Source organism: Boleophthalmus pectinirostris, unplaced genomic scaffold (genome assembly GCF_026225935.1).
Source record: "Boleophthalmus pectinirostris isolate CB_2022bp ecotype Guang Dong unplaced genomic scaffold, ASM2622593v1 HiC_scaffold_13, whole genome shotgun sequence".
Classification (NCBI taxonomy): domain Eukaryota; kingdom Metazoa; phylum Chordata; class Actinopteri; order Gobiiformes; family Gobiidae; genus Boleophthalmus; species Boleophthalmus pectinirostris.
The window spans coordinates 24508933-24633779 of NW_026571036.1; the positions used below are offsets into that span (position 1 = coordinate 24508933).

General features: G+C 41.9%; 6 protein-coding genes across 9 annotated transcripts; 4 read left to right on the forward strand and 2 right to left on the reverse strand.

Moving 5' to 3' along the window:
• The first annotated feature begins 3460 nt into the window (after window positions 1-3460).
• On the forward strand, window positions 3461-14101 carry laptm4a (lysosomal protein transmembrane 4 alpha). The gene is made up of 7 exons (XM_020939960.2): window positions 3461-3678; window positions 4856-4976; window positions 7165-7241; window positions 9728-9850; window positions 10429-10524; window positions 11740-11838; window positions 12642-14101. Exons 1-7 carry the CDS (start codon window positions 3511-3513, stop codon window positions 12714-12716), a joined length of 759 nt encoding a protein of 252 aa, XP_020795619.1. The 5' UTR covers window positions 3461-3510; the 3' UTR covers window positions 12717-14101.
• A 2393-nt stretch (window positions 14102-16494) lies between these two features.
• Window positions 16495-27797, forward strand: matn3a (matrilin 3a). 2 transcript variants are annotated; one of them, XM_055149610.1, is made up of 5 exons: window positions 16495-16664; window positions 22587-23162; window positions 25125-25250; window positions 26148-26246; window positions 27658-27797. In XM_055149610.1, exons 1-5 carry the CDS (start codon window positions 16496-16498, stop codon window positions 27711-27713), a joined length of 1026 nt encoding a protein of 341 aa, XP_055005585.1. In that variant the 5' UTR covers window position 16495; the 3' UTR covers window positions 27714-27797. The 2 variants fall into 2 exon arrangements, with proteins under 2 accessions (XP_055005585.1, XP_055005586.1); XM_055149611.1 differs by lacking the exon at window positions 25125-25250.
• Window positions 27798-39992: 12195 nt separating this feature from the next.
• ttc32 (tetratricopeptide repeat domain 32) lies at window positions 39993-42806 on the forward strand. The gene is made up of 3 exons (XM_020939965.2): window positions 39993-40180; window positions 41629-41795; window positions 42160-42806. The coding sequence occupies exons 1-3, from the start codon at window positions 40062-40064 to the stop codon at window positions 42285-42287; spliced, it is 414 nt and encodes a 137-aa protein (XP_020795624.1). The 5' UTR covers window positions 39993-40061; the 3' UTR covers window positions 42288-42806.
• An 840-nt stretch (window positions 42807-43646) lies between these two features.
• Window positions 43647-68172, forward strand: zpax1 (zona pellucida protein AX 1). Its single transcript, XM_055149679.1, has 21 exons — window positions 43647-43806; window positions 45610-45686; window positions 45778-45873; window positions 48273-48397; window positions 49765-49908; window positions 50261-50359; window positions 50721-50882; window positions 52700-52796; window positions 55257-55474; window positions 55830-55986; window positions 56266-56474; window positions 57791-57908; window positions 58627-58835; window positions 59047-59161; window positions 59747-59916; window positions 61544-61662; window positions 65365-65492; window positions 66453-66642; window positions 66832-66973; window positions 67877-68006; window positions 68081-68172. Exons 1-21 carry the CDS (start codon window positions 43787-43789, stop codon window positions 68149-68151), a joined length of 2796 nt encoding a protein of 931 aa, XP_055005654.1. The 5' UTR covers window positions 43647-43786; the 3' UTR covers window positions 68152-68172.
• A 3392-nt stretch (window positions 68173-71564) lies between these two features.
• LOC110173896 (uncharacterized) lies at window positions 71565-79395 on the reverse strand. Of its 2 annotated transcripts, XM_055149474.1 has the most exons (8): window positions 79250-79395; window positions 78201-78281; window positions 77943-78095; window positions 75971-76240; window positions 75413-75577; window positions 73095-73184; window positions 72637-72665; window positions 71565-72249 (listed from the first exon to the last, which is right to left on the reverse strand). In XM_055149474.1, exons 1-8 carry the CDS (start codon window positions 79296-79298, stop codon window positions 72160-72162), a joined length of 927 nt encoding a protein of 308 aa, XP_055005449.1. In that variant the 5' UTR covers window positions 79299-79395; the 3' UTR covers window positions 71565-72159. The 2 variants fall into 2 exon arrangements, with proteins under 2 accessions (XP_055005449.1, XP_055005448.1); XM_055149473.1 differs by having other exon boundaries at window positions 77943-78281.
• A 5178-nt stretch (window positions 79396-84573) lies between these two features.
• LOC110173919 (uncharacterized) lies at window positions 84574-108578 on the reverse strand. Of its 2 annotated transcripts, none has more exons than XM_055149509.1 (21): window positions 108422-108578; window positions 108301-108350; window positions 108129-108215; window positions 105110-105231; window positions 104581-104709; window positions 104370-104462; window positions 103764-103937; window positions 103563-103665; window positions 102993-103213; window positions 102168-102324; window positions 100997-101202; window positions 99283-99397; window positions 98215-98408; window positions 96759-96873; window positions 96329-96498; window positions 95154-95242; window positions 94955-95085; window positions 93198-93387; window positions 92035-92170; window positions 88839-88926; window positions 84574-84667 (listed from the first exon to the last, which is right to left on the reverse strand). In XM_055149509.1, the coding sequence occupies exons 1-21, from the start codon at window positions 108442-108444 to the stop codon at window positions 84612-84614; spliced, it is 2649 nt and encodes an 882-aa protein (XP_055005484.1). In that variant the 5' UTR covers window positions 108445-108578; the 3' UTR covers window positions 84574-84611. The 2 variants fall into 2 exon arrangements, with proteins under 2 accessions (XP_055005484.1, XP_055005483.1); XM_055149508.1 differs by having other exon boundaries at window positions 103764-103940.
• Between the last annotated feature and the right edge of the window lie 16269 nt (window positions 108579-124847).

The window sequence follows — 124847 nt, forward strand, 5'->3', positions numbered from 1 at the left end:
AGACATGAAAGCTCCTGACCATGCAAGGAGGGTTCCATCCTAAATCCAACACCCTGAGACTGTACACAAGCTGGAAGGAAGGAGGCCGAGGACTAGTGAGTATATGTGTATGTGTATATAATGTAATGTAATGTAATGTAATGTAGCACCTCTGCACAAGACTCACATCCCCCAAATACAAGTGTGCACCAGAGACTAGAGCCACTGTGAACAATGGAGACATGTTAGGAAGTGGCAAAGGAGCTGAGAGCAGGAAACACAAGTGCTCTGTTTGTAAAGAGACTTTTGGGTCTAAATATAAACTACAAATACACAGGAGAGTCCACACAGGAGAGGAATTCAGCTGTTCAGTCTGTAAGAAAGTGTTTGCTGTAAGAGCAACACATATGAGGACACACCATAGACTGAATACAGAAATGGATATAGCTAAGGACACAGCTTACACGCTCTTCTGGCTCCTACTGACCGTGGCTCCCTTTGTATTACATTGTAATATTGGGGCCCCTCTCTCTGTACCTGCTCCTGTGAGCCTCATCATTTTGATCTTAAAATGTCTGTATTTACCTTTGGGACAATAGATGGAAATTCATCAGCTCAAGACATAAGAAGAGAGAGAGAGCTGATCAGTAAAAACACTTCTGTCAGGAGTTCTCTGCATAGAACAACACAAAAAATCCATTCATCTGTAAACCTTTTTCTTTGCTCTAGCGAGGAACTTGGTGTTTTTCTGTACTATGATCAGATTTGAGCTGTGGAGGATTGAGGAGGCACTAGGTGGCGCCAGCCTCGCTATGAACAAATCACTTCGATGACTCGTTATAGATACAAACTAACTAGTAAAGTGATTCATTCTGCGTTTTATTTATTGCAGTTTGTGTTTTTGGAACATTATTGTACATTTACAATCGTTTTTAGGGATAAATCTGCTCTTGTGTTAGTGGCATAACTTAGTGTCAGTATTATCGTTTATTGTCTATATTTTCTTCAAAAATATATTGTACTTCAAAATGTGTAATCCAGACAGGCCTTATGTATATTCTCTATTATGAAATCTAAGAACTAATAAACCTAAAGACTAATAAGCATAATCAGTCCACCGGTGATATCTTCTCTACAAGTGTCAACACCAAAACACACCCACAGAGGGCACTGTTGTCTAAAAAAAAAAAAAAAAAAAAAAAGTTGCCTACTGGACTTCCAACGAGTTAAACACATTTGTCTCATGATATGTTAACCAGGACTCCAAATCACCATTAGGCTCTATTTCTATTCTATGTTAACAGATTTCTGTAATGTTACTCACAAGAAACAGTTTAATACTGTATGATACTGAATATTATAGTACTAATAATAGTAATAGTAATAGTAATAGTAATAGTAATAATCAGTGTTGGGAAGGTTACTTTTAAAATGTATTCCCCTACAGATTACAGATTACATAACCCAAAATGTAGTTTGTAACGTAATCCATTAAATTACTTAAAGTGAGTAACGTAATCTGAATACTTTGGATTACTTGATTTGCTGTAGAGCAGCAAAGACGAGGAAATCTTCACATAAGATGAAATAAAAAGCCCAGACTTTACTTAACCAAATTAAAAATAGTATTGATAGAAGAGGAGGAGACAAGGTCGGCACAGCATGATTTAGTCCTGTTAAATCCTGTTTGAGACATAGTTTAGACCTGGTTTTAGTCCTGGTTTAGGCCTAGTTTAGACCTGGTTTTAGTCCTGGTTTAGACCAGGTTTGGACCTGGTTTTAGACCTGGTTTTAGACCTGGTTTAGACCAGGTTTAGTGTCCGTCAATGAGTGGAATTACCGAAAAAAAAGAAAAGAAAAGGGATATAGCCCAAAAGGTGAAAACAGGAAAAATACCGCTGTGTAATCCATTTATTTCAACCAAGTAACTGTAATCTAATTACCACTCACTTAAACATTAACTGTAACAGAATACAGTTACTCATAATTTGTACTCTGATTATATAACTCTGGTACATGTAATCTGTTACTTCCAAACACTGGTAATAGTAATAGTTTGGTATTGCTGGGTTTCAGATGGCATCTCAGCTTTTTATATCTATAACTGTACCCATCTAAGACTTGTCATGGCTAAACATGAAGACCTCTCTGCATTTCTGTTCTACTAAGGAGCTCACCAGAGGAAAAAGTTTGGAGACCCCTGGTTTAATGGCACTGGTTAAAATGTTTTGTAAATGTATTCTTTATGTTTGAGAATTCATATTGAAAACCATTAAATGAATAAAAACATGCTATAATAGAAAATTGTGATCGATTAATATAAAAACACTTAATTTCTGTCACATTGCCCAACCCTAACAACATGACAAATAAATATAGCAAAGTGGATAATATTGTTGGTGGTGTTTCCATCCAGTGTGGTGTGGCAGCATTTCACAGTGCAGTATTATTAGCAGCACTAGTAATATTGCAGAAGTCTTGCAGTACTGAATTAGTTGAAGTACTGCAGTAGGCTTGTAGTACAGTGGTGGTCCCCCATTGTGTAAAATAAACTGGGCTTTGTTGGCATGACTAAATTAGACGTTGTTGCTCATTGTAAACTCATAAAAGAGACTACACTGGTGAAACATGAATGCTTAAAGATTAAATACAGGAAGTGACATTAAACTCCCCAATTTGAATGAGATTGAATTATTCAAATAAAATCATGTGTGTCACCATAGTCTTAACCTAATCTAAAACACAGTTAAAATCCTTATATTTAAGATTTGAATTCAAAATGTATTTAAAGACAATTCAGTTTCAAAATGTATTTTCTGGTTGGAAATTATGACATCGCACTAACTGTTATCTAGTAGCCATGATGTACACTTAGAAAATATTACATGGAAGATTTGTAAATAATTTGTTGGCTATTTCATAATAAAGTACTATTAATAGGGAATTAATAGGGAAATCTGTCTCTTGCCACCAAAACACCTCTTACGTACACATAAACTGTTATAACTAATAAAAATATCACTAAACACCTTTCCTTTGTTGAAATAATGTTAAGTATTAGAAAATGTGGCCCTTGTGTGTGTCTAACTTTTCGATAGAGTGATGAATAATAATTATAGCAATACAAACTCTGAAATAGAACTATCTACTTCCCATAGACTATACAATCTTATATATACTATACGTCCTCTGATTTCATCATGTTTTCCAACTTTTCTTCACAAATGACTTCTTAATTGGTGCAAATTACAATTTACATTTACAACAATTTTCCCACCAAATTAAGTCCAAATGAGAGAATTGCACTATAAGTAGCAGTAGTCTTCTAGTACGGTATTGGGTAGTCAGTATTGCGGACGTTCCTCTGCTCCATCAGCCCCGGTGCTCCTGTCCTGCTCCGGGCTCCTCCTGCTCTGCTCCGGGCTCCTCCTGCTCTGCGCTCAGGGCTCCTCCTGCTCCGTCCCCCAGGCTGCTCCGTGCCGTGCGTCGCTCACACCGCTGCTGTGTGTGGGTCGTGTCCGCTCGCTGTGCATGCTCAGAGGCTTGTACCCGTCCGGGCCTCAGCTCTTGATGTTCCTCCCTCCGTTTGTAGAGGACATGCATCACCTCAAACCGTTTCGGGACAGACTGTACACGACCCGGTGCTGCGGGTGCTGTCATGTCCGGACAGGCACCATCATCCTGGGGACATGGTACATGGTAAGAACACGGAGCCCACGGCTAGCGGCTAATGTGGCTAAAAACAGAGCTAGCTGACGATTGAACTTGACGAGTAGTTAGCTTCTCGTAGACTTCCTTTGGTTTTTATGCAGTCTGATACACACTTTGACACATTTCAACGCAGAACATACTCGCAGTGTTTTTATTATTCGCAAAATAGCGGGCGTTTGCGTCATTCTGTGCTCCATGTAGCGTTAGCCTGTTAGCATTGGTCTCTCGAAAAGGTGTAGTCATTATTTTGGACTAAACTTCTCATGCTGATAAAGTGGAAGTCATTGACGCCCATAAGCAGCGTGTTAGACCTGCACCATTCCAGCTGCACTGCCTAACAGTGTCTGTCTCATCAAATATTGCTCAACTTGGAATATTCCAGTTCATAGTTTAAACCCCGATGTCTTTTATTCATTGAAGTACAGAACAGTTACATGTCTTGATGCCAAAAATAGTTGTTTGCTTGTTTCAGTGGAGATTGCTAATGCCATTATGTGGAACATTCAAGGAAAAACTACATCTCTATGGACATGAGAAGTTTTAGGGCCTCCACTAAAAACCAAAACAGCCCCTTCAAACCCAGCAGCAGCAGCACAGCTACTCCAGCAGGAACTGAAGTGTGTCCGGTGTCACATGTACAACAACAACAATCCACTGACTAACGTAGATCCTATAATGTTTTATTAAACATTGTTTACTTTATTTATCCATTTATCTGACTATGTAACAAGCGGACAGTCAGAACCTTTCACACACTGAACTGAGATTGACTTTTTTCTTTCTTTTTCTTTCCTTTTCAGATTATTGTTTAGGTGTTTTTCATTGTTTAGGGGCAGCACTGGCTATAATAAATATAGAGGGAACAACATAAACCATGATCATTTGCTCTGTTTCAGTGCAAACAGCATGAAGAAATAATAAGTGATGTAAAATCTACATCTGAATTCTTTGGATTGTGACAGAACCAAAGCCAAAGCATTTTAAAAGGAAAAAGTAGCATATTCACCATTTGTTGGTCCCCTCAAAATATTAAGATTGGTTAAGATTTATATCATGAAAATATTATAGTACCGGGAGATCAAAATCTCCCTGTACTTGTGAGTTTTTCTGAGCAGCCCCTCTCAGCCCCTCTCAGCTGCTCATATGGTTCTTGTTGGTGTTTCAGGTGGTGAACCTGTTGATGGACATCCTGCTGACCGTTGCAGTGAGCCACCCTGGCAATGTGCCCACCATCGACCTGCAGTACGAGGTCATCGACCACTATTTTGCCTCAGACCGCATGTCTGGTGAGTGTGCTCTGCCCACCACAGCGCCATGTGGGGTCTGCTCATGGCTGTACCGCACACAGCAAACTGCCACAGAAGGACCAGTGTGGGCGTCTGTGGCTCAATTGGTGGTAGACATTATGATCATTCAGGAAACAAATGACAGAGATGGATTGGGCGAGAGCTTTTAAAAACTCTTACTACGATGTGATTGTTCTCAATTGGCGTTTGACTCTAAATGTTCCTGTCTGTGTGTACAAACTGCTAATCCTGTAGTAAATAGGTTTCCTGTCTCCTTATAATGTTGCTGGACTGTCCACTGAATCATCGTGTTCAAAATGGGTTGTATATGTAATCACAATTTCTTTTGATCTCCTCCTGATGTGTAATTGTATGTTTTCAAATGAGTATATCAGATGAAATAGTTCATGAGGAGTGTGTGGTCTCTTTACTGTGCCCCTGAGAGACTGAAACATTTTTAGATTGACACAAAACTACTGACTTTAGACTGTGACTGAATTTGAGGAAGTCCACTGAACCCACAGGACGCATGTGCTGCACTCTAGTCCTTTTCTTCTGTGCTGTGACATCAGCAGTGGCTTCCTGTTGTTTCTAATGAGGGACTAGGAGCAAGGTCACAGCAGCCACATGGGCACCACTCCTTTAGTTGTGTGTGTGTGTGTAAGAGGGTGGTCCACTGGGACAGCTGCAGGCTCAGGGTGCTACACCAACATACTGAAGGAACAATGAAACAAATGCTGTTGACTGAAGATGGCATTTATTTAATAAATACAAAAATAACTTAAAATATCAAACATTATGAGACTTTCTAGGCCAACAATGACCAGTATATAGTCCTATATCTATTTCTCACATAGCATAATAGTCCTCTGTTAAGGACTAACATGATTTCTCTGAGTATTGTGTTTACTGTTTTTATAGTGTGTATCATTACCTGTGTGTGCCGGCACATTATCTGAGTGTAAATGCCTTAGACCAATATATCATATATCCAGACCCCTCCCTCTCCCCTTTAGTCCTCCGGACCCCACCCCTCCTCCCCCTCCCTCTCCCCTTTAGTCCTCCGGACCCCACCTCTCCTCCCCCTCCCTCTCCCCTTTAGTCCTCCAGGTACTGTTTAGAGTTGAGCAGCTCTATCTGAAATGTGGTTTTGGATGTTTGGGTGCTGCATTCATGTGGTCAGGGTTCCATCTTGTTTGCGTTGCGATCGTGTAGCCCACTCACTGTGGGTGTCCAGTAGGGCTAAACTGTAAGATTTTTTGTTGTTTACCTTCTCAAAACAAATTATTTCTATACTTTTGGGTGTTAGCGTTGCATCGGTAATTTACAGTTGTAGTGTCAGGTCTTTCTTGTGCAGATCTCTGTTGCTCTTATGATCTGGACAACTGACAGTTAACTCAAAAATATAATCACTTTTAGTCAATGAGCTCAAACGTGTTAGATAAATGGACAAATGAGCTGATTTTTGTCTTTTGTCTCCACTGAGCAGGTGACGTCAGGAGCAGACTTCGGGCAGACGGTTTTGGCCCTGAGGATCATATGATCACATGAATGCAGCATTAGTTCCACTTTAACTGTGGCATTAGTGCATCCAGATATCAGTTTTATCGTAATGTGCATTGCTAAATATGAATACCTTTTATAAATAGCAAGCATCAAACTGATGTTAAGTAATAGTGAAGTTTACAAATTTACTTTTTCTTATTTTTATATGGGATATAAATTTACATGAGTCATGGATATGCAGACAATAAAGAAAGAAAATACAACCAAGCAATATACAGGTAAAGATAAAAAATAAAATGAACAGATCAGGAAGACCTTCTAAGTCCTGAAACAAAGTATCCATGCTAACAAAGTCTACTGGTGCACTCACTTGGCCTTTATGAAATGGGATGCAGCCTGGGTTGTTGCCTTTATTATTGTATAAATAACAAAATCTAGCAAATGCAATGGAAAATTTCACATAACATTTATCCCACTGACTTACTAATCTAAAACATCATAAATGATAATACCCCCCCTCCCCATTGTATCTAAACACAGGATGGAACAGAAAATGTATCCAAAATGTACAAAAACAATGTTTAATCTGCCCTGAATGAAATTTATTTATTTCTGTTGTAGAAAAGTAAGCCTCAACCTAACTCTCTCAACACTCTCCCCCTCTCTCTGTGCATGTGTTCAGAAAACGCCTGTGTGGGGTTTGCCATCTCTCTGCTCATGCTCACCATCAGTGCCATGCTGGTGTACGGAGCCATCACTGTAAGTCACACTGCAAGCATCTACTAATAAATATAAATATAACAGGCACTTTGTGCTACATTTCAAATGTATGAAAAGAGCTATACAACTAAAGTTTGATTGATTGATATATGTACACTACCAATTAAATATTTGGACTCGCCTCTTATTAACTACTTTGTACAAATGATATACATACACAAGACATGAAATATATGAAGTAAGATGCATGGAATTGTGTAGCAAAGGAAAAACAAGTTAAATAACTCCACAAAATATATTTTAAAAATATTGTATAACCATATCCTCAAATCTTTGCTCATAAAATGTGTTTTTTTTGTTTTTTACTTTACTAAATAATTCCATATCTTGCTTTGTATATTTAATGTTTTCTGTGTACATCAAGTGTAGAATGTAGTAAACATATAACCAAAAAAACACGAATGAGTAGTAGTGGTAATGAGTGTAGGACTGGTAGTGTATGTTTGCCAATAGACCAGGCCTCACACTGCACTAGTACAGGACATGCTGGTACTATACATCCACACTGTATACAGCTTTATCATACTGCAGTAGTATATGATCATAGACCTAACCATACTGCACGATACAGACTGACCCATGTTTTTGTTATGTCCGTGGCCAATATCGATTGTTTAGAATCCAGAAAACCCAACAGCTGTTGGGTGAAGCTCTGCCCATATTCTTGCAGGGCGATTTTGGTCATTTCGAGTCATCTAACTTGAATTTTGTACAATATCATCCACAGCCTTGTTTTACTATAAACTAGATAAGAGCAGTGTAGTCACATGTAGTTTGCATGCAAGTGTTCAAATGTATGAAAAGAGCTATACAATGAATTGGTATGAATTCTTAGACCTCTGGTTGGACCACACTAACTATGAGCATTTGCTAAAATCACTATAAAGTGCAAATAGCGATATATGGGTCTATTCGTATACTACAGTAGTGCATAGGTCCAGCCTAATCACATTGCAGTAGTAAGGATGTGTTTAAAGAGTTGAAAGAGGGCCATGGAGGAGAGTTTTCATGCTGTTTGTCTTCACTCACAGGACTGGCCACTAGAGGGAGTCTTCACAGGTTTGGGTGCTGAGAGATGGTGATGAGTTCAGAATTGCACAATTGAAGTACTGAAACTTCTCACTAAAAATGACTGTTTACTTACAATCAATAGTCCATATTAAAGACAAAGTGTTTAATTTATTGTTGCTGAAACCAGTGACCTTCAGATGTGCAACATCCCCAGCTCTAGTGGTCCCTCTGCAGCTGAACAGTGAATAAAACCACCACATGCCCCTATAGATGAGCTAATAGTGAAGGACAGGACACATATGATGCTAAAAAATGAGAAATTAACTGTAAAACTGCCACTTGATGACATCACAAGGACAGAACAGAGCTTTTGAGATGTAAAGACACTAATAATAAAGGGTTATTTAAATATGTATGAAAAAAAGCACATCTCCAGATATGGTTTTGACGAGGACAACAACATTCTAACAGGACTAAAAGCTCACATGAGTCCATTGTGGTTAATATAGGACTATAGGCCCATAAACCATTACTGGCTCATTCTAGGGTCAAATTTAGTTTTCTATTAGCACAGCATTCATGGGGCTCACTTTCTGATTGTTCATTCCCGTTGCTGGCAGCAGAGGGGGCTTATACGCCTAAATATCTCATTGGAAGTGGAGGTGAAATTTATAAAGTATATTTTCTATATGCAGATATTATTTTGAGCTAGAAAAAAACACTTATCCAAGGTGGCCAAAAGTAGGTTTAAAGGACCTATTTTACACAAAATGTATTTTTGTGAGCTTTAAGCCATGTTATAATGTTATTTCCTCATTAAGATCATTGGTTGAATTGTGTTTTGTTTCATTCACACATATTTGAGTAACTTTTTATTATTAGGTCAAAATGCTCTTTTCCACCTTGTGATGTCATGTAGTGGTAGTTTTCAAGTTAACAGCTACTTTTTACCTTTAGTTCAGTAGAGATCGGCAATTCCAGGACTGAAATCATCCAAATGATTCTAGTGAAAGTCTACGGAGTTTAAAAAAAAAAATTGTGGAGCACTTCCCGTATGACCACATGACATCACAAGGTGGAACAGTGTTTTCACTGAGACAGGAACAAACCACAACTCCAGGTCTGTTTGTGACGAAGAAACAATTCTAACATAACATCAGAAAACAGTGGAATGATAAGATAATGAAAATCACAAGAATGCATCATGTGTCCTTTAACTGATTATACATCATGATAAATAATTACTTTTGAGAGTTGAATTCATCCACCGTAAATCACCATTCCCAGTATATTTAGTTGAATTGTATTGCAGTAGTGGTACATAGAATCTTTGACCCTGTTTTTGATCAAATTCCCATGTGATCATAGTACCTGTGCCTCCAGATAGCCTTGTGGTCCTGTCTAACTAACTCTCTTCTGTGTTTGTGTGTGTGTGTGTGTGTTTGTGTGTGCAGCACCGCGCCGGCTGGCTCATCCCCTTCTTCTGTTACCAGCTCTTTGACTTTGCTCTCAGCTGTCTGGTGGCCATCAGCTCCCTCACCTACCTGCCCCGCATCAAGGACTACCTGGACCAGCTGGTCAGAAAACTACTACTACAGCTTTTGTTTCATGTGGATAGGCCCAGTAATTACAGAGATTTGAATTGACAAGTATTCAGTCTGATTCTAAGTGAACACAGCCTGTCCATTTACCTGTCAAACTTCAGACTGCTCTGTGTTTTTTACAGAGGGATCAGTCTGGTCACCACCCCCTCTGTCGCGTCTTGAGGCAGGCACAAAATCACATTTGTTTATTTCAGTGAAGCGTATAAGCCATCTCTTGACTCAGATGAACAGAGTTTAGTGCGTCGCTCACTGATTCTGCGGAATTTTCAGTCCCCTGTGATATTTTTGTCTGTTCTTTTGGCCTAGAAAGTAGCCGTATTTGTTTTGATACGGATGGAGCTGTGTGTCTCTGATTGGCTAATCCACTCTTCAGTCACGCTCATTTGAACCCTGGGAGAGTGACGTGACCAGACACACATCATATAGTGTTGAAGAAGTGTGTATTCTGGATCCCAGGCGATCTATCCACAGGTTTCAGAGTGATGAAGAGTTCAGAGTTTTGTGTGACCTACTCTTCCTGGCTCCTGTGGTGATAATGTGTTGTGTTCCAGCCGGACTTCCCATACAAGGACAACCTCCTGTCCATGGACTCCAGCTGCCTGCTCATGTTTGTGCTCGTCTTCTTCGCCTTCCTCATCCTCCTCAAGGTGCGTGGGCTATGACCACATTACACACATATACTATTGATATTTTGCAGTGACATCATGCTGGGGGGCTGCATGTATGTCTATGGTAGAGATATACATGCAGAAAGTCAATAACTGAAAAACACTTTGCTAATGCGAGCTAGATTGTATGTAGTGTTAAACAGCACAAATCCACTTTCGTCTTGTAATTCCAGCGAAGTCTTTATGGTCAGCCTGTGTAAAACAAAGATTTAAGTCTTAACATGAGTAACAGAGCTTCAGACAGAGCCTCACCCCCAGACAAGGTTCAAGGTGCATTGGTGATATTCTGAATGTTTAGCGTTTATTCATTAAAGGTGTTTCTATTTCTCAAAACTACATGTATTCCTTCTGTGAATAGGGGCGAGCTGATCTCTCTACAGACCTGACTTGTAATGTAGTGTAGTGCTGGAACCTGCTTGTCTCTCTTGTGATACAGGTTTAATGTATACTGTGGAACAGCGTTGGGCGATATCCAAATTTTGATACTGTTAAACCTTCTCAGGATTTTACCAGAGTATACGTCACAGAGAAAACTCTCATACTCCACTGAGCCGTGTCCTTTAGTCCGACAGAAGCTGAACCGCATCAGCCATAAGGAAAGAGCTGTTTTTATCAGCACTTCATAGTCTATGCAAATGAGCCATGTGGTTAAAGTTGAATTTCTGTAACGCAAATGTGGCCTGAAACCAAAATGCTGCCAAATTGCAGAAGTACTAGTATTTCTTTGCTTGTCACACATGACATGGAACAAAACTAATCAAACATCATCTCCCCACACAGTTAAAAAAAAACATTATAGACACTGTTAGTTTTAAATCGTGATGCATTAAATTGAAAATACAAGCACACATTAATTTGTGCTGAGCAAACAAATGTAGGTATCAACAAATGATAATATTATATTAGGTCTTTATGTGCTGCAAATTTTTTTTAATGACAGTAATGAAACTGATACTGTTGCTACTTTTTGATACCATGGGATACTGTAATACCACCCAACCCTACTGTGGAACATTCTACCCAAAGAAATAACATTTCCATGGAGACAAGTAGGTGTTGTACCCTCCACTAGAAATGTTCCGCAGTGCACCTTTAATGATATCTGTTTGTTTTTTTTTGTTTTTTTTTTCCCATTTCCTCATAGATGTTTATGTTGCCATGCTTTCATTCATGTCCCCACGTGTGTGTGTTCAGGCCTACTTGATCAACTGTGTGTGGAACTGCTACAAATACATCAACAACAGGAACATGCCTGAGATCGCCGTGTACCCGGCCTTTGAGACCCCTCCCCAGGTACAGTACTGCACACCCCGTGGGAATGGGCCGCAATAAACACAACCAGCAGCAGGTGGTGGGATTTTGTCTTGTTTTGCTCGCTGTTGCTTGATTTTCTGTATTCAGTGTTGTGACATACAATTTGTTTAGGGACACTTTATTTTGAGAAAAGACGAAAATCTGAACGACTAAACTTATTCAAGAATCCCATGTATTTCAGAACATGTTTGTAGAAGTCTAAACTACAGGGTTAGCAGCATTTACATAAAATAAGACCTCATGGAGGCACGGGGAGGGCTGTGAATGATTTATTCTTAATTATGAATATTCTGAATATTTTACATGATGGCCAGGAGCCTCACAGCCATCTGTTTCCCATTTCATTTACCAGCTTCAATGTTGAAATCCAGTTGGTTTAAACCTAAAAGTCTTCTCTATGATGTGAATGGTCACACCCTAAACCCCAGCACCTGCACCAGTCCTGAGTCAGTGCTAGTGCAGCTTCTGCAGCTCAGGGAGGGAATTCTGCTTTCACATGAGGCGTGGCCATGCTGAGACCGAGACTATGAGCTCATTGAGAGAAGGTTTTGCAGAAGTTGTCAACAAAGCAAATGTGACTACTTTGAAGAATCTGACATGACTTTTTTTTTTTACTTTAAATTTAAAAAAATAAATAATTAGTTTTTTTCTAACTCATTTTGTATTATGTTGACTTTTAAATGTTTATTATGCTACATAATAAAGTGTGTAAACCTTTGACTGACAGTGTGAACAATACCATGTGTATTAAAACATGTTACTGCTCTCTTCTGTGTCCTCAGTACATTCTTCCCACTTATGAGATGGCCGTGAAGATGCCTGAGAAGGAGCCCCCCCCTCCGTACATGCCCGCTTAGCGTGTACCCCCCCCATCACCACTAACACCATTCCTACCACCGCACGCCCACATGAGCCCTGTGCAACCTCACAGACCCCTCCCCCCTCCCCACGTGTGCCACCTGTCCTGTGTCTGGAGGAAGAGGAGGAAGAGGAGGAGGAGGAGTCTACCAGCTTTTGTGTCAAACATGTTCAGATTCGACTCGTATGAGGACTTCTGCTTTGGAAATGTTGGGAAATTTCAGATTTAGTTTGACCAAAATGTAAGATGTGCAAAAGAGTTAGTGTATATTATCACCTAAAGAGAAAATGTGAGTTTCCAAGATACATTTGCAAATTTGCTTTTAAAAACGTATCTCCCACTATTAAAGAAGATATTGTGCTTTTGTCTGCTCTATAGTTATAATCTCCAACCCGTGGATCATTATGTTACATTTTGGACATTTTTAAATCACAATATTGATCTAAAAGCACTTAAGAGGAGGTGTTATGCCAAATCGACTTTTGGGAGTTTTCCACCATGTTGTTCCACCATCACAGATATGCCTGAAGAGGTTTCAGATGTGATCCATGCATGTTTGAGTAATATAGTGATCTCTCTTGGACCCTATCCAAAGCCTCCTTGCAGTTTAGAGTAAGATTCTGTCCAAATGAATATAGCATTTTCAAAACTGTGAAAGGTAACGTGGTGATTTAAGTACGTTACGTGTTAGCAGTTAGTACCCTGAAAAAAAGAAACAAGTATGAATATTCTCCAGGTAGGAACATTGTGGAGGCTTATCAAGTTTAAAGCTCCAAAAAGTCGATCTGGCACAATATGTCTCCTTTAAGTGTAACCCTCTGGCGGTACCGTTTTTGGAAATTTCCACCTTATTTCATGTCTTGTTCGAAGCTTGTGCAATTCAAAACTTAAAGTGTAAATTTTTTTGACAAATATTCTTGCTTTTGTCTGTGTAATCTGAACATGCTCTCTCTCTGCCATGTGTCCAGCACCACCGCATCTCTAGTGCAACATGAAATGAAAAGTTATACCTATGACAATCCACGTTAAGCTCTTCTTGTTAACTTTGTGTTGTTCTGTTGGCCTTTAATATGAAGCCTCTCCCACGTGGCTCTTTGAATGCTTATTTATTTAGCCTTGTTGTAGTTTAGTTCACTTCAAACACATTTTTGCCGCACTTTGCTGACCGTAATGGCTGCCCCGGTGAGATTTTTGAGTTCGGGCGAAGAGGAGGGAAGGACCGCAGAGAGACAGGCAGGCGTTGCTCCTGTCGGGTCCTGCGGTAAAGTGAAGACAGGAGCCGGAACTGTCACCTGTCGCTGCATGCTCCCTGCCATTGCTTTAACCTGTAAAGATTTCTGTTAGTGGAAATACATTTTGATTCAATAAAAGTTATGATCCATCCGTGTTGTGTTGCCTTGTTTCTACTGATTGGGAGTTACAGTAGAAATTGTACTCTGAATAGTTTACTTTTAGCCCTACTGAGTAATAAATTGTACAGTGTAACAGTACTCAAGTAAAAGTTGTACTACTTTTTCCCACTGTGAGTAAATCTACAGATGACAAAAGCTTTATGTGACCATCTGAAATGATTTGAACATTTGTGTTTCTTGCAGCTCCTCCAGATTTGATTTAGTTTGTCCTAGTTACTCAAATTCTAACTCAGATGCCACCTCCAAACAGTTTACCCTTCTTTTACAGTTACTCTTAATTAAGCAGTGTTGGGGAGTAACGGGTGGCATGTATCAGAGTACAAATTATGAGTAACTATTCGGTTACAGTTACTGTTTAAGTGAGTGGTAATTGGATTACAGTTACTTGGTTGAAATAAATGGATTACACAGAAGTATTTTCCTGTTTTCATGTTTTGGGCTCTATTCCCCCCCCCCTAAACCCAGGTCTAAACTAGGCCTAAACCAGGACTAAACCAGGACTAAAACCAGGTCTAAACCAGGTCTAAAACCAGGTCTAAACCAGGTCTAAACCAGGTCTAAAACCAGGTCTAAACCAGATCTAAACCAGGACTAAACCAGGTCTAAAATATGTCTCAAACATGTCTCAAACAGGATTTAACAGGACTAAATCCTGCTGTGCGGACCATGTCTCCTCGTCTTCTATCAATAATATATTTTTTTATTTGGTTCAAGTCTGGGCTTTTTATTTTCTTTTATCAGACAAAACATCTTATGTGAAGATTTCCTCATCTTTGCTTCTCTACAGCAAACCAAGTAATCCAAAGTATTCAGATTACGTTACTCACCTTAAGTAATATAATGGATTACTTTACTGATTACATTTTGGGGTATGTAATCTGTAATCTTTAGGGGAATACATTTTAAAAGTAACCTTCCCAACACTGTAATTAAGAAATACCCAAAATATTTTATTTTACTCAACAACATTCTCTACTTGAGTGCATGTTTGGCCTTGTTAGTCACATTTGCCTAATTCGAGAAATTAAAGAAACAATTTCAGGTCGCCTAAAAACTGCAGTTTAGATCACGTGCCGTGGTTCAGCCTGTGTGCAGTCCTGTTTGTCACCAGAAGGGGGCAGCACCTTCTCATCCTGATTCATGGATCTGTAGTTCTGCTCGTTCGACAAAGGCTCAGCAGAGATTCATTTATTTGCAGTGGCTAATACCGTCACCAAATGTCTTATATTACACAAACCTGACTCTTGTGGACTTTAAGACATTTCATAATATTTTTTACTTCATCAAAAACAAAGTGGTAGTTTTCAAGTTAACCTCTATATACCTTTTACCTTTAGTTCAGTAGAGATTGACATTTCCAGGGCTGAAATGATCCAAATGATTCACAGTGCAGCGCCTATTTTATTATTACCACATGACGTCACAAGAGTATCTGTCTGAGAGATTAAATATGCAGGTTTGTGTGTTAAGATTGAAACGAAACACAACTCCAGGTCTGTTTGTGACGAGGAAACTACATCAGAAAAAAGAGGAGTATGGATCCTTCAAAGACCGTGAACCAGTGTTGTTGTGGTAGGACATTTACTATAAAAGCACAACAAAAGAAAATTCTGAAACTGGACAAAAGTTTTAGAGTGAAGACGTTTCATCCATCCAAGCGGCTTCTGCACTTCTGATCAGGCAGTGGTAGGTACAGGGTAAGTGAGAAGAGTCCACCATCATCAGTCTGACCAGAATGTTCCAGGTCTGTTGGTGCGTCAGTTTAACGTGTAGAACACGAGTGGGCTTTTCCCATGGGGCCACATGAGAAACAGAAAGTATTGTGGAGGCCAAAATGCTCAGTTCATGCTTAACTCTGCATAATATGAATTGTATTTCTTTATCAAAAGCAGTAAATCATTGTTCTGATGAGCCGCTCAGACTGGGAAGAGTTTATGTTCTGACTTAGCAGTGAAAAAGTGAAACTTAGTCCATGCATGAGGTAAAATGAATCAAATATATTTATTTTGTAATTCCAAATTAGTTTAAACGGACAGGTGAGAGTCGACCACAGGGCCGTATGTGTCCCGGGAGCTCCAGGTCCATGTCCAAGTCTGGTGTGGAATATCTCTGGAGCCCAGAGCATGACCGTGACTGCTGTGGACAGTGGGCTGCTGTGAAACACAGGCCCTGTGGAAGTTCAACTTGTGCAGCGCACACAGGGGCCCCTGGAGTCCGTCACGTGATTGGACAGAGACTGTGACGTAATCCCTGAGCGCGCCTCTTATGCAGAGTGTGAGACAGAGCCGCACCAGCTCATTAGAAACAAACCGAGACTAAACCAGGACTAGAGCAGAACCACAGCGGGACCTCAGCACACTGAACCATGCAGCGTGTCCTCGTGGGTCTGGTGTACAGCGCGTGCCTGCTGCTGTGGAACGTCGTGGCCACGTACACGCACGCGGGCGCCTTGGAGTCGCACGCGATCGTCGCGCAAAGTTACGCACAGAGCCGCCACAACGGACGTCCCCCAGCCCGGACCCTCAACCCAGCCAGTGAGTCACGCTCTGCGCCGCTCTGTGCGCCTCTTATATCCAACTAGTGCAACATTTGCGCCTAAAGTATGTGAGGAGCGCCAGGAGTGCACCGCAGCTCCAACTTCTCCACTCGCCATAAAACGGTTATAATTTGGCCTTAAATCTGTTTTGCAGAAATAACCTGTAGCAACTGGACAATATCATATAGTCTACAATTCTTAAAAGGCAGCGGCCTATGCAGATGAGCCAGTATTTGTAAATACATGTACCTGAACTTTGCTCTATTATTATTTTAAAATGTTATTTCATTTAGGCCACACAGCGTTTGACACTGTGGCCAAATGTACTTATAAAAATACTATTTTCTATTTACTGTTTATTTAATCACTTACAGCTTTAGTGGAAGAAGTTCTCAGTTTTGTTACTTCAAATGTAGTGATTTTGATTTGAGAATTGTGCTGAATTTTGCTCAAGAGAAACTACTGAATCTATTGTTTCTATTTGAATATTTTTGCTCAAATTCTCAACATGATGATAATAAATCTCAGGCTTTTCAGCAGGTCTCAAACTATCATCAAAATAGTTTCACTTTTCAGGTCTAAAATGTAGTGGAGTAGAAAGTAGAGATACCTGCGCTTAGATGTACTGAAGAAAAAAAATATAAAGTATTCACATTAAAGTGTACTTCGGTAAAGTACAGATACCTAAAATGTACACTTAAACGTGCATTGTGCAACTTTTGTGGTGGAGGGTCCGTCACCTGCTTGTCTCCATGGAGATGTTATTGCTTTGTCTGGAATGTTCCACAGCCGAAATTAAACCCATCTGTTTCAAAGATGACAACTATAGGCTACATTACAAGTCAGATCTGTGGAGAGGCAAACCTGTTCACAGAGACAAGTATTGTACTTTTGAGCAATAGAAAAATGTCTGTGTTTAATGTCATACCACGGAACATTCTAGGCAAAAAATAACATCTCCGTGGAGACAAGCTACGCAATGCACCCTTAAGTTTAGTACTCGAGTACTTTTCCAGTGGATTATGTGCATGAGAACAGCTTCATGGTGATACAGACTGTGTGTGTTTGGTCTGTATCTGACACATTCTGTTCATGTGCATGAAAACTCACACTTTATCCTCTGACTGACACACACACACACAGACACACACACACACACACTCAAACACACACTCACACCAACACACACTCACACACACACTCACACACACACACCAGCACACTCTCAAACACACACTCACACACTCACACTTGTTTTACTAATCCAGTGTTCCGTTTAAGACGTGTTCTGTTTATTTAAAGCAACACAGTGGAGATGTGTCCTTTTTATACGGCTCCTTTAAATTAGACAGATTCAGTCACTATGTGATGTCAGGCACACACTATGTGACAGGGACATGTGAAGAGGCACGCTCAAACACAGAATGCACACAACCAAGTCCACTGTCTACTGTCCACACTCGCTCCTGTCTGTCCACACTCGCTCCTGCCTGTCCACACTCGCTCCTGTCTGTCCACACTCGCTCCTGTCTGTCCACACTCGCTCCTGTCTGTCCACACTCGTTCGTCTGTCCACACATGTTATTGTCTGTCCACACTCGCTCCTGTCTGTCCACACTCGCTCCTGTCTGTCCCCATACGCTCCTGTCTGTCCACACTCGCTCCTGTCTGTCCCCATACGCTCCTGTCTGTCCACACTCGCTCCTGTCTGTCCACACTCGCTCTTCTCTGTCCACACTCGCTCCTGTCTGTCCCCATACGCTCCTGTCTGTCCACACTCGCTCCTGTCTGTCCAACACTTGCTCCTGTCTGTCCACACTCGCTCCTGTCTGTCCACACTCGCTCCTGCCTGTCCACACTCGCTCCTGTCTGTCCACACTCGCTCTTCTCTGTCCACACTCGCTCCTGTCTGTCCCCATACGCTCCTGTCTGTCCACACTCGCTCCTGTCTGTCCAACACTTGCTCCTGCCTGTCCACACTCGCTCCTGTCTGTCCACACTCACTCCTGTCTGTCCACACTCGCTCCTGTCTGTCCACACTCGTTCCTGTCTGTCCACACATGTTATTGTCCACACTCGCTCCTGTCTGTCCACACTCGTTCCTGTCTGTCCACACGTTATTGTCTGTCCACACTCGCTCCTGTCTGTCCACACTCCCTCTTCTCTGTCCACACTCGCTCCTGTCTGTCCCCATACGCTCCTGTCTGTCCACACTCGCTCCTGACTGTCCACACTCACTCCTGTCTGTCCACACTCGCTCTTCTCTGTCCACACTCGCTCCTGTCTGTCCCCATACGCTCCTGTCTGTCCACACTCGCTCCTGTCTGTCCAACACTCGCTCCTGTCTGTCCAACACTCGCTCCTGTCTGTCCACACTCGCTCCTGTCTGTCCACACTTGCTCCTGTCTGTCCACACATGTTATTGTCTGTCCACATGTGCTGTAGCCTGGTGAAAGGATGATCAAACAGACCCTTCAGGTGTTTGTCACCTGAATGTAACAACTGTCAATATGGAAACAGCAGAGCCAAGTGAACATACAACATTTTAGTATAATACACTTGTATAGAGTAATACACTTGTATAGAATAACACACTTGTATAGAATAATACACTTGTATAGAATAATACACTTGTATAGAGGGCATTAGCTGCAGTGGCAAGGTGTAGTGACTTATGATCTGTGATAAAGGATGTAAACATTTGTGAATACATTGAAGAAGTATTGTGGGGTCAACATCTGCCAAATCTTAATAAAACTGAATAAGTGCATACATCACAGTGGGCGTGTTCTGGTGGAGGTGAAAACTGGGCTGATTGCCAAAGTGGGGTCTTAAAAATAAACTAATAAAGATTACTATAACATGGTTAAAAGCTTTGAAAAGGCCATTTGGCAGAATTGATCTAATTTAATGTAGTTCTAACCAGGCTCTGAAAGTAATATGTACCTGAGCTTTTATCATTGTCAGGATCATAATCATACTTTCTGAGGTTTAGCTGACACTTAAGACTAATCTATGTTCCTTCACTTGTCTCTGTTGCCTCCATTCTGAAGTGTGTTCTCTTGACAAACTGGGCAGACTGGTGTATTCACGATAAGGGCTATAGGCTTTGCTAAAATCATCGAAAGAGGTTATGCAAATATAACTGGTGTTGCTTTAAACGTTCTTAAAGGTACACTATGACACTTTTTTGGTTGAAGGTCTGCCACCTCCTTGTCTCCATAGTGATGTTAATGTTTTGCCTGTAAATGTTCCACAGCATGACATAAAACTTTTCTATCTAGATTGGTCAAAGATCTCTAGAAATATATTCCCTGGAAATATATTCTTACTCTGAGTGGATCTCCTCTCTCCAGAACTCACCTGTAACTTGGCCTGATATCCTCCACTCACCTTTTTGTCTCCATGGTGACAAGCAGTTGGCATACCCTCCTCTAGAAATGTTACATAGTGTTGCTTTAAATGTATTTGTAATGTCTTCTTCTGAGGCTGTCCTGTTTAACCCACTAACTCGCGCTCTTCTCTCTGGTGCCCTCTAGTGCACAGGAGCGATTTCACGTATAGAGGGGGGTATCTGTCCCACTACCAGCCTCCTCCTCCTCCTCATCTTCCTCTTCATCCTGGGATCTCTGCACCTGTCCACCTGCCCCACCTGCACCTGCCCCATCCGCACCACCACCAACTCCCGCCCCACCACCACCTGCAGCACAGGCCCGCCGCAGTGCCCCCCTACCACCACCACCACCACCAGGGGGTCCACTCTTACCCCATTTTCAAAGGCCCCCCCATCAATGTCCCCGCCCCCTGCCCCACCACCCCCCGCAGGTGTTCAAAGGACCCTTCTATTACAAAAGCAAAGGCCCGTGCCCCGCTAAAGTGAGCCCCACCTTCCCCACTCCGCCTGTGGTCAGGACTCCGCCCACTGTGCTGCCCACCATGCCCCCTACCATGCCCCCTACCACACCCCCTACCACGCCCCCTACCACCACTTTGGCCACTACAACTACTCTGCCAAGTACTACTACCACCCTGGCTCCAACTACTACCACGACTCCCATGCCCACCACCACCCCTCCAGCGCCCACTACCACCCCAGAGATGACCAGCACAGTCCCGGTGACCTCAGCGCCTGTGACTCTACCGGTCAGTACCCAAAGCGGGCTCAGCACCACCAGCAGCCCAGTGGAGACAGGTAGAACATGCATTACCAGTCAGGTTTGTTCCAACTCCCGAAAAAAAACTTTAGATGATGCACACACAAAACAAGCCATATGTTGTGACTACATTTTGTCAAACAGAAGAGGCCAGTGTTCATTTTAGCAAAACTATCTAAATGATTGTTGTTCTAGTGAAAGAGGGCATGTGTCACCTGCATACAGTATTGATTGCTAACACATAACATTTAGATCGCCATGTTACCTTTGATAGTATCATGTTTGTATATTTATGAAAAATTTCATATGGGAACATCATGGCTGACGTAGACTTGTGGGCAGAGCATTGCACAGAATCTTACAGCTAACTGTGTAGAGGGCGTGAATAGAGCCTGGGAGAGATCACTAGATTACTCAAACATGCATGGATGACATCTAAAACGTCATTAGAAAAGAACATTAACATGGAAGAACACTCCAGAAAGTCGATTTTGCAGAATACCCCCTCTTTAAGGTTTAGTCAACACATTTTTAGACTTAGTGTACTTTTTCTAAAGTATCTATTTAAGTACACGTATAACTGCTCAAAAAACAAACACTGAAAAGATGTATACTTTATTACTGTTAAATAATCAGGTTCAGTATGTCTGGAAACAGCCAATAACATTTATTTATAGAATATTAGACCACATTTGGTTGAAGCTACATTTGAAGGATGACATTACAGTCCATGTAAATACAACGTATTACTCCATGTTTACACTGCAAAATTGGGACGTATCTACATCAGTTAAATGACGTGAATCCAAAATATTCTTCTTTATTATGTAGTTAAGACTAGTTTAAAATCTATGTACTTTTCCCTTTTTAAACTGGTCCAAACTGCTCCACTCTGGATTCTGAAGTCATTTGCTTTGTGCAGATGGGATGTTTTTGCAGTGTCCTAACTGTCTCCGCGTGTGGACATGTCCTGTCTTTATCCTTTCATTTGAGGACATGAGAAGAAAGGATCATGAGAATGTCCAATATGTGTCCTGTGTCCCAGTGTCTCTCCACTCCTCTCTGTCTGTATGCACGGTTCATGCATACGTAAAGACTCGCATTAAAGAGGAAATAGATGGAGTCACAGTAGGTATAAATGAGTAGACACTGCATAGGCGTCATTTTATTTTTATTTTTACATTTATTTTAAAATATATGGGTTTTTTTTTATTATTTATTTATACATTTAATTCAATTTAGTTTTACTCACAGTTTTTTCGATTTCTGCTCTAAAATATGCAGCTACAAATATAAAGTACAAACACTAACACCTGAGAAAATCAAAGCTCTAATGTGATGCACTGACTACAATGTGAACAAGACAGGCCTGAGAACTGAGCCCTGGGGGACTCCACAGCAGAGCAAGGAGGATGGAGAGGTGGAGTCCCCCAGCCTCACGCAGGACAGGTAAGATATGAACCTGACACCCAGAGCTGCATGATCAACTATGAGAAAAGCAGCTGTCAGGTAAAAGCACAGTGGAAGAGCTACCATTAAAACCCTTAAAAAATGCAGGCTCTGCGCTTTGGAAAGATTCTATTCTATTGTATTATTGTTTTATTATAATTTTGGTATCAGATCATTATTGAGCATTATGTATATTCCTTCTCAAGAAAACGAGTATTGTGACAACACTTTCTTAGGCATAAAGGCATGTTTAGTCCTATAATTTCAGAGAAGCACACTCTGGAGCTTTGCCTTTAACCCTCTCCTGACCCTCACAGAGACAGACTCCGAGTGCAGGAGCCGCCCTCTGGACCTCGTCTTCATCATCGACAGCTCCCGCAGCGTCCGACCCATTGAGTTTGAGAAGGTCAAGATCTTCCTGGCCGACATGGTGGACACCCTGGATGTGGGCGCAGAGGGCACCCGCGTGGCTGTGGTCAACTATGCCAGCACAGTCAAAGTGGAGTTCCTGCTCAAAGACCACTTCAACAAGCTGGACCTGAAGAAAGCCATCTCCCGCATCGAGCCCTTAGCCGCAGGAACCATGACTGGCCTGGCTATCAAGTCCGCCATGACCGAAGCCTTCACCGAGGAGTCCGGCGCCCGACCCAAAGCCAGGAAGATCTCCAAGGTGGCCATCATCGTAACTGATGGGAGGCCCCAGGACAACGTGGCAGAGGTGTCTGCAGCTGCTCGGGGGACAGGGATAGAGATCTACGCTGTGGGAGTGGACCGTGCAGACATGAGCTCCCTCAAACAGATGGCCAGTGTTCCTCTAGAGGAACATGTGTTCTATGTGGAGACCTACGGAGTCATCGAGAAGCTCACCTCCAAGTTCAGGGAGACGTTATGTGGTAGGAACGCCGCGCCAATGGCTAACACTAACAGCCAGTATGTTTACGTGCAGGAACAGAGAATTATAAAAGTGTTGACTTAATATTTGTGCTTACCTGTAGTGTATTGATCTTTGACCTAATTAGAAAAAACACAAGGTTAGTGTGTTTAAAACTCAATGCAAGACAGTTAAGGTGTCGTGCCCAAGGACACAGCTATAGCCATTATTCACTTAAACACCAGGGTTAGTGGGTTATCTTAGGTGAGACACTCAGAAAATAAATGTACAAATAGACACTTGGGCAAACGTGGATCTGTACATTTATAATGAGGTAAAACTGATATTTACAGCTGTACTTATCTCACTACAATGTCTTTTGCCAAAACCAGCCTTCAAAAAATGAAATGTTGATTATTTTTAGTTGAGGATAGTTAAGGATAAAATATTTCATTAGAAAAAAGGCAACATAATATATGTATTGAAATCACATTGCTGAAGCCACAAAAGGCAGCACACATTTTAGATTTCCACTTTAAGTTCAAAATTTATTTTGGATTATTATTATTTTTTTCAACCAGATCATACTGGTTTTGACAAGGCCACATAATAAGACACTCATTAGTTGAATATTCTCTGGTCCAGACATGACAGAATCCCATTTGCACAGGATAATTGAGTTCTTCATGTAAACATACTGTCTGCTCTGTGCTCCTCTGTGCTCCTCTGCTCCACACATGGGCTGCACATGTCCCTCACCAAAGCTTCTGAGAAAACACTGTCAAGTTTGGAGGTCTGCTGACCCCAAACTGTGTCATAGTGGAGCTGGAAATGTACTTACGCTGTGGAAGAATGTGAGACTTTGGTAATCAAAGCATCACCATGGCGACTGCTTTGAACCCGTATGTATGGTATGAGTGTGTGTATAACTTTTACAGTGTACTCTGCTCATATAGGCACCAGTGATAAGGTCAGGAGAAGATCCTCCTGAATACTTGTTTGTTGATACCAAAGTTTAGTTTGTAAAATTATTTTAGAGTGATTTTGAAACGTCTCAAGCTACATATCCAAATGTAACAGTTTCTGTGGTGCTGTTATGAATGGAGGCCACTGAATCATTTGTATTTTTGTGTCAGTAAATAATAGGGATGCAACTATACAGTCTTCTTCAGATACGTCTCCATACAAAGGCCACAATATTAATACAGTCCGGTTTCAAAAATTTTTATGGTACTTGTCCTTAAACATTTTGACAAAAGCAGAGGCTTTCATAGAGATATTTTCTTTGAAACAATAAAAGTACTTGAATGGAGTATTAACATTTCATTGAATCACTCATGTGTATGGTACTGAGAGGGTCGTGTTGGAAGATTTGAAATGATATTGAGTATTGTTGCATCTCTAGTAAATAAGAGCTTGAATTGAAATATCTCAAATGTATATCTTGTATAATATTTCCATGTTCTGTCTGTGTGTGATGATGGTTATGATCATACCTGTGGTGTCCAACAGCAGAGCAGCTTGGCTGAGATGTGGTGAAGACCAGAGGTTGATTTCATTTCATATTCTCAAAAACATTCATATGTCAGCCCTGCGACCACCCTGACATGGACAAACCCAGCCACTTTTACTTTAATACGAGAATGAATCAAGACTTGTCAAATCAAGATTCATAATCTGAATTAAAGCTACTTTGACTAGCCTATATTAAGATGTTGGTACGGTGTAAACTAATCCTGTCACACCCCTGCTAAATGTGGACGTCTGTTCTAAAAGGATTCCCAACATGATGAAAGTCAGTCTTATGTCCGTGTCACACCATGTGTTTTTCTGACCCTGCTTCACCTGTAGACAGCTGTGCTCAGGGCTCTGCCTGGGGCCGTGCCCAAGGCTGGGCTCAGGGTCGTGCCCGTGCCTGTGCCCGGGTGCTGCGCCCGGGTGCCGCGCCCGGGGCTAGCTCCTGTATCCACTCGCTGTATTCTAGGTGTGGACCCCTGTACCATGGGACACGACTGCCAGCACATTTGTGTCAACAGCAACGCCTCCTTTTACTGCAAGTGCCGCGCCGGCTTTATCCTCAACGCGGACAAGAAAACATGCTCTGTCAAACGTAAGGACCTCTGATGTGGCAGCTCAACATGCTGACTGTGTGCTGCTAACCTAATGCTAACACTAGCTTCAGAGTGCTTCACTACATCACAACCAACCTGCTCTTCACTGAAGAGAACCTGTTGGACACTCACTGTAATGTCAGACAAATGTAGATGTACTGCTTCTGTGTAGCTAAGCATTTGCAGTTGTTTTGTGAAAATGTTTTTTTTGTTTGTTTGTTTTTTCCATTTATTTTTGCCAAACATTGTTTGTTGACCTGCAGGTTCAGCTGCTGAGGTCTTTTGGCTACTTGGTCTTGCTTTTGTTTGAGGTGTTGCTGTGATGTGTCTTGAAGGATGCTCGATGCTGCATACAGAACTTGAAGCTAGTTGACATGTGACAAATTTTATCAAAGGTTCAGATGTTTCTCCTGTGGTGTTTGAGGCCTGTGGTGTGAATGTTTAGAACACACTGCATCAATTCTTCAAACATGGCACCGACATTCGAGCGGCCTAGACGCACGTCCCCCATACACTAAACCAAATATCCCATAGTGCATCATTCCTGTGACTGTAGGGACAGCTTGCGACCCCTACTTTCTCCAGGACAGTTCCAGGTGTGTGGTAAGGTGTAGGGTCCTTCCTCTCGGCTCACAGTGTGTGTTCTCTGATGTTAGTAGCTACGTCAGTCCAGTGATAATGCTTCATTTGAGCACAGACGCTGCTGATGCACTGATACTCTCCATGCTAAATGTTGCAATATCAATATCGTCAGCAGAGGGCGCAAGTTTGACTTTTATTAAACACATTTACCAGACTACTACAATAAGCAGAGCCTATAGGACACATCACAGTAACATCACGTAGAGATGATCATTTTGAGATGAGCTTCTGTCTGACTCTGTGTTGTTCCTCAGAGGTGAAGGTGGAGGTGGTAGAAGATCCCTGTAAGTGTGAGGCACGTCTGGCCTTCCAGAAGCAGACCCAGGCCGCTCTGCAGCAGCTCACCACCAAGAATATCCTTTCACCGCCAGTGCACCGCTAACACACACACAAGCACACACACAAACACACACACTCACACACACTGCTAAACCAACACACACACATGCACACTCTCACAAAACTTGAACGTTTAAGTGTGTAAAGCCCAGTGTATTGGAGGGGAAATGGATGGATGTATCATTTCTGCGGGTTGGTAAAGAGGCATGTGGAGCTTCAAAAGTATTACTCAAAAAAGTGATAAATATTTTGACAAAATTTACCTTGTATATCTTAAGTTTAATATAATAATATCAACTGCCTTAAACTTTACACAATTAACCCTTGGCCATCAGAAGACTGTTCCAGAAAACACAGGTTTATCCCAGATAATACTGTTTTATTATTGGCAGGACATAATTCAAAAACTTCAGTTGTTTAAATGAACTAGGCCTGGGTGATGCGGCCCATAGATAACATCTCCATTTATTTACACGCACTGGACAAGAATGAATTGAAGTCAGAGCAGTGATCTCTAGCCTTTCAGACACATGGAGCATAGCAGTAGCTTTACAGTTACATTTGTATAAACATGTGATCTTATTTTAATTGTTTAAATTAGAATGAGATGTCAATTGTTCATTTGCATAATAACCCTGGTTAACCAGTAAAACATTTGGAGTAAACTTATTTCATAATAATAGTTGATTTCACGATTTTGCAATTTTTCAAATTCTCACTTATTAAAAGAAGTGTTAACCCGCCCTAAAATAAACAAAAAGTAATTTATTGAACTTCAATATCAAAGCTGCACTATGTAACTTTTGAGTGAGTGAGTGCCTCCATAGAGATGTTAATACTTTCCCTGGAAATACTTTGGAAGAAGCATCTTACTGTGAGCAGGATCAAGTCTAACTTTGTCCAGTGGTACCACTAGAACCTGAGTAAACCTTTCCTGAATGTCTTTCAAATGATCTTTCTCTGTATCAGAACAAGTAAAAGAGCACATACACTAGTATACACACAGAGCACTATGAACACACATATATAAGACTCCAGCAAATAGAAAAGAAAGTTCTACCATTTAATGTTGGAGTAGTGTTTATTATTATTTAGTATTATTTATTATATTAAAGTTTGAAATTTGACTATCACATCAGCACTAGGCATCACATCTCAGAGATAGATAAGTTTAATGCCATACTGTGGAACATTCTAAGCAAAGCAATTCTCACCTTCCACCATAAAAGTTAATAGTGCACCTTTAAAAATGTTTCACCTAGCTCACAGAATTATCCTGCAGGGCTTCCATATTTCTCCTCTAAGAGCTAATGGTAGGTACACACCATATAAACCTCTCTAGTAACAGATGCTAGGTTCAAAAAGGCCATAGCACCTTCACATTAGCTGCTTTAGCTCTGTACTTTGTTCCTTAACCTTTGGCACTAGCCGATGTGTCGCGGAGGATAGAGAGCCTGGAGAGTCTGGCCGGACGAGGCTAAAAGACTCTCAGTTCTGGGGTACGTGTGAACAGTCCCACCCAGGAGACCGTAAAACTGCCACTGACCTCGTGACCTCCCGTTTGTTTACCCAGCAACGATGCACCAGAGCGGGCTTCCTCTGCAGTCACCCCTGCCTCCCAGTGGACCTCCAACAGCTGCGGACATGAATGCAATATTGTTCAGGACATTTCAGTTATTTTTTTTGTTTTTGTTTTTGAAGGTCCTATATTCTGTAAAACTGTATATTCAAGTCAAGTTCTAATGTTGTCACCTCCTCAAAAACACACCTGGAGTTGTGCTTTGTTTCAGTCACACATGTTTGAGTAACTCTTTATTATTATTCTAAATTGCCAAAATTCACTTTCTTTTATGTTCAGTAGAGTTTGGCAGTTCCAGAGATGAAATGATCCAAATGATTCTAGTGAAGGTGTGTGGAGTTTAAAAACACAGAGGACCACATGACATCACAAAGTGGAACAAAGTGTTTTCAGTTTGAGAGAAGAACTCAGCCTAAATGTGCAACATTTGTGTGGTAAACATGTGGATGAAACAAAACATGATGAGGAAACATTAGAACATAGATGAGAAAATAGAGTCATATGGGCCCTTTAATGAATATATACTTAAATAGTGTGGCATTGTAATATTGACATATGTACAAAGATGTTACTGTATATAAGATTTTGTATCAATTTGTAGCTATCCAAACATGTATAGATCTAGTTATATTTTATTTTACGCATTTTACATTTTAGTTTTTAGTTTTTACTTTTACTAAACTAACTCATGTAAATAGAATGCAGTGACATGTGGTGAGTTCTCAGCTCACAACAAGAAGGTACAGGGTTCGATTGGAAACCAGCTGATGCCTTTCTTTGTGGAGTTTGCATGTTCTCCCCGTGTCTGGGTGGGTTTCCTCTGGGTACTATATTATTTTCGCTATCAACCTAAAACATCAGATCTGGAGAACAGTATGCAGCACTGGTCAGTGGGTCAAATGCAGATGACATTTTTCTATAGCTTAAACTTTATATCTGTAGCCATATGATTAACCATAGTTCTTTGAAATATATAATTATAATATATTACTTCTACAATGTTTTGTGTAGGTTTCTGTCTTTGTTTTACTTGTTAGATTTTTTTGACTGTTTCTGTTGGGCAACATTTTGTGACGCCTTTTGAGGAAACTGCTGTTCTGATTTGGGGCAATGGTAAAATAAATGGTATTGGATTTTGTCTTTAGCTGTCAGAGTAGAGTTGTCATGGTAACCACAGTATGTGCGGTAAATAAACATGTTGTAAAATGTGTGTGTGTTTTGTGTGTTGTTTATGAGCCCAGGTGTTATTTTCCCACAGACCCAGGCCCAGCAGAGTACACACTGCAGTACACTATAGTACACTGTACTGTACTACACTCTACTACACTGTACTACCACAGACACAGGCCCAGCAGAGTACACACTGCAGTACACTATAGTACACTGTACTGTACTACACTCTACTACACTGTACTACCACAGACCCAGGCCCAGCAGAGTACACACTGCAGTACACTATAGTACACTGTACTGTACTACACTCTACTACACTGTACTACCACAGACACAGGCCCAGCAGAGTACACACTCTACTACACTGTACTACACTATACAACACTATACTACACAATACTACACTGTACTACACAATACTACACTGTACTACTACAGACACAGGCCCAGCAGAGTACACACTGTACTACACTGTACTACACTGTACTACACTATACTACACAATACTACACTGTACTACACTATACTACACTGTACTACACTATACTACACTATACTACAGTATACTACACTGTACTACTACAGACACAGGCCCAGCAGAGTACACACTGTACTACACTATGCTACACTGTACTACACTGTACTACACTATACTACACTGTACTACACTATACTACACTTTACTACACTGTACTACATTATACTACACAATACTACACTGTACTACTACAGACACAGGCCCAGCAGAGTACACACTGTACTACACTATACTACACTGTAATACACTATACTACACTGTACTACACTGTACTACCACAGACACAGGCCCAGCAGAGTACACACTCTACTACACTGTACTACACAATACTACACTGTACTACACTATACTACACTGTACTACACTATACTACAGTATACTACACTGTACTACACTATACTACACTGTACTACACTATACTACAGTATACTACACTGTACTACTACAGACACAGGCCCAGCAGAGTACACACTGTACTACACTATGCTACACTGTACTACACTGTACTACACTATACTACACTGTACTACACTATACTACACTGTACTACACTATACTACACTTTACTACACTGTACTACACTGAACTACATTATACTACACAATACTACACTGTACTACACTCCACACAGTGTAGTCCGTATACTGAAGCCCCACCTCTCTCTGCTGGTATTAATATTCCTTTTTTTCAATAATATTAACTTTAATTCTTTACAAAAAATAAAAATTTTTAAAAAAGGTAATTGTTAAATGAGGTTTATAATATTCTTTCTGACTTTAGGTGGAATATGATCTATGGTCTTGTTTCAGTCAGTGTGGAGGCCACCTGTAAGATTCAATGGAAAGAGAAAATTAAAGCTATACTTCGGAACATTCTCCATAGAGATAGATAAGTGTTATACCATACTGTAGGCACTACAGCCAAAGGAACAACATTTTCATGGAAACAAGCAGGAAGAGGTCCTCCTCCAGGCCAAATATGAATTAGGTTTGTGGAGATGCAAGCCTGCTCACAGAAAGGACACAGGATTTCAGTTTTTCAGTGCAATGAAAACTTTCCAAATGAAGAAGAACCTCCATCTATCCATTTATCCATTTTCTTCCGCTTATCTGGGGCCAGGTCGTGGGGGCACCAGTCTAAGCAGACACTCTCAGACTTCCCTCACCCCAGACCCGTCCTTCAGCTCTTCCGGGGGGGCCCTGAGGCATTCCCAGGCCAGCCCAGAGACACGGTCCCTCCAGTGTGTCCTGGGTCTTCCCCAGGACATGCCCGGAACACCTCCCTAGGGAGACGCCCAGGAGGCATCCGGAACAAATGTGCGAGCCACCTCAACTGGCTCCTCTCTACGTGGAGGAGCAGCGTCTCTACTCCAAGCTCCTCCTGGGTGACTGAGCTCCTCACCCTATCTCTAAGGAAGCGCCCAGCCACACTGCGAAGGAAACTCATTTCGACCACTTGTATCCGCAATCTTGTCCTTTCGGTCATTATCCAGAGCTCATGACCATAGGTGAGGGGAGAAACGAAGACTGACCAGTAAATTGAGAGCTTTGCCTTTCGGCTCAGCTCCCTCTTCACCACAACGGTGCGATACAGCGACCACATCACTGCTGACACTGCACCGATCCTCCTGTCAATCTCACGATCCATCCTCCCCTCACTCAAGAACAAGACCCCGAAATACTTGAACTCCTCCACTTGAGGCAAGGACTCTCCACCCACCTGGAGAGGGCAAGCCACCTTTTTCCGGTTGAGAACCATGGCCTCAAACTTAGAGGAGCTGAGCCTCATCCTAGCTGCTTCACCCTCTGCTGCAAACTGCCCCAGTGGACATTGCTGGTCCTGGTTTGATGAAGCCAACTGGACAACATCATCTGCAAACAGCAGAGATGATCCTGTGGTCTCCAAACCGGACTCCCTCCCGCCCCTGACTGCTCCTAGAAATTCTGTCCATAAATATAATGAACAGAACTTGTGACAAAGGGCAGCCCTGGCAGAGTCCAACATGCACCGAGAACAGGTCTGACTTACTGCCAGCAATGTGAACACAGCTCCTGCTCCGGTCATACAGAGACCGGACAGCCCTTAGCAAAGTGTTATGCCACACAGTAGACACCACAGTGAGAGACCTGTCCCCGTCCCCCAGGACCTGTTTGCATTGGGTGATCCTACCAGGGGCATGAAGCCCCCGACAACATAGCTCCTAGGATCATTCGGTCACTCAAACCCTTCCACCACGATAAGGTGGCGGAAGGGTGAAGAATAACCTTTTTTTGATTATTTAAAGCAAACCTCTGTAGCCTTTTACCCTAAAGAAGAACCTTTTGGGTAAAAGGTTACACAGGTTTGCTTTAAATAATCATCACTTACTTCAAAGAAAGAATAAATAAAAAATATAGTCAGCGAATAATAGAAATTATGTATATATATATATATATATATATATATATATATATATATATATATATATATATATATATATATATATATATAATATATATATCGTAATAACCATTTCTCCCACATCAACTGGAAGAGTGGCTTCAACAGATATCGGGAAAAACAATGGACATCTCAGTCCAGAAAAGTGCAGTACTGGGAACAGCAAAGATACTGCGCAGAACTCTCAAGCACCCAGGCCTCTGGTAGAGGACCCGAGCTGAATGAGGGTGAGAGACCTACCACCGTGGAAGGAGAAACACATTTTTTTTTTTTTTTTTTTTTATATATATAAGTACATGTATGCCTGATCTATGTATTTCAGATACACCTTTCTGAGGAGCAGCTCTCATTGTTTCCCCAAGAATTCTATGACTAAATCCCGATCCCTCGCTCAATCTTGGTTATGAATTTAAAAAGTCAACACCAAGGCACCAGTTGTTCACCAAGAAACACCTTCCACTGCAAAGAGACCAAGACGTGATGTTGCTGTAAAACCACAAGAACAACAAAGTGCAGCTCAGTCTGTTTGTATTCTGCACAATACAGTAGGCCTCTGTCATTAGTGGCAGAGTGGTTATCCTCTCTTCTCAAAAAGAAGGTTGTGGGTTAGACTATTGATCCTGTTTATGAGTTTGACCACAGCCTTGTGTCATCCATCTTTCACTTGACAGCAGTTTGTGTTTGTGGTAGCCATGAAACCACTATGAACAAACCAAACAAACATGGACAAAAAGAAGTGAGGAGAGAGACAGAGAAAAGGAGAGGGACCAGTCAGACAGAGGTTAATATTGACCCTCTCTTCGCACTGACATACCAGACAGCAGCGCGGTGGTCAGGCAAACACCGCCCCTCCCTCCTCCCCTCTGCCCTGTGACCCCTGACCCCTGGGACTCGGGGGCAGGAGATGGGACCGGCCTCCGGTAAGTCCAGTCCTGCCAAGATCAAACTTTTCATGGACGTGAGAGGAGAGAAACATGGACAATTTCAAATGGAGCTGACGATTTGAGACGATACAGTGAGTTGTAGCACCTTGTAACCAAACTGTCAGATCAGATCATGTTGGACTTTCCATATTGACAACGAAGCGCATAGTACATTTACATAAGCGAGGAAAACACCGCAGTGCACGTGAGGGGTGAAGACAGTGGGAATGGTACAGTTAAACAGTGTTGGGGAGTAACAGATTACATGTACTGGAGTTATGTAATCAGAGTACAAATTATGAGTAACTGTATTCAGTTACAGTTACTGTTTCAATGAGAAGTAATTGGATTACAGTTACTTTGTTGAAATAAATGGATTACATGGTGGTATTTTCCTGTTTTAACATTTCGGGCTAAATCCCCAGGTCTAAACTAGATCTAAACTAGATCCAAACTAGATCTAAACCAGGTCTAAACCAGGACTAAACCAGGTCTAAACTAGATCTAAACCAGGTCTAAACCAGGACTAAACCAGGACTAAACCAGGTCTAACCTAGATCTAAACCAGATCTAAACTAGGACTAAACCAGGTCTAAACCAGGACTAAACCAGGTCTAAACTAGATCTAAACCAGATCTAAACTAGGACTAAACCAGGTCTAAAACTAGATCTAAACCAGGTCTAAACCAGGACTAAACCAGGTCTAAACTAGGTCTAAACCAGGACTAAACCAGGACTAAACCAGGTCTAAAACCAGGTCTAAACTAGATCTAAACCAGGTCTAAACCAGGACTAAACCAGGACTAAACCAGGTCTAAAACCAGGTCTAAACTAGATCTAAACCAGGTCTAAACCAGGTCTAAACCAGGACTAAACCAGGACTAAACCAGGACTAAAACCCGGTGTAAACTAGATTTAAACCAGATCTAAACCAGGATTAAATCATGCTGCATGGACGTGTTTCCTCCTCTTCTATCAATAATATTTTTAATACGGTTCAGTAAAGTCTGGGCTTTTTATTTTCTTTTAGCAGATAAAACATCTTATGTTACGATATCCTGGTCTTTGCTTCTCTATAGCAAATCAAGTAAACCAAAGTATTCAGATTACGTTACTCACTTTAAGTAATTTAATGGATTACGTTACAAACTACATTCTGGGATATGTAATCTGTAATCTGTAGGAGAATACATTTTAAAAGTCACCTTCTCAACATTGCAATTAAAGCAGCACTAGTTGTTCTAGTTGCCATTTTGGAGATGTTATTCCTTTGTCTTGATGTTCCACAATATGTTATGAAATGTGATGCAGGTAGATGTGCGTACGCTGCAGGCACAGGGCTGGTCTGGTCCTTTTACCTCTGTATTTCTGTTCTCATCATTCCTCACACTGTACATTCTCACTCAAGCATCAAAACTATGAATGAACACATGGGGAATGTAGCAAACAAACTGAGATTTCAAAAATAGCCATATCGTATAAATACACTAGTATATGTATTGAATTTTTTATTTGTCTTTATTTATTTATTTCATCATTTCATTTGTCATAACAATACATTAACGTCCTAACATCAAACATACAAGAAATGAATGAAAAAGTGCAGATAAATGTCCATATTTGTTATTATAATTTGTCTGTGTATTGATTTATTCACTTTTTACCTCCGCCAAGGAGGTTATGTTTTTGCCGGCGTTTGTCTGTTTGTTTGTTTGTTTGTTTGTTTGTTTGTTTGTCTGTTAGCAACATAACTCAAAAAGTTATGGACCGATTTTGATGAAATTTTCAGGATTTGTTGGAAATGTGAAAAGGAAGAACTGATTTCATTTTGGGGGTGATCCGGAAGAAATCCTGGATTCTGGATCACTTTGAAATTTTTGTTAACATTGTGGTAAATGGGGCCAAAAATGTTGTTTCTCAATATCTCGGTTAATTATTGACCAAACCCCATGAAATTTGACTCAGGGATGGACAATGGGATCCTCTTTCATATTCCAAAGGCTGATCCGGATCTGATCCAGAAGACTGATTTTATCGCAATTTATATAAAAAATGGGGGTAGTCCTTGGCGGAGGTCTGCGCTCTGAGTGCTTTTCGTGTGTCCAAACGTTTGACTGGTCGTGTACACTGAATGTAGACTCATGTAGACTGATGTATAGTGACAGTAGATGGATGTGGAGACTCATACAGACTGATGTGGGCTGGTGCAGAGGTGTGAGCTCTGACAGCACACACACACATTCCATCTGTACACATACAGTAAAAACACAGGACACACACTCATTTATCACAGTCATATGGCTCCATTTTCCTCACGCAAACCTCTGCACATAAACACACAACTCACATATACACACTGACCATGGACATTCAACCTTACACAACGTGTCTTCTGCTTCTTGGTAGTATATGGTGTGAAGATCAGTACTTTACATTTTGTTGATTGCAAACTGCAATATTGATCTAAAACGACATAAAGGTCCTATATTATGTAAACAGACTCTTTAAGTCTCTGTGCAGATCCTGAACAGAAGTACACACCCCCTTTTTTGACTCACTCTGGAGCCACACGTTCGCACGTACTTGCTCTGATCTTCGTGTGTTACATTCTCTGTATTGGCCATTGTTGGTAAAATAATTCGAAAATGAATCGCGGCTGCATCTGGACAACAATCTGTTACTGCGCTGGAGTCGTACAGCGCGTCATTACAGGCAAAGGAGACGTGTTTCTCCCATGATGCATTTCGAATAGTTCGTTTGGACCTGCTGTCTATGGTTTGGACCCGGGTTCGCGTTCACACCAGAGGAACCGCACCAAAGTTGGTCATTTGGTGCGGATTTAAGCGAACCGAGACCACCTCTTTTTTGCGGTCTCGGTCCGCTTGAGTTGGTCTGGGTCAGAGTCCGATTGACGCTTTCACACCAACGCAAACGAACCGAACTAACCACTTTTGGTTCGAATGGACCGTTTGGTGCGCACCAAATACTGTCGGTTTGAAAGCACCTAATACAGGTCAAGGCTCACTGATGAGCATCTTCAATCTATCCTGAGGACCTCATATGCTTCCTCCTGCAAACCAAATATCTCTCACCTGTGCAAGATGAAGCGTAGCCAGGTTTCAACCAGCAAGGAGTAGGCAAAAGAAGAAGAGTAGACGTATTAGTTTAAACTTACGTTCTGAATACATTTTCATGTTCTGAACTGTTATTAAAGATTATGAAAGTGTGTTGCGTGTTGTTCTTTCTCTCTCTTTTTTTCCTGTGCAACCGCTATTTATCGAATACTCAATGTGGCCCAGCCTCACTCAGACTTTATCTAATGTGGCCACTAGGTAATTTGAGTTTGAGAACCCTGCTTTAGACGCACAACATTCAGTCAACAGGTGTGATCAGTCAAGGAAACTGAAATCTAGAACAACATCCCAGCTACAATAAGAGACGCCACCACATTCAGTTCATTTAAAACTAATCTGAAACTAAGCTTAAGAAACACCAGATCTGTAACCACTAATGTTCTGCTCCTGTGTAAATGTCAGTGTATGTCATGCTTGTGTGTTTGTCTATTGTGACGTGTTTTATGTTCTTATGTTAGTTCCAACATGTTTTCCTGCAGCCTACACTCAGACCAAAAAAAAAGTGGAGCAATTTGTCATTACTAGAAACCCTTAAGGTGTACAAAAATCATAGTAGACACTTCACCCACACTGCCTAGTATGAAAGTGGTGTGTGCATGAGTGATGGTGGTGGTCAGAGGGGCCAATGGCGCAGAGTGGCAGCCTCACTTCTGTCAGTTTGCCCCAGGGCAGCTGTGGCTACATTAGTAGTTTACCACCACTGAGTGTCAAGTGAATGAATAATGATCTGTAAAGCGTCTTTGGGTATCTTGAAAGGTGCTGTATAAATGCAATGATTAATGAATGAATAGTTCCTAGTTAAATTTGAATCACATTATTACATCCTTTTTATTTGAGAGAATTCTGGGTGTCATCTTCTCCTAAAGGTGTAAATTTTACAGAACCATCTCTGTTTATGGATCCATTTACAGTAAACATGTGATTTGGCACACACACATTTCATCACAGCCCTTTATTCTTCCAGAAAATATTTAAAATTAATTGAAAATATATTCATATATATTGGTGGTCACAATTGTGGCCAGTGGGTTGAAATGGTTTAAGTAAAAGTTAAGTATCTACTTTACAATATCCTTAGCTAAAGTAAAGATACTTATATTTGTATTTAAGTACACTTAAGTACAGTCCACCACTGACAACAGGTCCCATTCAAATCTGATCATGTGTGGTTTGCACTCTAGAACAACACCTCCTACTAAACACTGTACAAAAGAAGAATATTGGAGCCATATTCACCTTATTCCAGAAGTAACCTCCCAGAGAATCAGTGTTGACTTGTTGGTCACATGAGCATTGAACATTTTGCACAAATGTGTAAAAAAAAACAACACTATTTTTATGTATTTTATATAGCTGTAATGTTCAGCAGTTGCCCTGGTGACACATCTGATTTGAAAACTCAAGAAAAAATACAAAAACAGCACATTTCCAGGAACCTGTGATAAATCGGACAGTTCATGGTCTTGTTTAGTAAGTAAGTAAGTAAGTCTTTATTTATATAGCGCTTTTCACAGACATTTTCTGTCCCCAAAGACGCTTTACAGAGCATTATTCAGCATTATTCATTCACTCTATACCTGGTGATGGTAAGCTACTATTGTAACCACAGCTGCCCTGGGGCAGACTGACAGAAGCGCGGCTGCAATGCCACTCTGCGCCATCGGTGCCTCCGACCACCACCATCACTCACACACACACCACTTTCATACTAGGCAATGTGTCTTGCCTAAGGACACACAATGATTGGATTGATTGGATTTAACTGACCTTGACTACCAACTGTTCATGGAGACATATGTTTATATTTAGGAGTTGGATTTACAAAAACAAAAAGTTAGAGTGACTAAATGAACAACTGTTGGCTAATGCTAGCCATCTTGTGACTGTAATGTTATTTTTTTTGGTCAGACTGTGTTAAAATAAAACTCAGATTAAAGTCCAACTCACACAGAACATGCCTACAGTTAGAATCACACCTTCATTGCATTTTGATGACATCAACTGCTGCATCAATACGAGCATTCAAGAACACTTTTGTAGTACCATAGTTATGTTCTGAAGTCTGCTCTCTCTGTTTATGACTTCTTTAGCGCTTGAGCCACATTTTCAGAGTTAGTGGGTCGGCTGCTCTGAGGTCATGGGAGCTAAAAGTAAATCGCCCTTTGATTTTTAAGTGTCATTTTGCACTAAAATCACAGAGTTTTGCAGCTGGACTCACACTCACAGAATGTCCCACCACCGCGTTTATGGGCCCTGCTTTGGTATTTAGGACAGGGCTCATATTTAGGTCAGTTTGTTATGTTTTCTGTTTTAATATTTTGAAATATATTTATGAAATAGAACTAGAGTATGTGACATTTAAAGTAGACCTATTGTGCTTGTATGTGCTGTATACTTCTCTGTTAGAAAACTGTGGTGCCCAATGGGAGCTGACATCATCCTAAATGTCATCACAACAAAGCTGCACATCACACTAGTAAGTTGCAGATTTATTTTTTATTTTTTCATTTGTACTAAAATTACTACACAACACTACCAAAATTGTAGAATGAAGTATGATGACTGGCAATATGGTATCTTGAAAATAAGTGACTGAAGAATGCTTAGACATGCAAGAATTACTCCAAATACAACTTCAGGAGAGCAAAAGGTGAGAAACAATGTCAATACTTTTAACTGTGCTTTGACAGACTTACCTACTGAAAAATGACATTTGCAAAACAGCCCACACAGAATCCCAAACAGGGTTGCAGTTTTACTAAACACAATTGTATCTCAGCAAAATGCTGTTTTACATTCAAAACTATTCAGTCATCTCCAAAAAGCAAGTTTGGCCATCCAAGCTGTCAGTGTTCTCTTTCACTTATTTGACTGAGCAGCTCAGAGCCTCAGTTCTGCTCTCAGGGACCACAGAGAATCATTGATTTGGTGTGGGCTGTAAATGGGTCTATGCACATATGAACTTGGGAATGTAAGAGACTTCCAGGCTCTAAGGAGCCTCTTTGCACAGCCTACACTGTGGCTCTTATCTGGTGTATTAGATCTGGGTCTCTATTGCTCGGGTGCCCAGGGCCTGCTCTGAGCAGCCAGGGTGAGCCTCTGTGTGTCCTTCAGACCTCTCAAGCTACTGGTAGGATTTCTTATACATATACAGTCATGGACAAAATAGTTGGTACCCCTCTGGCAATGAAAGAAAAATCGACAATCATCACTGAAATAACTTGAAACTGATAAAAGCAATAATAAATAAAAATGTACTAAAAATTGCCCAGTGAAAATTAAACATTGTTTTTCAGCTGTGGTTCATTAGAATCATTAGAAAAAACTAAATAATGAAAGTGGCCTGGACAAAAATGATGGTACCTTAACTTTATATTTTGTTGCACAAACTTTTGAGGCAAACTCTGCAAACACATGATTTCTGTAACTGTCAGTGAGACTTCTGCTCTGGTCAACTGGTATTTTGACTCATTTCTTGTGAGCAAACTGCTCTAGTTGTCTCAGGTTTGAAGGGTTCCTTCTCCAGACGCATGTTTCAGCTGCTTCCACAGATGTTCAGTAGGATTGAGATCTGGGCTCACAGAAGAACACTCCAGAACAGTCCAATGTTTTGTTCTTAGCCATTCTTGTGTGTTTTTATTTGTGTGTTTTGGGTCATTATCCTGTTGGAAATCTGATGACCTACAACTGAGACCAAGCTTTCTGACACTATGTGACACATTTTGGTCCAAAACACCTTGATAGTTTTGAGATTTTGTTGTATTTTGCACAGATTTAAGACGCCCTGTGCCAGATGCAGCAAAACAGCCCCAGAACAAAACCAAGCCTCCTCCTTGTTTCATAGTAAGGACAGTGTTCTTTTCTTGGTCTGCTTCATTTTTGCATCTGTGAACATAGCACTATTAAACCACGCCCATTAGACGCACGGAGCTCTGATTGGCTTGAGCTCCCCCGTGACGTCACTGCACTTCCGTGTTCACTGTGTCTCCGTGACGGGGCGCACACTTTTGCTCCTAAACTGCACTTTAGTGTGATCCGAGCGCATGGAGGAGCCGGATCTGAGCGACACTCTGCGGGAGGCGCACTCACACTTCCACCAACACGACTTTAAACAGGCGGAGCAGCTCTACTCTCACTTTATCAGCCGCTGTTTACTGAGCAGGTAGCTAGCCTGGCAATGCTAACAGCTGAAGGCGCAGTGTTGATGTGGATTTGTGTTTTGTGGCTTTACAGAACTGTGGCCTGTTCAACATCACTTTATCACAGACTTTGTGTAAATCCAATACACGTTCTGAGCTCCATAGACATAAACAGCTGAAAGAGGCACGTGTTGACGGAGCTGTGTGTATTTGTCACTGTTTAACTCGTCACAATAATCACTTCACTGGCTCATGAGACAGGACGTGATGGAACAATAATTCATTTGGGGTCTATTTATCGCAAGTACATTATCTTTGCACTAGTGGTATTGATAAGATTTGATGTGCAGAAAGTTGAATGAATAACTTGTATGATTCGTTACAGATTCTTACTTAAATAGTTTTATTCTGCTTTTTAACTATTACAGCTCATCATCTCGAGGTCTAAAACATCATGAAACCGCATTGCTCAAAGCCCTGCAGCAGGATACAATTAGCCCGGATACTACTGAATAAGGCTGCTATTTATTTATTTATTTATTTATTTATTTTTAATTCAGATATACTATGGTTTTAAAAAATAACATTGCTAGGGACTTAAGTATGTTATACATTCATGCAATAAATCAAAAGTAAAAAAAAAAAAAAAACATAGAAAAATCTCAACCCTAAAATGTTTTTATTTCAAATTCTGTTAGTGATAGGATAAAGGATAAAGGATTTTTGGTGTCTGTTCATTTTAAAGACTCTCTTTTTTATATTTATTTTTATGACAGAAGCCAATGTAAGAAATGACTCTACAAACTAATCCCAGAGAGAAATGACCGAGGCTCAGATTAGTTTCAAATGGTTCAGACGGAGAGTGGGAGTGTGTTTACATTTTGAAATGAAACTAAATCTAAATAAAACATTGCATTACGATAAAACACTTGAATAACTAAAGATGCCAAATATGTTTTTGTGGCCAAAGCTATCACTTTTCTTGACTTTTCTGCTTCTGTGGTGATTCTACATTTGGCTTAGCATTAATCAGTTTAAAAAATACAAAAAAAATTGAAATAAGCTCTGGTTCCAGGCATTCATGTTAAAGGTTCCATATTACACAACATTGACTCTTGTCAATGTCTTAAAGTCATGTTATAATGTCATCTCCTCAATTATAACATAGATCAGAAAACAGTGTAATATAGGCTGTTTATGGAGCCGTTCCATAAAGTCAACTTATTCACGAACATCACATCACTAGTGTTTGGATTTTAAAGGCTTTAGTATTTGTGCAAAATATCAGTTTAAATACATGGACAAAAGGGACTGAACATTTACAGCAAAGGATATGATACAAAGCGTACATTTTTCTTGCAGCAGTATCTTGATAAACACCAAAAAGTACATGTTTTGCCACCAGGTTGGAATTCCATTGGGCCCATAAATGTAGTTATGACATCATCACTCTAATCTCATGCGTTTTCAGGAGTTGTGACACGAGTGATTTGGCCACTGCCTACAACAACCGCGGGCAGATCCGGTACCTGCGTGTGAACTTCACTGAAGCTGTGGAGGATTACACCTGCGCCATACAGGCTCAGGGAGAGTTTGAGATCCCATACTACAACCGGGGACTCATCCACTACAGGCTGGGTAAGGACCAGCCCAGCGCTGGCATTACATCACCACCATGCACTGAATTAACATTAACAGTCTGTACTTTAAACTGTGTTTTTTTATTCTCCTGTGCTTCCAAGGTTTAAAAAAAAAAAAGCAAGACAAAGCAAATTTAGGTATAAAATTTGACCAAAAACAAATTCATTTTTCTTTGACTTTCTTTTGATGAAATCAAGTTCCTTTTTAAAAACTGTAAGAGCCCAGGTGAATGAATTCACTTTTCTTTTAATTAAATACAATAAAGTCAATCTTCCCCCGCAATTGGGATATTGTACATTTATCAATCTATTTACCTCCTCTAGACTCGACCATATTCCTGATCATCTTTGTGATTTTACAGGTTTTTATGACGATGCCAAGAAGGACTTTGAGGAGACTCTGAGACTGAACCCGGACTTTGAAGAGGCCAAAGTGAGTCTCCATCAGACACTGTTGGACCAGAAGCACAAGGAGACCCGGGGGTACTGAGAGCGGATCAGAGGAGGACTGAACTGGACAGAGGAGTGCAGTCCACATACTCTGATCACATTTATTTGTACATTATTTGTATAGGTTTGAAAGAACTATTGAAAAGAAAATAAGAAACCTTAAATGAACCCTCTTAAATTATGGTTCTCCACAAATAATAATGAAAGATACATTAAATGAATAAATGAAGTATGCATTCACTAGATACTTGATTACACATGAATAAGTGACAGCCTCACACGCACAGACACAAAGGTCATTACGTGATAAAACAATAGAGAATGGACCACTTTGGCCACATTCACTCGAAGGGAATAATGTTCACATCTTACGACGTCTTCATGAACAATGTCCTTTTGCCAGACTCATCCTCTGATGTGAACACTCAGCTCCTCTTGTGCATCCAGTGAGCAGGTAGTGCACCCATATTATTCCCCTTAGAAACAACATTACAATTTGCAAGCGGAATAAAAGTTCCATTAAATAAAAATGAAATGAATAAACATGAAACACATTTGACTGTATTTACTGTGTGTAAATCTAAATGTTACAAAACATAAACTTGAATATGTGAGCGCTGCTTCTGCCGGCAGCTACTGTAGCTCATACTGATACATGTCCTGGATTATGGCGACACCTAGTGGAAGATAAGATGTTTTCTGAGAGTATTTTGAATGGTTTTAATGCTGCTTTGAATGGTCTTCGTCACTGTGCAGTACTCAGCCTGTCCTCATGGACACTCATAAATGTTAGTGATGTGAAGAGGGCCACAAAGGAAATGAAACAAAGGCATTTACAGTACTTCATGTAAAGTTAGTTTGAGTGTTTTAGGTTTCAGATTTTTCTTCTTGGTTGGAAATCATGACATCACACTTGGGACTTCCATATATAGGCTACAGAAATTATTCCTTTGAAAAATAAAAATATAAGAAAACACATTTATTTTGTAGAAATTATGTTTAAAATATCAGAAAAATGTGCTTCTTCTGTAAGATGTGCCAAACAATATAGAACTCTAATATAGAACTCTCTACTTCCTGTCATTTTCAACATATTTTTAAACTTTTTTTCACAAATGGCTTCTTGATGGCTGTAAAAATATAACTTATGTTTAATCCCACCAAATTAAGTCAAAAGGAGAGAATAATCAAACCCTGTTATGTGCATTATAAATTCATCCTTGGGGATCTACCAGTAGTGACCAGAGGCACTGGCCACAGTAGTCACGGAGGTCAGCAGCCACAGACAAATCTGGAGCCAGTTATGGAAAGAGGGGCCACAATTTTCAAATGTAAAGTCAGTGGTCAATTGATCCATAATGTTTGTAAACTTGCGCCCCTAATGGTCACTGGTGTCTGTGCACGTCCTGTGGTAATGGGTGACACCTGTGCGAGCGCATTAGGCACAGGTGTGAGTGCACTTTAGGTTCCACCCCCTCTGGAGCTGCTTTGTCTGGGCCCCTCTCTGCTGTTCTGTTCGACACTGATTTTGCCTCCAATATGAAGGCCCCTGGCTACATGTAAGTCCACATGAACATATGTATTTAGTGCATACAACAGGCTTTATGTGTTTGAGTTTTGAATTTGGTGGGATAGAACCTAAGTTGAATGTTCATGATCAGTTATGTGGCAGTTTGTAGTAAAAGTACAGAAATACAGGCAGTAGCATTGAGTTGTGAAAGAAAATCCCTTTGCCTCTCTATGCTGTCAACATGATGAACATCCAAAATGCACAGTTTGCACACAATGAAGTTTTTCTTGTTTGTTTTTATCTACTGCTCATGTCCAACCAGGAAGTACACTGTTAAATTGCCTATGACAGGTTTGGATTATTAATTTCACTAAAACATAGTTGGCATCATATTTGAGATTAGACTTCAAATCTTACTTAGATTTTCAGTTTTGAAATTTAAGCGAAATCAGTCATTTCTATGCAGGCAGCAGATACGACATATTAAAGGTGCATTAACTTTTTGATTCGGGGTTTGTCATTTTGTTTCTATGCATGTCATTGTCAGTGTTGGGAAGGTGAATTTAAAATGTATTCCCCTACAGATTACAGATTACACACCCCAAAATGTAGTTTGTAACGTAATCCATTAAATTACTTAAAGTGAGTAACATAATCTGAATACTTTGGATTAATTAATATTGTCATGCTTTTTAAAACTACATGAATGTAGCAACCACATCCTGCAAATTCATGTTTGTTCTTTTCAAATTGGCTGTTGAGCCCAAGTCTCCATGAATAAGCAACTGTTTAGTCCTCGTTTTAGTCCTGGTTTTAGTCCTGGACTGGGTTAGTCCTGGTTTTAGTCCTGGACTGGGTTAGTCCTGGTTTTAGTCCTGGACTGGGTTAGTCCTGGTTTTAGTCCTGGACTGGGTTAGTCCTGGTTTTAGTCTTGGTGTTAGTTCTGGTCTAGAGGCGCACAGGAGGAAGCGTGGTCTACGCAGCGTACGCGAGAAAACACAGTCCACACGCAGCGCACGGGAGGACGGCGGGATGGTCCGTGTGTTCTCAGGTTGATGACGATGATGGTGTGTGTTTGTGTACTGCAGATATTATTAGCCTATGCAGTTTGTTTTCACCAGTAACCGAATACAGTTACTCATAATTTGTACTCTGATTACGTAACGGTGGTCCATGTAATCTGTAACTCCTGTTACTTGTTCTGTCTGGAATGCTCCACAGTATGACATTAAACCACTCTACATTTATTATTATTAGTTTATAATTATTTTTATTACAAGTGGTTTTACAGCTCTAAAATACCTTGAAAAACAAACATTCTGTGAGCGGGGTCGCCTCTCCACAGATCTTACCTGTAACTTGGTTTAGTCTCCGCGATGACAGAAATTTTAATATCAGTTTAATATCATACTATGAAACATTCCAGAAAAGGGCCAAGACTGATAAAAATGAATGACAACACTTTTCATTGATTTAAATGAAGGCTTAAACTGCAATAAAATGTCCTTGTTGCACATAAGTTCTCTGCATTTTGGACTGAGTTTTCTGTCTTGACTCTGGCAGAGGGATTCCATTTTAGAACTCACTGCTACTTTCTGTATTTTTGCTGTATTTCAACTTTGTCCCACATTTTGACATTTAACTGATGTAAAACTATGACTAGTGACCGTAGGTACTATCCACCAAACCAGGTCAGCATTAGAAAAACCTGAGAACTTGTGATAACAGAGCACTTTAACCTTTGCCAAAAAAAACCCAACAAACATAAATCTTGTTTATGTTTAATAAAAATGTAGGGAAATTGTCAGTTTAATCTGTCATCTGCATTTTAACCTTCATTTTTTTGTTGCAGTTTGTTGTGGAAGTTGCTGGCCGCAGTGATCCTCGTATGTCAGGCTAGGCCAAAATCAAAGCTCACTTCACAGACAAGTAAAAAAAAAATGTTTTTGGGGGGAGGAGGAGGAGGAGGAATTTGTTTTAAAGTCTTAGATTTTCCCATGTGAAATGTGGTGTTTTGCAGGCAGTGGTCTCCGGTCTGAGTGTATGGGGAATCTAATGCGCCTGTCGCTGGATAAAGCGTTGGCAGTGGGCAACCAGCTGGAGGTGGAGGCTGTCAGTGAGTTCACACACGAGGGTCACACACGAGGGTCACACACGAGGGTCACACACGAGGGTCACACACGAGGGTCACACACGAGGGTTTTACAGGGGAGGGAAAACATGTACTAGAGTAAAAAATAGTATACTATAAAATATTCAAGTACAAGTGAAATAGTCATGTATGTAAATTGGCGATGGTAGTTCTTGACTAAGATTGTTTTGTTTTAGTAGGTTCTCTAATAAATGTTCTCACACTGCTAGTATTCCAGTTGGAAATTCCAGTATTCCCAGCCACTGAACTATAAGGGTCATTCCACGCCATTTCATCAAATTTCCAGAAAATCTCAGGCATTATGATTTTTTTAAAATTTTGAAAAATTTTTGTCCTTTTCAATCAATACTTTTTCAGTTACAGCTCATTTAGTGAAGGGAGTATGTGTCCATTTACGGGCCCAAAACATGCGTAATTTTTTCTCTGCCGTTTTCACAGGTCGATATCTCCATAAGTATCACACACAGAGGGCTGAAATTTTGTATTCTTGTACTCCTCTACTGTGTTTAAATAATACCAAACTTTCAATAGATGTTAACTTAAAAATGAAGAAAAGTGTTCATTTCCGTGGCGTACCTTTTTTTTTTTTTAGCTCATTTTTAAACCTACTTGTAGGTGTAGGAGACCCTTAAATTTTTTTGAGAATCAAGATATGTGCTAGAAAAAAAAAAATCGCCAAGTAAATTTCAATTGAAAATTTGAAATAGTTTGTGTGAGGGTCCTGTTAACAATAAAATGTAACATGGTCCGATTTTCACATGTAATTTATGGTACGTGGGTACTGATAAATATTTTTTTTTTTTTAAACCCAGAACACAGAACATGTATGTCTTATTCGTAAACAGTATCAGTAGGCACATCTTCATAAACCCGCAGTCGGTTCCGAAGCTTTTCGATTTTCTGGCCGAGGTCATGGCAGCATGGACAGTCCCCACAAGTCTGACCACCAGATTCTCCTCAAACTGTGGAGGCTTTTTCATCCCTGGTGGACTGGTTTTAGATGGTTCAGTTGACCATGTTGACTGAGGTGTGGCCTTGTAACTTGTATCAGGAGCTTCGTCATCTGTGCACTTCATTAATTTCTTGGGAGTCGGTTCTTGGTCCCATGGTGATCCAAACATGTACTGGCTCTCCTTAAAAAAAAAAAAAAAAAAAAACAAATGTGCATTTGGAACTATATAGGTCCACCCCGGAATAAAGATTCATGATTTTTTTTTTTTTTTTTTAATATACGATAAATTCCCACAAATCCTGCAATTTCCCTTAAACAGACAACCTTAGCACTCTCCATTTAAGGCTCCATAAGACTTTCTTTACCTGCTTAGGCGATCCCAACATGATAGAGAACTGTTTCCTCACTTCTTGGCTGCTTCCAGATGTAAATCTGTTGTAATATTTGCATAGTGTTGAACCTGACTTGATTGTTTCTTTAATATGAGAAGAATCTACAGCTGTTTTCTTGGATGTCAGATAACTTGTCACATCAAAATTATCAAACCAGTTGATTCAGTCTTTTAATGTTTAGTGACCTTAGCTGCTGGAGTAAGACATGGTACATGGTTACTGTTTACTCGTGTCATTGTCAAATTCCAATGTTCAAGATACAATTAAAAACTGAAGGAGCTTCATAAAATACATATGTTTGGTACCATATGAAAAGTCTTTTTCTGATCTTTGAAAAAAAAAAACACTTTTTATCACTACCTACATGCCATAAATTAATGTGAAAATCTGACTTATGTTTTCTTGTTTTTAACAGGACCCTCACACATAACCTAGTTAAAATTTTCAAAATTTGCAACATGTGCAATGCTCCATCCACAAACCTACGTCACCTATGCACCGACACGACTATTCCCTATAAATATACAAAAATGTGATTCTAACTGCACATCTTCACTGCTTGACAAAGCTGATGCTCACTGATTGTGTGGTGATGGCTCTCTGAAGGAGGAGTGACTTAGCATGGAGAGCAAATAGAGGGGATTCTCGAACCTAAAAAATGAAAACGAAACTTGGAAACATTAATGCATGTTTTTGGTCAATAGAGCATTTTCAAAACAATAAGGCAGCGTGGTGATCAGTTCATACCTCAATCATACTCCACCTTTTTCTTCACTGTGTTTAGTCGCTGTGTAACTACAACAAAAACACCTGTCACTGAATATGTTCAAGATGTAGAAGTTTAATGCTGTACTGTGGAAGATTCCAGACAAACTTCCACGGAGAGCTGGCTTTTGGCTGAACTTGAGGATTTAGCAGAAAATGTAAAAATGTGTTTTCAAAAAGCTCATGTTGCCAAATGAGTAAAACTGATGAGAGAATATGCTGAAGTGTGTGTTGGTGTTGGTTGTGTCCTGTAGATGGCAGCAGGCGTGTGCTGCTCACCCCCGCCCTGGCTGCTCGCTGTGGTTACAGTATGGAGTCTGACCCCTGGGGCAACACCCGGATCTACGCCTCCCTGCTGGGCTGCTACATCCACAACACGGTGAGCTGCTCCACCACCACAACCGCTAGAGCACACCACCACCACCATCACATTCACCTCCATCACCACCTCCACCACCTCCACCACACAGGGACCGTCTGAGGCCCAGTTTACACATACACGGGTATTTTTAAAAACTGAGACATTTCCCTTCATTTGTATCAATCTTTTACAGGCAAACGGCAAATTCGCCTCTGAAAACAAATCTTTCTAAAAACTCCGATTAGAGATTCTGGGAAAACTCTGGTTTCACGTTTGCGTATAAAGTGAGATTAAACTGAGTTTTAGGAGTTCACGTGCCGAAAGTGTGACCAATGTTTTACCTTTTGCTCTGATGAGTGCGCGAAATACAAGGGGTGCGAGGGTCCGACACCCCTGATTAACTCATCACACCCCCTAAAAAGCTTCAAAAAGAAAATTGAGGGGGCTAAAATTTTAAATATATAGATGTATATAGTCCAGACGCCATCTCATACGGACCTGGACAGGGTCAGACCGATGTTCCCAATCTTCCTCCAATTGCCAAAGGAATCCATGTTCCTGTTAACACCTCGGGCGTCCTCATCTCAAGTTATCACCATGAACTCATAAAACAGCAGCATGTAGAACTTTGTACAAACTCACCGCACATCAGCACGGAGCAGAAGCTCTGAGTTCGGGCAACAGCGCTAAACAGACAGGAGCAGTCACCATAGCGCGCAGCCCTCAAGACGAGGCTGGGGGTCCAGTGTTAGTCAGCTTGTTCCGGAGGCTCCATCCTCCATGTCCTGGTTCCAGACGGGGGCGAGCTGGTTCCATGTGGGGAGAGTGAGAATGCGCTGTGGACCACAGGTCTGGGCGAGCTGCTCCTGTCCTCTGCGCTCGACCATGGCTCGTTCCAAGGTGGTGCAAAGCATCCAGACAGAAGCATGAATCCCGTTTGGTTCGTTGTTTGTTGTTCTGAGTGTCCGTCCACGCACGCTTTTTTTTTTCCGGGAAAGCGCTTCTCAGGTGGAGGCACCGGACACCACTCCCAGCTTCAGCTCATCTATTTCTTCTGGTGAAACACTTCATGTTTTTGCATGTGCACACAGCTGATGGATCATATCCATGAGCAGAGATGAACAAGGACTCAGAGCTCAGTGATTTTGCCACTTTAACATATTTGTGGAGTGGCGAGCCCGCTCACTGATGCACGTTTTTCATAAATGCTACAGGTTTGAATCTAATCCAGGTGCCGCCCAGAGGCTCGGTGTAGGGTTTATGCCGGTTGATGTAAACGATGCTGTCTGCACGATGTTATTTTGGAAAATGGAGGGAGGGAAATATTCGTTTCTCAAAATACCCGGCTATGTGTAAATGTAGCCTGAGTTTTGTGTGTGCTGTAGGATGACAGTACGTTTGAGCTGGGCCTAAGGCTGGAGATGTTTAACCCCACGTCTCCTGAGATCATCTCCCACGATGTGCAGCAGACCTGCAGCTTCTCCCGCTGGGCCCAGAGGGAGGTGCTCTGTGACCGCAACTACATGGAGGTATGGGCTCCTCACACTAGCCCTGCAAGCACTGTGCTTTAAGTAGTGTACACAAATCCTAACTGCGGCCTTAGAAAGGGGGAGGGTTCATGTTAGCGGAGCCCTTTTAATAAATTTAACTTTTAAATAAACTAAACAAATGTGGCTGTACTCATTATTTTAGTAACAAAACTTATGATGGTCATAAATCCTAACATGTTCATGTCGACTTCTTAATATCAGCTTAGACTTAAATTTCAAATTAAGTTTGGACATCATACATGTCCAAGTCTTTGAAATAAATGCAGCTTGGGCTTAGAGGCCCTCCTAAAATCTACACATGGATTCTGGACTAATGTTTCTGTCTCCTCAGGTATCTCACAGCATTCCGGTGCCCAACTCTCCGACTGATCCCATGGGTCCTAAAGGCTCCAGTATTAAAGATGACCCACAAATGAATGTGATTCCTGGGGTATGGAATATTATGTTAGGCTTACAGTTTACACATTTCAATCTGAAAATGAGCCTTGAGTACATGTGAGAAGGCAAAATTGTGTTGTTAAATTCTAAAGTGATATTTTGAGTGGAATTGCCAAACTCTGTTGAACTAAAGGTAAAAGCTGTAAACTTCTACTTGACTAACACCATGACAAGGATTAGAGGATTTTGAACTTTGGAGATGTAGACGGACTAATAATGCAGGATTAAATTTGGGAATGAAATGAAACGTGACTTGTTTTGGAGGACGCGACAACATGTTAACATGGCTAAAAGCAATCATTTTGCCTAATGTAGGACCTTTTTAAAAATTAAATTGCATTTGTTTCCTCCAGAGCTCAGAGAAGGGTGGCATCTGGAAGCTGACGTTCTACAGTCCTGAAGCGGTGCCCATGATGCAGAAGGAGGCTGAACAGGCCGGGTATGGAGCCCACACCTCTGCCAACCGCCTGGTGGTCCGCAGCCCCTACCACAAACCAGAGACCTACTCTGAGGATGTAAGGCCCACTCACCCAGGACACAGGACATAGAGGACTAGACAAGTCTGCTCAGAGCAGAGCGGGAGACACAGGCCCTTCACTTGTGGACACTTTACAGCTCATGTGTCCTCAACATTCTCTGGGGGTGTGATGCTAACTCAAGGCACTGTCAGAATTATTTAATATTTATTTTAACACAATCTTACCAAAAAGTGATTTGACCAAATACAAGTTTTTTTTTTGTTTTGTTTTTTGTTGGAACTACAACAGGTGAGCTGATTTGTTCTGTGCAGTTTTTAGTTATTCACTCACCTTTTGTATTGAAAATCAAACCAAGGAACATGAATGCTCATCTTAATTATAGGCTCCTGAAAGTGTTGTTTTTTTTTAAATCTTTTTTTTTTCCCAGACTACCTTGACACTTAACAGTATTTGCTAATGTGTGCTCTTTGTGTCCATGGTAACCACTGAACATTCCACCATAGATGTATGACACTCCCAGCCAGAAGTGCAAAGTATCATGTACAATAAAGTTTCAGATGTATTGTATAAATTATATATTCCTAATATATAATTATTTGAATAACCAACTTGAACACACATATACATATGTGTATATATTATATCCATCCATCCATCCATTTTCGTCCGCTTATCCGGGGCCGGGTCGCGGGGGGAGCAGCCTAAGCAGGGACTCCCAGACTTCCTTCACCCCAGACACGTCCTCCAGCTCCTCCGGGGGGACCCCAAGGCGTTCCCAGGCCAGCCGAGAGACATAGTCCCTCCAGCGTGTCCTGGGTCTTCCCCGGGGCCTCCTCCCGGCGGGACATGCCCGGAACACCTCCCGAGGGAGGCGCCCAGGAGGCATCCGGAACAGATGCCCGAGCCACCTCAACTGGCTCCTCTCGACGTGGAGGAGCAGCGGCTCTACTCCGAGCTCCTCCCGTGTGACTGAGCTCCTCACCCTATCTCTAAGGGAGCGCCCAGCCACCCTGCGGAGGAAACTCATTTCGAGCGCTTGTATCCGCGATCTCGTCCTTTCGGTCACTACCCAGAGCTCATGACCATAGGTGAGAGTAGGAACGAAGACTGACCGGTAAATCGAGAGCTTCGCCTTTCGACTCAGCTCCCTCTTCACCACAACGGTCCGATACAGCGACCGCATCACTGCCGAAGCTGCACCGATCCGCCTGTCAATCTCACGTTCCGTCCTTCCCTCACTCGTGAACAAGACCCCGAGATACTTGAACTCCTCCACTTGAGGCAAAGACTCCCCACCCACCCGGAGAGGGCAAGCCACCTTTTTCCGGTCGAGAACCATGGCCTATATATATTATATGTATACATATATATTTGTTGAATCAAATATAAATATAATTAATATAAAAATAATTTATACAACACATCTGAAACTTTATTGTACATGATACTTTGCACTTCTGGCTGGGAGTGTCATACATCTATGGTGGAATGGACACACAAAGCACACATTAAACATGTTTAAAAAAAAAAAAAACAGCTTAAATTCCCAAATTTGTGCTCAACAGGTGTTAAACCTCATTTGAGATTAGATCCATATGATTGCCATATTAATCTTTATGACTCTGTGCCCTTTCATCTGATGGGGTTGAACAATGGCACCAACTGGCTACTGTGGGGGGAAAAAGATTAAATTTTTGTTGACACTGTAAGTAACTGGATATTATCATAAACCAGGTCAACAAATCAGCAATCTGACAGTTCCACAAATTCCACTTAAACAGAGCTGGAGACGGGTCAAAATTCTCAACCAGTTGAGCTGTAACGTGTGTGTGGGGGGGCTGTGTGTGCTACAGGTGGCAGGGATCCCGATGGAGGTGCTGCGGGTCAGTGTGTACTACAGCGCCCCCTCTGGCCTCAGCGTCACTGACATGTCTGCGGCCTGTCCCATTGGTGAGCACACACGTGATGGGTGGTGTAATGGTTTGCGTCTTTGCCTCACATATACAGAAATTCATGTCAGTATCATGAAAGTTCAATATTTTTCAGAAATTCATACCCCTACTAGTCAATCTCAGATAAGAATATTGCAAGAGTTTTTCTTGGATTTTTATGATTGTGGCTAACGGATAATAAGCATTTCAGTGTCTCAGTGAATTAGAATATTACATAAGATCAATTAAAGTTTTAAACAAATGTCAGGCTTCATTTCTTTGCACTCAATATTTGGATGGGTCTCCTTTGGCATGAATTACTGAATCAGTGTACCGTAGCATGGAGGCGTCACCCTGTGGCACTGCTCAGGTGTAGTGGAAGCCCAGGCTGCTTTGACAGTGGCCTTCAGGTCATCTGCATTGCTGGCTCTGGCATCTCATCTTCCTCTTGACAAAACCCCAGAGATTCTCTATGGAGTTCAGGTCAGAAGTGTGCAGGCCTATCAAGCACCTAATACCATGGTACATGGCTGCACTGACTGTGGACTTCAGCAAACACAGTGGACCAACACCAGCACATGACATTGCAGCCCAAATCATCACCGACTCTGGAAACTTCAGTCTGGACTTCAAGCAATGTGGATTTTGTGCCTCTCTCGCCTCTGGGACCTTGATTTCCAAAACAGATGCAACATTTACTTTCATCTGAAAAGAGGACTTTGAACCACTGAGCTTCATGTGTGCAAAGTGGCTCTTGATGCTCTGACTCCAGCCTCAGTCCACTCCTTATAAAGCTCCCACAAATTCTTGAGTGGATTTTCTTTGAGAATCTCAAGACTGGTCATCCATTTGGCTGGTGCACCTTTTAGTACTACTTTTTCCCTTCCACTCAAGTTTCTAATATGCTTGGATACAGCATTCTAAGAACAACCAGCTTCTTTAGCAATGACCTTTATTTTGGCTTATCCTCCTCATGGATGGTGTCAATGAATGTCTTTCTGAAATGACTGACAAACTTTTTTATGTTAATCTCTTTTTGAGGTGGTCTGCAGAGTGTATATGGGTTATGGATATAAAAGACCTGCTAGCTACCATGTTATAAATGGTGCAACCATGCTCACTTCCCAACTCAATTTGGTTCCAATTCACTCTTGACTGGCAGCATTGCGAAGTGCAAGCCCCCTGTCCTGAATTCCAACCACGAGTATCATAGTAACCAAATATGCAGCTTGGCTCCAAATTGGCTCATAACTGCTAGACTTGATTTGGTTGAAGTTGAATGCTGTGAGTGATGACACTCTTACTGTCCTCTTCTTTATGCAGTCTATGACCAAACAGCATCTCAGGTTGGATTTGAACTATTCCAGGGTTAAATGAAGGGTTTAAATGTGAGGGTTATGGCTATGTTTGGAAATGGAATATGAATGATGGAACCGGAAGCTATGGTAAGGGCGATTTGACTGAGCACATAACTGTCACCAAAGAGGGCAAGAGCTGGGCCAGTTAACAATAAAATTTATTACCAAAAATTGGTAAAGGCAATGATAAAAAATTCCCCAAAATTAAGTCATTTGGTAAAATAAAAGTAAATCAGAGTTGGCTAAAAATAGTTAAAAGACCATTAAAAAGCACCAGTACAGGTTAAAGTGCAGTGCAGAGAACCTGATGGCCAGTGAGCAGGTCCAGAGAGTCCCCCTCGATCACACGCACCAGGTCACCTGTAATGCAGAATATTAATGAGCACGAGAGACTACGGGACATCCAGGCCTTATGCTACATTGGTGGAGTGTTGCTACAATACTTGCACGGCACGCAGTTATCTGCCCCTGATTGTTACACGTCACAATCACTCACCCAGATCCTCCTTGCTGGCTCTGGCGTGCTAACATCTGTGTGGATCAAAATCAGTGGCAGTGTCCAGCCCGAACAACTGCAACGGCCCTATGCTACGTTCCAACAAGTCTTAATACAATTCACTTTACTCTCATGCCCTGCCCCTGCTTGTATGTCGCCTCGTAACACTTGTGGTCCCTGGTGAGTGTGCCTCGTCTCTGCTGTCTGGATTCTGTGAGTCCCTTTCACCCTCTTCCACCAGCCAATAAAAACATTTCCATGTCCACAGGTGTGCTGCATTACGGTGCTGAATGCATGTGAAGTTACAGCAGGCATCAGTAAAAACAGGAAATAAACCCACCATGCTGTATTACATAAAATCCATAAATCTGACCCCTGCTGTCCACTCTCAGCTAATCACACGACTCACAAGGTGGAACAGAGAATGTTTTTGGAGATGTAGATGGGACTAGTAATAAACAGTTACTCAAGTGTGTTAATAAAACAAAACATGACTCTGGATATGTTTTTGGTGAGGTAACAAAATATAACATGGCTTAAAGCACACAAGAATCCAGTCTGTCTAATACTAAGTGTTAAGTTACTCTTGTACCACTCAAATGTGCTGCTCTTGCCTCTCCTGTAGGTGGCGTGCTGTTCTCAGAAAGGCTGATCTTGTGGCACATACCCCGTGTGGTCACCCCCCTGGTAGACAGCGGTGCCAGGATCCAGGAGCTGTACATGGGCATGAGCGGGCACAGATTGGATCCGAGCCAGCTGTCTGCCCGTGGCTACTCCCTCACTACCAAGGACTTCCACATTGTCATGGAGATCCCTGTGGGCACTCCCGACGGATACTACAAGGTAAAGGCTGAACCAGAGTTCTTTAGAAGCACATGAGCAATGAAAATACAGATGAAACCTGATTTAAACCTAAAATGCCTCTCTGATCTGAATGGTCACTATCTAAACCCCAGCATCTGCAGCCAGTCATGAGCCAGTGCTAGTGCAGCCTCTGCAGCTCACTGAACTATTGTCACACTTTGAAACCTTGACCCAGTTGCTCCAAAGTCCTTCCAATCCAAGGTCACAGACTTGGGGCAGTGAGTTTCCAAGTAGTGTTCCGTGACCTGTATGTCCTACCACACTCAGATCAGACTGAGGCAAGATGCTTTGCATTTGAGAAAGGCCCTGCTTACCTGTCTGTGCTTGTGTTAAGAGCCATGCCCCAGACCACCAGTACCACGTGAGCTTCAGCGTGGAACCCATGCTGGAGGTCCTGTGGAGGTCATCCCAGAGTGGAGATGACACTCGCTATAAGGTCCTGTTCCCCATCACCACCCCGCTGATGCCCCGACCCCCCCACATCTCTGACCGTGAGTTTGGGTTCATTACTCCCCCTGCTGGTTATATGGCAAAGCCAAAATGTTCGGTAGAGAGTTGAGCCATTCTTAAGACCATGGTTGCAAGCCACACATCAATAGAACACTCTACTTCCAGTAATTTTCAACTTTTCTTCACAAATTGCTTCTTGGTTGGTGTAAAACTGTAATTTATATTTACAGGTGTTATCCCACCAAATTAAGCCAAAATTAGAGAATCACTTTAAACTGTATTGTTGTAAACATAACCAGTGAACCGTCCTGGTTCCACAGAGACGGTGGCGGCGGCGCGGCTCTTCTCTCTTCAAGTGGGCACATTTCTTCAGGATGTGGAGCTGAGGAATATCACCTTCTTCACGGGGACCTTCTCTGTGGAGGAGTGTGTGAAAAGAGGCTTCAGCGTGCATCAGGAGGACTACCCCAACGGCACACGCATCTTCTCCGTCAGCCTGGCCTTCAGCGAGGACGTGGTCAGGAGACATGTGAGTGCAGCTCTGCAGATTTTAGAGATTTTGTTTATTTTGAAAGTGTCTATGATGTTGACACCCCCAGATATCAATTAAAAAGCACATTGCACAGTGAAATACAATAAGTCTCAGTGCAGCTCAAGAGAGGGTCATCAGAAAGTGTCTTTAGATCTGGTGCTAGGCCCGTCTAGTCCTTGGGCTGTTACTCTCCCCAAAGTGTCGCTCATCTGTGTCCTGCAGTGTCACAGCACACAGTGAACTCTGGAAATACAACAAAACTTCTTTTAAGCTCCTCTCCGGTCGGGGTACATCCCTTATTCCCATATACGTCATTCTGACAACCCATCACACAGACATGAACCTGGACTGGAACCTGGACAGAACCTGGACAGAACCTGGACATGAACCTGGACAGAACCTGGACAGAACCTGGACAGAACCTGGACAAAACCTGGACAAAACCTGGACAAAACCTGGACAAAACCTGGACAAAACCTGGACAAAACCTGGACAAAACCTGGACAAAACCTGGACAAAACCTGGACAAAACCTGGACAAAACCTGGACAAAACCTGGACAAAACCTGGACAAAACCTGGACAAAACCTGGACAAGTATTCTTTCACAGTGCTCAGTGATCCTTTGCACAGAGGCAGCGGGCCTACTGCAGTCACAATCACATACATTTTCCCCGGATTGTGATTTCATGGGTTGAAACATTAGCCAGACTGGTGCCACCTAGTGCCTCCACTCAATTTTATTTCTCTTCAGCAACTAGGTCAGGAACCAGAATACACTAGATGGTTCGCAAAAAATGGGCAAGTGCAAGTTCGGGCACCAGCCAAGAGCCATATAGTCAGTGTTGTCAATGATTCCCACGATCGAGGATTTAAAGCCGGAATAAAGAGAATGTTTAGTGAATTTTATCAAGAGGAAAGACGTTATTGCCCTTCTTCCTATGGTATTATTGTGCATTACATATGTCACGACCACATAGCGATTGGTTAAATGATAAAAAGTACCCGCCTACGGGATGAGGCTTTGACAAGTCTGTATGACCACAATATAGAACTTGGGCTAAAGATTGTAGCTGCCTTGCTTAAAAGTCAACGTGAAGCTTTAGTCAAATACAGCAATGTTTTGGGAGAAGACTTCTGACAGATCCATGGAGGTTCAGCGTGTGTCAGTTGGAGTACCAGATGTGACAAAGGCCTCTGTGCTCATGTACAGATTGAAATGGTCTATATGTACTAGATGTTTTGGCCTTCATAGAATTCCATTTAGACTGTAATTCTGCAAACAGTGTGGTTCTAATCTGCCCTTCTCTTGTAGAACCCGGAGCCCCTGGTGACTGTGTACTCCCTGCCCCTCACTCTGGGCTTGGTGGTGGTGCCAGAGCTGTCGTCCTTCTCTGTGAGCACTGAGCTGCAGGCCTCTCTGCACGACGTGGGTGAGTCTAGGACCAGAAGCCAGAGACCCTTCCCTTCCGAATGTAGCATGTGGCCATTTTGATTTCAGATTCACTGGTTAAAAGAATCTAAATGAGGTTTTTAGACACAAACTATAGGTTCTAAATAAACCTGCAAAACTACACAAGTCTAATTTGCAATTTCAAGTTGGATTTAAAATATTTTTCTATCGTGCAGAGGAAATTATATCATGCATTATGTATAAAACTATTAACCTTGTTATTTAAACCAAACATGTCCTAAAATGTCCCTGTGTCAGGTGCACTCTCTGTGTGGAAGGTGCCATGGGGTCTTATATTGTGTAAAAGCTGCTAACCCTGTAGTCTAAACCTCTGCAAACATGTCCTGAAATGCAAATAAGTTGTAAACTAATACAAGATTCCTGCAAGTTACTACTTCTGGTCATGTTTAAAAAATTTATTTTTCTCTTAGAAGTTCATAGCTAATCAGTCTCGATGCTTTAAAAAAAAAAAAAAAATTGCTTTCAATGTGATTTAAATTATGTGCAACCATAGTTCTAATGTCAGACAAAATGATCACCAATAGCCTCAGGTATCATCAAAACATCCCTCAGTGAGTCATTCCAGTTTGAGTTCCACAGTACTGGGTTTGATCTTTTGGTTTTGCCACCTACCAAGAGCTCTCCCAGCTCTACCCTTATCCTTTAACTCTGACCCTTTAACTTGTTGCTGTGTCCAGTACTGCCTACGTTGTCGGCCAGCTGTGACCAGGAGAAGTTCCACATCACTGTTGCCTATGGAAACCAGGGCTCTAATTTCCAGGCGTTTGAGACTCTGGTGGGGTACCAGGTGCTGACGGCAGAGAGTGCTGCGGAGTACCGCTTCAGAGAGAATGCCACACACTTCTACTTCGAGGTCCCGTACACGGCCCAGAACACGGCCTTTGAGGTACAGCTGTCAGAGTTGAACCATTTGGACTGGGTGTATCACAGATGAAGAAGGAATTTCTTTTTGACATGTCATGTACAAGTTATGCCATACTGTGGAATATTTCAGGAATGTCACAAAAACAAACTTTCTTGTACTATGTAGCCATTATTGACAAAAGTAAATCTTGAACTCAATCAGTACTGTGCAATTGTGATCTATCCTGATGCAGGTGCTGGAGTCTGACTCAGTCCGGGCGCGGCTGGACATCCTCCTTTGGGACCCCAAAAACCAGTGGACAGTGGGTGACCTGTATTTGGCCTGCCATTTCCCCCTTACCACCACACGTACGCTACATTGATTTTTAACCCCTGCATCAACTGACATACATCTAAACTTCACATCGACAGTACTGACCACCTCACGTTAGCTCCAAAGGTAAAGGAGTTAGGGGCTAGGACCTTTGAGTTATTCAGAACAAGCCTTGCTAGCCACCATGTTCTAAATAGGAAATGAGCATGGGTGTGCTTCCGGCTCCAGTTGATTTATTTTATTTTTTTTTAATAAATTGAAAAAACGTCACCCCTGTTGCTGGTAGACTCATGGTTTTAGTCTTAACATATTTGTATTAGCCTACTCTACATGATCCTTGGGTTTATATTTAGCCATTTTGTCTCAAACTCGAGATGCAAACATGAATAAGACCAATGAGCTGTCTCAGTACTGATTGGAATACATACCGCAAGTACCAACCAAAGAGCCAGATATGGAACTCTGCTCCAAATCCACCCCTATAACTGCAAGCCTCGATGAGCTTCATTTGGCAGGAGCTGAATACTGAGTGAAGTCACTTAGTCCACTTGTGTATAGTGTGTACCCGCTGTATTGCACCTGACTAATCTGACCACAGTGATCTTTGACCTGTTCCACAGAGTGCTACCCTAATGGCACCATGAGCGCTCTGGCTGTGAAGCTGGAGTCCGTCCCTGGTCTGGAGTTGGACAGGCTGAGGCTGAGGGATCGGAGCTGTAGACCGGTCAGAATCACGGAGCGGTCAGCCCTCTTCTCTTTCACTGTGGACTCCTGTGGAACCTCCAGGACGGTAAAGCACAGCACCAGCATTATTGGTGGTAATCAAGTATTGTTTAAAGGGGTATTATTATGCAATGTTTGTTTTTTTTAAATCTCCTACCTTGTTTGTAACCACCAAAAACATGCCTGAAGAAGTTTTAGATGTCATTCATACATGTGAGTATTTTTAGTGATTTTCTCCTGGGCCCTATTTGAACCCTCCTTATGGTCAGGTGCAAGATGTTCAACCCACAAGCCTCCATCACCCATGCTCCACACATTCTCCATCAATCTACTGTATGAAAACATGATGCAAAACTGTACACTGCAACATGACAAACCTGATGTGATGTGCAGTAGTTTCATTAGCAAAATGCACACTCATGCATGCACAGGAGAACAGACTGGGAGAAAATGGATGGATGTTTTATAAGTTTCACTATGATTTTCTGCACTTTATCCGGGGCCCGGTTACGTCTTGGAGGCAGCAGTCTGACCAGGGAGGCCCAGACTTCCCTTTCCACACATACTGATCAGTTTTATAACAAATAGAATTTCATAATCTGTGCAGAACACCAAAAAGTCAAATTTAAGTCTTATGTTTGCTCCAAACCACATGCTTTTCCTGACAGACTGTAGACCTTTCTATTAAAAACAAGATGATCACTGACCATTAGACAGATTAAATCTTTACCTCCGCCAAGGAGGTTATGTTTTTGCCGGCGTTTGTCTGTCTGTTTTTTTGTCTTTTAGCAACATAACTCAAAAAGTTATGGACCGATTTTGATGAAATTTTCAGGATTTGTTGGAAATGTGGAAAGGAAGAACTGATTTCATTTTGGGGGTGATCTGGAAGAAATCCTGGATTCTGGATCACTTTGAAATTTTAGTTAACATTGTGGTAAATGGGGCCAAAAATTTTGTTTCTCAATATCTCGATTAATGACCAAACCCCATGAAATTTGACTCAGGGATGGACAATCGGATCCTCTTTCATATTCCAAATTGAAAGATACGAGACAAATATTTATGGAAAACACAATATGAGGGGGACTGTAGTCCTTGGCGGAGGTCTGCGCTCTGAGTGCTTTTCTAGTTTAAAATTGAATCATTCCACAGTCCAATGTAACTAATGATCCCACACTGTGAGGAAAATACACACTGCTCAAAAAACACTTTGAAAATGCTTCATCTCGCAGTGTCTTTGGTTCACCTGTTTATTTCCATTATAAGTGACATCCTTCTATTCCAGAGTGGTTCAACAACTAAGACCAGGACTGTTTTTGCATGTGGAGTCAAGTGGTCATTCCAAGTGTCTCCCTCTTGGTCTTTTGTGGCTGGTTTTCCACTCATGCTGCTTTGACCTCAGTGATCATCACTACTGGGAGTATGAGGCCATTCGGTAACCCTACAGAAGTTGCACGAACTGTCCAGCTTCTTGAGGATGGCACAACCAGACGTGCCGTTGTAAGGAGATTTAATGTCTCACCAGTCATATGCAGGTTTGACAAAGTCGTGACATACTCCTGATGAGACAAGCATGTGGGGGCCACACAAGATCCACATTGAGATGTTTTCAAAGTGTTGAATTTTATTTTTATGCACTATAGTATTGTAATAGAAAAAAAGATGCCAAAGCAACTTCTCTTTTTAACCAGTTTTTGGACGACTACATGGTGTATGAGAATGAGATCAGCCTGGACTACAGCAATGGGGTAGTGTACCCTGGATGGGCCAGCAGAAGGCCCCGGACCACCCCTATAGACCCAGAGTACAGGTACCCCTCACTCACCTGTCCTGAACCCTCACCTGCCACTCCCTCACACTGCACTCACACAAAGAGCAACAAAAGTGCTTTTCTGCACACGCAGTTCAGTCTTGTCATCTTCAGCCCTCTACAGGAAGTTAACCACGTGCTGGGGTTATTAGGAGCAAGTTTAGGGCTGTGACCAACACTTCACATGTGTCTGTTAAAGCATCTTTAAGTAGATATTGCTCCACACTTGGATAAAAGTGATTTCAGTTCAACTCTGCTATGCCCAGGTCGCTTGGATTACGTTGCTCTCCTCTTCACTTCCTCTAGACTCCTGCTTAGGGTGGCCCAAAAAAACTTTTTTCTTTTTTCTTCAAATTTGAACCAAGCATTTTGGCCTACTACCAGTTAAAGTTAACACATAAAAATTTGAGGTACATTAAATGACATTTAGAGGTTGCACAACACCATAGAAAAATCACCTTTTTATCTCTTTATTAGCCAAATAGTATAAATCAGCAGAAATATCAATTTTCAAAGTATTTATTCCTTATATGCTATAGGTTTAATATATATATTTATATAATATATATGCATAAAGCACATGTTGTAACATAATATAATGAAACTTATATAAAAAATTATCATTTGATGAAAATGACTAACCCGATAACCGTCAGTTCAAACTGCCTGCTCACTTGAAGAAGTGGCAAGACCTTTGACAACTGTGTCTTTGAGTCAGGGTAGCTTTTTCTGTGATTTTGAACCAGCTGTAGTAGGAATTGTTTCTGTTGTTCTGATTTGGTTAATATAGCATTGAAGTCCTGGATCAACTTCACTCCCCGTTCTGCTGTGTCGTTCACAACTTTCAGGGATTGGACTACCTTCTCTGCATAAGTGAACTCCTCATTTTCCTTCCATGTTTCAGGTGGCATTTGCAGAAATGACTGTGGCAGACCAAGAATAGTAAAGAATGCATTTGTATTCTTTGTTACAAAATTGCTGAGGGTCTTCTGTTCATAGCTTCCATTTGCATCAAGACGGTGGGGAACGTGGCGTGATCCCTCTTTCTTGCATGTCCCTAACCATCTGTACCTTTTGATGTGTGTTGACATTGTGATCAAAGAAAGCAAGCCCCATCATGACTTCACTCAAGTACCAAAGGTGTCGCTTGAATGCAGTCAGTCCTGCTTCCTTAACAATTGGATAACTGTATGTATATAGAGCCTGCATGAATTGCAAGTCATTTGATGGTGCTTCAGCGGCCATGGGTGCTGTAAACCAAGCACGGATGTAAACTTGGGTCACAAACAACAGGAAGTGGAAGACCCCACGTTCTTCACATACTCTTAGTTTAAATTGTTTCCTGAACAGCCAGATTTTGTAACGGTAAAGAAGTTTTGCCATCCAGCGTGCTCTATGTACTGTACCAGGGGCCTGAATATGCACTCCTCTTGCTGGAGATCCACCAAGAAAGATGACAGCAAGCTCTAAGAATTCTTTGTAGTTATCTCTTTGCAGTTTTTTTTCAAGATGTTCCTTTGCAAACAGCAATATCTCATCTTTGAAAGGGGTTACATCTGGCATTTCAGCAGCTGTAGAGAATGAGGCAGTGTCAAGTGAAGACCACTTCTCTTTAAAATGTTTAAATATGGCAATATCTGGTCCAGAAGAGGTTGTTATATGCAGTGCATGAAAAACTTTGTCCAGGACAATTTCCAAGATATGGTGGCGGCATGCAAAGTGTAGAAGATTTCGTCCAATAGCCCTTTCGATGAGGATGCAAGCACCATTGAAACTGTGTGCTTGCTGTTGTATCAAAGCAGAGACCTTTGACATATCTGGAAATATTCCAGTCATCCAAAGAGGCTACTACAGCAGAAAAATAATCCACTAAATTTAGTACAAACTTAAAAAAAAAATCAGTCAGTGTTTAATTAATATTAGCACTGTTCATATTAAATTTGACAAACTATTGCATAGGTTTTGTATATAGAAAACAGAAATTTACTTGCCAACACTATCAGCAATGTTAAGTTGACAAATCTTTCCTCATAGCCTTTTTCTAAAGTTTGTCTTCAGCAGTCATGCTGTACAGTATACATTGAAACTGTAATGCGTTATTTATTACCTATTACTGTCATTTCAAAGTAATTCGTTACATTACAATATTACTGCATTTAAAGGCATTACAGTAAGGCATTACATTACTATTGCATTACTTTAAGTTACTCTCACAAAAATATCTTTTGCACTGTATATGGACTGAACCAGGACTAAACCAGGTCTAAACTAGGACTAAAACATGACTCACTGTAGGGACGGGCTCGAAGGTGACCGCAGGAGAAAGGAGCGGCTCTGCTCCGCACCTCACGGAGGTAAGAGCGGCTGTCACCCTGCTGCTCGGGCTCGCGGCCCTGATTTCAGCAACTATTTGCAGGTACCCGAGCCGGTGCAAGAATCTGTTACAGCGCGTAACTTCTACCTTCCTTCAGCGTGTCCAGAAGTCCAACTTTTTGTGTGATGGTTTGCATCTTCCTCTGCCTTTTGGGTGCGAGTGCAGGAGCCTTTGTCGGTGCAGAACGTTTCGTCGACGTTGTGGGTTTCGTCGGGGAGAAAACTTGCAACCGTACAGCACTTCAGAATCACACTGCTAGAGATTAAACATGTATTTAAATTTGGCAGCTGAACACATTCTGTACTGTACTGTACAGGAGACAGGAGTCCCTTGGCCAGTCAGGACGCAGCGGGAGGAACACAACACGTGTTCATACAATGTAAAAAAAAGGGCATGCAAAATTGCACACAAAAAAAAAAACAAAAATAAAAAATCTGCGAGACCGCGAAAAGTGAACTGCGATAGAGGGAAGGACGAGCGTAAACCAGGTCTAAACCAGAACTGACCCAGGTCTAAACCAGGTCTAAACAGCGTGGAGTTCTTTGTCAGTCCTTTCGCCCGCGGTTACCTGAAGGTCTATGAGGGCGCATCTCCGGTGTTTCACCGCTGCTGATATCGAGGTGATTTTAGCGAATTTGTATGAAGAAAAACCCACCACTTCAATCCAGGTTAAAAAAAAAACATTGTAACGCGCGTTACTCACATTTGTACCTAGTAAAATATTACTATTTTTTCCCCTGTAATGCCTTACATTACTGCGTTACAGCAAAAAGTAATGCATTACTGTAATTCGTTACTTTTATAACGCGTTACTCCCAACACTGCATATGACAACTATTCTGTCTCTGCTAAATTGGTATGACTGTTGCAGAGATTATTGCTTATTGAAAGAATATAATGGATTATTTAATGAAAAGTGGCAAAATGTAGAGTATGTAATCCTGCCAGCTCATCAGACACAAAGCAGTGTGACAAACAGACACACTTTTGTTATTTGAGAGAGAATTCTTGAAACTTAAAGGCTTGTGCAACCTCTAAATCATGTTGGATTTCACTGAAATTTTAACCCTGTTGCTTTTGTATTTATGGTCAATGTTTGCTGGGTTCAAATCGAGAAATTTAAAACTTATTTTTTTACATGTTTTTCTGGACCACCCTACTGCTGCTCCAGCCTGAAATGAATGGGAGCTCAACGCGCTCACATTGTTCTTGGTGTGAGCACGGTATAATTCACTCCCACCACACTCCCCAACTTCACAAAAGGTGGCCTCCCTCTGACCTGTCCATCTCAAACCACCTGGACTAACCACACCCTCCCCTCTCCACAGGCAGAGCATCTCCTGCTACTACCGTGTGCACAAGACAATCAGCAGAGCATTTGCACACGCTCCAAGCAGTGCTCCAGCCGCTGAGGTTGGGACAGGGCAGCTGCAGGTCCACATGAGGCTGGCCAAAGGTGACTGAGAAGCAGACTGTAGGTGACCAGGAGGGGGAGAGGGGAGGAGTCACATGATGTAAAAGGTGACCAGGAGGGGAGTTGTGGCTAAAGGTGTCCAGCCAGGTTTTCATGTGGAGCTTGAATAATGTGCTGAATGTTTCCCCACTATGTAACTTATGTGGAAACACTGTGAATTTCATATTTTAAATTATTTTTAAGACTGGGATGGCACACAATTTTGACATGAACCTTAACAGGAGAGATGCTTGTACCAGGTTGTAGCACCAGAGCTCATTTCCACCTGTCGTCCCTGGGCAGGTTCATTGATTGTGTTTAACTGACCTTGACTATCGTCTGTTCTTCCTGGAGACCTATGTAACATGTTGTCTTGCTGGGAGAAACATGTGTGGCCACTGTGCTGAGTGGCTAGCAATAAGGATAGTTATAGGGGTAACGATATAAAACTTATAGAAATTCTTCTATGATAATGTGTGAAGAAAGTAGAGGTGTTTTATGAAATCAAATTTGTCAACAAATATTAAATGGCCAGATGAAAAGCATTTAGTTTTACTTTTTGGAATGTAGCTTTATATTTGCAAATTAAATGGTTTCAATCAAAATACTGATTACAGTGGCCAGTATTTTTGGAATAAAATGAATTTAGACTTTCCAACACCATTGTTTGCAGTTAGTAAAGTCTAAAATTAGAATTATACACCTCGACTTCTCCCAAAACACATTACAAAGAGCTGCTAAACTGGACAGTACCTGGAGGACTGAAAGGAAGAGTGAGAGTGGAGGAAACAGGACTTGGGACACACCCTTTATACAAAGCTTCAGATTTACCAGGTTTGCACTAAAATTGCTGAAAAAGGATAAGGGACACTTTTTTTTTTTTGGGCTACTAAACTGTGCATAGTGTTGGTATCAAGTGTTTGTTGACACATTGGTCTTATGCAAGTATCTCCCCTCTGTAAGATTCCTCCTACAGGTGGTTCTACCAGCCGGACGAGTTCCCAGTGTCTAAGGTCCTCAAGGAGTCGGTGTATGTGGAAGTGTCCCTGGACTCCTCCTCTGACCCCAGACTGGAGCTGGTGCTGGACAGCTGCTGGGCCACGAGCAGCCCAGACCGGAGCTCTGTGCCACGCTGGGACATCATAGTTGACACGTGAGCCTGCGACATTTTGGGGTCTGGAGGACTAAAGGAGACAGGGTGAAGGGAGTGGGTTTTGGATGACTAAAGGTTAAACCACCCCTCTCCCTCTTTCCTCTCCTCCTCCCCATGTGATGTCCCCACCAAAAAGTCTCCTCCTGTTTGTGTCATTGTCACATAATCAGAGTCTGAATGTGTTTGTAGCTGTGAAAACCCGGAGGACCGCTACCTGACCCAGCTCCTCCCTGTGCAGAAAGACTCCAGTGTGCAAATCCCAGGTCATGTCAAACGCTTCATTATCAAGATGTTCACCTTCACACGAGAGGACCAGGTTCTCCAAGAGCAGGTGAGATAAGATATTCTTCACATGAGAAGACCAGGATCAATTTAATAAATCTGTGGGCTGTCAGAAGCTTTTGACTATTTGTCTGTTTCATGCATTTGAGTTTGTCACTGAATGAGAAAACAATTAAATTACAAGTAGCAAGTCCCTTGTTACCATTTGCACATACTGCACAAACTCCTCTCTTCTCACTTTAGTTTTTAACTACAATGACTGAGATATTAATGACCAGAAGAGCAATCCAAAATGATTTTGCTCTTGGTGGAATTTCAGTCCAGATGGTTAGCTGAACACCATTCTGACAGCCTCTGGATGTCATCTCTACAGATTCATCTGGATTGGTGATGGGCCTGACAGCAGCTGTATCAGCAAATTTTATGAATGTGTTGAATGGGAATCTAGTAGTCTATTCCTTTATATACTGTATATTCTTCACACACACCCCCGTGGGAGATTTGAAATTTGAGGGCCGAGCTTGACTAACTGAAATCTGGTTGAAAGAATCCAATTATAAAATGCAGGTTGGAAAACCCAGATGGAGCATTTTTCTTGTCACTGTTGCTGGCATGATTGTATCCTCACCCTCACATGGCTGTTCTTCTGATCTAGATGACTCGGTGATGACTCTGTGTGGACTGGTATGGTAATGGAAATGTGAGGGTTTACAACTATTATGGCCACCCCCATGATGATAAAAAGATGAATAACAATACTAATGGTACAACTATGCAGGGGTGTCCAGAAATGTGGCCCGAAGATTAGTTTTCAGAAAGCCTTAAGGTGTCTGGAGTTATTTAAAAACTCAATTAGCCCTGTACCCTAAATGACGAGATACAGATGTGACTGAATAAAGGTGTGCTGGGATAATAATTGATAAATACACTGACTTGATCATTGTCTTTTCAGCTCCACATTCACTGTGATGCTGTGGTCTGTGACTCAAATGACCACACAGATAGTGCCTGCAGGGGGCAGTGTGCCCACCCCAGGTCACCTGCACGTCCTGGAGTGGGCGGGGCCAAAGATGGGAGGAAGGGTGAGCTTCACTGTAAAAACTTACAGAACCTAAAACCTGCAGACATCTGTACAAACTGTGTGCTTGTTTTTCAGAGCGGAGCAGTGCACAGACCTCTTCTGGGCCCGTCCTCCTGCAGCAGAGCGGTCACACAAACATCTCTTAATAAACTTTCTATGCATTTTAACTCCAGATACTGTTGTGGTCATATTTAAGGCTGTCGTGAATAATTAATCTTGACTAAATGGTCAGATGTAAAGCTTTGTGCATTACAACATTTGGACAAGCAGATGAGCGTAGTTGGTTCAGATCTATTCTCAAGTCTATCATAAAATCCCCATTAAGAAGCAAGTGTTGTACTACAAAAATATTGCAGAGACTACTCTTAAAGATTCTATTAGACAAACTGGATAATAGTGCTCTTTAAGACATATGATGCTGTTGCCTCCTCATACACACCTGGAGTTTGTGGTTTTTCTTTCACTCTTGTAATCTTTTAGTCTGTCTACATCACCAAAGCTCAACATGCTCCATAGCACCTTGTGATGTCGTGTAAGTATTCAGCTCCTGTTTACCTTAGTTTCAGTCTAGAATTGCCAATCCACACTGAACTAATCGACATGATTTAGTGAACATGTATGAATTTTAAAAACAAAGATCACTTCCTGTATTATCCCATGGCATCACAAGGTGGAACAGTGTTTTTTTAAGAACAGAGCTTAAATGGGCAGTGTTTGTGTGTTAAACATGTGAATGAAACAAAACTCCACTCATCCTATGTATGCCATCTCACCTCAAAATAAGCCCAGTCAAAAGCACCTTGTAGAGGAGAGCACGTTTAGATCATGGTAGAGCTAAAGTACAATCCAATGTCTGATGCACTTTCATTCCAGTCCATGTGTTGGCTTTATGGGCATGTACCTAATTGTTCCAGGAAAATGCTCTGCGAGGCCTAAATAAATCTATATGCTAAATTTCAGGACCAACAGGGGGCGATGTTGTCTATTGTGCAGTGAATAGACTCCACTGTAGTATGGTAATTTATGAATGCGTAATATGTGGGGCATTTGTTTTCTATACGCTTCTGTCTAACTTCTGTGTATTTAGAGACTACTCCAACGTATAACTTTAGATATTCAGAAACTGTTATTGCGTCAAGTCTTGGGAAACTGTCCGTTTAAAGGCCCTGTCTGCCTGCAGATATAATCCAAAGCCTCGGGGTGTGAGTCTTATGGGGTTCCTTCATTGTTTCCTTCCATTTCTATGGACTGAAGAAATGCTGGCGGACAAAGCTGAGCAACAACATCCGTTTAGATGGGTAAAATATAAGGAACTGTATGTAAGATTTTTATTTTAAATTTCATAAACATTTGTGTCCTGATACATGATGTCCTATTTATTTTAAGCCTATTTTTGGTATTTTTGTTCACCAGACAAAGCAGAATGAGCCTCACATGAGTCTCTTTGCCAGTTTCACTGCTGAAATCCAGTTGGTTTAAACCTAAACGGACTTTCAGACATGACAGTCATGTTATGTTCATGCACCAGGTCAAATTAATCACATTTACAATAGTTTAAGCTTAAACAGGCCTACAGTACAGGTTATAACCATTATGTCAATTTTATTTATCAGCAGAGTATTCAATTTGATCAATTTTATTAAGTTAATGCTAAGCAATGTAAAAAAAAAAACACAAAAAAAACCCCAAATATGTGACATTACAGAAAGACTCAGAAAAAGCTCGGCCTGAACACATAGGCTGTGGGTTTGACCTGTTGTTGCCAGTGCTACGCTGATGTGTAGTTGTGTGTGTGTGTGTGATGGAACATGGCCCGGGAGGGTTGGTTGGGTCGTGGCAGCGCCGTGACATGTTTGTGGGTCTGTTTGGTTCTTTCAGACCATTAAACAGATTTCTCCACTGGACAGGACGTCTTTTGTGCACCAGAGTACCAATAATACGATAAATGCTGAAAATATTATGATTATTGTTCAAACTAATGATTAGGCTGAGGCTTTAGTTCACGATGGTGTGTTTTGTCAGAGTTGGGGAGGTCTGCTCAGATACACGGAGTAAAAACAGTGCTTTAGAGATTTCGTCAGATTGTACAGAAAAGTGAAGTTTAGTAGTCTGCACCTGGATCTATTTGTATTTTCACATAACTTCTACAACACATATATTTAGTTTTAATTAAAACCTGAACTTGAAATTCTAGGGACAAGATGGAACTATTATCACTGTTTCAGTCCTCATCATTCATAAATGATTTGCTTAAAGAGTTTGACTGTTTTTCACAGCTCTGTGCATTTACTATGGTGAAACTTTATTAACTTTAAAAACCCAAACCAACACTGTGATATAAAACATATACTAGTGTCTGTTGATACAAAATCAAAAATCTGTGGAAAAGCTTAATTGCTTCTTATGGGAGAATGTTCTGTGTCCAGTCCCAACATGGCGGTTGCAGAGCCCCTGCACCACGTGACTAAACCTGACAGGGACATCATGTTGGCAGAGCTGGATAAGGGGTAACAAATGCACCAAGTCCACTGTTGGAGTTGTTTTTTAAAATTATTATTATTAAAGGAAATTGCAGATTTAAAACTAATCAGATTAAAATCACAGCTACACCAGAGAAGGGTCACTCATGTTTAAAGAGATTTGACCTTAAGTCTGCAATATCTGGACATCTGTTTTACTTTTCACTTTTCTATTTTTTTTCAAATCCATTAAACATATGAACAGAGTTAAGCAAAAAGCATTTGGGATGGTTTCTCTTCAATCTCCTCTCTCATATACACGATTTAATGCTAATCAACAACACACAAACTTACAGTAATTCAATCATTATGAGACTATGGTTTAATCATTCGGATTAAACCAAATAAAAAAAAAAAAAAATGCATATATCAGTGTGAAATTACATTCATAGCTTAATCAGTCAGAATTCCATTTCTGTGTTAATCTGGAGCTTTGTAAATCTGGTAAAAGGCTCAGGCGTTCTTCTCCCTTTGATAACGTGGGTAACACTTTATAATAACTACACCTTATTTAGCTTTAATAAAGCATGAACAAAGACTTAAGAATGATTCATGCTTAGCAACTACTTAATTACTACCTTAATTCGCACTTGCACTTAATTTGCTGTGCTGTAAATAGTTACTCATAATTATTTCATACTTAATTACTCATGAACTAACCATTTGAGCATTTATTAATCATTAGTAAACTATGAGAGAATGATTTACTAATAATGCAATGCAATGATAATTCAAGCAGCTGTTATCTGTTAATTAAGTCTTTTTGGAGAGCTTTTCTAAAGTGAAGACAAATTATCCTTTATTAAACATTTACTAAGCGTGAATCATTATTAATTAAGTCTTTATTCATGCTTTATTAAGGCTAAATAAGGTGTAGTTATTATAACGTGTTTATTCCGATGTGCAACAATAATCCACACTCTCTGAAACTACGATCAAGTTGGTGCATTGTGGTCCACGCACGGCCCTGCATGGGAGTTCTCATCTGACCACTGTGTAGGATTTGGAGGTGAATCCTGCGATAACAACTGGAGGAGCTCTGAAGGTTCACAACAGTGTATTTTATTTCTACTTTGTATTTCTCAGTGAGTTGACCTGTCTCCAACTGACCAGTAACTCACCACAGAACCATCACATACAACAACAGTTACATTATAAACAGTACTTTCACAACACAAGACACAAAATCAAGCCAATTACAATATAATCATGTAAAAGATGAAGCGCACAGTTTAAAGAGGGGGTATTTACTTCTATGGGGTATTAACATATAACATATTTACATCACAGTTCCCTTTTATTGTTTTAAAAATGCTGTATTCACCCAAAACAACGTATTAACATGCGTGACGTAGGCTTGTGGGTGGAGTCATGTACAGGCTCGTACTGCTAATTGTAAGGAGGGTTCGAAAAGGGCCCAGGAGAGATCACTAGATTTCTCAAATATGCATGGATGACATCTAAAACCTCTTCTGACGTGGTTTTAATGACATTCGAACATGGGAGAAAAGTACAAAAAATGTAATAAATAAAAATAAATGCAGAATACCCGCTCTTTAAAGATTCAGACGTGGCTCTGAACCAGGTCTGAACCAGATCTAAACCAAATCTGAATCAGGACTGGACCAGGACTCATCATTGGGCCTGTGGAGCAGCAGGGGGAGCGGCGTGCATTCTGATCCTGACGGAAGGTTCTCCGATGTTCTCATAAACAACTGTGCCCACCTGTCAATCACACACATGTGTCAGATGCTCTCCCCGTGTGTCAGATGCTCTCCCCGTGTGTCAGGTGCCCTCCCCGTGTGTCAGGTGTCCTTCCAGTGTGTCAGGTGCCCTCCCCGTGTGTCAGGTGCCCTCCTAGTGTGTCAGGTGCCCTCCTAGTGTGTCAGGTGCCCTCCTTAGTGTGTCAGGTGCCCTCCTAGTGTGTCAGTGTCCTCCCAGTGTGTCAGGTGCCCTCCTAGTGTGTCAGGTGCCCTCCTAGTGTGTCAGGTGCCCTCTTAGTGTGTCAGGTGCCCTCCTAGTGTGTCAGGTGCCCTCCCCGTGTGTCAGGTGTCCTCCCAGTGTGTCAGATGCCCTCCCCGTGTGTCAGATGCCCTCATGTCTCATTCTTACTCTGGTCCGATCCGTCTGAGTTTTCCTCCCTGAAACACACAAAAAGTGATAAAGAATGATCTTGAGCTGGGTCAGAACAAGCACATAGTCTATGTGCGCTTGGACCCACCACTATGGAACCTACCTGGACCACTGGGGCCACATGGGAATAGAAAAGTACTACCATTTAATGTTGAAAATCACCTATTGTCTAAAGAAAGAGCGTTTTATTATCAGCGTGGTATCAGAATCAGTATTGAGTCTGTTCCTTAGTCTTGAACTCCAGTTTGATATTTTAGTATCGTAACATAACGACCCTACGGTAGTTCACACAGCTCGTAAGCAAATAGTACTGATTCAGGACTAAACCAGGATTAATACAGGACTAAACCAGAAATAAACCAGGTGTAAATCGAGATAAAACCAGGTCTAACCTAGGACTAAACCAGATCTAAACCAGGTCTAAATCAAGACTGTACCTTGGATCCTGGTGCAGACGAGAACCACAGTGACACTGAGGAGCAGAGCAGAGAGGAGCAGACTAAGCACCACGTGTCTCACCAGCTCACCTGAGGAGAAGGTCAAAGGTCATGGTCACTTAAGAAGGTCATAGGTCATGGTCATGGTCACCTGAGCTGGGACAGGTAAGAGTTCTCAGGTGCTCTGCAGGTCAGTAGATTCAGGGCAGATGTGTGACCTGGTTTCTGGTTCATATCTCTGTAATTACTGGACCTATCCATAAGAAACAAAAACTGGCACAAATTTCAAGATCTTCTCTGTCAGGAAAAATAAACTAAAGGTTTAGTACAGTTTAGTCCTTGTTCAGTCCTAGTTTAGTCCTGGTTCAGTCCTGGTTTAGTCCCGGTCTTCTCTGTTAGGAGAAATGAACCAAAGTGGTGCCGAAAGACGTGACTGTTGTCAGGTGAAAGGACTTTAAGCCAGAAAATTAATAAGACAAGTTTGTGGAGCTGATCCAAGTTTGGAGAATTCTTTAAAAAGAGTGAAGCTCCCATAGTGTGACCCTCTGTCTGAAACTATGACATCACCATATTTAGAAAGTTCTTTTATTTGATTAAAATTAACTGAATGATATTGTTATTATGTGAGAGGAGCAGTCACCCTGAACGCCTCAGAGAGAGGCAGCAGGGTCACAGCAGCTCTTGAAAATTTCCTGAAAACACCTACTTTTTCCTTTTTAAATTCTTGCACTTTAAGATTTTATTTAAATTTTATTTACTTGATTCATTCACTTAAACACTCACCATGTTTTCTGGGTGTATATCTTTTTTTCTTCTTTTTAGCTGTCTTTCTTTCACTGTGCCCAGTGTTGTTTAGAGTTAAGCCTGACATTCCTGTGTTTCTGTCAGTCTGTCTCAGGGCAGCTGTGGCTACAATAGTAGTTTACCATCACCAGGTGTAGAGTGAATGAATAATGCTGAATAATGCTCTGTGAAGCGTCTTTGTGACAGAAGTCTGTGGAATGTGCTATATGAATAAAAATACTTACTGTGGAACTACGGAGGATGATCTACTGGAGCAAAAATGAAACAGTGAAAAAGGAAATTCAAGCCTGCGGAGGAGGAGGAAGAGGAGGAAGAAGAAGAAGAAGAGGAAGAAGAAGACGACCTCAGCGGATGAAGATGCTGTCTGTGACAGGATACACACTGCTGTTATAACACTCAGAGGCCCTTCTTCTGATTTCTGGTGACTTCAACCATGCCTCCTTGTTTGAGCCACACTTCACCAGTGTGTGGATTGTAAAATTTGAGACAGTAGGACTCTGACTTGCTGTGTGCCAATTGTAAGGAGGCACACAGTGCCACAGCCCTGCCCTCACTGGGATGATCAGACCAACATCACGTCCTGTTAATGCCTCAGTATGTCCCTGCAGTGAAGAGACAGCCTCTAACTACTAAGTCTGTAAGGAAGTGAAGTCAGGAAGCCAGCCATGCTTTTCAGGAGCTTTGAGCTCTGACGGCCCCATGGGGACAACATCAACAACATGACGGACAGTATAATGGATTACATCAACTTCTATGAGGATACAGCCATCCCCACACGCACTGTCCACTGTTACCCCAACAACAAGCCCTGGATCACCAGCCAGCTGAAGGATCTCCTCAACAAGAAGCTGGCCTTCAGCTCTGGTGACAAGGACAAGGGGAAGAAGATACAAGGACAGCTGAAGGCCCAGCTCAGGCAAGGACAAGAAGACTACAGGAGGAAGATGGAAGTAAAACTCCAATAAATCCACACTCCTACATCTCTGTCTCTACACCTCCCAGACTCCCAATCCAAACCTCACCACAGACCCCTCAGATGGCCATTCATCAGCCCATCACCTCTGCTCCCACCTGAATTTTTCTTCACCCCTGGTGGATCCATCCCTGGATCCTCTACAATTTGGCTATAAGGCCCATATTAGTGTGGATGATGCTGTGATCTTCTGCAGCGGGCTCCTCACACCTGGACAGTGCTAAAGGCTCTGTGAGAATACTGGGCCTCATTCATGAATCTTTTCTTTTAAAAATGTTCATAACTTTCACTGGGGAAGCATCCAGTTGTATATATACATTTATATAATTACGACTTATTTGACACTAGTCTCATTATCTTTTTGCTATTACCATTGATATTGTTTACTCTTAGTATACTTATTATAATAGCTTGTCATGTGTGAGCTACTGTGTCAAAGTAATGTCCCTGAGACTAAGACTAAAAGGCTAAGCATGTATCTGAGGTTACAGAAAAGCGGTGTGCCTCTTCTGTCCTTCAGACCTTCTGTAGGTGGACCTACCAGTGCCTGTGAGCACGCCTGGACCCTCTGTGGAGAGCACGCCTGGACCCTCTGTGGAGAGCACGCCTGGACCCTCTGTGGAGAGCACGCCTGGACCCTCTGTGGAGAGCACGCCTGGACCCTCTGTGGAGAGCACGCCTGGACCCTCTGTGAGGAGAACACTATCTGTGGAGACACATAGATTCCATCAAAAAACCATCAAACTTGAGCTCAGGAGAACCAGGTCAGAACCCGATCCTGGTCTCACCTGGGCTGTTTGACACCTGATCCAGGATGGAACCAGGACTGAACCAGGTCTGAACCAGGACTTAGACTTAGATAAACCTTATTGATTCACAGGAGAAATTGCTTACTGAACCAGATTTAAATTAGCACTGAACCACATGTTACCTTTGACCCCAGAGACGTTCTGTCCTCAGAGGCTGTCTGAGGAGCGAGTTTGTTTGTTTGATCTTATATCAGATGCTCTCCCATCCTCCTGTATCTCTGTGTGTCAGATGCCCTCCCTGTGTGTCAAATGCCCTCCCTGAGTGTCCCTGATGTTCCTCTTGTTCTCACCTGCGCTCTTTGGTTTGAAGATGAACTCCTCAGTCTTATCTCTAAGAGTCACTTCACATTTGAGCAGATGTTTCTCCTGGAGAAGGAAATGTCCTTTAGGAACAGTGAGGATGGACCCACGCCACACAGTTGTGATGTTTATTGATGTGATGATCTCTGGACTGCTCTTGTTCATATTTCTCCCCCTGTACAGCCATTTCACAGTGTCTCCATAGCGAGAGGAGACGGCACAAATGAGCTTCACCCTCTGCTCCTCTACTTCTTCAGTCACTGAAACACACACAGACCTCAGAACTCTCCCATGGTCAGTATTCATCAGACTGTTGGACTTTTAGTATAAATAACTGATTAATATGCAGTGCCCACAAATAAGACTCTTTTTCACTGAAGAGACTATGTTCAGTTCAACAACACACTTCAGTTCTATGTATAGTCTGGTTCCTTATATACTTTTATGGGATTTTTTGGGGATTTGCTAACCTATATATTTTTGGAAAGGTTATAGTATATGGAGTCAGAAAATCAATGTTTGCATTTGTTCAGATGTCTTTATGGCGGCTGTGGGAAATTATGTGCTGATCATGCTAATTCACCTAACATTATGGACTTTAGAATGACAGCAGGGTGGAAAAACACACGTGTGATATCTATAGGTTTACATAACATGTTTTTCTTGCATAAAGAATATGTTTTTGGACTTTGAGATGCCATGAAGCAGCAAAACTGACATATGTGGTCCCCGTGACATGGTCCCACCCATGATAAGGTGTACTGGGTCAGCAGTATTGTTCATTTTCTTGCTGTATATGCTGAATCAACAAGTTAATGTTTTGTCAAGATGTAGTATAAAGCTACCCCTGATTTTGAGTTTGTCAGGCGTCGTTCCGGGGTGGCAGTTGTACTTGGTAATCAACTTGAATCTCACTCAATGGAAATGCTGAAATAAAGTGGCCTGTTTTCTCGGATGCTCCATCTCCTGTGCTTCTTTTTAGGACACGCATTGAACCTTCCGAAAAACCCACACGGCCATACTGATTTTTTTTTAAATGGCCGCCAAAAAACTCTTTTTAGAATATCTCAGCCTCTGAATAAGTTGAAATGTTGATTTTAACTGCTAAATCCACATTTTCAGGGTCAGGGAATCAAATGGTGCTAGTTACAAGCTGTAAGACCTACCCACATTAACCCTTAGATGCATAAGTTGGTCAAAAATGACCTGATTTGGTTGTTTTCTTTGCAATTTCATTGTGATATTTGCATGTAATACTCCATGTTCCTCCAAAAAAGATGTTTTTTTGTTTTTTTTATTATCCTGTTGAAATACTTCAACAATATGGGTAAAACAAACTATAAACATCACATGCAGTTGGTCAGATAACTCAGAGTTTAAAAGTAGCTAACATAAAATGTGTATGTTGGATGTAAACACACACATTTAGACACGATATGATTGTGCAACCTTTTTATTAGACATTTTCTATACATCATCATTATCATCATCACTTTCAAGTATTTCAACAGGATAATTAAAAAAACATGTTTTTTGGAGGAACATGGAGTATTACATGCAAATATTACAATGAAATTGCAAGAAAACAACCAAACCGGGTCATTTTTTACCCACTTATGCATCTAAGGGTTAATGTGGGTAGGTCTTACAGCTTTGTAACTAGCACCATTTGATTCCCTGACCCTGAAAATGTGGGTTTAGCAGTTAAAATCAACATTTCAACTTATTCAAAGGCTGAGCTATTCCAAAAAGAGATATTTGGCAGACATTTTTTCAAAATCCAATATGGCCGCTATAAAGACATCTGGGCAAATGCAAACACTGATTTTCTGACTTATTATTATTATTATTATTATCATATTAATAAATTTAATTTCATACTTTTCCTGAGGAGAAATGTCCAGTGTTAATTTCAATGCCACAATAATGAGAGAAATAAAAACATGATGATAGAACACTCACATGAGACTATAGACAGAGGAACTGAAGCCTGAGCGATGGGTGCTCCTCCTGGTGTTTGGTACAGCCGACAGTGGAAGAGTCCAGCCTCCTGAGGGCGGACATCTTGGATCTTCAGACCACACTGTTCTGTCAGTGTGAGACGCTCAGACATGCCTGGGAGATGGGAGACATCAGAGCTGATCTGTCCCAGAAAAACCAGATGCCCTGCAAATCCTCCAAAGGCTGAAATAAACTGCCATGAGGTCTTATTGCACTGACTGTGTCCTGGTGGAACATCTGGACACGTGATAATTGCCTCTTCTCCTTCTCTCACAAACACAATCAGAGATTGAGCCCATTCTGTGGAGACAGAACCAAAGGAAGTGAGCAGCAGTAAAAACTCCAGGCCCCACTGACCCTCCTGTCCTGCTCTGAAACTGTCACAGGAGAAAATGACCTCCTCTACTCCTCTAACCATGGTAAGGTTTTTGCAGAAATTATGATCATTCATATGATAAGAGTATTTTCTTCACAACATGAAAACACATCCAATTCCATCACAAGGACTTTGGCTGTGGTGGTTGTTGTCATGACACTTCACATACACTTGTGTTTTACAGGTTTTTATACGTGTGTGACTTTCATCTTGATCGGATCAATTTTGTCATCATGAGAAGTTGTTTAGACACTGAGCGTCTTTCAGAAATGTGTGTGTAATAACATCAGTGTGCGTCATATTACTGAATACTTCAGTAACTTAATAGACCCTGTGCATGTTAGCAAATGCTACTTCCAGTTGTAAAACTGTTCTTGTTTCCAGTTGGCAATGAGGTGTGGTTTAATAAGTTCCCTCCCTCACGCTCTCCTCAGGGTCATATAGACCCGAAGAATTTTTTTTTCCTTCCCGCTGTCTTGGGGCAGGTCAATCAGATAATAAATTCTTGCCAGGCGAGAAAATAAATTTTTAGGTCTGATTGACCCGCCCCAAAGAGAGCGGGAAGGAAAAAAAAAGGTCTTCGGGTCAGTGTGACCCCAAGGAGAGCGTGAGGGTTTTAAATGACGGAGGCGGTGAAATAAAAATTCAGTGTGCTTCTTCAGACACTAAGGCAATGCAATAATATCATTAGAGCAGTAGAATAATAGTTACTGCTCCACCATCACAGCTGGACTCATTTAGTTTCTTCTATGTTTATGTAATACAAAATAAAATCATATTTGTTATCAGGACTAAACCAGGTCTAAACCAGAACCAAAACAAAAACTAAGTAATCAATGAATTTACAGGATTTAAATTAATCTGGAAGCAAAAAATAAAACTCATGTCTTACCTGCAACAAAAACTGTCAGGAGCAGGACCCCTGCTGTGAACTCAGCCATCGCCTCTTCTGTTTGTGTCCTTTGTGTGTCCTCTGTGTGTCCCCTCTCCCTGTGTGTCCTTTGTGTGTTTGAACTGTCCTAAAAAGAAAACCCTTTAGCTGTGATTGCTGTACTTCTGCTTTTCCCCACATCCTGTGTCTTTTGTGAAACTGTGCGTGAGCTTGTTCTTCTGACATCTTCCTCAAAAACACACTTTTATGTTTTACAGTTTTGTGTGTGTGTCATGTGTGTACTTGTGAGGGCTGTATGTGTAACAAAAGCTCATAACCTGACTTTAAATTTATCGATTGGTTTTAGAAATGTCTCATATGAAAGCTAAAACCCTCCCAAATTATGCTCAATATACTAAAATAATTTGCTTCACTGAAGAAAGATTGATCATTTAATGAACACAGAAAGGTCAGATTTTGGCAAGACAAAAGTTTTGTCGCCTACAGAAAATTGAACAAATAATTTACTTCAAATACCAAAATATGTTGCATAATGTCAGTGAATTAAGTAGTGGTGCTGTGAGATCCATATTGAATATCTTGTATGACTTCCATGAGCTTGAAGGACTGCATCCATGTGGTTCGACAATGATTCATACAATTTGTTGATGAAGTCATCAGGAATAGCAAAGAAAGCGTCTTACATGCCTCCCATCAAGATTCTTTGGTTTTGCCTTCCATGCTTCCTCTTTCATTCTACCCCAGACATGCTCAATGATGTTCATGTCTGGTGACTGGGCTGGCCAATCCTGGACCACCTTGATCTTCTTCACCTTGAGAAACTTTGATGTAGAGATAGAAGTATGCGATGGAGCACCATCCTGCTGCAAAATTTGACCCCTTTTATGGTTGGGAATGTAAGAGGAGCTAATACTTCTTGATATTTTAGGTTATTGATATTTGCCTTCCACCCTGCAAATGTCTCGCACACCCCCATACTGGATGTAACCCCAGACCAGGATTTTTCCGCCACCAAACTTAACTGTTTTCTGGGTGAATCTTGGATCCATGTGGCTCCAGTAGGTCTCCTGCAATATTTGCGGTAGCTGTGATGTAATTCAACCGAGGATTCATCTGAGAAATCCACCTTCTGCCACTTTTCCAGTGTCCATCCTTTTAGCAGGCTGTGGGCCTTGGCAAATGCCACTCGGTTTTTTAATTGCCTTTTGTTTAGTGCTGGTTTCTGTGCACTGATTCGACCATGGAGGCCATTTCGAGACAGAATTCTACAAACTGTTGTGGTTGACACAGGGACTTGAGGTGACCGGGCCTGGTGGAGTCTGCTGCAGTGGAAAAGGGGCTGGCCTTGGATTTTTGAATCAACAAACGGTCCTCCCGAGCAGTTGTCTTGCGGGGTCTGCCGGACCTGGGCTTGTCAAAAACATCTCCAGTCATTTCAGATCTTTTTCTTATTCTTTGTACTTGACGCTGAGACACATTGAAGGTGTCACCACCTCAGCAGTGGATCTGGTCTTCAGTCCTTTTGATAATTAACGCTTTGGTCTCAGGGTGGATCTTAGGCATGTTGTCAGAGGTCAAGTTGCAGTTGATGTGAAGGTCTGGTGTGCTGGGGTTCTTTTTATACACACCCACTAATTGATTGATCAGTAACTGATCACAGGTGAGGCTGTAATCTAGGATTGGGTGCATCATATGACAAGGCGACAAGACTTTTGTCTTGCCAAAATCTGACCTTTCTGTGTTTATTAAATGATCAATCTTTCTTCAGTTAAACAAATTTATTTTAGTATATTGAGCATAATTTGGGAGGGTTTTAGCTTTCATATGACACATTTCTAAAACCAATCGATAAATTTAAAGTCAGGTTATAAGCTTTTGTTTCTACAAAATGGATAAGTGACAAGACTTTTGTCAGGGACTGTATGTATGTATGTATGTGTGTGTGTGTGTGTGTGTGTGTGCGCATGTGCGTGTGCATGTATGTATGTATGTATATATATATATGTATATATATATATATATATATATATATATATATATATATATATATATATATGTGTGGCTGTTACTGCCCCAGGCCTTAGTTCTAATTTGTTTGTGTGATTTTGGCAGAGTTCTCTTGATTCCTGCTGCAGGAGCCCTGGTCTGTGATTGGTGGAGCAGGTCGATGCCCACCTCACCTGCAGCCACCTCCCCCTATTTAAGAAGATTACCAGCACCTGCTCGGGGCTGCTGGCCTGGGGGGCCAGTCTGCCATTTTGTGTTTGTGTGTTTAGTTTAGTTCTGTTTTATGCCTTTTTTGATTTGGGGAACTTGTGTTTTGGTTTCGTGTGTCCCTAAATTTTACCACTCATTTTGTGTAAGCCTGCGTGACCCCTTTTGTGGCACAAAACACTGTTTATTCTGTTGCTCTGTTTCTTAGTTTAGGTTGTTTTCTGTATATTTTAGTCTGTTTTGTTAATTTACCTTTAACATTCCTGTTAATTAAACATTATTTAATTTATTCCATTTTACATCTTGATTTTTGTTTTTGTTACTTCCCTCACCCAACGAGCTGGGTCATAACATGGCCCCACACCGGGGTGCCAAAATATGTAGTGTGAAATCTACATGGGCACACAGTGTGATACCATGAGATGTAGGGAGTAACTGATGTTACAGGTCGGAATTTAGGAGTTCTAAGTTAAAGCTGCACTCACGTGGCCTTTGTGAGTGTTCAGCTCTGACTAGAAGTAAATTCGGGGCACCACCCAACAAATGTTGAGAAATATTACCAATCCAGTTTAATCAATTACCTACCAATTATTACCAATTAATAATGAATTAAACAACTGATCTGAAGGTTCGTAAATTCTTGTCCATATCAGTGACCTGTATATTTTGAAATGACATCACTGGAAATGACATCACTATTCACCAAAGCAAACAGTGGTTTATGAATATTTATTGACCAAGTTAAACAGAAACATTTAAATATCAAATATGTAAATGAGTGGAGGTCGCTCTAAACTGGTGTCTAGAGATCTGAGATTAGACACAACTTTAAGGTTTATCTAAAGTTCTATGTTGAGTCTAAATTGATAAAGTAAGTCATTCTGTGACAGTGCACATACAACCCAGGAGCGTGGACTTGGGCGTTGTCCCTCTTGTTCGGCTCTACTACATCTTGACCATTCTGAGCTGAACTGCTTCTGCAATCTTCTTCTGCTGAACTGAGATCTGAACGAACTGGTCAGAACTGGCTGAGGTCTGTCTTCCTTGTCTCAAATAAGATAAACGGGAAAAACTGACCAATGAGGTGTGTAGTTGTGTGAGTTATGATGTGAGGAATGTGACTTTGTGTGAGGAGTGTTGTGACAACTCTCATATTACACTATTCACATGACATTTACAAATCAGTAGTAAAACACACTGGCCATAGTTCATTGAATGAATTGAATTTCATTCCTTTCTTTCTCTGGAGAATTGGTTTAAGATTAAGAGATTGTTCCATCAAAATCTCAGTGTCTTTTATTTGTCGATTATAGTCTGTGAACTCACTTCAGTGAATTGATTTATCAATAGCTTTATAGAAAATTTAGTTTGGAAAATGATCTTTAATCCTTGAAAGGGTCTTTCATTCAGGGAGTGCATGAACACAAGTCAGTGTATCTTGACTTGGGTGACAGGTCCGAGACAGGGAGGTTCAGACACATGGGGGAAGGGTAGAGTGTCTCAAAGTTAACCTCTGTCAGAGACTTTGTCTAAACTTTATGCAAGTCTGTTTCCTAAGATTCAATATCATGGTAACAGGCATGATTTCACATCTTCCATAGGTCAGAGGTCAGTCCTCTTATATCCCCCGTGTCATGGCTGTCTCCTCCGATGAGCGAGGCAGGCATGACCTGGCACTAACATCCATTGACCGGTGAAGATGTACATGGTCCAATGTCACAGAGTTGGATTGGGTGAATTGGGTGAATTGGGTGTGCTAACTGTGTGGCAATAATAACCTAAATTTGCTTAGATTATAAAATAATATGTGAATGCAGACAAAGTCTGCTACTAAGCTCAAGTTAAGAAAGTTTTCAAGGGAGATGTGGACATATTTGGTATTTAAATGTGTTACTTTAAGACAATATAAAAGCCTCATTCTGTTAGTTTCTCCATGTAGCCTAGTGACAGAAGAGCGAGTGGGGGTGTTGAATATAATTGTAAAATAACGCTCTTATTAATGTTATTTTGTAATGGTTTGATTGGTCCAGCTTCCTTGAGGTGACGTGTGACGTATGCACACATTCTGTTAAATGAGTATATGATTCAAGAATGACATGCAATCGGATAATAAAAGTTGAACTGTGAAATACACCCTCCTCTTTTCTTTTCACCAAGTCTGCGTAAGTCAGATACACTTAACACTGCTGCTCCGGTTTAGGGGACACGGCGGAACAATATATCCGAAAACATGGGAACAGTATATTATAAGTATTTGAAAGCTCTCGACCTTCCCCATGTCACCGTGGGGTCATTGTTCACTGATGCGCTCGTCATTCACCATCTCATCGGGGTCTCCCATCACCTTCCATTGACTTCCATTCATTTTAGCAGTAGTAAATATGGCCCAGGTCTTGGGCGTGGGTTACTGGGATACTGCTGTTCATGCCGGGGTTGACCGAGAGGTGCTCATCATAGTGAAAGCAATTGGGTGGCAGTAGCTCAGTTGGTAGAGCATTCGCCCACTGATCTGAAGGTTGGCGGTTCGATTCCACCTCTTGACATAAACGTGACAGGTTGAGCGGTCAGATCCACAGGTTGGCTGGTGTGATTCCAGCTCCCACAGATGAATGCTGTCGTTGCGGGACACCGTGCCCACAGTGTCTGCGTACACTGTTGTGTGAAGGGGTGAGTGGTTCCTTGTTGTAAAGCGCTTTGAGTGCCTTGAAGGTGGAAAAGCGCTATAGAAAAATGTGACCATTTACCGTCTGGGCTCAGGCCTAATGATATTTTTAGCAAAAATATACCCGTTAACATGGGAACAGCATACAATACATTTTTTGAAAGCTCTCGACCTTCCCTATGTCACCGTGGGGTCATTGGTGAATGACGGGCACGTCTGCACCATCTCATCGGGGTCGCCCCTGACCTCCCATTGACATAGTTACTTTCAATATTCCCACTTCCTGCTCAATTCGTACAGATACAACTTGTGCTATAATGGGAAACATTCAGGACATGAAGTCGCAACACATTCTCTGCAAATTTGTCTCAGTTTTACAGTTTTTACACCAGATGGAACAACTCTCCCTATGTGAAAATCCCTGTTACACATGACACAGAGGACCACATTAGTATTAAAAGCTTTTTATTGTAGTAAAAGTCTAAGTCAGCTGATGAAGATGGGTCCTGTGGAGACGTGTTCCTGCGCAGACACTCGGGGACCTGAGAGAGAGGATTGCATTATGAAAGTGAGAAATTCTTGGACTTTATTTGTTGAAGACCTATCGTGCTTGTGTCTGCTATATACATCTAAAACAACTAAAAGAAACAAGTCCGCTGACTTCCATGTTAGAAAAGTGTGATGGCCAATGGGAGCAGAGGTCAAGTTCAAAAGAGTCAGTTTTACATAACTTCAGCCCCAGTTCTATACTGAGGAAGGGTTACGTTTAGGGGAAGTAACAACGTTCTAACATGACTAAAAGCACACAAGAGTAAATTTTGCATAATATAGGGCATTCAATTAAAGTTTAATAGATTATTTTAGCCATTTTTAAAGAGGAAGCATGCCATTTTCATGTGGAGGGTTCACTATGCTGTGCTCATCTCCAAGGAGATATTTGTCTAGGACTATAACACATTAGTCCATTAAAGTAAGTGAAATCACCAGGACAGTTACAGACTAGATCAGTCAAGAGGCAAGCTGGCTCTCAGTCAATGTTTACAAGGCTTTTTTGAGCAGCAAACACATCCATAATGAAGTAAATACCAAACTGATACATTAAAAAGAGAGAGGGGGAGATACTGATCCCGAGGGAAACTCAAGTTTTGCTGTAGCAACATCTACACTGCGCGTCTCAGTCCCTTTGTGTCTCAGTCAACTGGTCAGGGAGGGTCTGTGTCCTGCAGCATCAGAGCAGTGTCCAGGTGACCACAACAGAAAAGGCCTCGTTCTTACTCCACTCCGGTGTTTCGATTGGTGATGAAATTGTTAATTCTCTTCATGTACTTCTTAATTGGTTAAAATCCCATAGCCCAGTGTGAGAGCCAGGTACCCACGCTGCCATACTGTGGAAAATTCTGAGCAAATCCTTCCTTGGATACATGCAGCATGTGGACCTTCCCCCAGAAAAGTGAGTACTTGTACAATGAAACAGACCTGTGCCTTGCATTTGTCTTGCCACAGTACAGATGTATCATATAAGCAGCTCTTGAAGTCAAAGTCAGTCACTGTGTGCAAAATCCAAAACATAATTTTTTTTTCTAGTATGTGAAAAGTGCTAAAACTCAGTGTGGTGAATAATCTGTGTGCTCAGAATGCATAAGGTAAGGTTTACAATGAACTAGCTGTTGTTCATGGTTATCAGACAGTAAAACAAATCTGGTACATCGCCTTTAATAACATGATGTGTGTTAGGTATTATCAGCTAATTAACTGGGAATATAATCAAGGGCAGTGATGTCATGGTTATGGCCTGGGGGGCCGGACCCAGCCCAACTGTACATCACATCAGGCCTGGTATATAACATCGGGGCACAACTTTATTCATTTATTTTATCTAATGTTTATTATTATTACTATTATTACTACTATTAATATTACTATTATTATTATTAAGTTTTTGGTGGAATCCGTCAGTTGCTGCTGCCCGCCTAATGTAAAAATTTTTTAAACAGATTTTTCTGGAATCTGTGGAATCTGTCAGTTGGTCTGTTGCTCAGCAGTGCTGACCATGACACAGGAAGTCTATGGTGGTGGGGTAGACTAGCCACTATCAAGATGCTGTCAAAAAAGAGCAAAGTCGACACTGAAGGTTGCATCTTTCAGGAGAGATGGAAAGAAAAGTATTTCTTTTGGGATGACACCTGTGTGTCTTATTTATTCTCAACAAGTTGTTGTAGCAAAGGAGTACAATATCAAAAGCCACTACGAGACCCACGCCAAGAAATACCCAGGGCAACTTTGGACTAAAAAGCTAAATGAGCTAGCATCATCGTTACAGAAACAGCAAGCCGTGTTCTCCAAATGTCGAGATACACACAAAGGTTCATTTTATTTAGTCTTTGTTTACTGCATTGTTCCTGAAAGAGGAGTGTCTCAGTTTTGTTATTACTATACATTCTTATATCCTTTCAAGGGGCAGTGAAGGCAAACTACATCATCACTTGAGAAATTACTAAGGCATCCAAGCCTTTCTCAGAGGGTGCATTCATGAAGACCTGCACACTAAAGGAATCCAAGCGACAATCTTCAGCCAACATAAGCTTGTCGAGGCCTACACTGATGGAGAGATCTGAAGAACTTTCTGATAATTTGAAGAGTCAACTAAAAGACAAAGCTAAGTCCTTCATGGCATTCTCTGTTGCTCTTGACAAGAACACTGAAGTGACTGATGTAGCCCAGTTAGCAATATTTATTTGTGGAGTGGACACTTCCCTGAATGTCAGAGGAGTGTGTCTCAGTTGTGCCAGTGACAGACACCACTACAGATAATGACATGTTTGTTAGCCTTGCCAGGGCCCTGGACAACTGGAGGTGAACTGGAGTAGCACTGTCAGTGTGGCTACCGACAGTGCACCTACTATGAGGAGAAGAAAGGCAGGAGTGGTTGTGAAGTTGGACCATGTAATGCCTGTTGTTACTGACACTGAATTTTATTCGAGCCAGAGGACTTAACCACAGGAAATTTGTCGTTTTTTAATTGGAACAGGACATTCATCATGGCCTTCCCCATCATACCGATGTGTGCTGTTTGAGCCGAGGTGCAGCGCTCAAACATTTTTACAAATTACACACAGAGATAGCAGAGCTCATGCAGGGTAAAGAGAAGCCTGTGGTGGAATTGGATGACCTTGCCTTTTTAGTGGACATTACAGAACATTTAAATATGTTGAATGTTACTACATAGGGCTAATCACAGTATTATGATAGTGTTTGTGTTTTTCAAAGTAAACTGGCTTTGTAGCTCCGGCTCAATGCCACTCAATTCCCTTGTCTTACATCTCAACCTGTCAATCATCAGTGTATGGACAAGTACCTACTGGTGGGCAGCAGTAGCTCAATTGACTAATCTGAAGGTTGGGGGTTAGATTCCAGCTCTTGACATAAACATCACAGGTTGAGCGGTCAGATCCACTGACCCACAGGTTGGCTGGTGTTATTCCAGCTCCCACAGATGAATGCTGTCTTTGTGTGTCCTTGGGCAAGACACTTAACCCATACTGCATTTCTGTCCTGCATACTTTACCATGTATACAAACTTGCTTTCTGGACTCGGGCATGAGTTTGACACTCGATTCATGGTTTTTACTGAACTGGAAAAGGATTTTGCTCTTTTTTGCTCTCCATTCACGTTTGACGCTTCCAAGGTCCCAGAGACGATCCAAATGGAACTGACAGAAGTGCAGTGTTCTGCGCTGTTGAAGGATAAGTACGCATCTGTTGCTATCAAATTATTCTATCCATTCTTGCCACTAGAGTACCCAATGCTAACGGCCTTCATGTGTAAATACTTTATATGTTTGGGACAACATATTTATGTGAGTAGACCTTTTCCATCATGATTATTAATAAATTGAAAGTGCATAATCGCCTGACGCGCAGACATCTGAAAGATGTTATGAAAATAGCCACTGCTCAGAAACTGTCCCCCGTTGTGGACAAGCTGGTGAAAGTTAAAAGGTGTTTGGCCTCGACAAGTAAAATGTAACTGAAGTAGGCTGGTCTTTCCTTTGATCATAATCCTGTGTGATATGGGAGGGGGTTGACTGGTGATGACTGGCAAAGTTAATGTGCCTCACCTGTTGAGCCAATTTAATGTTTTCAGATAACTCATATTTGTCAATCACATGGCCTGTTGTTTACTTGTTTCTCTTTGTTTCTTTTAATTGGCCTATTTATGGTGGAAATGTTTTTATGTGCAAGTCTTCAGTAAATATGATTAAAGTAATTAACAGTTTCCACTTGTGTTATTTATAGGAATGTGTTTTGTTGGCATCTACAGTTGTAGTCTGTTATGTTGCATTTCTGATTTATAAATGTAGGCTTCTTGCATGAATAGGAAAATGTTACATTTTTAGAGGGTAACTGTCTCCTGCTTTAGGCTTTGTAATTGTAGGCCTCATTATGAGACTCTTGTGGTGCCAATGCAATTTCAAATAGCCTATCCATGTGTTGAGTCAGTGTTCAGTCCAAAAGTGTAATTCGGCCTCCTGAGGGCTCATTTGAAAAAAAAAATCTGTCCCCTGTCCAATTTCACCCTGGCCTCCTTGATCAAGGGCTAAACCAGGTCTAAACTACATCATGTGAACTACATTATGTGCTGACAGATACAATGGAAAAGAAAAGAAATGAAATGAATCTCATGATGTGAGTGAAGGACAGGCCTGCTCTCACCTTGCAGCTGGCCGGAACAGTGTCCAGAGCACACAGGGTCCATGGGGTTTCTGGGGTCACAGATGGTCACGTCACAGTGGACAAACAGCTGCAACACACACCACTGTTAGACTGGACACCATCACACTGGACGTCTGGGTTTAGCTGTGAAATGAAGCTAACTATGGCCCTCTGAGATGCTGCTGGCTTTGTACCCCAAATGTAGCACAAGACCTTCCAGAGAAAAGACTTATTTGAGATAGTGTCCCATTTCATCTGCCAACAACAAAGAGTGAGAGAAAGGCTTAGAAGAGGCTTTCCTGTTTTGTGTTTCAGTGATTCCCTGCAGGACACACAGGAGGGACACTTTTGCCTCTTCTTCTCCTCAAGCTGCCCTGATACAGAACTGCTGACCCTCCCTGACTAGTTCTCCCGTTAACTGCACTGAGACCTTTGACTGTGGTTGGACATGGATTTTCACCTACTGTCTGTTTCCTGTGCCGTCTGGATGTGAACAGTATGTAGAAGGGAGTGGTTGGTCAGGCCAGCGAGCATCATGAGGGCAGAGGCTTAAACTTTATATGAAATGCACTATTCTTCCTCAAATACTGAAACTTAAAGGCATTGTCACATTTTGGATGAGAGTCTGTACAGTCATTGAAATCTAAACATTTAAAGATGTACAGAGGAATTATCAGACCACACCACTTCACTCTCTACTGCGCATGTCTCCTGCAGAAAGAGTCTGTCATGTTTCCATCATGTCTCATGCAGAAAGTCTCCCTTCCATCCACCCCTCCCTCTCTGTACAAGTGGCCCCCGCCCCCCACTCTGTCCTGCATCCCCCGTGTCTCTGCTCTGCATCCAGTGTCCCGTCTCTGTCCTGCACTCCCCCCATCCTGCATCCCCCCCATCTTTGTCCTGCATCCCCTTGTCCCCCCATCTGTCCTGCATCCCCCCATCCCCCCATCTCTGTCCTGTGTCCCCTCATCTTTGTCCTGCCTCCAGTGTCCCCCCATCTCTGTATTGTGTCACCCACCCCCCCCCCCTCTCTGTCCTGCATCCCCCCCATCTCTGTCCAGCATCCCCCCCATCCCCCCGTTCCCCCCGTCTCTGTCCAGCGTCCCCCCCGTCTGTCCTGCATCCTCCCCGTCTCTGTCCTGCATCCCCCCCATCCCCCCCTCTCTGTCCTTCATCCCTCCGTCTCTGTCCAGCATCCCCCGCCCCACTCTGTCCTGCGTCCCCTCATCTTTGTCCTGCATCCAGCGTCCCTCCTGCTCTGTCCTGCATCCCCCCCGTCTCTGTCCAGCATCCCCCGCCCCCCGTCTCTGTCCAGCATCCCCCGCCCCCCGTCTCTGTCCAGCATCCCCCGCCCCCCGTCTCTGTCCAGCATCCTCCGCCCTCTGTCTCTGTCCTAGCCATTGAAAAATAGAATCTGCCCAGCGACCCCCGACCCCTCCTCCATGTCGCTTTCTGATTGGTTTGTCAGGCTGTCACCGTTAGTCACCACTCCTGTGCGTTTGGCTGAAAGTTATGGTCAAGAATGAACATAAATCTATGGAGGGCTTTTTAATACGAGCCAGGGATATTTCCTTAAGTACTGAGCATTAATATAATAAAGGAGTAATTATCAAGTCAAAAGTCAAAATCCCATTCCAAATTTTACCTGAGGAAACTATTGCACTTGTGTCAGTTTAGGTCATTTGTAAAAGTCACACTCAAAAACACAACAGAGTTTTCAACATCGTACACCTCTGCACCGCTGATACAAACAGGCTGCTGAGTTTGTTTTTTATCCTAATGGATGACCATGATGACCTGAAGGTTTGGAGGTATTGCCTTTCAAATTGTTCTGCTCACTCCAACAAACTATTTTTTGCACCTCTGATCTATAATGCAAGTCATTATTCGTATTAAAGCAGACCTATTATGCAAAATCAACTTTTCGGTGCTGTTAATCATGTTTCCCCTCACCACTTACTCACCCGAAGCTGTATTTAGAATGAATTGTGCATGTTTGAGTAATCAGTTTTAATAGCTTATTATCAAGACGCCATTTAGATGATCAGTTCCCGTTTTTTGGGCCGTTCAGTGAACTTGTTTCTTTTATTAAGTTGTTCCTTTTATTCTTTTCTTTAATGGAGTCGTCTAGACCATTGCATATCCCTGTATGTGACCCAAACTGCACTCAGCACTACACCTGCAGGACAGTTCATGCAAAAGCTACTATTTAAACTAGGGCCCAACTGATATGGATTTGGAGCTGCTAATAGATGATACAACAGCCGATATATTAAAATTTTTCAACTGACTTCAGCTCTATTGAATTTTAAATTGGGTTCATTTAGGCTAAATGTACATGTAGTTTGCCTTTTTAAGCTCAAATTTAAAGACAGATAGGCCTAATGGCATATGCAATAATGCCATTAGGCCTATCTGTCTTTAAATTCTAGTCTGTAAACAAATTAAGTAAATTACAGCTTTTTCTTTAGCTCTTAGACTAAATGTGTGCTCGCTGTGATAACTTTGTGTTAATGTGGTCCATTCACAGCTCATGAACATATCAGTGCAGGTCCAGTAACATGTCTACAGTCACTATAGTCACTTTACACTCGGCCAATGTAAGAGAAAACAGGCTATTTGTGTGGTAACTTACAGCAGCTAAGCTCAAAACTAACACACTGGCCACCCTCTCCGCTCACACAGGCACCTCTCAGATCACAAGTCTGCACTAATACTGGCCCTTTTAATCCTGACTCAAAATGATCGTCTGTAAAAAGAATAATCTTGTATGCGCCTGTATGTGTCCTCTGGCTGTGGGGACAGTCCTCTGGCTGTGGGGACAGTCCTCTGCTCTTTTGAGTTTTGTCACTGTCCTAAACTGCGCTGAAGTTCACTTTTAGATATAGTCAGTGTTCATCAGAGCATGTTGAGATCGCAGTGCTGGAAACAGTGGAGTACATTCAGGGACAGTACAGCATCACAGACAAATGACTCCACAGATAAATATTGATGCTGCACTACATACGGCATTTATACGTCTGTAAAATGGATTAAATGGACATAATATAGAGAGTCTAAGCTTATAATAAGGTTTAACATGTCCATGTGGACTCGGCCCATACCGGCTAAATTTAGGTCAATAGCCCATATGTCTCAAACATGACATGTCTCACCTGAGGACGGCCTGTTGAGTGAGTTGGGGGACATGTCTCACCTGAGGACTGGCCTGTGGGATGATGGACGGGGACAGGAGCAGTTGAAACCTCTTTAGCTGAGGGGGATAGTGGACTCTCGCATCCTTCCAAACTGGGACAAGCTTCACCGGGAGAGGACTGTCCGGGATCACACAGCTGCAGAGACACAGGGGAAGGAAGTTAGTCTTTTGGAGAATGAATTCACGGCTTAAATCTATTCTGCCGGTGTCGTTTTTGGAAATAACTGGTAAAAGATGTTAAATTTGTTCTTCACCATTATCATGTTGACATAAATATAAAATCGCAACAAACTTGTTGTCCCAAAGTAGAACTCTTTCAATCAGAATTCCCAGGACACACCTGAGCTGAGCAAACGTTGGAAACCAAAATCAACATAGAATCCCTAAACCCTGAGATCAAGGAAACTACAAAATGTGATTTATTGTGAGATGTGAACTGACTGGGGGGGGCATGTGATGAAGAGGTCAGTAAACATAATGTAGCTCAAATCTAGCTCTGAGCAATTTAGCGATCTCTCCCAGGCCCTATTTGACTGTCTCTTGACTGTTAGTTGAAAGATTCTGTGTAATGTTCAGCCCCACAAACCCCAGTCCCCCATGCTCCCATTCTCCATAAATATACAAAAACATGATACAAAACTGGACAAACCTGATTACAAACAAACCTGGACAAACTGTATGTTGTTTCATTTAGCAGCATGTTATATTCTAAGCGTGATTGTGTTGTGATAGTGTGGAGATTTTGTTGTATATATTTTGTTGTGGATATTTTCTTGTAAAATATTTGTTGTTTTGCATGAATACAGCATTTCCAAAATATAAAGCATGGTGATCTAAATATGTTAACAGTTAATAATCTAGTTGAAAAAAAATTGCCCTTCTAACCAATGCCATTATCACATTACTATGAAATGGCAACTAACAAGTTTAGAACAGCCTGCTACACCATATAGATGACGTACTTTGTCATATTGATTCATCAGACTTGTGTGAAGATTGCAGAAACTACAAAATGTGCTTTGTGGTGAGATATGAATTGGCTAACTTATTGATAAAATGGCCATATGTTGTTGATGATGACATCCCTGTGGCTCTGTTACCCTGTGGTGAAGAGGTACCCCTGTGCGTGTTACCCTTTGATGAGGTATGTCTATGTCTGTTACCCGTTAATGATGAACTTCCATGCGGGCATCGAGGTCCGGTCCTGGTCCTCTGTGGCCCAGCACTTCTCCAGCTCCAGAGAGACCCTCCCCTTCAGCGCAGGCTCCAGTTCCACCTCAAACCACAGTGCCTCCTGCTGGGTCTTGGACAGCGGGAAGTCTTCATCTGTGTAGAACTTCTGGAAGGACTCATCTGGAACATCATGAGCAGGCACAAAGATTGACAAGAATCATTTACCAGACACAGATGCAGTGTTGCACACTCCTAAAAGACGTGGGTGTGGGGATCCCTTAAACGTTTTTGTTTTCTGTGTTTTAATACTGAGCTTTGCGATCACCTTTCTCTAAATCTGGTATTCAACCTTTTTCCTCCATTGTGCTACTTTTACAAAACAAAACATTTTATCCAAAATGTAGTAAATATAAGAGCCAATACCTTACATTGTTACAGTCAGAGCCTGATAATAAATAAACCATTATCAGTTTATTAGTGCACAAAGTTAGGCATCAGAATGACATATTTAAAATGAACCACATTCTGTTATAAAATACACAATATATATAATTCAGAAATCCCTTGGTGAGCTATGAAGTCATCCAGAAGGGCAAAGAACATTTGTTGAGTGGGGGGCTGGATTTTCCTTCTTTCACACTTGTTTCATTAATCCATTCATCCAAAGTTGTCTTCTGACCACTTAAAACATACAGTTTGCATTTTGCCTGGATTGTTGTGCCATAAAAAAAAAAAAAAAAACTCTTTTCAAACCCATAAACATCAATGGACTTATTCTACTAGGCTCCATTAGCGTCTAATTCACTCACACCTAAATATCTAACTGGAAATAAACATGTAGTTTATAAAGCAGATCTTCCAAATGTAGACATTATTTTGAGTTTTAAAAATGGGAAATGTTTCGTCTAAAGGTGACCAAAAGCATGTTTAAAATAATGGAACTCTAAAGAATACATAATATGTTGTTACATGCAGGCATTTGTTTTGTTTGTGTACTGCTCTCTCCTCTGCCCTGTGTGTTCAGGTGCTGTGGGTGTGACCGGAACTGGAGCTGATTGGCCAGCTGGCTGCCAATCAGAGTGGAGAGGGCCATTTAAAAGGAGCTGTGTGCTGCCTCTTTCTCTCTCTCTCCCTCCGTGTATATGGCTGCTAGCCCAGGTTTGTTTGGTTGGGAGGATTGGTTAGGTAAGTTTGGGGATCCCTGTACATTTCACACCACGTAGATTTTTGTTGTTAGACACACTAGTTATCAGTTGTTGCCACCCTTGTTGTTTTGAGTTTTCCAAATTCTTTGTTAGACCAGGTAGGCTAGGCTTTTGATTTCTTTCCTTTTTGTAGCCTAGTTTTCAGTTAGGGCCTGTTTTGTTATACCTTTTTGTTTGTTGATTTGGCACAACTGGCCCACGCCTCCTCCCACCAACCTTTTGTTCATTTTTTGTGCACTTTAATGAATGTTTGGCTGTCAAATAAAAAGTTTGCCAAACCGACTTTGCCTCAAGGGTTGTTTTATACACGTTGTGTCCCTTGTTGGTTATAGGGGACATAACAAAGTGTTCTCTAAAGAACTAATGTACAGTAGACTACGCTTTAAACTGGGACTGTGGACTTGTTTTAAAGCACAACTACAGCCAGAGACTTGTGAGTACCACCAAAGGAGAACCTCCAGTCAGTTTAAGAACCCATGAGTGACATATGTTTGATAAAACTCAAATGTACCATAATTATAGTAATAACAGTGAGTCCTCACCGCGAGCCATCCTCATGTGCACGTGCAGCCGGCCTGTGGCGCTCTCTGCAAAGGGCTCGCTCACCCGGGGACTGACCAGGAGAGATAATGCAGACGTGGTGTTGGTGTCGTACAAACACGTCACCTTCAAACTGGAAAGACAAATGTCCGTAGTCACAATGAATTTAGTGAATAAACAGACAGTAAGAATGAAACTCACTGATAGTCTGTGTCCTCTGCATCCCTCTGAGCCAGCAGCTGATCAGGCAGAGAGATGTCGTTCTCATACACCATGCTGTTGCTCACAAACTGAAAACAGACTTGACAAGTGTTATTGCCTCAAAATGCGTCCCAAAAGTGAAATGTTTGTGATAAACAGCACACACTAATGTGTTCAGCTGAATGGAACGTTTGTGTGAAGTCTGGCTCCACACTGCTCATATAAGGCTCATCTGCCTTTAGCACAGCCCAGTCAGGAGGAGAGGACTGGGCTGGAGAAACGTTATGAGGCAATCGCTATGTGTCTCAGATGTGATGAGTACTGGGGCAGGAGGTAAATCATTCTGAACAGTGAAGATGAGACATTTTAAAAGTACAACAAAAAACAATACTCAACCTTGTTTCACTGAACTGGAGAAAAGAATTGTATGTAGCCTGTGCTCTTACTGTGTAGAACCTTCAGAATGCACTCAGAGGCTGTAGAACTCTGACTCATGATTGGCTGTGGGTACTGGGGTAATGAGGTAATGATGATTCAGGGAGTCCTTTTAGGTTTAAACCAACTGGATTTCATTATTGAAACTGGCAAACCAAATGAGAGTCTAACGTGAGGCTCATTCTGCTTTCTGATTGGATAATCATCTTGTGAACCAAACCATAACATTAATTAATGAGATTTCATGTCCACTGTTTTTGTAATTAAAAATAAAATCAGCATTACAATTGTCATATTTGATTTGAACATGTTTAGTTTATGAAATGTAAAATCAAAATCTTTTTAAAAACAGATATCTGCAGTATAAGGACTTGAGAGCAATAACTAGTCAAGTCCAAACCTTACTCTCTGAAACTTGAGTCGAGTCACAAAAAGTTGATTTATTTCTACCATTTCTAGATTAATCCTTCATGTGAATAGGAATATTGTTTTAATAAAAATATAGACAATATTTGGACCAGTGCACTCATTTCTTGTTTCAGAAATGATCAAAGCTGAGAAGAAACAACATTTTTGTCCAAATCTTTGCCCAACAGTCTGTGCCATTGTTCCCAGCAAAGCTGCATGTACTGGAGCAGTTTGCTTGCCAAGGCACATTTCCACATATTTTATTGCAGTTGCAGTATTAGCATGTGTCACAATGTGTGTGTAGAGTCGTTTTTATTGTCTGGACTGTGTACCTTGCGGGTGGTGCCACATGAGCTGGCGGTGAAGCTGAAGTAGGCGTAGCGCGCTGTGCTGTAGCGGGGTCCACACGCAGGGTCCAGCAGAGTGAGCTGACCAGGGTCCAGACCAGGGACAGACTCAAGCTTCAGAGCCAGGGCTGTGATGGTGCCATTAGGGAAGCACTCTGCACACAGAGACAACACACACAACTGACCAAAGCAGATACCACCACATGACATCACAAGGTGAAACAGCATTTAGAGCTTTAGAGACACAGATAGACTAATAATAAAGGATTAAACTTGTGTGAATGACACAAATCAGCTCTGGACACGTTTCTGAGACGGTAACAATGTTCTAACAAAGTTCACAAAAATCAATCGTGCATAATATATGTACATGTGTGAATGAAACTAAAGACAAAACAACAGGAAAGGGCCAAACCAGTGAGTGTGGCGTAGAAGCGGCAGCTCAGGGAGAAGTCCTTGATGCGGCGGTGATCCTTAGGAGAGACCAGAACCAGCTCCAACCGCGCCGTCACCCAAGACGCCTCTATGGCCTGGGACATGAACACAGGAGCAGGCATCAACAGTACACCTTTGTGCAATAAACTGTCACATACAGAGATCATTAGTTTACATTCTGCTCACTCTTAACTACAATACAGACCTTTTTTTAAAACCAAACTGAAATACCCCAAATGTCCATGTTTGATATCTGGCCCAAGTTCAGGTGAACAGTAGGAATATGCAGGTTCAGTACTGGTATCTGATATTGGTGCAATACTGAAAAGTTTGCAGGATAGAATATCGACTTCCGAATATTGGTTCAGCCAATAATCTGGTTGGACATAATATACATTTATGTAAGAATACTATTTCTTGGTTGTAGTCGGCCCAGAAATTCTGCATCCCAAGTGAAAAGAACTAAAATTCTAATTTGCACTAAAGACAATACATCCCCATGGCATGAGTGGTTGGCTGCTTTTGTGGCTACCTGGATCACACACCAAGTAGTACGTTTTATCATCGGAGGATTTTAACCAACTAAGAAGTGCAGGATGCAGGTCAAAGGGCACAACAGGCTGTTGGACTCCGCAAAATGAGCTGTTTTCTATATCAATAGAGACTGTGCAAGTGGCTAGCTAAGGAGTAGCTATGGACATTTGAGATGCTACAAGCTTTTTACACCCTTTGTAACAGCAAACAACCTTCCTGAGGAAGTACTCCAGTATTTTGCAGTCTGAGGGAATGACCCAGTTCATCACCAACCAAAACACTAAGCTACACTGAGTCCTTTGATGGAGAAACAAAGGTGACTGAGAGGCACAGTGGAAATGTAAACAGCTGCTGCAGCAAAGTTTGGATTTCCCTCAGGATCAATAAACTATCTGTCTGTGTCTTCCTAAACGTTTCTCAAATCCTACATTGAAGTGAACGAGATTCCCCCTCAACCGGACGTGCCACCACAACAAACCTGCGGTTTAGTAGCATGGACCATACAAGGTCTAAACCCGAGATAAACTAGGCCCAATCTGCTTAATTTGTCAGTTGGATTTGCCCTTATTCTCTTGTTTATTTCATGGTTTGTGAAGCCCATAAGGCTACTGCTGTTGGGCAATCAGGACATATGGTTGGCTGCTCATGCTTTGAAACTTAAGAGAGGCTTTCCTGTACGGTCTCCTGACCTCACCTGTTCTCCTTCAAGGCTGTTGTGATGCTGCAGTAACCAGAGGCCACAGAGGAGGGACTCTTTTCTTGAGGGTTATTACTCACCTCAAACTGTCCTGACACAGGATTTGACGACTCTACTTTTGTTTGAGCTTTTCTATTATTACTGTATTCTGCTGCCCAATGTGCTTAAATTGCCCCATCTGCACAAAGAAAGTGATTCTGTGTACCTCATAGATGACGTCCGGTGCGAGGATGGGCACCATGAGGGAGAAGTGCGTGTCGTTCTGCACAAAGCTGTAGCGTTTAGCCAGAGTCGAGGTCAGTGGACTCTGGCCCACCATCATCTGGAAATGTTGAGAGCCGGACTGCACCAGAACCAGGAAGTTCTGACCATCACAGGACCCACTCACTGAAGGGGGCACTGGCACACAAACAAACACACACACGTCATGTTTCCATACTGTGTGGAGACTTTACATTGATGCTTCATAACCTTAACCAGAGTCACTACTTGCCTAACCTAATCCCTAACCTTATACACAAACCCTTAACCTATATTACACTGTTTCTTCATGACCTGTCACCCCTGGGTGCTTGCCACACCCTATTTAAGATGGCCACCTGAGCTCTCATTCTGTTTGCCTGATTAAGGCCTAGTGCCGAAACGTTGCACGGTTTGTCCCAATAAATTTCACAATTTGCAAGTGGGATGGTGTGTGGGATTTTTCTCTGTGTTCAAGGTAACCGTTAACTTTAGTTCAGTAGATGTTATTTCATGGCTGAAATCAAGGTCTGTAGAGTTTAAAAACACAGTGGAGAACTTCCTGTATTACCACATGACATCCCAAGGAACTGTAGCTTGAATGAGCTGAAAAATTTTTGTTTTGAATTTCTCCTTTACCATGGATTCTACCTGGACGATTCAGATTCCACACAAGGTAGAACAGAATGTTTTCACTCTGTCTAAATATGCAGGATGTTTATGTCAAGTATGGGCAAATTAAACTAATCAAAACTCCAGGTATGGTATGTTTGTGATGAAGAACCACCAACAGAAAAAAAAGAAAAAGAAAACAGTTGTATAGGCCCTTTAAAGTGCATATGACAGGTTAGACTACACATTTCACTAAAACAGTTACAGTAAGTCTGTCCTGTGTGCTGTTTACATTCAATTAAAAAGTATTTTTCAAACATATTTTTCCAGAGAAATGTGTGCATCAATTCAGATGACATATTTATAAAAAATAGTTAGGTGTTGTGTAATGTTTGTGTTGCTGGGAGTTAACAGTGCTAACCTGTGTCCATGACCCGAGCCTCCAGATACGCAGAGACAGAAAATGGATGGAGCTCCGGTAACACCAGAAACCCAAACATCACATGGGCAGAGTAAACTGTGAGGTCTAAGTGCTTCTGTGGGCAGGGAGTGAATCACAGAGTTAATACACACTGTACCAGATCACTGTGAGCTGAGAGTGAATAACACACACACTGTACCAGATCACTGTGAGCTGAGAGTGAATAACACACACACTGTACCAGATCACTGTGAGCTGAGAGTGAATAACACACACACTGTACCAGATCACTGTGAGCTGAGTCATGTCCTTATATTTGATCAATCATTTATTCTGATGGCTCGCTCACATTAACATGGAAATATTAATAACTAATGAATAAATGTCACTTATGATTAGATTGGCCAGTAGCATGTTGGCATGGTACCCTGAGTACCTCCAGATAAGAGGCGCTGTAGACCATCTTGTGCTTTTAAGACTTTTTCATCTTGTCAAACTTGTGTTTGGTTTTAAAGAACTCTATGTAGCTTTTACAGTTTCCTGAGATGCCAGAGGCTTAACCTGCAGATAGAAGACACTAGGGATGGGCATGATTAGTTGATTAATCGATAATTGATCATTAAGAATTTCATCAATTACGTTTATTTTAATCGACAAACCGAAAGTTGCTGTGCGTAGCGTGACCAAACGGGTCTGTATATGTGTCTCTCTGCATCAGAAGGAGCGAGACACAAACAGTCGGTCAGTCTGCAAAGTGCCAAAACGCAAATGTGTATTTAACGATGACTTGTACAAGAAATTCCAGGCTTTCCATTGTGGTCGGGACAAGTGTGAGTCCACATGCACAGTGTACAAAGCAGGAACATATGTTTCGGTGTCCAGTGGGAAAAAATTTTGCCAGGTGAGAGTAGAGCAATGTCAATGACGAGTCCCCACCTCCCACCCCCCCGTACGGTGTCCTGGTTTTAACAACTGCAAATATGGTCACACTAACCTGTATTCCACTGAGTCGTGTCTTTTAATCCAATAGAAGTTGAACCACATCCGCGCACAAGAGCTGTATTTTTTCCTTCCCTTAGTTTATGCAAATTAGCCATGCGGTTTTAAGTTTTGTTTCTGTGAGAGTTGCGCATTAAACACATTATAATCTCAAACGGGCTGATGTAGCTCTAGATTGGTTACGGTTTATATGTCGTAAAGTTGAATTTATTTATGCAGATTAGTAGTGCAGATAGTAATAATAATAATAATGATGATCATTTTAATATAAAAATGTTAATGATGAATCGATAATCGATCGTTAATTCTTCAGACAATCGATTAAGAAAATTTCATCGAATGCCCATCCCTAGACATAGGGACATCAAAGTTTGTCTCATTCTCAGTATATAGACAGAACATGTCCCTCCCTGAGCTGCAGAGGCTGCACTAGCACTGACTCATGACTGGCTGCAGGTGCTGGGGTTTAGACAGTGACCATTCAAACCAGAGAGAGTTCTCTTAGGTTTAAACCAACTGGATTTCAGCATTGAAACTGGCAACCCAAATTAATCATTCCGTTTCCTGACTGAACCAATAACCAAACTATAATAAACAGTTCGTCATCATGTCAAATGTGTTTGGAGTTAAGAATAAATCAGCTTTACTGTTAGCAGTAAGAGCTGGGTCATGTTTATGAAATTTCAAATCAAACATGTTAGCACATTTGACTCACCTTTTTTAGCACAGCTCTGTCTGTGAGGGGCATGTGCACGGAGAAGGTCTTCAGGCTGCTGTGCTCCTGGGTCTGTTCCTGGACTGTGAACCCTCTGGAGATGCTCTGCTCCAGGCTTAGGCTCTCAGAGGGGAATGAGATGTTGAGAAGGATCACGTCAGGAGCAAAAGGGCCAATGGAGACCTTAAACATGTTCTCCTGAAGATCTGAGGGAGAGAGGGTCATGTCACATAGAAGGCAGCAGAGTGAAAAGTACTTTAGATTGTATTGATACTTCGCAGTGACATCACACTGGGGGTGTTCTACATGTATCTCTATGGTGGAATGTTCATAACGTACTATGGAGACACAATATGCACACATTAGCAAACAATGCCAAAAAGATTTAAGACTGAAGTGAAACACTGTTGGCTAATGCTAAACAAGTTATTATGATAATACATGTAGATACTGGCTCTACAAAATTTAAACTCAAATAAAAACTGCAACATCACCATGATTTATAGTTTTTATCAATCTCACACACTATACCAGATCACTGGGCGCAAAGACAGCTTAAAGAGGGGGTATTACTCTTGTATAGGTTGTCAACTGCTAACACAATATATTTAGATCACCATGGTACTTTTTATTGTCTTGAAAATGCTATATTTTCCAAAAACGATGTATTCACTTTTCCTGGATCCATGGGGACCATGCAAGAGGCTAGATAAGAAGCCAATGAAGGTGCTACAGGATGCTACAGGATTTTTACACCACATGTGGCAGCAAATGTGGCAAAAGACTTTCCAGATTCGGGGAACTGCCAGAGGAAATACTTTGAGGGAATGCTGATTTCATCACCAACCAAAACACCAGAGCGGAGTAAGAATGAGGCCTTCCTCTCCTCAAACTGTCCTGACACAGATCTGCTGACCTCCCTGACCAGTCCTCCTGTTAAACTGACCTGAGACCTTTGAGACACAAAGGTGACTGAGAGGCACAGTGCAAGTACTGCAGCAGCAAAACTTGAATTTCCCTCAGGTTCAATATCTCTCTTAGCATATTTTTATAAGTCTCACGTTGTTGTTGATGCTCTGTGTCCCTCCCCATGCTCTCCTCTGTCAGAGGGCCATCACATCAAGTTATAGTGCAGGAGTCTCCAGGGGCAGGTAGAGCAGGGAGTTCTTACCATGGGAGACTTGGGGGGGCAGGTAGAGCAGGGGCGTGCTGATGGGGAAAAGGACCTTGTAACGGGTGTGTTCAGTGGACACGTCCTCTGTCCACAGCAGCTCCAGCATGGGCTCCACACTGTAGGACATCAGGTACATGCCCTCCTGCACCACGCTCTGAAAACACAACACAACTGTCACGCATGTACAAAAATCATTTAAATGCCCATACTGACTTGTCAATGCCCAATCTTCTGAGCTCAGAAACCAAGCAGAACTGGATGCCAGCTGGGAATACCAGGTGCCACAGTGTGGCAGCAGTTGTGTTGCTGTTAAACACACTTCACATGTATGGCTTAGTGTGAATATGTGCATGTGCAGGTGGTAGGGGACCAATGGTGCAGATTAGCAGTCTCGATTCATTCAGTCTGTCTCAGGGCAGCCGCTGCTACAGAAGTATGTCACCAGTGGAGTGGAGTGAGTGAATAATGCACTAGAAAGTATTAGAATCTACAAAAAGTAGTGTCTGTAAAACACTAAAGATAAAAATTTATTCATCTGTTTTCATTCATACTCCTATATTCCCCGTGTGTCAGATGCTCTTATCCTCCTGTATTCTTGTGTGTGAGATGCCCTCCTATCCTACTCCCTCTACTGTTACACTGAGACTGTTAGATGGGGACAGGGCAAATGTCTAAGCTGCAGATGTGCTGTGGTTGGAGAAATACGGTGGGAGAATGGACCATGTCACTAATAAAAATGATCAGGGAAAACATTTGTGGATTCTCCTTTGAACATTGCTTTAGAAAATAGTAGAGATCCTTCCATTGTCAGGAGGTGAATACCTTGTAGTGACCTCCTTTGGCTCCAATGGGGATATGCACCACGATGTACGGGTCTCCCACAGTGATCGAGTACCCACGGGCCTCCAGGTCAGCGGGCTCCAGTCTCTGCCCATTCACACCCAGCCCTAAGTCCAGCAGGGTGGTCTGACCCGTGGAGAGGAGGGGGGAGATGCGCCAGGGCAGTGACCAGCGGATGGAGCTCTCACTGAAGGAGACACCACCTGGGCAAAGAGAGCCAAGAATCAAGAGTCAAATGGCACTTACAAATATGAGGATGAGATTAAAGCCAAAGGAGAAGGGCCAGAGGAGAAGGGCCAGAGGAGAAGGGCCAGAGGAGAAGGGCCAGAGGAGAAGGGCCAGAGGAGAAGGGCCAGAGGAGAAGGGCCAGAGGAGAAGGGCCAGAGGAGCCAGAGGAGAAGGGCCAGAGGAGAAGGGCCAGAGGAGAAGGCCAGAGAGAAGGGCCAGAGGAGAAGGGCCAGAGGAGAAGAGCCAGAGGAGAAGAGCCAGAGGAGTAGAAAGAGCCAGAGGAGAAGAGCCAGAGGAGAAGAGCCAGAGGAGCGGGTAATTGACCTTGGATGATGGGACAGGCTGCTGCAGCATCGATCTGAGAGACCAGCCACTTGGTCCCAAACAGAGTGGAGGTCCTCAGCACATTCATGGGTACACCAGACACCTACAGGAGGACACAGGGATGTTCTCACAAACCTCCAAAACAACAAAAGGGGAAGCACCGGTAGAACATGGTTTTATGTCCATTTTGATTGGTTTGACCTGCTGGATGTAGGTCTCGGCTGTGGACACTGGGCTGCGGAGGACCAATCTACTGTGAGTGAGGCTGAAGCCATATCCTCTGCTCAGCACCTCAGACACCAGCAGGGGGCGCTCCTCCGCTGTCGAGGAGAGGAACAGAACGGTGGTGGAGAGGAAGCCTGGATCCACAGGCTGCTTCTGAGACACACATGGGCTTTATTTATTTATTTAATCAGAAATGAATATACCACCAATTTAAAAGTTGCACCATCACTATCACACTATGAGCTGGGCTCCATCAGTTTGTTTAAAATTCTCCACAGTGTGTCATTAAAGTGCGTATGACAGGTTTTTATCATTGCTTCATTTTGACTTTGACAATACACAGCACATATTTTACCCCAAGAGCTGCTTATAGGCTATACTCCACTGGACAAGACACATTTTGTTCAAACACTTGAGGGGAAAAAGAGCATTCTAACAGGTCTTAAAGCTCAAGAGTAAGATTTGTTTGTAATATATGAAATGCTCATCTGGGAATCATACGTTAAGAGTAAAGATGTGTTTCTTCACCGTGACAAGATCAACCAATACAAACACACAGATCTCCCTGTCAGGACGTCTAACCTCCACAGCTCGTCTGGGATCTCCAGACCTGCTCTCATAGAAGGAGGACTTTGGCAGGACATCGTCATCTGGCAGCACCCTCTGCACCGACACCTGCAAACACAGTATAGACTATACAACCACAACACACATCCTATACAAGCACACACACAGTATACACCCACATGGGCACCCTTGCAGATCTGTTTCAGTACACTCCACCAGGACCTACCTCCATGTGGTCCCTGTAGCAGAGCACCTCCCTCGAGGCCCAGTCCCTGTACTGGCAGCTCTTAGAGACATTGTAGGCCTGGTCTTTGGACAATCTCAGCTCCAGCTCCAAACTGAAGTCTTGGTCCTTCTGTAAGACACACCGCCCTCACATACAGGACACAAACTCATACACTGGTAGAGTACAACTAATGTCTTTTCACTCCACTCTTTAAGAAGAACAGTCCCTGTCAGACTGCTCCTGTCCCTGTCAGTGATCAATGTTCATCTCAAACTGTAGCATCTGGTCTCACTTTTGTTTTGTTTTTAAGGTTGACTCGACAAAACCAAACTGATGCTGCACCTGCTGATGTTATGATTCTTTACAATATACAATTCTGTTACAATATTCTTTTACACTTATATTCTTATTAAGATTAATATTCTTATTAAATAGACATTTAATAACTTTTGGTTGCTCTTCCTAAACTACTTGTCCAAGTAGCAAGCTTTCCTTTCTCTGCTGGTCCCTGCACAAACAGTTAGCAGACCTGGCTGTGGGTGAAACAGTTCAGCATAGAGGCGTAGATGCGCACTGTCCCAGAGGCGTCTATGTTGGAGCTGAAACCACACTGAGAGGCCAGGCTCCGGGTCAGGACCACTCGTGATCCATCTGAGGAGAGGGACAGGAGCAGAGGGACAGAAGCAGAGGGACAGGAGCAGAGGGACAGGAGCAGAGGGACAGGAGCAGAGGGACAAATTGTTAGCAGGAGGCATGAGAGATGGTCCAGGCTCCAGAGCCCCAGACTAGTCCAAATCTTAATGTTTCTGTTAAATCCATTCAGTGGTGCTCGTTCTACTGACCTATACGACCTCTGACCTGCATGCAGTCGTGTGCTTTTGTTTGTGTCTCAATGATCTGAGCTTAAATTACTGCCTACAGTAGTCACCCCAGTGATTGTTTACAATCACTTTGGGGTATTTGTAATTGTGTTTGATACAATTTTCTTCCACTTCTCCAGGGCTGGGTCATGGAAACAGCAGTCTAAGCAGGATTTCCTTAACCTGGACACTTCCAGCTCCTCCGGGGGGACCCAATGTCCACCTGTCAATCTCACACTCCATCCTTCCCTCACTTGTGAACAAGACCCCAAGATACTTGAACTCCTCCTCTTGAGACAAAGACTCTCACTTGGAGAGTGTGCCACCTTTTTCTGGTTGAGAACCATGGCCTCGGATTTGGAGGAGGTGATCTTAAGTCACTTCACACCCCTGTGTGCACACTGCAGGTCCTGGTCCGATTAAGTCATCAGGAGAAGATTCATCTGCAAACAGCAGAGATGAGATCCCGTGGTCCCTAAACTGGACGCCCTCTGGCCCTTGACTGCGCCTACAAATTCTGTCCATAAATACAATGAACAGAACCGGTGACAGGGGTGGTCCTGACAAAGTCCAACATGCACCAGGAACAGGTCTGACTTACTGCCAGGAATGCACACAGTTTCTGCTCTGGTCATACAGAGACCGGACAGCCCTTAGCAAAGGACACCATGAGGGACACGGTCGAATGCCTTCTCCAGATCCACAAAGCACATGTGGACTGGTTGAGCAAACTCCCATGAACCCTCGAGCACCCGATGGAGAGTGTAGAGCTGGTGCAGTGTTCCACAACCAGGACAAAAACTACACTGCTAGTTCTGAATCCAAGGTTCAACTATTGACTGGATTCTTCTCTCCAGTCCCTGGAATAGACCTTACCGGGGAGGTTAAGGACTGTGATTCCTCTGTAGATAGAACACACTCTCTGGCCCCCCCTTCTTAAACCACCATCCCGGTTTGCCAGTCCAGACATACTGACGCTGTGACGTTACAGAGACCTGTCAACCAAGACACAACATCCAGAGACTTCAGATACTCAAGCTAGAGCTCATCCACTCATGGAGCCTTTCCACCGAGGACCTTTAAACAGTGACTTCAGTTATGGGTTGATGGGTGAATCTGCCTCTGAGTCCTCAGCCTCTGCTTCCTCCTCAGCAGACATGACAGTGGCATTGAGGAGAATATTCCTTCCACAGCCAGACAATATCCTCAGTCGAGGTTAGCAGTTCTTTTCCAGCATCTTCATGGACTTGTCCTCCTGTGGACCCACCACGGAAGATCTGTAAGGGGCGGGTGCTAACAGATCTGGGTGGCAGACAAAGGCGGATCTCTGGACATGGAAACTGGATCTAGGGACATGGAATGTCACCTCGCAAGCAGGTTAATCATAGTAAATTTTCATTTTCTTTGGGATCAATAAAGTATCTGTCTAGTGTTGGAGTAACAGATGAACTAAACCAGAAGTAAACCAGACCAGACAAATACGATCATTTCACAGTTTAATGCCGATTTATTTGTGCCGTTTACATTCTTAATAACCATTTGATCAATTTTGACAAGAAACGTGTGTGTCCAGTGAGTTTGTGTATGGTCTTGGTTTGGGGCTCTGGGATTGAAAAGTGCAGTCTGGATCTAGTGGTAGAAGAAGTCATTTTGATACATAAGTAAAAGTACAGATACAGTAGAAAAAAATACTCAAGTAAAAGTATCACCTGAAAAAAATCTACTTAAAAATAAACAATTCAGTCAGTTTTTCTTAGATGGTTGTACTTTTTTTCCCCCTCAAACTAGGAACTTGTTCAAAACTTTGTACTTTCTAAAAGGACTGAAAAGTGAAAAGTACAGATACTTCACATTTGAAAGAAAGTGATAATGTATAAAGTATCCACTTTAAATTTTACTTAAAGGACCTGTATTATATTTTCTGATCTATTCAGATCAGAAAACACACCACCTTCCAATGTCATGTGGAAATACAGGAAGTGCTCCACTGTGTTTTTAAACTCCATACAACTTCACTAGAATTATTTGGATTATTTCAGACCTCGACTTGCCAATCTCGACTGAACTAAAGGTAAAAGGTAACTATCAACTTGAACACTCACTTCATGACATCAGAAGGTGGAACTGAGCGTTTTGAGCTTCAGACTAATAATGCACAGATGTGGACTCAGACATGTGGGAATGAAACAAAAGAAAACTCCAGGTGTGTTTTCGAGGAGGGAACATTATAAAATGTCTTAAAGCTCACAAGAGTAAACTTTGCATAATACAGGACCTTTAAGAAAAATACAGATACATCTGTACTCATCTACAGTACTACACAACTTGTAAAAAAACATTTTAGTTGCAACAAGTTAGGTCCTGTAACCAATTTTTCCAATGTAAACTTTATTTGAGCATAATGTGTCTTGCCCATCCATCTAATTACAAAGTGTTTTATTGCCCTATTATCAGGAAGTGCACTTACGAATGCTAGTTGTAATGCTAGCGTTACTGTGACAGCAAAACTCCACAGTGTGAAAGGTTTGAAAAGCACTTAGATACTGATCATGGTGAATAATTAGTTGCTCTAAATGCATAAGAAAAAGTGAGGAGTAACTTTGGACCACTACAAACTGTTTACAGTGAACTCGTTCCAGTTGTCACGTTTTTAAACTTCATATATTTGTTTGTTTGTTTTGTACTCACTGTAAAGAGCTGCTACCTCCAGTCTTCTCCCGGTCACTGGGCTCACAGCAAAACCAAACAGGTTTCCCAGACACTCACTTTGGATTTCTGTGAACGGACACGTATATTTCAGTCACTGTTTGACATGGATTTATTTGCTTTTTTTAAGGCTGAATATGAAGTAACGACTCACTTATGGGTGGCTCCTTTTGTGCGTGGACTGAAGCTAAGACGAGTATCCACCTACAGGGGCACACCAAAACATGAAAATATGTTGTAACTGAATCTGCATTTGAGTAGACGAGGATACCGACCCGAGCGTTAACACTAAACCCATGGTTAAAATATATGATAATGTTGGCTGTTTTTTTTTTTTTTTTTTTTTTTTTTTTTTGCTTCGTACTGAACTAAAAAGAGTCACGTTTAGAGAGCGCAGCACTGAAGCAGCTCCTGACGCTCAAGACTGCAACAGGTGAGTCCAATCACAGACTGATGGGAACAGGAGAGGGAGGAGAGAACAGCAGAGGGAGGAGAGAACAGCAGAGGGAGGATAGAACAGCAGAGGGAGGATAGAACAGCAGAGGAACCTGTGCTGTGGCCGGTGTTGCAGCCATTTGGAGTGAGGAACCTGCAACAGAAACAGATTTGACAGAAGACAAATATCGAATTGAGATAAAATGCTACATTTCTAATAAATAAATATATAAATGTCTTTAAGGGAAAAGGATGCAGGGATCACTTTAACTGATGGTGATTGGTTAAATATATGTAAAACAATTGTAACAACGTCAAGCTCTGACTTATGGAGAGAGTTTATGTGGAAAAACACTGTGAGATACTTCATTACCCCTAGAATTAAAGAACATCAGACCAAGAATGCAGAACAAGGTAAATGTTGGAGAAATTGTGGACAATCAAAAGTTGGACATTTTCATATATTCTGACAATGTCCCAAGATCGCCCCCTATTGGACAGAAATTATTAAAACCATCAAGCTTATTGCAGGATTGCAACTAGAAAGTTTTCTAGTTTTTCTAGTTGAAAGTTTTAGCGTGTTTTATTTGGGAAACTTACCAACCGGGCTGAAAAAAAAGACATACCTTCTTCAGATACTACAAGCAGCCAGCAAGAAAGCACACGAACACATGGCTCCAGGACAAACCTCCTACTGTTTCAGAATGGACTGATATAATCAACGAAATTCAGATTATGGAACGAATAACATTTTCTTTAAGACACTCCTCAGACAAAGGAGAACTATATTGGAAAAAGTGGAAATCTTACAATCAAAACAACTCAATGTAAAAATGTTGTATATATCTTTGCAGATAGCTAGCTTGATGGCCTCGTATTTCATTTCTATTTATTTTTATTTTTACTTTTTTGGTCGGTCTTTTGATTTATTTTGTTTCACAATACTAATAATTTGTGTATGTAAATATGTGATATGTGATATACATAACTAAAATGTTCTAATAAAAACAAAGTTTAAAAAAAAAATAAAATAAAAATGTCTTTAGGCTTTTTTAAAGGCCTCCACACTTTGTGACGTCCTGGAAGGCTTTATCTCCCACAGTGGAGAGCCTGGTCCTGTGCTGGTGGAGGAAGTAGGAGGAGGTGGTGGAGTAGGAGGAGGTGGTGGAGCAGAGATGTGGTGAGGTGGTGATTGGAGTGAGGAGCTCGCTGATGCAGAGTTAGAGAGGAGTCTGTGTTGCATGGGCAGCCAGTGAAGGGAGCAGAGGACAGGAGTTATGTGGTGGTATCTGTGCCTCCTTGTCAGGACCCAAGTGCTGAATGTGCTGAAGTTTTAGCAGTGCTTCAGCCTGGAGGAGATAAAGGCATCCATCAGTTTTTCAGCATCAGGTTGGGAGAGGGAGGGCCAGAGTTTGGCAGTGTTTTAGAGATGGAGGGAGGAGACCTTGCAGAGGTGATGGATATGTTTTTCAAATGAGAGATACAGATGGAGGTACAGATGGAGCCTGAAGTTTGTGACAGAGGAGGACAGGGTAATGTTGTGGCCAGAAACAAACACGGCTAAAGGAGGAACCACACTGGTGACAGAGGATGAGTGTGAGTCGAGTAGCTGCAAAAGCATCCAACCACTCTGTTATTTTGGGTCAATATTGCAATTTCAAATGTGCAAATCATAACCTAATGGCCCTCGGGTGTCTTAGATTATAACTCTAGAGCAGTGTTTAGCCGTTTAAAAAGTTTAGGACCCCAGAGCCACCCTGTTGCAGAAGAGGACCCTGTGCCCCCCTGTGTGCAGTGTGAACAGTCAGGTCTGTATCCAGAGCTGCTGACCACATCTACCCCCCCTGCCTCTATTTTGTCATGGCTTAGTCCTGGTTCATGCCTAGTTCAGTCCTGGGTTAGTCCTGGTTCAGTCCTGATTCAGTCCTGGTTCAGTCCTGGTCTGTCCTAGTTCAGTCCTGGGTCTGTCCTAGTTCAGTCCTGGGTCTGTCCTAGTTCAGTCCTGGGTCTGTCCTCGTTCAGTCCGCTCTCACACTTGGACGAGCACATGTATAATGAAGTTTGGATGTTTTTGACCTTTCTGTGATAAATATTTGAAGAGCGAGTCCGGGACACGGGCTGCTGTACATGTGCTGGAGACGGACACGCTCCTACGGCTCCTCATTTGAGCACATCTCCTGCCACTGTGCCCTGGAGCAAGACACTTCATCAATCATGTGAGTATGTTTACAATCAAATCAAATAATGTCATGATCAAAGGAGCTGAGCTGCAGAACAAAGGTCTCAGATCTATGAAATCAGCAGGAACAAGAAATCTTAAAGAGTGTCTGTTTTCCTTCTGTGCCATAATAACTGTAACACATCACACATTTACATCATCATATCTTTGACTGTTTGGAAAATGCTGTATTCAGAGAAACCTGTGGATATAGTATTCACAGAAGGCTGTGCAATGAATCACATTTTGATTGCAATTTTGATTTGTGTGTCAAATGATCTCCAAATTCATATAATTGAGTTGAAACGATTTAAAGCTGAACAAAGTTTATTTTTCGATATTTTTAATATAAATAAATATATTTATATTATTTTTTAAATATAGAGATTGTGGAACTGCTGGATATATAGTTTGTTTTGGATACATTTATGATTTTCTGCTTTATTTCATAATCAAAGTATATTTTTCTTCATTTTATGTTTTATACATCACAAAACTGCTCTAAGGCAAGGAGAAAATTCAGTTTGCTGGTGGACACTTCCTTAGGGAGGCCCAGCATTCTGACCAGAACTGAAGAAGCATCTTGGATGAGCTGCAAAACATCTTCAACCAAACTAACTTTTGCCCAGTCGACAAACTGAATTTTCTCCTCATGGATTCTACCTGGACGACTGAGGGATTTTTCACAAAACTGCTTTAAGGTTCATATTTGTAGCCTATATTTATTTTTATTTATTTAAAAGTTTTGCATAAATTACTAAAAACAAAGTGTGGGTTTTGTTTAGTTTAGTTTTTTTGTTTTGTATTTTTGAAAGATAAATGCTGAATAAATGCATCATGTAACTAAAAAAAATAATCGTCTGAATAATCGTGATTTCAATATTGACCAAAATAATCATGATAATGAGTTTTCCAGCCTTACCACGTATTAACATTATTTCAAAGTTTCACGTTCATTTTTATTTCTCTGAGTCTCCCTCCCTTTGCTCTTCACCTTAAGTCACTCCCCCTTCAGAGCGCTTCCACAACACAATCAGCTTGTATCTGCTCATGAAACTCCTGCACACTGCATCACGTTTGTCAAGTTGCTGTGCAGTTTTGTATCATGTTTTTTAATACTTATCTAGAACTATGGTGAGAGAGCTCAGGTGACGTAGGCTTGTGGGTGGAGCCTTGTACAGGCTCGTACTGCTAACCACAGGGAGAGTTTGGATAGGACCCAGGAGAGATCACTAAAATACTCAAACATGCCTGGATGATGCCGAAAGTCTCTCCAGACATGTGTTTGAAACAACAGGGAACAATGTGTTAGAATGTTCACATGGGAGAAAGCTCCACAAAAGTGATTCTGTTTAATACTATTGAACTCTTAACTCAAATATATTCAGATGTTTGATTTACAGCGTTACGTGCGTATACGTGTTTGAAGTACCAAAACAAACACATGTACTTTTATGTTATTAGGTTCTTTTTTCAGACCAAGAGTTTGTTTTCATACCTGACAGTTTCGACTGCTCACTAGTGCTCTTCCTCAGAGTCACGTGATGTTGCTGTGACGTGTCCGGTCAGCTCATTCAAACAGGTTTTGGTGCAGTCCGACTTCCTCAGGACAGTATCCTAGGTGTGTGAGAGTAAAAAAAAACCCTCGTCCCGGTTTATAGTCCCCGTTTTTTACTCTCACACAGCTGGGATACTGTCCTGAGGAAGTTGGACTGCAGGTGGCGCTGTCGTCCTGCCTCCACTGGTAGGAAGACTGCACCAAAACCTGTTTAAATCAACTGACTGGCAGTGTTGGGGAATAACAGATTACATGTACCGGAGTTACGTAATCAAAGTACAAATTATGAGTAATTGTGTTCAGTTACAGTTACTGTTTCAGTGAGTGGTAATTAGATTACAGTTACTTTGTTGAAATAAATGGATTACATGGCGGTATTTTCCTGTTTTCACATTTGGGACTATATCCCTTTTTCTTTTTTTTCTCAGTAATTCCACTCATTGCCGGATACTAAACCAGGTCTAAACAAGGACTAAAACCAGGTCTAAACCAGGATTTAACAGGACTAAACCAGGTCTAAACCAGGACTAAACCAGGACTAAAACCAGGTCTAAACCAGGTCTAAACCAGGATTTAACAGGACTAAACCAGGACTAAACAAGGACTAAACCAGGACTAAACCAGTTCTAAACCATGTCTAAAACAGGATTTAACAGGACTAAATCATGCTGTGCGGACCGTGCCTCTTCTATTAATAATATTTTTAATACGGTTAAGTAAAGACTCGGCCTTTTCATTGTCTTTTATCAAACAAAACATTTTACGTTACGATGTCCTCGTCTTTGCTTCTCTACAGCAAATCAAGTAATCCGAAGTATTCAGATTACGTTACTCACTTTAAGTAATTTAATGGATTATGTTACAAACTACATTTTGGGGTAAGTAATCTGTAATCTGTAGGGGAAATCATTTGAAAAGTAACCTTCCCAATACTGCTGACCGGACACGTCACAGCAACATCACGTGACTCTGAGGAAGAGCACTAGTGAGCAGTCGAAACTGTCAGGTATGAAAACAAACTCTTGGTCTGAAAAAAGTACCTAATAACATAAATTATCGGAAGACCAAATGAATCTCATCGGACCAAACACATGTACTGAAAACACATTTAAATACTCTATTCCATGTTGTCACTAAAGGCAACAAATACAACATCTACTTGGACCAAATTGTCTGTTCCGTCCCATTACACACAGCCTCTCTCCTTCCTCGCCCTTCTCTTGTCCCATCCCTTCTCCTCTCTCTGGCCTCTCTTCCTTCCTTCTCTCCTACCTCTTTTTTGCCCTTCCCTCTCTCTCCTCTCTCTGCCCCATCCCCTTTGCTCCTCTCTCCTCCCTCTCTCACCGTTCCATCTCTTCTCAGTCTTGTCACAATCTCTCTCCTCCTCCCTTCCTCTCTCTCAACTCTATCTTCCTTCTTTCCTCACTCTTCCAGCCCCATCCCATTTTTCATTACTCACTCCCTCCTCCCTCTGTCCATATCTGTCCCGTCTCCTCTCTTTCTCACCCCTCTCCCTGTACCATTTTCTCTCTTTCACCCTAATCCCTTTCTCGTCCTCCTTCCTCCATCCATTTTCCTCTTTCTTATCACTCTCCATTCCCTCTCTCTCTTCCTGTCTGTCCCATCTCCTCTCCTTCTCGTCCTCTGTTCTCCCTCTCTCTGTTCCAACTCCTCCCTTAATCACGACCCCCTTCTCTCCCCCCTCTCTCTCTCCCATCTCTTTCACATTACACCTCTCTCCTCCCTCTCTCCCCGTCCCATCTTTTTCTCATTACTCCCTCTCTCCTCTCCTCTCCTCTCGCCCCTCCCTCTCTCCTCGCTCTCTGTGTAAGGACCAGAACGGCCTCTCCCGGCTCTCTCCTCCGTCCTGTCCCGTGAGGAAGTGCTCTGGTGCGGCTAAGCTCGGAGCGGCGGCGCGCACTCCACACTTTCCACGCGACCACTTCACGACTCGGGAACATGTGAAACTACAAGAACTACAAAGAATTCCATGGAAAAACGCCTTCTGAGTCAGGTATTGTTGAAATTGAACTCTTACTACATTCTGTGGTGACTTTGCGTTCCTGGAGTAACATTTACGCACGAAAAACAGCGGTTATCGTGTTAAATGATGCGTAATATCTGCGACATGTACAGTGCAGGGAAGTAACTGAATTCATGTACCGACAATACGTATTTGGAGTGCCTGTCTGTACTATATTTTGTTTTGATTGTATTCAGAATACAGTTACTTTACTGAAATAAAATGAAAGTGAATACATGGCGGTACTTCATGTATTCAGAACTCAGCCCATGTAAACCAATACGTTGTACAGTGTATTTTAAAGCAGTAGGCTATTCAGTATTGTGAGACTAAATATATTTTCAAAGTATCCTCTCCATCCTTGTGATGTAGTTGTGTACTTGTTGCCTGTGAAACGTGAGAGGCGCTCGGTTGCGGTGGTGGGACAAACCGGGTCTGTGCTCCGTCTCCGGGCTCTGCTTCCTGTGAGCGGTGGATCGATTTTCTTTTCCCTTTGGAGACTTCACTAATGCGGAGTGCAAACAGCGGCGGGGCCCGGTGCTGTGGCTCACAGACACTCAGATATGGTACATTTGTCTGAGAGAATGCAGCGGGTCAAACGGAGCTGAACGAAGTGAACGGGAAATGTCGAGTTTGTAGAGTCACTTTTGAAAACTTTCAACTATGAACGTTGGCTCTGCTTCAGGTTCTCACACTGTAGGGCCGATGCTTCTGTCTGTAGGCCTACTGGCCTGGCTGTTTGTGACGGTAGAGAAAAGGGGCTTGTGAATTCATGGTTTATTTTGTTTTGAATCATTTTTATTTTATTTATAATGAAATATCCGATATTACGCATTATTTATTATTACGCATATTGATCTTGTGAGTTTTAACCCATGCTAATGCTGCTACGTCCTCAAAAACAGATCCAGAGTTGGGTTTTGTTCATTGACTCACGTTTGTTTCATTCTTGATTAAGTCTTTATTATTAGTCTGTCTATATCTCTAAAGCTCCAAATACTTTGTTCCACCTTGTGATTTCATGTAGTAGTAATAGTAGTTTTTAAGTGAACAGCTCCTTTAGTTCAGTACAGATTGGAAATGCCTGGTCTAAAATCATCCAAATGATTCTAGTGAAGGTGTGTGGACTTTAAAAACACAGTGGAGCACTTCCTGTATGACCATGTGACATTACAAGATGGTGCTGAGTGTTTTCTGTTTCAGAAAAGAACCTAAATGTGGTGGGTTTGTGTAAATGAAACTAAACACAACTCAAGATGTGCTTGTGATGAGGAAACATTATATAACTCATGAAATAGAGTAATGTACTCTTTAACTTTTATTTTCACAGTTTGTCTGTGAGGTTTAAAGTGAAGGAGTCACTAGTCCTGCTCATGAAGCACCTGTGACACCTCCCAGAGTGGACACTGCTCCAACAGGCTGAGGCATCTTCTTAAAGGTGGAAAAAAAACAGTAGCTCAGTCTTGTCAGCATTAAGGACTAGTTTGAACTGAACAAGTGAATGCTCAACAGCAACAAGTGACATGCCCCTAATTAATGAATGAAGTCATTTTAACTGGTGCAGGTGTCACTTTATTGACAGTGGAGAGTTGTTGTGCTCACATAGTTCAAGTGGAGCAGAGGACTGTTCACAGAAATGCTCGGTCCTCACCTGACTGTATGGAGCTCCATTCATTTTTCCCGTCAACATTCCCAAATGCACATTTAAATGCAAGAAAGACAGTGGTTTGTAAAGTGTCAGAAACAGATTGAAATAAAAATGCCAGGTCTTGTGGTCATTAGACACCACAGAGCTGAGGATCTCTGAGCTTTCAAACATTTAACCTATTGTGCAAAATTAACTTTTCAGAGTTTTTATGTTATATCTTATGTTATAGTTGTGTCCCTTTCTAATTTACTTACATTTACTTTGTTTTTGGAGTGATTAGTGCATTTTCAAGGTGTCACTTTGCCTATCAATCCCTGTGTTCAGCTCCAGTGGTAACACCCACTATGACGTGCACACATACACACTTAATTTAGTTTTATTTTTATAAACTGTGATTTGGTCCTTAAATAAAAATAATAAATAAAAATTAAAATCTGAGCAGCTAGTGTGATGAGCAGCTAGTGTGCTGTGTTGTGATATCGTTTACAGCAACATCAGCTCCCGTTGGGCACCACAGTTTTCTAATGTGGAAGTCAGTTTAGATCAGGGATTTCCAGCCTTTTGCATCCAGTGAGCTTCCTTTATAAAATGAAAATGCCAGAGAGCTCCTCATTTTGGCAGTTGCAAGAAATTGATTTGATATAAGAGGGCAAGCCTTAGATCTACAGTTAGATGCCTATAAAACATCAAACCATCAATCACATTTGAGTTATTTAGTACAATATGAACAATTCAGAAATCCTTTAGCGAGCAACTTGAAAAGAGGTGGAGAGTTACTGGTAGCTCCCGAGCTTTAATTTAAAATGTTCAAATTATAACAGTATGATCCGTGAGTGCCGTAGATTAAAATGATATAACAAACATAAACACAATAGCTCTTTTTATCTTAATTTTACTTGGAATGTCTATAGAAAAAAATATGGAAAATTTACTTTTGAGCTCCATGTGAGGACAGACTGTTTATGTGACGAGTCGTCTGCTCCACTTTGACTGTGTGAGCAAAGTCACTCTCCACTGTCAATAAAGTGATACATACACCAGTTAAAGTACTAATGATACATGCTTCTCTCACTGGGCAGTTTTAAAACACATTTATGTGAAACTTGAGCTCTGGTCCTTCAACAGACGAACACATTATCTGGACTTTAACTCAAGAAAATAACGTTCAAGCTGTCTGGACTGTCTGCAGGCTGCTTTTACACAGCCTCACTTGTGTGCGCGTGTACAGTCTCACCTGTGTGTAGAGGCTCACCTGTGTGTAGAGGCTCACCTGTGTGTAGAGGCTCACCTGTGTGCGCGTGTACAGTCTCACCTATGTGTAGAGTCTCCCCTGTGTGTAGAGTCTCACCTGTGTGTAGAGTCTCCCCTGTGTGTACAGTCTCACCTGTGTGTAGAGTCTCCCCTGTGTGTAGAGTCTCACCTGTGTGTAGAGTCTCACCTGTGTGTAGAGTCTCCCCTGTGTGTACAGTCTCACCTGTGTGTAGAGTCTCACCTGTGTGTAGAATCTCACCTGTGTGTAGCGTCTTACCTGTGTGCATCTCACCTGTGTGTAAAGTCTCACCTGTGTGCTTGTGTAGAGTCTCACCTGTGTGCGTCTCACCTGTGTGTAAAGTCTCACCTGTGTGTAGAGTCTCCCCTGTGTGTAGAGTCTCACCTGTGTGTAGAGTCTCACCTGTGTGTAGTGTCTCACCTGTGTGCGTCTCTCCTGTTTGTGCGTGTGCGTCTCACCTGTGTGTAAAGTCTTGCTTGTGTGCGTCTCACCTGTGTGTAGAGTCTCACCTGTGTGTAAAGTCTCACCTGTGTGTAAAGTCTCACCTGTGTAGCGTCTCACCTGTGTGTAAAGTCTCACCTGTGTGCGTCTCACCTGTGTGTAGAGTCTCACGTGTGTGCTTGTGTAGAGTCTCACCTGTGTGTAAAGTCTCACCTGTGTGCGTCTCACCTGTGTGTAAAGTCTCACCTGTGTGTAAAGTCTCACCTGTGTGCGTCTCACCTGTGTGTAAAGTCTCACCTGTGTGCGTCTCACCTGTGTGTAGAGTCTCACGTGTGTGCTTGTGTAGAGTCTCACCTGTGTGTAAACCTGTGTGTAAAGTCTCACCTGTGTGCGTCTCACCTGTATGTAGAGTCTTACGTGTGTGCTTGTGTAGAGTCTCACCTGTGTGTAAAGTCTCACCTGTGTGTAAAGTCTCACCTGTGTGCGTCTCACCTGTGTGTAAAGTCTCACCTGTGTGCTTGTGTAGAGTCTCACCTGCCAACATGCCTGAAGAGGTTGTACATATCATCCATACATGTCTGAGTAAATTAACATGTCTCTCAGACCCTATACAAACCCACCTTATGGTTAGTTGTAAGATTCTGTGCAGAGTTCAGCCCACAAGCCTGCAACACCCACACTCCCACACGAAAACACTCCCTAAATATACAAAAACATGGTATAAAACTTACGCAGAAACGTCTTAAAGCTGATGCGATGTGCAGTAGTTTCATTAGTGGGATGCACATTGATAGTGTTGTGATAACACTCTGAAGGGGGAGTGATGTAGCACAGGGAGCAAAAGGAGGGGAGACTCAAAACATAAAAAAAACGAAAGTGAAACTCAGAAAGCATGTTAACACATTTTCAGTGAATATAATATTTTGGTGATCTCAGTATGTTCTGTGGTCTGTGTGTGTTATGCAGTTTATAACTAGAATTGAACGCTGTCTCCACCCTCCGCTTCGTGAATTTCCCATTCATTCAGAAAATATTTTTACTAAAAGTTTGAAAACCAGGGCTGCTAGTTTAATCGCAGTCAGTTCTACATTGTGCTTTGACACAATTTGGGGGTCACAAAGGCAGCAGATTTTGTACCGTGATTTCCACAAAGAACCAAATCTACTGTCTTATTCTGCATAAAAGCTGCTAACCCTGTAGTTTGGCTCTGTACCATAGACTATTAGTAAATGGCCACCTAGTCACCGCTTTCCAAGAAGGAAGTTGGCATGCGGCGCTTCTGGCTCCTTCTGACCCTGGCTCCCATTGACTTACATTGGAAGGTTGTCTGTCTCTGTAACTGCTCCTGTGGACCTCGTCATTTTGGTTTTAAAATGTTTGTATTACATGATCCTTGTGTTTTTTCTTCCACTATTTTGTCAGTTAAAAAATCATATTCATAATATAGAGCCTGGCTCCAAATTCGCCCCTGTAACTGCACTGTGAGCTTCATTTGAGTAGAGCTGAACGCTATAGGCGACATCACACTCGCTTAGTCCACTTCTTTATATAGTCAAAAACACAATCCCATAAATAAATCGTGACAGTAGTTATTAGCCATAATGGGGGCCATAACTCTCCCATCCTCAAAACACAGTCTCCGCCTTGGGACACTGTGCTACAACTACAGGAGCTTCAGAGGTGTCACTGGAAAACCAGACGCCAAATATGAACACAATCCGATCGAGCTCCTGTTCACTAAAGACATTTTAGTTGAACAAAGATGTGCTGCTGATCGATTGGTCGAATGCAAAGTTGGCGTGACAAAGATACTCCAAACTATTCCATATCTCTGTGATGAATACACCTGCAGGAGTTTATAGAAAAATATACTGATGTTCTTTTGTATTTATATGTAAAAGGCAGATCAGACTTAAAGAGGGTGTATTACTGTATTTTCTGGGCTATTAGACGCGCTCTTAAGCCTCCAACTCCATCAAAATACGACGCCCCGCAATCCAGAGCGCCCTATACACGAATCCACTCAGTTGTCCCAGCACGACTTCAGTAAACTACAAATCCGCACCACCTGCAGCGCATGCAAACACACACGGAGCAGACAGCAACTGCGCAGCGAAACACACCCACAGACACACTCCTCACTCCACTCCGACAAGGAACGGAACCGAGGAACGAACTGAAAAAGCGAGCGCAATGTGCCACTTCTAGACACAACTGAACAACTGAGTCACTGCGAACATGCCGACAATCCAGCGGTCCCAGACAGCGCCCTCCCTACACGCCACAACTGAACAAAGCTCAGAGTTACCGTGAACGCACCAAACAAACAAAACCACTCACCCATCCAACTGTTGTGTTTCATTTAAAGTCCGGTGCGGTTTATTTATGAAAAAGTTCAAAAATAGACCATTTAATGACAGTGCGTCTTATAATCCAGAGCGCCTAACCTTCCTTTTGAAAATGCTGCTCTCACCAAACATGTTAACATGTTAAGTAGATTTCATGTTTATTGTCCCCTTTCCATTTGCTCTCCATTCCAAGTCACTATCCTTTCAGGGCATTATCACAACAGAAACAGCATGCATCCACTAATGAAACTACTGCACATCGCATCAGTCAAGTCATTTGTCAAGTTGTTGACAGTTTTGTATCATGTTTTTGTATATTTATGGAGAAGTGTTGTGTGGGAGCTTGCGTTGTAGGCTTGTGGCCAGAGCACTGAACAGAATCTTTCAGCTAATTGTAAGAAGGGCTTGAATAGGCCACAAGCGAAATCACTAAATACTTAAACATGCCTTGATGACATCTAAAACCTCTTCAGGCATGTTTTTGTTGAGGGAACAACTTTATAGCATGGCAGAAAGCTCAAAGAAATCATTTTTGCAAAATACCCTTTCTTTAAGTGAATTAGATGATCCACTCCCGAATCTTCAGCTTGTTCACTTCATGCACTCTGCATTCTGCTCTTGTCCCATGAATCCATCTAAATAAAAGAATTAGTTAATGACATAATTTCTATAAAATCAGAGGGTAGATTATAGATAAGGTAAGATAAGGTATTTTGACATCATTTAAGATAGATCAATTGTGCAATCCTGGTCACAATTTTGACCTCACTGTTTTTGATTTATTTCATTTAATATTTTAGTTGTCATTGTAGCACTGCTTTTAGGAACTGCTTCTCACTCACATGAGTTCACAATCATGTGGTCATACGCTTAAGACCCTATGGACCAGTTCATCGACTAAGGGTCTACAGCCCAGTTTGCCCTACAGTGCACTTGGCCATGAAAGATACAAAAGGTAAATGCACAAATGTTGGTCCTGATCATTTCTATGATTAAGCAAGAACTCGCTGTATTTCATATATTTTAAATAAAGCCTGTAGGACTGTAAGAAGTGGAGTCAGAAAGCCAGCCACATTTTTCAGGAGCTTTGAGAGCACTGTCTGGGATGAGCTCTGACAGCCCCATGGGGACAACTTCAACAACATTATGGACAGTATAATGGATTACATCAACTTCTGTAAAGATACAGCTGTCTCCAACCACCCCAACAACAAGCCCTGGATCACCAGCCAGCTGAAGGATCTGCTCAATAAGAAAAAGTGGGCCTTCAACTCTGGTGACAAAGACGAGGTGAAGAGGGTGCAACGGCAGCTGAAGATCCAGCACAGGCAGAGTCAAAAAGTGTACAGGAAGAGGCTGGAGGCAAAAGTCCAGCAAAACAACACCAGTAACGTGTGGAAGCTGATGGAGGCCATCACGGGTTTCAGCACCAAAACAAAGCAGCAGGACAGTAGCCCAGACTGTTTAGATCTACTTAATTTGCATTTTAATAATTTTTCACCCCCTGGCACAGTGTCTCTGCCACCTGCCCAGGTGAGCAGACAGCTGGAGAAAGTTCATCAAAACAAGTCTCTTGGACCAGACCAAGTCGACCCCCCCATGCTGTGGACATGTGCAGCACACCACCACTGGGATCCTGCACTTTCTCTTCACCCTGAGTCTGAAGTTTGAAAGGATTCTGGTGCTATGGAAAAACTCCTGCACTGTGCCAGTGCCCAAGAAGCCTTTTCCAACTGGACTCTATGATTTCAGACCAGTTGCTTTGACGTCTTATGTCATGAAAGTGTTTGAGAGACTTGTTCTGGCTCAGCTCAGACCCCTGGTGGAACCATCCCTGGATCCTCTACAATTTGCCTATCAGTGCATTTAGGAGTGGGAGATGCTGTAACTCCTTCAGCAGGCTCCTCACACTTGGATGGCGTTAGAGACTCTGTAAGAATATTGTTTTTCGATTTCTCCAGTGCCTTTAACACAATCCAGCTCTTTCTGATGAGTGAGAAGCTGCTCAGGATGGCTGTCAGCTCCTCCATTGTCTGCTGGATTACTGACTACCTGTCAGGTAGGTCTCAGTATGTGCGACAGGGAGCACCCTGTCTGATACTGTGGTCAGTAATGTAGGTGCTCCCCAGGGTACAGTCCTGTCTCCGTGTCTGTTCACTCTGTACACCTCTGATTTCAGTACAGCTCCAAGTCTTGCCATCTCCAGAAGTTCTCTGTGGTGGTCTCTGAGGTGGTTGGGTGTATCAGAGATAGTCAGGAGCTGAGGTACAGGACACTGAATGCAAATTTTGTGGAGTGGTCCCAGGCAAACCATTTTTTTCTGAACATTGACAGTACCAAGAAACTGGTGATTGACTTCAGGAGAAAGAGGACACCAGTGGAGCCCGTCACCACCCAGGGCCATGACGTGGAAATAGTGGACTGCTGCAAGTACCTTGGTGTCCATGTAAACAACAGACTGTACTGGGTCGATTCTACTTCCTGAGAGAAGTCAAACCTTTCAATGTGTGCACTAAAAGATCAATGCACATATTGAAAGACTACATTCAAACCATACTCCCTACAACTGTACAACAACTCACCCTTATGGAACAGATAATACTCCTTACAACTGTACAACAACTCACCCTTATGGAACAGATAAGCCTATGTTTGTGTCAATCATCATCATCAGATCATCTTTGCTCTGTTTCCATATGACCTCTTGTATAGAGACTCTTCATGTGACGTCACGGCTTTTCCCTGATCCACTTCCGGTGGTCCAGTGAGCCAGACCGCCATTGTAAAGTGAGGACGTTTTCGAGTCATTCCCATAATTTTCACATTACATGATGGAAAAGTGTTGCGCACAGATCTGTAATCAGCAGAGACACAGGGGTTCAGTTGTATCAGATCCCAGTTGAAGTTGACAGACAAGTGGAGCTGCCATCAGTGTGACAAAGACCCGTCAATATTCAGGGGTCCCCATCTCCAAATTGTCGAGCGATACAGACTCAAACGTGAAAAAAGAAAAAGACACCACGGTGGATGCCACAGAGAGCCTAAATTGATGAATAGGCCCTATTCAATTGATTCAATTTATAAAATGAACTGGATTTAGCCTAGTGTGAGAAATGCTACAGTCGGACTAGAGCCAAACCAGAGTCTGCTGCTGTTACCCAAACTCACAGCTTCTGCTTCAGGCTGATGTGCAGTGAGTTTGTACAAAGTTCTACATGCTGCCTTTTATGAGTTCAGGAGGAACATCGGGCTGACCCTGTCCGAGTCTGTATGGGATGGCGTTTGGACTATTTTTTATTTTTATTTTTTCAGGCTTATTAGGTGGTGTGATGGGTTAATCGTGGGGGCATCCCCCGTATTTCGCACACTGGCTGCCATAATTCAGGTAATTTACATGTTACTAGAATGCTAGCTACCATCATCAGGCCTGTCAATATGGTGGCCAAAACAAAAACAGTCACGTGACTGCAGGGTCTCAAAATGATGATCCTGACTAGCTGTTACAGAGAGAGGGGTGACAGTTTTTGAATACAATCTACATTGGAGCCAGTGGATGGAACTGGAGGCACCCCCATGCTCATCTCCTCTTTGAAACGTGCTGACACGTGGGTTCACTATGTCCATTTATATATACAGTCCTTTTTGTGAATAGGTTTGCAACTCCACAAACCTGACTCTTATTTGGCCTGAAGGAGAGCCTGTCTCTGTACGTAGTGGACTGTGTAGTCGTGTATCTCTCTGCACAGACCACAGTACAAATGTGTGCAGCCTGGGGAAACAACTAAAGGTCGTGTTTTTGGAGTTTGTGCAGAAATCCAACAAGAACCCTGCCACAGCTCTAAATGCCACTGAGGTGCTCCAAACGTGAGGCACATGTGGGTCAGGCCTGGAGACTCTACAGCAATCACAGCATGTGGAGTCTCACAGGAGCAGGGGCCAATCAACATGGTCATACTCCCTAGTTAATAATATCTCTCCATTATTTGAGCAAAATGTGTCTTGCCCCAGTACAGATTTATCTAGAGTTGTGAAAAGTGCTTATAAACTCATTGAGGTGAATCATTAAAATGCTCAGTTTGCCCAAGGTAAGTGAAGAATAACTTTGGACCACTGCAAACAGTTTTAAATGACCTCAGAGCATGAAAGAGGCTTACCAATAGGAGGGGTGGTGGGCGTGCTGTGCTGGAGCTTAGAGCTGTAGTAGAGGAGCACTACATCATAATTAAAGCTCTCTCCAGATTGGCACAGGGCCACACACTTCCACACACACTGTACTGTTGTATCCTTTTATCCACTTCATCTCCACTGCTCCTGGAGTGAGAGCTGGGCTGCAAGATTCATCATTTGAACAGACAGATTTAGCAAATCACAAAGACTGCACTTTTTAAAGGTGCATTGTGTAACTTTTTGATTTTGGGTCTGTCACCTACTTGACTCTATGGAGATGTCATTGCTCTGCCTGGAATGTTCCACACTGTGACATTAAACAGCTCTACCTCACATTTATTCAATTACAGGTGTTTTTATAGCTAAAGAAAAAACTAGAAAAACAAACATTCACAGGTCAGTGGAACGGAAACTTCGCCTGTAACTTTTGTTTGGTCTCCATGAAGATAGAAAGGTTTAATGTCATACTGTGAAACATTCCAGACAAAGCAATTGAGAAAAGCATTTGACAGACCCACCACCAGAAAAGTTACACAATGCATCTTTAAGTGCTTTGCTAAGAACTAAATATCTTGTCTGAATATCCAAAAATG

Bases quoted from the DNA above. Each gene is read 5' to 3' on its own strand.
- laptm4a (XM_020939960.2), top strand. From the start codon at position 3,511: ATGCTCAGAGGCTTGTACCCGTCCGGGCCTCAGCTCTTGATGTTCCTC. The intron at 10,525-11,739 runs GTGCGTGGGCTA...GTGTGTGTTCAG, and splicing joins CCTTCCTCATCCTCCTCAAG to GCCTACTTGATCAACTGTGT. The intron at 11,839-12,641 runs GTACAGTACTGC...CTGTGTCCTCAG, and splicing joins CCTTTGAGACCCCTCCCCAG to TACATTCTTCCCACTTATGA.
- matn3a (XM_055149610.1), top strand. From the start codon at position 16,496: ATGCAGCGTGTCCTCGTGGGTCTGGTGTACAGCGCGTGCCTGCTGCTG. The intron at 16,665-22,586 runs GTGAGTCACGCT...TGACCCTCACAG, and splicing joins CCGGACCCTCAACCCAGCCA to AGACAGACTCCGAGTGCAGG. The intron at 25,251-26,147 runs GTAAGGACCTCT...GTTGTTCCTCAG, and splicing joins GAAAACATGCTCTGTCAAAC to AGGTGAAGGTGGAGGTGGTA.
- ttc32 (XM_020939965.2), top strand. From the start codon at position 40,062: ATGGAGGAGCCGGATCTGAGCGACACTCTGCGGGAGGCGCACTCACAC. The intron at 40,181-41,628 runs GTAGCTAGCCTG...ATGCGTTTTCAG, and splicing joins AGCCGCTGTTTACTGAGCAG to GAGTTGTGACACGAGTGATT. The intron at 41,796-42,159 runs GTAAGGACCAGC...GTGATTTTACAG, and splicing joins ACTCATCCACTACAGGCTGG to GTTTTTATGACGATGCCAAG.
- zpax1 (XM_055149679.1), top strand. From the start codon at position 43,787: ATGAAGGCCCCTGGCTACAT. The intron at 43,807-45,609 runs GTAAGTCCACAT...TTTTTGTTGCAG, and splicing joins ATGAAGGCCCCTGGCTACAT to TTTGTTGTGGAAGTTGCTGG. The intron at 59,917-61,543 runs GTAAAGCACAGC...CTTTTTAACCAG, and splicing joins CCTGTGGAACCTCCAGGACG to TTTTTGGACGACTACATGGT.
- LOC110173896 (XM_055149473.1), bottom strand. From the start codon at position 79,298: ATGGCTGAGTTCACAGCAGGGGTCCTGCTCCTGACAGTTTTTGTTGCA. The intron at 73,185-75,412 runs GTAGGTCCACCT...CCTTCTCCTCAG, and splicing joins AGGCGTGCTCACAGGCACTG to GTGAGCTGGTGAGACACGTG. The intron at 72,250-72,636 runs GTAAGAATGAGA...TGTGATTGACAG, and splicing joins CTCAGACGGATCGGACCAGA to GTGGGCACAGTTGTTTATGA.
- LOC110173919 (XM_055149508.1), bottom strand. From the start codon at position 108,444: ATGGGTTTAGTGTTAACGCTCGG. The intron at 102,325-102,992 runs GTATTCACCTCC...TTGTGTTTTCAG, and splicing joins CCAAAGGAGGTCACTACAAG to AGCGTGGTGCAGGAGGGCAT. The intron at 96,874-98,214 runs GTACACAGAATC...TTCATGTCCCAG, and splicing joins CACCGGACGTCATCTATGAG to GCCATAGAGGCGTCTTGGGT.